This window comes from Mesocricetus auratus, unplaced genomic scaffold, assembly GCF_017639785.1.
Source record: "Mesocricetus auratus isolate SY011 unplaced genomic scaffold, BCM_Maur_2.0 Super-Scaffold_100010, whole genome shotgun sequence".
Lineage (NCBI taxonomy): Eukaryota > Metazoa > Chordata > Mammalia > Rodentia > Cricetidae > Mesocricetus > Mesocricetus auratus.
Genome location: NW_024429194.1, coordinates 6,017,162 through 6,160,771, shown reverse-complemented (window position 1 = coordinate 6,160,771; position 143,610 = coordinate 6,017,162). Strand labels below are relative to the sequence as shown.

General features: G+C 50.3%; 1 protein-coding gene and 2 long non-coding RNA genes across 6 annotated transcripts; 2 read left to right on the top strand and 1 right to left on the bottom strand.

The window, feature by feature from the left end:
• Window positions 1-22,144: 22,144 nt before the first annotated feature.
• Mtcl1 (microtubule crosslinking factor 1) lies at window positions 22,145-133,228 on the bottom strand. 4 transcript variants are annotated; one of them, XM_013122401.3, is made up of 16 exons: window positions 132,098-133,228; window positions 122,035-122,259; window positions 120,698-120,856; window positions 71,627-71,686; window positions 64,792-66,099; window positions 63,552-63,707; window positions 54,874-54,996; window positions 51,638-51,868; window positions 49,938-50,135; window positions 43,979-44,146; window positions 40,671-40,922; window positions 34,986-35,264; window positions 32,852-32,886; window positions 28,736-30,275; window positions 25,448-25,504; window positions 23,232-23,369 (listed from the first exon to the last, which is right to left on the bottom strand). In XM_013122401.3, the coding sequence occupies exons 1-15, from the start codon at window positions 133,124-133,126 to the stop codon at window positions 25,466-25,468; spliced, it is 5,802 nt and encodes a 1,933-aa protein (XP_012977855.2). In that variant the 5' UTR covers window positions 133,127-133,228; the 3' UTR covers window positions 23,232-23,369; window positions 25,448-25,465. The 4 variants fall into 4 exon arrangements, with proteins under 4 accessions (XP_040608842.1, XP_040608844.1, XP_012977855.2 ...); XM_040752908.1 differs by lacking the exon at window positions 25,448-25,504 and having other exon boundaries at window positions 22,145-23,369; window positions 132,098-133,226; XM_040752911.1 differs by lacking the exon at window positions 54,874-54,996 and having other exon boundaries at window positions 132,098-133,227.
• On the top strand, window positions 66,737-68,218 carry LOC121142712. The gene is made up of 3 exons (XR_005879753.1): window positions 66,737-66,780; window positions 67,511-67,676; window positions 67,834-68,218. It is a non-coding gene; the product is annotated as an uncharacterized LOC121142712 (long non-coding RNA).
• Window positions 70,568-75,169, top strand: LOC121142713. Its single transcript, XR_005879754.1, has 3 exons — window positions 70,568-71,220; window positions 72,579-73,026; window positions 73,873-75,169. It is a non-coding gene; the product is annotated as an uncharacterized LOC121142713 (long non-coding RNA).
• Window positions 133,229-143,610: the final 10,382 nt, after the last annotated feature.

Sequence of the window (143,610 nt, the reverse complement as noted above, 5' to 3'; positions counted from 1 at the left end):
GCTGGTGTTTCTTTTGGAGGCTGGCATGTCAGACGAAGCAGGCTGGTTCAGAGAAGGAAGCTGACACCAATTACTCTTCCGAATGAACTTTGTTAGGACAAAGTCTGGCAGCCACGGGCAGCCATGCTCAGACCTTGAGAGAGACAGACAGACAGACAGACAGAACTAGCATGTTTGGGAGGACCCCTCCTTCCCAAATTATTGTTCTTTGACTACATGCATGAACTCGTTAAAATCATAGACGTTTTCTTCTTTTCATGCTTTTCGGGGGCAGCCATGTCTTCCTCTACCTCTCTGGCCCTTAAACAAGTTCCTTTTTCCATGTTGGCAGGTCTCATTGAATCATGACCCTTCAGATGGGTGAAAAAAAGCCATCGTGTTCTTTAGGGTGCCAAGCTTTAAAAATACATTTATTTTATTTTAATAGTGTGTGTGTGTGTGTGTGTGTGTGTGTGTGTGTGTGTGTGTGTGTGTGTGTGTGTGTGTGTACAGGTACTTGAAGTGGCCTGAAGAGGGTATCAGATCCCTCTGGAACTGGAGTTGCAGACAGTTGTGAGCCTCCTGATGTGGGTGCTAGGAATCCAACTCTAGTCCTCTGTAAGACCGGTATTCTCTCTCAGCCACTGAGCCATCTCTCAGCCGCTGAAGTGCTTGACTTTTGTTGTTAGGGCAGAAGCTATGTCCTCTTGCTGAGCAAAGCAGACTATCTGCCACCTCTATTTTAACAAATGCCCGCTGAAGGCCTTGCTCGGCAGCTCTGTTCCCACAGAGAAAGCCAGAGGACAAGGCCTTTGCTCTCTGCTCTCTGAGCAGGGACTGACTCTGAGGAGGAGCCATCATGGCAGGCTTCATCAGGTAGTTTTGGTCTTCAGGCACCAAGTCTGCCTGGGAAGGCCTCCCCTAGGAAGCAGAGCTGTCTAGTGGATGAAGGAAATCAGCACGTGCGGGCAGAGGGGATGGGAGAGAAGATCTGTGGGGGATCCTGGCACTGAACCCCAAATTTCTGCTTGCTGCTGGGGTTTTCTGACAGTGAACCTCGAGGGTCTCGTTAAGATGCAAGTCAGTGCATCGGTGACATTTGACGACTGTTTCTACAAATTCCTGGCGGAAGCAACTTCAGGGAAGAACAACCCACCTTGGCTCATAATTTCAGATGTGTGTGTGTGGGCATGGCTGGGCAGTTTTCCTGCTGGTCAACAGGCAGCAGAAACAGGGTTATGGGGTGGGTCCCATGAGGTGCAGCCCCAAGACACAGCCACAGTTAACTACCTTCTCCTAGTCAGCCCATCTCCCACTCTGTGGTCTTCTCAATGGTGTCAGCCATCAGGTATTAATTAAATCAGAACTCCCAGTCAAACTACCTCAGGAAACATCTTCACGGACACACCGGGGATGTTACTAGTCTCCCAGGCACATCTTAATTCAATCAAGCTATCACAATTAGCTGTCACAGTTATCTAAAATTTCTACCAGACCGTTCTCCCTACCAACACAGGTTTAGGCAAGTGGGCCTCCCCAGTCCCCATTGTCACTGTCACGGCCATGTTACATACCCACGATAGACTGCTCCTGTGTCTTGCTCAAGAGTTGGATTGGGTCATCTAACATTCCCAGCATCCACTTCTCATGCCCACCCCTGCCTGGGAGGAGCTCTGGAAGAGACGAGTTGAACAGGGTTCCTGTGTCCCCTTCTGCAACAGAGGCTGAGTCACTCTGCGGCCACTGTCTCCCATGTCCGCACACACGCCTGCCAAAAATAGTCCAGTATCTGTGAGGGCCTCATACGGAGATTCTCTGGCTACTGTATTTTTAATGAATAGCGGGAGATACTTTACTCCAGGCAGTTACCACCTCCCAGAATCTTCAAGTTTGGACTAATCTAAATGTTAACTTTTCATGAACTAAATTATTAATCCAGTCCTCTAACCCGGTGACATTTTGATTGCGGCTTTTGCTCTTTAAATTTTGAATGATCTCAGATTCTATTTGTGCCTGCCTCCAATATAGTAAAAACTGCAACGGGAGGGTAAGGGATTGCTGGCTCTGCAACACTGGCTACTACGGTGACTTGAAGGGCAAGCAGCTTCCTCTTTCAGTGAGGAAACAAGGAAGGCATCTGCTCTCTTCTTTTAATTAATTTTTATTTAAATTTAAAATTTTACATACCAACCCCAGTTCCCTTTCCCTCCCGTTCTCCTGTTCCCTTACCATCTCCCCATCCAACACCAGCCCCCATCCACTCCTCAGGGAGGGTGAGGCATCCCATGGGGGATCATCATTTGGGGCTGGGCCTAGGCCTTCCCCCATGTGTCTAGGATGAGAGAGCATCCCTCATGCATTAGGGATAAATATTGGTCCCACTGCCAGAGGACCCCCAACTGACACTCTGATTCAGAGGGCCTGGTTTGGTCCTACGTTGGTTCCCCAGCTGTCAGACTGGGGTCCGTGAGCTCCCACTTGCTCAAGTCAGCTGTTTCTGTGGGTTTCACCAGCACAGTCTCGACACCTTTGCTCATCACTCCTCCCTCTCTGAAGCTGGATTCCTGGAGTTCAGCTCAGTGTTTAGCTGTGGGTCTCTGCTTCTGCTTCCGTCAGCTACTGGGTGAAGGCTCTAGGATGGCATTCAAGGTAGTCATCAATCTCATTAAAGGGGAAGGGCGGTTAAGGTGGTCATCAATCTCATTATAGGGGAAGGGCGTTTAAGGTGGCCTCTCCACTATTGCTTAGATTCTCAGTTGGGGTCATTCTTGTAGATTCCTGGAGATCTCCCTAGTGCCAGGTTTCTCCTTAAGCCCATAATGGCTCCCTCTATGAAGGTATCTCCTTGCTCTCCTTCTCTGTTCTTCCTCCAGCTGGACCTTCCCTCTTGTTCTCCTCCCCCTCCCCTTCTCCTACCTCTCCTCCCCCTACCTCCCCCACCCCCGTGCTCCCAATATACTCAGGAGGTCTTTCTGTCTCTCCTAAGGTCCTCCAGCCTACAAACCACCACCCCAGAGAAGCTAGGTGTCTGCCTTCGATGTGACATTCTTCCCCCTTCCGAATGTGCTTTGGGTCCGCCTCCCGCTTTTGCCGAACACCTTGCCTCTCGCAGCAGAACAATTTCACATTTTCCCAGAACAATTTGGGGTACACAGGATAAAAAGATGCCCGGAAGTTCAAAACTCCACAGCTTTCTATCAGCTAAGTGTGGGAATGTTAGGGACAAAGATATCATAGTTTGTGTGCATAGTTCAATAATGACCGTAATTCTGAAATAACTAAAGCAGCAGACACTTGCAGCGATGTTTGTAGTTTTGGTTGCAGAGCTGAGGGAGAAGTGAGATCTGGGGCATCCGGGAGGGCAGCCCCAGAATGACCTCGCAGAGAGGTCATGATGGAGCTGGCTCCTGAAGATGTGTCACAGCTGACAGTGTAAGACTTTCCCATAGAGACAGAAAACAGTGGTGTGGGATTCACCAGTGCTTCTAATTTTGTCTGCCCAACTTTAACTAAATACCCACACTCTTTAGACTTCCTGTACTTTCTCTTTATTATGTAGTATAGCCACGCCACCACCAAGGAACAAACTCTTGGATTATGGGTCTGTGTTGCTGGCTCCTTCTCTATTTAACTTTCAGAGTGTTTCTGCCGGACTCCCGTTTCTTTTATGATGCCACTTTGTTTCTTCCCACAGTCCTCCAGAAATATCTCCCTTCCCATGCTGTTGCATGGCGTCCCTCACCCGTTAGGACGCTGTGAACATTAGAAGGATCTTTCAGGTGGAGTCTGATAATAAAGTAACCATTGGCAAGGGAATGCACACAGCTCTGCTTGCATCTCCATCAGAAATACACATTTAATGAATGTTTCTTGGATCCCTACATTGTATTAATTACTTTTCTTGTCACTGTGACAAAATGCCTGGCATAACGACTTAGAGAAATGATGCATTTTGGCTCCTGGCTTCAGAGATTTCCATCCATAGCTCCATGCTTCTCTCGTTCTCTTGATTCTGCCTCCATACTGGGACAGAACATTGTGGCAGAAGGCTGTTCACTTGACAGCAGACAGGAGCAGAAAGGGGCGGTAACTTGGAATCAATATAGACAGGAGCCAGGGCAGGGTAGCAAGGTAAATCACCCAGTGACAAGTCCCCAGGGGCCTACTCCCTTCAACAACGGCTCATCGGCCACAGTTACACCAACTTTCAGTTTTTTAACCTATTCAAATATTGAACCCATTAACGGATTAATGAACTCATTAGGCCAGAGCCCCAACTGTCAACTCTTTCTGAAAATGTCCTCCTGGACACACCTTCAATTTGACAAGTCAAGATCAACCATCATACCAACTGCTGAGAAGTTGTAGAAGGTCTTGTAGGAAGCCACAATGCAGCATGTAAAATATTATCTGAGGCCGGGTGTTGGCACTGCACGCCTTTAATCCCAGCACTGGGGAGGCAGAGGCAGGTGGATCTCTGCGAGTTCGAGACCGGCCTGGTCTACAGAGACGGTTCCAGGACAGCCTCCAAAACAATAAAGAGAAACCCTGTATCGAAAAAACAAAACAAAACAAAAAATTATCTGGGAGGAGAAAACACTTGGGGACCTTAGGGACTTCCCTCCTGGGACATCACGGAAAGCATCACAAGAGCGGTGTCTGGGGCAGATCCAGGTTTGGAGAACTCTGCCGATGGTGGGATTCTGATGGCCTCTTCATGAAGAAAACAAACAACAAGAGGCCTTGATCCTCTAGAGGTTTTACAAGACAACAAAAGCATTGCCAGTGCCTTACCTGTGGTCTTAGTAGAAGCATGTGCGAGTGAAAACCTGAAGCTAAAATCTCATTGCCTTTGCAGTAAATAGACCCCTGGAGATGGTGTCCAAGGTTTGTCTCAGAAGCTGTCAGAAAAACAAATAAGGGGCTCTCTTACTTGCCCAAACTATTAATATTTGCAGGGGGCCAGAGACAGGAAGATGGCACATTATCACGGCGCTGATTACGTGGAAGCCAGTGATGAGAGAAGTCACACAGACATCATCGCAGTGTCATTTATGTGACAGGGATACTATATGGCAGGGATTTTGATTATGGTCTGCTGCCATGTTCTGTTTTACCAAGAAGCAACACGACCAGACTTGTTTGGATGACTGTCCTGTAAGAGGATGAAGAATTTATTTCCAGGGCACGCACCCCGACACCTTGGTGACAGGCTGCTGCTGAGTTGGAATTGCTGAATTGATGCTTCAGGAAATGAATTAGGTCTGTGGGCGTCAATGTCAGAACAGGCTGACATTGTCTGTGGAGGGCGTCTATCAACCATGGAGAGCAACTGTGGCGCTTTCACTGTGTGAATGAAAATGGCCCATATGTTTCAAGGCTTGCTCTCCAGTTGGCAGAACTGTTTTGTGAAAGATTAGGAGGTGTGACCTTGTTGGAGAAGGTGTGTCACTTGGATGAGGGGTGAGCTTTGAGGTTTCAGAACGTCACACAAGGGCTAGTCTCTCTGTCATACCATCTGAGCTGTAAGCAAGCTGCCTCCGGTTAAATGTTTTCTTTTGTGAGTTGCTTTCGCTGTGTTTTCTCTTCACAGCAGTAGGACAGTGACTAAGACAGCCATACTCCATCCTGTTCGTGGACATATACACCAGAGGCTCCCAGGAGCAACCCTATGTCTCCCTCTGGTGCCATCTCTCTCCTTGGAGTCATGATTCAGTATTCACTCATCCACTTTTGCAACGACACTACTGAGTGTATCATAGTTAATGAGAATCAAATATAAATGATATAAGATGTTAATTATTTGTCTTCACTAGTGCATAGATCAGTATATTATTGTCTGTAGCATGAGTTTTCTGGTCCGGGCAGTCCAGCCACCCTTCTCTGCCCCAAATGAACACTCAGACGCTGTATTAATTATAAAGCTGTTGGCTGTTGGCTATGTTTTCTTATTGGCTAGCTCTGTCTTAATTATTAATCCATAACTACTAATCTATATGTTTCCACGTGTTCTTGTCTTACCTGGGAATGCTGGACCTGAAACTTCTTTACCTGCTATATGATGACTGCTCAGCATCTCTGCAGAGAAGAGAGCGATTTCCTGTTTGTCCCTGCTCATATCTTGTTTCTGCCCAGCTACACTTCCTGCCTGTGTGTACAGACCTCCAGACCTCTATGGTTAGCTAGTGGTAGTCTCTGCCCAGCTGTGTCACTTCCTGGGATCACATGGCAACTCCTCTCTGCCTACACTTCCCAGAGTCCTCTTTGTCTCCTAGTCCTACCTATCATCCTACCTGGCCAATCAGTGTTTTATTCATCAACCAATAAGACAAACATATACACAAAAGAACATTCCCCCTCCAATTGCCTGTTATTATGTGTATGCATTATAGAAGATGAAAGGAAACAAAATTTGCTTTGCGCTTTAGTGATCTTATGATCTCTTTTCTTATCCTTCTCTGAATATCACTACAACACTCATTAGTTCCAAGGCTCTTCCATTTTCAATTTACATGGTTTCAGTTAGTTCTGGTCAATTCCAGCCCAAAATTATTAGGTGGAAAATTCCAGAAGTAAGTAACTCAAAAGTTTTAAACCTTTACCACAGTAAGATTGCACGGCTATGGCTACTGTTTTATTGCTTACTCCTCATCTCCTCCCGAGCTTCAAGAGCAAAGAAACCTTGTCATTGTATTCTGGGATCAAAGCATGACCCCGTTAGCAGTGTCTGATATTGCAGGTGTGCCTGGAGTCCCGGAGTGTGTCCTGGAGGATAAAGGGCACTGTGATACATTTAACCATTATCAGACATCCAGGAAGAGGGTGCAGGGGCTTCCTACAATGTGACTTCAAGAAGGGGCAGCTAGGGAGTTCCCGCTCAGCACTGCATGGATGCAGAAGGCACGATTCCGAGTTGGCGCTGGTTTCCTTTGACAACCTGGCTTGCTGCAGGCTGCATGGTGGAGTTTCCTTTAGCCCTTTTCAGATCCTGATATCATGGACCTGGATTCCTCACTCTAACCCTGCAGAGCTGAGCAGGGCCCCCTTTGGTGCTTTGGGAGAGAAAGAGAAACGTCCTTGCCTGGATGCCACCCTTGGCAAGATTTCTACTGCCCTAGGCTCCTGCCAGGGTGGCAGCTATCTGTGGCCCCCAGTTCTTCCGAATGGCTTAGAAGGATGCCCTCTGAGTCTGCTGGGCCACGCCCTAGATGGATGCCCTCTGAGTCTGCTGGGCCACGCCTTAGATGGATGCCTCCAAGTCTGCTGGGCCACGCCTTAGATGGATGCCTCCAAGTCTGCTGGGCCACGCCCTAGATGGATGCCCTCTGAGTCTGCTGGGCCACGCCTTAGATGGATGCCTCCAAGTCTGCTGGGCCACCCCTCTGATCTGGCACTGCTCTGTTCTCAGTAGCACTGCGACGAATCTGCCAGTCCCTTGTAGCCGAGCAACACGTGGACCGCTTCTTAGCTTTTCTTTATATGTATTTTCAGTCTTCAAAGGTAGAGCTTTTCCAAACAGACGCCGCTGAATCTGGGCAGCTTGCCAGCACATCGCAGCACAACAGGGAGTATCTGACAATTTTCTCATTGCTGAGTCAGCAAGGACTGGGGAGATGAGCCATCCACGCTCATCCTCAGGGACCGAGGGGCTGTTTTTGGACTTGGTCTCTCAACTCTGACTTCTTACTTGTATTTCTGGTGTGGGAGGGTCAAAAGCAGAGGTTTCTGATTTCTTTCTTTCTCTTCCTCCTCTCCCCTTTCTAACCACAGTCAACCCCCTCCTCTGTCTCTGTCTCTCTGCTCTTCTGTATGTATCTCTGTCTATCTCTCTGTCTCTCTGTATATCTTCTCTCTCTTTCTCTCTCTCTCCCTCCCTCCTTTCCTCTCTCTCTCTCTCTCTCTCTCTCTCTCCCCCTCCCTCCCTCCCCCCCCTCTGTGTGTGTGTGTGTGTGTGTGTGTGTGCGCACGCGCGCGCCGGTTTTGAGATAGAGTCTTACTATACAACTATACAACTAAGGTGGCCTTGAACTCAAAATTCTCGTGAGTCTCCTGCCCCAGCCTCCTAAGTGCTGGACACCATGCCCCAGCTTTCCGATTTCTATGGCTGAAATAATTATAGAATAGATTCCAGTCAGTGGTTAAACTGTGGCTTGCAAGTCTACCCTGGAATCTTCCTGTCCATCCTGACCCTTAGGCCAACCTTCTAGCTCAGAGAGACACAGCACAAGAGTCACATGCAACTTGCAAGAACTTTCCTCACAGAAACTCATCGGTTTTACTTCTTCCTATCTGCTGGGTGAAATCAACTTTTGTTGAGCCATGAGCTAAGAGCTCTCGCGCTGAGGCTGGCGACTACAGTACAGAGGGAGCTTGGGTTTTCTTCTGCCCCCCATCCTTACGTTTCCCTGAGGGAGAAATCTGCTACTTGGAAGACTCGGTGGTTCTTCGGTTTTCTGCCCCTTAGAGCTAACCTCAGCCCCAATATTTACAGCCTTACCCTGGGCTGAGTCTCCTTTCCCTACTGCTCGTGCGTCATGGTCCTTGGATCTGAAGTCTGATTCGTCCAGATTTTCACTGGGTATGGTTTCCCTCTTTGCCCAGCCTCAGCGGCTCTGCAACACTCATCAGGAAGTGACTCAGAGCTCCCCGGGTGCCCACACTGCTTAGCTGTCCTGTCCTGTGTCTGTGTGTGGAGGAGCACTTGCAGATGGGATCCCCAGGGGAGGCATCCCTTCCATCTCTGCCACAGCCCAGAAGCTCAATTTGCCAGGGTCGCTGACTGAAGAAAAGAGTTGCGGGAAGCAAGGGGAGCCCTCAGCTTAAGAAAGGGGGCTGGAGTCACGTGCAGTGCTTTGCAGAGCCGTGGAAGGCACACTCACCGGACAAAGGGATGGGTGGATCAGAGCTGACAGTACAAACGGGCAGTGCTGAGGAGGCGATGGACTCCTGGGCTCTGTCTGCTCCAGGAACACCAGCCAGGAGGCGGTACCTCCTCCCTATGAGTGGTGCCCGAGTGTCAGTCATTTATCGATTCTGGTGTGAATGCTGCACTACAGGACTCTTTAATTCTGATGTAAGCCCAACAAATCTCCACAGATGGTCTCGATATCATCATCGTAAAGTTCAGCATAAAGGAGCCGGCTATAGGAAAATGTAATGAGAAGGGCAGACCTGTAGGAGTCAAGCATTTCTTCCCAGAGTGAGCCAAACTAGTTAATAATGAAAAAAATGTCATCTTCCTGGATGTACCTTCGTCTGTTTTCTGTCACTCTGAGCCACAGCAGAGGGGGCTGTCTCAGTTGGGGTTTTCATTGCTGTGAAGAGACACCATGACATCGCGACTCTTATAAAGAAAGTGTTTAATTGGGGTGGCTCGCTTACAGTCTCAGAGGTTCGGTCCACTATCATCATGGCAGCGAGCATGGCGTTGCCATGCAGGCAGATGTGGGGCTGGAGGAGCGGCTGACAGTGCTACACCTCGCAGACAACAGGAAGTAAGCTGATAGCCACACTGGGGAAAGCTTGAGCAAAGGAGACCTGAAAGCCCGCCCCCACAGTGACACACTTCCTCCAGTGAGGCCACACCTCCTCATAGTGCCACTCCCTTTGGGGGAGCCGTTTTCTCTCAAACCACTGCAGGGACTTAGGCCTTCTCTCCCATGGGACTCCAGAATTCCTCAAGACAGAAACACAGCCATCCCTGCTTCCTCTAGACTAGAATGTGAGAGTTGGTTAGTGAGTATTTGTTGACTCACCACAGGGAAGAATCTTGACTATGGACTGAATACTTAAAACTAATTCCATAACAGTAGAATTAGGTGGGATGATGGAAAAGACCAGAGGGGCACCCAGCGGGTGCAGGAGTCCCAGGAAAAACCGGCGGCTGTGTGGCCAGAAGCCAGAAGGGAGGGGGACAATTGTCCAACGTGGGTTCCGGGTAAATTGTGTCTTCCCTAACAGGATGATATTAGAGGCTCACCTGGGCTGCTTTCATGACTCATTCTCTTACACTAAGTGCATGCGAGACAGAGCATGTGACATAGGTGACATGCTCCTTCCCTGGAGATCTGGGTGCCACCGCACTCAGGGCCCATCTTGGCAGGAGACAGAAGCTAGCCACAGCTGATTGGTATGAGAAATCCAGTTGGCCAGAGTGACTCCCTCATGAGTGGTCCTAACGCCCTGGAGATAGGAATAGTCCCTGAGGTCTTAGGTCTATCAAAGCTTTCAAGTGGCTTGAACCAGTGTCTTGAATGTCCTCTGGTGGACACCGCACAACAAAACCACTGCAGACCCTGGCTGAGTGTCTGTCTTTACAGACCCTCTACCGTGCTGAGCCACAGCTCAAGGCCTCGCTAACAGAGGTTGCAACCACGTGTGTGCTGGCACTTTCAAACTAGATCACAAAAACTCCCAGTGAGGGTGGATTCTACACAAAATGACAAGTTGTGCGGTTTGGGGGTTGGTGACAAGGTTGTAAGCTACATAAGAACAAGCACTTACTTTCTACTGATTTCTGTCATGTGCCTAGGCCACAGGGTACCACCCAGCACACGGTAGAGCTAAAGTATTCGCTGATTGGTTGATTACAGGGCCACGTAGCCCCTGGTGTAGGAGGTATCAGTTCCTATGGCAACATCTCACAGACAGGTTGATGAAACAGGACTCACTGTCACAAGATGTCATCTCTGAGCCCCCCCAGGGTACTCACCTTCACTCCCCCACCCCACACCTCCAGCTCCCCCTCCCCAGGCTTCAGTCACCACCCTTCTGCGTAGCTCATCTCCTGTGACCGTCCACCCATATGTGGGTGATCGTGTGGTTTTTGTCTTTCTATCCCTGCCTGCTTTTAATGTAATGTGAGGCTTTCCCAACTTAATCCGTGTTGTCAAAGGACATAGGATCTCCTTTTTCACATCTTCCTTACATTGCTGTGCACTTCCCCATGCTAAAAATAGTAAAAATTTAAAAATATTAGAAATAAGAATACTGAGCATATCCGGCAGTTTAGGGAGGGTCTGCTGAATTTGTGAGAGCTCTGTTTGGCTCACAGACCTCCCTGTGCCTTTAGGTGTGCCTACAGAGATACAGTTCATCGATTCACCGTTCCCCGGGTGGTTGGTAAAGCACCTCCCTGCCCATGACACAACGTTATGCTGGTGCAAGCCGGAAATAGAAACCAGCCTCTACTGGCCAGTGTGCCTGCTGGGGCCGCCACCTGCCCTGACGTGAACCCAGCACCTCCGCTCAGGGAAAAGTTGATCTCTCATTTTTTTGAACGCTGGAGCCAAGGTGGGGGCTCTGACGCACACGCCTCCTCGCTGAGTTTATCTCCCACTTAATGCAGGATCTCAACCCCATTTACCTTTGCTGAACGGACAGCGTAATGTGATAATGCCCATGCTGATGCTGGCAAGAGTGACGTCCGCATCCGTGTTGCTAGGCAACGAGATGCTCCGCTTCCTGTGCCTCACTGGGTGGCTCCGAGCATCACGGACTTCCCTACCAGCAGCATCCTTGGTACTAATGCTGCGCCGAGGCGCCTCCAGCTACTGTTTTGCCTTGACCAACAGGGACGCACTCGGCTGCCCGTCTGGTCTCATGGGCAAGACAGTTAATACTTGAATCTTGAAACCGTCCTCGGCTACTTTATGGGCCACTGGCATCCCTGAATTTCATCTCTACATGGTCTGCTTGGTTCTGACTCCTCCCCTAAGTGGGTCAGGGTAATTTTAGACAAGATCTTTTGAGGCTCTAAGAATTCAGTTCAGTTTGGAACTGACTTTTAAGGACATAATGTTCTCACGGGAAGATATCCCCCCCTCTTGTCATTTTGAGCTCTCGTGTTAACTAGCTATGGTCTGGGAATGACCTCCTTCAAGTTCTCAGTGATGCCAATAAGGTGAGAAGTAGCTGATGGATGCAGCCCCTTGTATGGACAGGAGATAGGAAACCTCTCCTGGGCAGAAATCCAGTCCCTCCGTGTCCTCTGAGGCATCATAATTGCCAGTGCAGGTGGTCAGCTTGTCAATCCTGCAGCCCAGCCATTACCCCGCAGGGGGATTTCTGCCTTAGTGAGGCAGAATTCCTATGTGGAACCTATTCTGCGGATTCTTTCTAATTGAAGAAGGGTTAGGAAAGTTCTGGAAATAAATGGTTGTCTCGCTTTACACAGCAGCAAAAAGCTAACATTCAGATCCAAATATAGGAGACGTGGAATGAGAGGCAATGGGTTCAACACTTGGTTTTCTGGGCTGGGCCCACCTAGCCATACTCAGTGGTGTTATCTTTCCCAAAATCAGGGTTTCAACTTTCACACCAGGTGGGGTGAGGCTACCTTCCTGCCTCTCCTGGCCAGTGTTTTATTCATCAACCAAAAAAAGAGAAACATACATATAGAAGAACACCCCGCCCCCATCAGAAGTGCCTTAGGCAACTTGCTTTCCATTCCTGGCTCAGCAGATGTCAACATCGCGATACTGAGGCTGTGTGTATACTTCTCCATCCAGTGTTCTAGGATGTAACAGGCTATGATCCCTTGAGAAACAGTCATCTGCAGTTACTGCTTTTCTGGGACACTGAGGAAAAAAAGATTCCAGTCAAATAGGCCATTTAAGGCTTTTTTTGCCACTTTGACAAGAGATAAATTGAAGTCAATGGAAATTCAAGACAGATCTTAGTGTATTCAGCTACAGGAGAGCCAGGAAGACCCCACATCCACACAGGAGTTTAAATGTGTCCCTTAGGGGGACCAGTTTGACCACTAGGCATGTTAGGGCATTGGTTGTTGCCTCTTGGAGGAAGGGTTAGTTTTCAAGACTCAGAAACATCTCAGTGGTTAGTACAAACTAAGTGTGTTAGTATTGACTGGCTCTGTCAGTTATGACTGGGTGTGCTGGCTAGTTTTATGTCAATTTGACCCAAGCTAGAGAAGAGGGAGCAAGAGTTGAGAAAATGCATCCATAAGGTAGGGATGTAGGCAAGCCTGCAGGGCATTTTCTTAACTAGTGATTAATGTGGGTGGGGCCATCCCTGGGCTGCTGGTCCTGGGTGCTATAAGAAAGCAGGCTGAGCAAGCCATGGGGAGCAAGCCAGTAAGCAGCACCCTCCATGCATCAGCTCCCGCCTCCAGGTTCCTGCCCTGATCATGAACACACAGTAGCTATGGCTTCCCTCACAAGACCGGCACTCTCATGAAATAAGACAGGGCAGTCAGAGAGGGTCTAGTTGAGAAGGGGTCTGTAGGAGTGGCAGGGATAAGAGAGGATAGCAGGGTAAGCAGTATATTACCTACAGGCATTAAATTGTCAAAATGATCATTTTAAAATGTCCAGCATAAACTGACACATTCAGTATTGCTCACATCTCATTGGCCAAGAGCTGTATCTACCTAAAAAGGAAGGGTGATTATAGGTCTGCCTCTGAGGGAGGGAGGAGGATATTTACGGACAGCTGTAATGAGAAACACAAGAAAATTAACATGTAGATATGGTTTTTGTGAGCACTTCCCTGAGAGCCTTGGCAGCTGTCCACGGGATGTAATTCACAAGGACTCAGCAGTGGACTGTGGGGCGTGACTGCCTGGGTCACTAACTCACGCTGGCAGTGAACTGGATAGCACGGACTGATGGAGACAGGGGACATTCTCGTGGGAATGAACAAAGAGTGATTCCTTCCGCACAAAGCCAAACCAAGCTTGGGCCAGGGAGTGAACAAGTGTCCTGCATGGTGCCAGTCACCCTAACGGATGCCAGGGTCCCGGTGTCACCATGGCAACCTTCGATACTGATCTAATTTTCCTTTAATTTAAAGTTTATACTGGATCGTCTCTGATTGAAACAGCAACCAACAGAGCAGCCATCCAAACAACAACAAAACCGAAACACTTGTCCAACCATCAAAAACAACTGATGATAACTTTGAACTTGTCTTGAAAACAATCCCAGAGAAGTATGAGAATTTGTTTCCCCTTCCATCCCTCTTCCTCCCTGCCTGGAGAATCTTTCCATACTCTTCGAGACGCTTGCCAGTGTGAGGATCTTTCCACACCGCCTCCTAGACGGAACCGGTGCCTCTAGGTGCTCACTCTAGGCTTGCCGGCACCCTCACAGCATGATCACGCTGTGCTACAACCTGCTTCCTGTCTAACCATTTATTTAACCAATGTACACGGTACTCGCTAAGATGCTTACTGTTGAGCCAGCATCAGTTGGTTGGGTCCTTGTACCTGCCTGGGGGGGGGGGGCTGCTGCTGTTTCTACTTGGCACATATGACATGCCCAGCCTCAGAGGAGCAGGTACTTTCAGTTCAGGAGACAACACGGAGGCTGGAGTCACTCTCGAGACTGGATCAGGAGCCTTGGGGAAAGAGGGCGGCCATCATGAACCTAGTGTTCTCAAGGCTCTGGGGCAGGGCTTGGCATGGGGAATGGCTGTTAAGTGAACAGACCCGCTGATGTACCGTGATAGACAATCTTGGTTGTCATGTTGACTATATACACAATTAACTAAAACTCAGCTGGACATGAGATTGGGGCCCCACCTTCTGGTGGCAGCCCACATCTGGACATGGAAGAAGGAAGCTTTGTCCTTTTGCCTGCTTGCCCTCACCCCTGCACGGCAGGCTCATCTACCCTGCGGCTGAGGCATCCCTTTGAGGAAGTAGAACCTACTCCTTAAGGACCTAATTCTTTGGGATTCCAATGTAGACTGTAGCAGTTCTCTAGGAATCCTCCGGGACTCCAGCTCCAGACTGGGCCAGCTGAGACATTCAGCCTCTGGACTGAGCAACTACTGCATTCTTACCCTTTCTGTTGGGAGACAGCCTTTGTTGGTTTACCTGGGTCACAGCCTTTTAAGCCGCTCAGATTATATATACAAATAAATCACATATATACAAGTAAATTATATACAAATGAATCATACGTACACAAATAAGTCATGTGTACACACACACACACACACACACACACACACACACACACACGCACATCCTATTATAATTCTGTTCCTTTAGAGAACCTGACTAATCCATGGACCATCACTTGGTCAGCCTTCCCCACATCTCGCTGCACGTTGGACCCCCCCACACACACAGATCCATTTCACAGATTACTTTGATCTCACTGATGTTATCTGGGAGCATATCCCCCTAAGTGACATGACTCAAGACACAAAAGGAGTGCTGTAGAGATAAATTCCTTTCTTTCTCCAGAAATCTGCAACTTAGAATTACAATAGGCATTATTAGGTGCATCTAACTTACTAATAGGCCCTCTTATTTTAATCGGTCTGAAATGGTATTCGTAAGGGACAGAGGTGAGTTGGGGTTGGCTTGTGAGCCTAGAGCCACTGATAAATATAAACTCATTCCATGATCACTGTGGGGACATTGATGTTTGTGTGTTTTCCTGGGGCCTTTCCGGGGGTTAGTAACTTGGTAGGAAATCAGGGAATGTCAATCTTTGCAATGAAATTGGCTGTCCCAGTCTCACAGGAACTGGGTTAGGGAGACAAGGCCAGGGTCCCTTGTTATCATTTCATTCAGATTGTGTTGCTTCACTGACAACTGGGCTACTGTAGCTCTCTCCAACCATCCCTACATCCAGGGAGCTCAGTTATCCCCTTACAGAATAGAACAAACAACAGATACTTACTTTTGCTAAGTCACAAGTTCCTAACCTTAAAAAACCACAGCACACAAGGCTAACTGCATGAGCTTGTGCCTTGAGGGAGAGGCATTGAGGGGGTTGGGTTCCCAATCAGTGTGTGGCTCTCTGCCCTGTTCTATGGCGGCAGCATATGTTTTTACCTTTCCTTCTCCTGGAATATGCTTGGCATTTGTTATCACTGTATGTAGTTTTTGTATCAGGCTTAAAACCTTCTTCTTTAGACAAAAAAGGGGAATTGTAGTGGCATCTTGCCTGGCCAGTGAACTTGCAGTAATGGCCACACCCTTTGGGCGTGGTTTCAGGTGCAGACTTGACCCGACTAAGGTAGAGGAGGAGTGGATATGGTCTCTCTTGGGTTTCCTGGAGCATGGGACAGGCAGAGACTGCATCTTCTGGGGCAGGAAGACCGAGGTGGTTATTTACTCTTATCTGTGTGCATGCTTCCCTAATAAACACCCGTTCATCATTTATCTTGGGTCTGGTGGACTCATTTAAACCCCGACTTCACTGTTCTTTTGTGAAACCTGACCTAACGACTACAGGGACCCTGCCCAGGTCATCCTGCCCGCCTCTGCCTTGGCACCATAGCCTTGGACCTGGAAGCCCCCTCCTCTTCCTTTTCTTATGGGTAAAACATCCCCGAACTCCTTTGCTTGTCATCTGCCAGTGCCTTTGCTCTCCTGTCCAGAAACCCCTAACCTGTTGTGTAATATTTAACTATGTAAAGGTGTGTTACGATTGTTTATGCTGTGGAACATTTACTGTGTGAAAGTTTGTTACATTTATTTATGCTGCGTTTGTCTAACGATGCAAAGATGTGTGTTTAATTATGTAAAGATGAGTTGCGTCTGTTTCACCCTTGCCTGCCTAAGGCACCTTGATTGGTCTAACAAAGAGCTGAACGACCAATAGCCAGGCAGGAGAAAGGATAGGCGGGGCTGGCGGGCAGAGAGAATAAAGAGGGGGAGAAATCTAGGCTTGGGCGAGAAAGGATGAGAGGGGAAGAAGAGAGGAGAGAATGAGCAACGCGCTTGGGGCAAGAACCCGGGCAGCCGTCAGCAGAAAGAGAAGCAATGACAGAAAGACATACAGAAGGGAAGAAAGTAATAAGCCCCAGGCAAAAGGTAGATAAAGAGAAACAGATTAAGTTAAAAAAGAGAGAGCCAGGAACAGCCTAAGCTAGGCCAAGCATTTAAAATAGTTAAGTCTCGGTGTCATGGTTTGGGAGCTGGTTGGAGGCCCAAAAGAAAAAGCCTGATATACTAACCCTTCCCTCGGGTCCTCCGCGCCCCCGATTTCTCCTCTGTCCCTCTCCAGAACCCTTTTCTCCTTCCTCTAGCCACAGTGACCGTGACATAGAGCTTACCATGCCCCCTCCCCAGTGACTTTGTGCAGGCTCTTACCTGTCTATCGACAGCATTTTGGGGGTGGGGTTGACACTCCCCCACTGCGCATGCGCAAATGGCCCCTTCCTGGGCACGCCTCTAGGTTGTGTGCCATCTTCACACCTTAAAATTTTATTTATACATTTTCTTTTGTAAGAGGCGTGAGCCATTCTCCTCCCCCCCACACCCCACCCCAGGTCTGAAACTTGGAGAGTTAAGTGGTTTCCCTTGAAACCCAGAGACAACCTGAGCGAACCGCCCGCTTGCTTTCAGATCTTTGCTGGTCACTGTTCTTAAGTGATGGATGTTTTTTGTTTTGTTTTGTTTTGTTTTAGCGATTTGGAAATAGCTTCCCTTGTTCAGCTCGAAATTGTTGGAGTCACTGATTCCAGCAAATAGCCAATATGTGCCACCCTGACCCTGAAACCAGTGCCAAAGGAACACACTTTGTCCCTGGAATCTGAGTCAGTGAAAGAAATGCACCCTGGCCCTAAAATTGGAGCCAAAAGGCTAAAAAGGACCAGAGAAAGAAACACACTTTGGCCCTGAAACCAGAGCCAAATCTGACCTTAATCCTGTGTAAAAAAGTAACCAATCGGATGAGCTTTGAGTGAAGATCTTCTTTTGGGGCAGCGACAGAGCAGAGGCGACCCTGGACAGAGCAGAGCAGAACGAGCAGGGCGGAAACCTTCCCTTGGCAGAGTGGAGTTGTTACACTCCGCTCCCTGCTCCCTGCTCCCTGCTCCCCGCTCTCCGCTCTCCGCTCTCCAGGAGCAGAGCTGAACTGTAGCAACTTCGCCCGAGAAACCTCCTGCTGAGCAAAACTGCTACACTAGGCGAACATCCCCAGCTGGAAGACCCTGTCCTGCCGGAGCGGAGCTGATACACCGGAGAAGCCTTTCTCTGAGGCAAGGCTGTAAGCTGCCAAGCTTACTGCAACCTGTGGTGGTCCTTGGCTCCCGAGCTCCAGGATACCTTTCCACCTGAGCTGTGTTAACACTCAGTATTCTGTGACTCCCGAGTGCCAGAATACCTGACCCACTCCTGTTCCATCCTGTCCGACCCAAGCTTCCCTGCCTGTTCCCAATCACCAGAACAAAGGCTCCTTGAGGCTGAGGGGATAATCCACCTGTCTGCTCTGCTTGCAACTCTGCACATGGCATCTCCTGACACTCTCCCTGAGAAGCAGACCTTACTGCTGCTGTCTCTCAGCTGAGCCTTAGAAAAGCCCTGTGTTTGGAACAGAATTTGGCCCCAGGTCTTCAGCTCTTAGTACCGTATGGGTTCTGGGGCCGAAGTGCTTTTATTAAAATAACTTGTCTATGACTCAGCTATGCAAGACTCTGATGTACACTCTGTACAGAGAGGGAGCTGTTGAGAGACCGATGTGCAATCAAAGACGATCATGACGAATATAATGAAAAGGGGGGGCGCATCCTGCAACAAGGAAGTTTGAAGGACTCCAAAGCGCCTGGCCCCGACTAATCACCCTGACTCCTCTCCTTTGGAGGGGGTGCTCCAGGCTGTTCGAAGGCGACCAAAGGCTTCCTTTTGCTTGAAAAACAGACATACACTACCAGCTACCAAGTGAATGCACAAGATACAGTGCATTATTGTCCAGCCATTATTGTCCACTCCATAAAATGAAGTCAACCAGGCAGTGGCAGCGGTGCATGCCTTTAGTCCCAGCACTAGGGAGGCGGGTCTCTGTGAGTTCAAGTCCAGCCTGGTCTACAGAGAGAGTTCCAGGACAGCCAGGGCTACACAGAGAAACCCCGTCTTCAAAACAAGGCAATGAAGGCCCACTACTTGTACAACATGGATGAACCCTGAAAACTATGCTAAGTGAAAGAACCCTGACACAAAAGGCCACACAGCCTACAAAATACCCACTTAGGTGAGATTTCCTGAGTCAGCAAGACCCTGGAGAATGAAGGTGGATTCGTGCATTCAGGGAATGGGGTTAACGCAGCTGGGGTTTTGTTAAGCAAGACACAGCAGTGGTTCGCAAAGCACTGTGTATTTACTACCACCGAAATGCACCTTTTAAAATGGTTTAAATGCCGGGTGTGTGGCACACACCTTCAATCCCAGCGTTCGGGAAGCAGAGGCAGGAGGAGCTCTTGAGTCCTAGGCTAGTCTGGTCTACACAGTGAGTTCCAGAGATACATAGTGACCCTGTCTAAAAACAAACAACAACAAAACAAAACAAAAAGGCAAAAAAAGGGTTTAAGTGATAAGATTTATACTACGTGGATTTTACAACTTAACAACAAGAATGCATTGGAAAATAGAAACAAGCAGCAGTTTCCCAGGTGCTTTAGAAAACATGAAGGTGCTCGTTAACCACCAAGTTTGATAAAGCCTAGAGCTCCGACACTTGGTGTAAAGGCTGAAGTAACACTGCGTTGTGCTTGGGACTTTTACTAAAAGAATTAAGAGTCGAGAGAGTGAGGTGAGGTGAGGTGCTGCACACCTGTAATCTCAGCACCAAGGAGGCTGAAGCAGGAGGATTGAGTTCAAGGCCAGGGGGAGAGATGCTGGGGTGGGGTAGGGGAACCCAGAGGGAATAAGAGAGTACATTCCAGGGACTCTCCCCAGGAGAGAGAGAGAGAGAGAGAGAGAGAGTGTGTGTGTGTGTGTGTGTGTGTGTGTGTGTGTGTGGTGCCATGTGAGCTTGGCATGCTGATTCACTGTGCGTACCAAGGCATTAAATGTACTCAATGAAAATGTAAGAAATTTAAGTATCTGCAAACCTCTTACGTCATTTTACAGAAACGGGTAAAGGAAAAAATTAGAATTATGTACACAGATATGAAACCTAGATCCTTACCACAGCATGTTATCTCTTGGAACTAAAATGCAGGGCCTCGAGTGCAGCCCCGATCCCTCCTTTGACTGTGGTTTGTCAAGGTCTCCAGGCTGCTGGGGCTGCCACCCCACACCCCCACCCCACACCCCACACCCCACCATGGTATAGGGCATGGTGGTGGGTGAGTCTTGCTTCCTGGGCCTCAGGAATCTGCCACATCTTTCTTTAGGACGTGCAAACAGCTGGCACAGGGGATGCTTCCCCTGGGCCCTTCCCTGCGGACAGCTGCTCTGCCTTTGTAGCTGATCCCAAACCCGCAGCGTCTGTGTGCAGGGACCAGTGGAGAATGATTTCATCCTACCGTTTTGCCTTTTCAAGTCTGAGTGGCTCCATAATAGACCTCAGTATTTGGAGGTTCCAGACGGCTCTGTGCGTGGAAGATCTGCAAGTAGCCAGGCAGATCTTCTTAAAGGTTCTGGTACCTCTCGCCCATCCACAATGAAACCGTACTTATATTGTCTGCACCATCCCAGGCCCTGCTGAACCTGGGCAATTTTACCTCTTCTAGCTGGGTGGCACAATCCTAGACCAGAGCTTATTCCTGCACCTTAGGGGTGCCCTGTAGCAGCACACAGCCTGCGTTGCCTTCCAGGTACCCACGTTCCTCTCTTCCAACAGTTCCCAGATTCCTTTGTAGGGCCAGCCTGTCACCACGATCGGCTCAGGTGGCTTTGGAATAGCACCCCATGGTGTGCTATCAGGACCACAGAGTCTGGGCCTTTTGGAAACTTTCTCTAAGAACCCCCAAATTAACAGGACTGCTGGGGACAATCACATCCAATACTCGGGTGCTTGTCGGAGTGTAAAAGCGCAGGGCGCCCAGTTCCAGACAGCAGCCATGACGCGTGCTGTGGCGCTCCCCGTTCGTCGCTGGCTCCCACTGACAGAATGCTGGCACACACCCGTCAGTGTCTCTGTCTCTGAGGCTAGAGACCGGACCCCAAGGCTTCAAACCTGCTAGAACTCTCTGCGGTAGAGCCACACCCCAGCTCCCACAAAACACTGCTTGCTGACAAGCTGTCTGTGGCTACATCTAGGGCAGTTACATGAAACTTTTTATTTTCTGCATTAAAAGGGTTTTGTCGTGCTAAAATGTACAGGTTTACCATGCCAGCGCTTTTAAGTGTCCATTCACTGGCCTCAAGTGTGTCCTCGCTGTTGGACAACGTTACCATAGCTACTCACTTCCAGCATCTTCTCTTCATCCTAAACTGAAACCCTGCCGTTTCATGTTGGGCCCCTCTCTCCTGCCTTCAGCCCCCGCCCCCAGTGACTGCTAGTCTGTCTCCATGAATGGCTGCATTAGTGAGTGTCACATGAGTGGAGATCATACAGCTGTTTGTGGCTGGCTTACCTCATTTACTAGGCCTTCGACATTCACGCACGTTGAAGAATGTGCTACAATGTCCCTCTTTCTTGCTGCTAATAGCCCACTGTGAATACACGTTTCGTTTCTCCACTCGCTTGCAGGTGGGTGTGTGCTATCTCTTTCTTTCCTTTTCTTTTTTCTTTTTGGCTCTTACAAATAATGCTGCTGTGGAAAGTGGTGCAAAGGTTTCTACACGACTCTCACTTCAACTTAGCAGTGCCGTGCATTCACCACGGGGTACTGGCTAGGAAGTAGCTCGGCATCTGAGGGTTCAAGGGGCTGCTGCGCTGTCTTCCTCTAACATACTGTCAGGCTCCAGCCGCCCCATCTCCTCACCAACACTTGTCTTTGGAAACTAAAGGAGGAACTGTGTGATTCCGGGAAGAGGACTCACTGCGTCATCTTTATAAGAAGAGGACGGTTGGGCTATCGAAACCGCAAAGCCAGAAGCTCTGGCTGTTTTAAATAGCCCTGCATTCTTCACCTCTCCATCCCCTAACCCCCAACACCGAAATGCTGAGCTGTGGATCTGCAGTCAAATGACCCCAGAGCTGTAGACCACTCCCTTTCCTGAAGAGAAGGGAAGACCACGGAGACCTGTTGGCAGCCACCGTGCGCTGGCCCTCACAGCTCGAGAGCGTCTGCAGTGAGAATAAAGTCACTTATTTTCCAGGGCCCTTAGAGTAACGAGAGCTACAACTCCATGTCACAAGTGTGCACCCCCTCAGGAGATGTGTGACCAGCCCCCTCCCTTACACCCCCGTACCCTGCCCTCTGCCCGCTCCAGGAAACCTGGAGAAACTTCCACTTAGAGTTGAAGAAGACGAGGGGAGGAAGGAGCCTGTGAACTGTGACACCCAAGACCTTGTTTCCTCCTTGTAAGGGCTTTATTTCTCTATCATCATGGTCTCAGACAGACTCTGAGGCACCGTCATTTGTCTCAATTTGGCACCCTCATGATCTTTTTTTTGTAGTGCTTTTCCTTAAACAAGGAAATGTTGAGAGTGAGCTTTGTACAACGCCAGTTAATGTTTTAACAATAATTTAAAAATGGTGCTGTTGTCTCATTGGTACTGGGGGGGGGCAATGGCCACAGTACACAGTACAAGGGACGTCACGACCAGTCACAGTGGGACAGACCGACACACACGCAGGCGAGGGCGGCGACAGAGCAGTGTATGTACAGATGCCCGAGGACGCCCGGTAGGCAGCGTATATGGGTCATACAGTGAGTCTTAAGTCCATCTGAGGGGCTCCGTACCTTCGACGAAATGCCGACCTGCATCCTTCCAGAATACAGACACGCTTGTCTTCAGGCCTCACGGCCTTCTCACTACAAAAAGTTCACTGAATTGGACAGTCTGAATCGCTAAAAAAGACTCTTAAAATAACAGAAAACAAAAACAACAACAAAAAACTTAGCCCTGGACCAAATAAAATTTAACTTAACACTCTGAACTCAACACGGAGAAACCCAGCCACGGGGGAACAGTGCAAATTTAACAGAGGCAGTCAGGGTTGAGAACCAGAGTGTTTGGAATCTCTTAAGATGTGCATTTTAAAACTCTTACATTTATCTATACCTCATTTTACCTTTTTTTGTTTAATATATTGTGTGTAAAAAAGATGGAGACAAAAATAGTTTTCTGAACTGTGGAAAAAATTATTACAGGCACGTTTACTGTTTCATTCCCGAAACATCTCGGTTTACCAGGTTGAACATTCAAGAAGCCACAGGTTTTTTTTTTTAAACAAAACAAAACAAAAACATCCTTTGACCTTGAGAAAGTGTCATCCTTCCTTTGGGACAGAGGTTGCTTGATGGTGATGGTCCGGTTATGTAAATTACAGTGAAGAACTCTGGTGATAACCGTAACCCATGCAAGCTTGCAGTCCTGTCACAGGCGTGGCTTCTCCTCTGGTGGCTCCTCCTCACCATGCTCCTCCAAGGACACCGGGTTTCCGGGGCACTGAGACTGTGAGGCAGTGGGGGAAGGCGGGGCCCAACGGGATGGAAGGCGGCGGTTTGCTGGTCTCTCTGGCCTGGAGAAGCAGGGCTCTAGGGATGGCGCGAGTGCAGAGCATGGTAGTTCCTTCAGAGGAGAGAGAGAGAGAGAGAGAGAGAGAGAGAGAGAGAGAGAGAGAGAGAGAGAGAGAGAGAGAGAGAGAGAGAGAGAATGAGCATTACTCAGACCCGCAGTGTCCCTTGGGCGACGGCCCCAGCACACTTCAAATGCAGTGAAGTCAAATGGAATGGCCCAGGCTGCTTCCGTATCTGAACGATACGGCATACATGGAAAAGAACTTAAAAGTGATTAGGAAAACAACACTCCGCATGAATGGCTGGTGACAAGTGACACATGACCTTATACGCTGTGACAAAGGACAGGGGTGTGGGTCTGCTCGGAGGGCATCTCCAGAGTTGGACTGGAGCGCAGAGAAGACGCAGTGCCAACGGGGGCACCTCGGTCCAGCCCTATCCTCAAGCCACAGCTACTCGAAGGATCTCAGTCTACCGAGGCCCACAGAGACCTGGGGTTGCGTTCAGAGTCATACAGAACTCAGCCACTGTTTCTGCCAAGCTGACTGGCAGAAGGCTAAACAGACTCCCACAATGCAGAAAAAGAGAGTGTTGCAGACAGAAACTTCAATCGAGGTGGAGTTTTCTTCAACGGCTCGTCGCCGCGGTGGCTGTCTTACAGACTGTACTAGATTGCGCTCCTGTGTTTCTGTTTCAGCCGCTACACCTCTCCGAGGCCTGACCACGTGGCGCCCAACACTGGGCCTCGGTGCAGATCATCTGTAGCTGTTTGCTTGACTAAAAGGAATGCAGTGCTACAGTGTCCCTTCTCTGTATGTCAGGGGACAGGGATGTCCGCACTTGGAAGTCACTAACGCACGGAAACGTGGAGAGCTGTGTCACGCGCAGTGTGAGCCGTGGATGACACCCACACCAAACTTGAGGTGGCGTGTAACAGGGATGGAAGGCACAAAGGAGGATGTCATGGGGAAAGGCCCACACAGGAAGTCAAGAGGTGGACAGAAGACAGCGTGATGAATGACGGATGAAGACATTGGGGACAGCAAGGATGGAGGGGCAGATGCCGTGTGCAGTGGGCAGGCGATGGCTCTTGGGAGAAGATGAGAACATGACAAGGAACTCAGAGATGGCCAGTGGGGGCGTCAGGACCGACTGAAGGAGGCAAGGGACCCGCAGGCTTCTGCAAGAACGATGGGATGGGGGCAGTCTTTCCCTCATCCCCGAGGGGCCAGCAAAAAATAAAAAATAAAAAAAAGAGACACTAACACTGAGCCCGTTCTATCGGGTGCCTCCTCCTGGCAGGCACCCTACCTGACCTAGCAGGACCTCCCCTGGGCCATTTACGCCAGTGGTACCACGACAGCCAGGGTGTGCCTACAGCGACCACGCGGATACGCACGACGCCAGGGCGCCGCTGTATCCATCTCTGTGTCTGGTGGCCCCGCCTCACCTCACAGTGCCCCAGGAGGGTGGGCACGGTTTGTGAACTCCTCGTGCCCACGCCCTATGCTGCAGGAGTGAGCACGTGCACATTTGCTGAGCGTTGGATGGCGCGGCTCCCACTCCACGCCGCCTATCCATCCCCTCTTCCCACCGAGGCTGAACAGAACGAGCTCCTCGGGGACCGCCACACCCGCCTCATTAGCGCCCTCTCGTGTGTGTGTGGGGGGGGGCAATGAGCAGCCACGGCGTGCAGGAAACTAGTATTTCCTCGGGAAGACGCCAGCGCACACGGATGAGCCACGCTGTCCTTTACCCAGGAAGCCAGCGAGGTGGCTGTGTGGCCATGCCCCAGCACACGGCAACACACATATGCAGTGATGGGTAGGTCTAACACCAACAGAAGCCGGGACTCAAAGGCATGAGATGTGTGCCCCCCCCCCGGCCAACATTTCTCTCTTTTTCCAAACTGCAAACTCCACAAGAGGAGAACCTTCAGCAGAGTCTACACGCTAAGCTGTCAGCCCCGGAGGCAGGCAAAGCCGGTGTGTGTGCTAGCGCGTGCGCTCAGTGTCTGTCCGTGGGGGTGAAGAGTGGGTCTCCACAGACGGTGATGGATAAATGGTCATGAGTACAGCAGCTACACACACAGCTCTCTGGACGGGCGGAAGAGAGGAAGAAGGCACTTACAGTGGGAGGCAGGCAGGGCTAGAGTCCCCATGGGGCAGTTAGTAAGACAGTTTGGTTCTGGACAGACAGACGGAGAAAGGAGAGAGAGAAAAAAAAAAGTCGGTTGGAAAGTACGTTTCAAACAGAAGAACAGCACAAGTACAGTCGCTGATCCAAGATGCCCTCCAGGAGAGAACGGTGGTCCCCGGGGTTCACTCAGCGGCAGGCTGGGTAGGTAGGGGCAGGAGGAGGTGGCCACGACCCTCAGTTCACGGGGCTGTCTTCTGCCGTGTGTCAATGGGCTGAAGAAGGAAGAGGAACCAAGGGCAGGCAGCGGCCTCCCAGCTCTGTGACAACAGGCACTTACAGCACTTACGTGACAAAGGGTTGTTTGAGCCCCAGCCCCCACGGGGTCTCTGTGAGGTGCTTGTCAGCCAATAACCACAGGTGCATCCTGTTTTCTAGTCCTGGCTTACAGCCCCGGCCTTGCCCCACTGGCATCAATCTCTAATTATGAAAACACGGACTCTTGCACCTGGGGTTTCTCCACTGTGCTGTAAGTCTGTATATAAGGCTGTTCCCTCGTAATAAACACACACACACACACACACACACACACGCACGCACGCGCGCACGCACTCACGCATTCTCTTAGCACAAACGGCGGGACGTCTTGTCTTTCTTTTAAATCTCCAGGCTTTTGCCCGATACATTAGGGATACAAAAGGGAGCGGTGCAAATGGCATAGCTGGTTACACATCCCGGCTGTGCTGGTCACCACAAGCTATGGCTGCCTGCGCTCAAACGTCCCTTCCACTGTACATTTAGCTCTGCCAGGGAAGGAAACCAGGTCATTCTCTTGGCACATCTCTGCCTTGCCGCCACCCTTCAAGAGAGAGAGGCCAGGGCCATTTGAGGGGTGAGAGGGAACCAAGGAAGGGACACTTCCTGTCTCTTGTGTGTTGAGATGTCAGGAACAGCACCACACAGGGTGCTTGGCGCTGGCTAGGGAAACACCGGGGACTCTGGGTGTGAGAGCCAGACCTGCCCCAAATCCACCGACATGAGACCGGATTCCCAGTGGGCCCATTGCGTGGGGTCCGTCCAAACAGGCATGATTCTGCTGGTACCCAGAACAAGCAAACTCCTGAGAGAGGCGAAGACCAGCCCATGGCCTTGAAATGCCGCCGCTGCCGAGTCTCCCTTGGGCCCTGAATTCAGCTAACTGCCTGTGTTCCTGTTGTGACACTCAGCTCACATGGTAGTCAAGGAGGGGCAGGGGGGTGGGGTACAAGTACCTACGCACACACGTTCCAGAGAATAAGGGCAGTGCAGAGTGACCTGCAGTGACAGCACGGACTTCGCTTCCATCAAGCTATGAGCCATGCACTCACTGTCAAGGATACAAAGGCTCTTTGGTTCCCAAACTCAATTCCCACTTGATCTCTAATAGGAGCAGAAACTCAGGGTAGCCAGTTGACGATACTTCATAGCAGCTCTACTTTAAGCGAAGGCGGAGGATTCGTGTACAAACAGACCCTCCCAGGCCACAGGAGCTTCTCTGAAGGCTCCTGAGGTCTGCTGGGAGAAAGACCAGAGTTAGGGTCTCACAACCTACAATGTCCGTTCATTTCAGAGCACGCAACAAATCTGTCCCTAAAACTCAGACTTTGGGAAGACCAGCTCGCGGGATTGCCCTTTCTAATAGGTCCCTGTCAAAATCAGCATGGCTAGACCCACTCCTGGCGTGAGCTCTGTATTTTGAGTTAAGCGCTCCTCTAAGGGCTGGACTGGAAACCCAATCATTCCTCTCCTGTGAGCAATTTGAGGCAGGTGGCCAAGGAAATACACCTTTCTCCTCCTGTCACCCAGGAAGCCAGAGTTGCTGCTGCTGCTGCGCTTGGCAGCGGGAGCCAGGCCGGGGGCACGCTGCTCTCTTCTGCCCTGCCCTTGCTGTATGTGGGAGTGGCTGGGCGGGGCTTGGAGGATGCTCATGATGATCATGAGCACAGCCGGGCTCCTGGGAGTGGTGGTCACGTGATCACTTACTGGCCGGGTCTGCTCTGTCAGCACTGCTTTCTTTAATAGTGAGTGAGGCAGGAATCCTCACTGCTGTCAACACTCAGTATCAGGGCAGCTTCGTTTTGCCGTGGACATGGGCCTGCCTTTCCTTCTTTCCAGACAGGTTCTCATCATGTAGCCTTGGATGCCCAAGAACTCAAGGAGATCTACCTGCCTCTGTCTCCCGTGTGCTAGGATTAAAGCTGTGTCCCATCATGCCTGTGGGTTTCCTTGGTGTGTGTGTACAGTGTGTGTGTGTGTGTGTGTATGTGTGTGTGCGCACAGTTTATTTTTTTCCCCTAGGGCAAGGATACACATGGGTCTGTAGGCATATGTATCAGAATAGAATTCAGCTCTGACAACTGTGTGCCACCACTGACATATTCTACTGGGGCACTGTTTTTTTGTTTGTTTGTTTGTTGTCTTCTTTTAGTTTTGCAAGACAGGGTTTTTCTATAGCTTTGGAGGCTGTCCCAGAACTCACTCTGTAAACCAGGCTGACCTCGAACTCAGAGGATCCGCCTGCCTCTGCCTCCCAAGAGCTGGGATTAAAGGCGTGCACCACCACCACCCAACTGGGGCACTGTTTTTACTTTATCCATTACCTGATTCCAATGAAGAAGGGTGGCTTATGAGACGACAGACTGCTGGTCTGTACAGATGCGGGCTGAGGATCCAGAAGCTATTCTTGTAGTTCCCAAAGAAAGAGTTTTGTGTCTGTGTGGTCCAGACACACTGTGACATGCCCCTCATGAAGCCGCACGTGAAGGTCTGCAGCGTGTATAAGTCCTGACAGGCAGGCGCACACAATGCACAAATGGCTCCCACCCACTCGGCTCTCTCTCTCTCTCTCTCTCTCTCTCTCTCTCTCTCTCACTCTCACACACACACACGCGCACACACACACACACGCACACACACGCACACACACGCTCGCGCACACACACACACGCGCGCGCGCGCGCACGCACCCACCAAGGCATGCAGAGGGAGCAGATACGACCCAGGTACAAATCCTAGACCGAGAAAGACTAAAACCCAGACCAGAGGACGGAGTCAGAGCAAGCCATGTCCTGGTGATTTTGAGGACAGTGAAAGCAAAACTCTTATAGGTTACTCAGGGTCTGTCTTTCGGCCTGCTCCATTTCACAGGACACCTGCCAGGCGGCAAGGGTCCCTGAAACCCCTGTGCAGACCCCGCTCTATGCTAGGCAGAGCTAATGGGGAAGGGGACCATACCCAGCTTACCTCCATGGATCCTGGCTCAGCTGGTCCTGGTTCTCCGGTGTGACTGTCGCTGGTGAGACCCAAGGGGCCATGGGCGGCTAGCTTCTTCTCCTCCTTTAAGGCATGCTCCAACAACTTTTTGTTGAGGATCCGGGCCACATTCTCAGTGAGTGTGAAGCCAGGAGGAGCAGATAAGTCCTGTCTTACCGGGGTGCTCTCTCCCCCACCCTCCCTGCACACCTCTGAGCCCACCCCTAGGGGGCTGGGTGACCTTCCTCGGGAACTGGTGCCCGTTTCCTGGCCCGGGCCCAGCTCCTGATGGGGTTCTGCTGAGCGAGAACGGCTCCCGGCTCGCACCCCGATGGGACTGTGGTCAATGATGTTGAAGAGGCTGGAGAGGCCATCGTTGATGGTGGTGTGCACGGGGCTCTCTCTCGTGGTGGTGGACCGGGCCCAGGCCGACTCGCTGAACCCTTTCTGGGCCACGCCTGGGGAGGTCCTACTATTTGGCTGGTCAGCTTTCGAGAGGGGCTTTCTCTGAAGCTTGGGAGAACCGTATTTTGGAGAGCAGCAGGTGCGTTCAAACTTGGCCTGCACCTTCTCGATGGCAGGGGCCACCTGTCTGCTCCTAAGGCTTCGGGAAGGAGAAGACACAGGCGTAGTGCCACCTCCGGCCTTTGGCGTGAGACACTTGTGGGGGCTGCTGGTGACAGCGCTGGCACGCAGGGCCTCAGTCTGCAGGCACACACTGATTGTCTGCAGGGTCTGTGTCCCTGCTGTCCTGGACCCGTTGGTCTGACAGGCCATATCCCTGACATGCGGCTCGGCGGGACCAGAGCAGATGGCATTCCTAACAGAGAAGGCCACCTCCTTCATGTCATCGCTCATGTTCTTAGACATGTCTAGGCTGTGCAACGGGGAGGCGAATCCCAGGGAAGGGCAGGCAGGCCTGTCTAAGGGGCGGAGAGACCCCTCCACATAGTCTCGGGGGTGTCTGGGTGGGGTACAAGGCCACCTGTTGAGCACAGGTTCTGGGTGGCCTACCTTGGCATCTGCCAGGTTCCCTCTTGCTCTGCTTATAGGAAAGGGGCCCTCAGGGTCCACTCGGCTCCTGCCATCACCCCCTGACACGACACTGTCAACCCGGCGGACGGCAGGCGGGCTGTGCAGTACACGCACCCCTGACTGCTCAGTGAGGACATGGCTCCGCAGTGGTTGCTTCTGGCAGTGGTCTGGGCTGGTCATGGTGTCTGTCGTCATGGTGACACTTGTGGTCAGGTACCAAGAGGAGTCGGGGAAAGGCTCTGTGGGGGCCTCACGTCCTACCCGCCCCACCTCAGTCCTGTCTGCCCAGAGATCTGGAGGCCTATCGGTCCCGGCTCTGGGGGATGCGTAGTCCCAGTTTTTGCTGTTGAACTCCTCGATGTACTTCAGGTCATCCGGGGACAGCGGCGGAGTGGCATCCTCCTTGCTGCTGGCAGACGGCGGGCCCTTCTCAGGCAGGAATGGGGAGACGTCCATCAGACGCTGGAACTCAGACATGCAGGACACAGAGACAGCCCTGAGGAAAGAGTCAGCAGAACAAGAGTCAGCCCCCGGGCTCTGCTCCACACGAGACATACCCACGGAGGTGCCCGCCTCCGGCTGACTTTTAAAAAACCAGACCAGCCGCTTGACATCCTGGGTGGCTGATGTGCTCACCCCACGGAATACCCACAGTTGTACAGCCCCACAATTGTGCCCTCAGTCTTTCCTCAGTCTGAATTTAATAGAGACACCCCGTCAATGGCGGCACTGGCACATGGATTATCTAACCCACAGTCATAGCTAATTCCAGACTGTGGTCTGGCCACTCAGCCCATGGGAGAGCATCCTCTCCTGGCTCCCATCAACCGGAGCAGATGAGCATGCCATAGTCTCTGGCTACTGTGAGCCATGGGGCGTGGCAGAGACACCTCTGGTGAAACATCTACAGGTCCGTATCTCTTTCCATCCAACCAACCTCATTGTCCAATGGCTTGAATGGCCAACAGTCTCCAACGGACAGTTGGAAGATGTAGGCAAAAACAGGGAAGTGGAAATCCTGGTCAGCTTCGAGTCTCGTTTCAAACAAGAATCCCATCACAAGCCCACCCGACTCAGTAAGAGGAGGGTGCACTCTCCTTCTCGTTCAGCTTTCCTCTCTGTAGCCAAGGGGTCTCTGTGTGTGTGTTAATTCTTCCTGTCCTCTACAGGAGAACGCCCCCCAGACACAGACAACAGTAAAGGGGGAACACAGGCCGGTCACAAAAGCTGGACTTTGGTAGCCATCGCCCAATGTGTGTGAGCATGCGTGCGGACCCTCAGTGCTAGCATTTTAACTCCTCGTGTTTAAATCTGACACAGATTTGTTGAATGCTTTCCCATCTGCCCTTCGGTCTCTGTGGTGGGGTGGCATGGGGCGGGACAACTCAGGAGGTGGCTGGGGTATTCACACAGCTTGTCTATTCACCAGGGCAAACAAACAGTCAGAGGCTGGGGGATTAGTCACCAACTCAGGTGACACAACTTCTGTGGCCTGGCATCACTCCGGCTGCAGCAGACAACACCAACTTGTCACCGGCCTAGACCAGTTTCCTCTCAACTCGACAGATGGTTTATACCTAGGGTTCTAACTCAGGCCTCCACACGCCACAGGAGACCCCACACCGGGCACACAGAACCAGGCAATGACAGTAAGGCCAGTCTGGGGGCTCTTCTGTGAGCAAGTATGAATACTCAGTGGCCGCTACACAGAACCACCAGTGGCAGCCACGGATGGAGGAGTACAGAGAGGAGAAAGGATGAGGGCGCGAGGGTATGGCAGGACCCCTGTAGGGCTGTAAGTCAGGGGGCGCATTGGCAGGGGAGGGGTCGGCACCTTCATAGTTTTGTGTTGGACATTTGTTGCTACTTAAAATTTACAATCCTCATGTTAACTACTTCTGAAATCAGTAGAAGCAAATAAGATTTAAAAACACAGTTAGAGAGAGAGAGAGAGAGAGAGAGAGAGAGAGAGAGAGAGAGAGAGAGAGAGAGAGAGAGAGGGAAGGGAAGGGGGAGGCCGGGGTTATCAAAAGCAAACGGCTCCAAGCCTTTATCAGACACAGAGCAAATGCTGCTGTGAATGGTGCAAAGCAGTTGGGGTGACAGCTGAACTGTGTGAGCTGCTTCTCTGTGTGAGCTGCTTCTCTGTGAGCTGCTTCTCTGTGTGAGCTGCTTCTCTGTGTGAGCTGCTTCTCTGTGAGCTGCTTCTCTGTGTGAGCTGCTTCTCTGTGAGCTGCTTCTCTGTGAGCTGCTTCTCTGTGTCAGACACCGACTGGCTTCCTGGGTGTTCAAACGTACAAACTTCGCAAAGAAGATAAAACACAAAAGAACCCGAAGCTCTCCTACTCGTGAATGAGGCAACCAAGGCCCAAAGCGCTCAACTCCCAGACCCACGGGAACAGAGCAGTGAGACGCACATGCGGGTGACTTCCAGAGACCAAGCCCACGAGACCCACGGGTACCAGAGAAGGGCAGAACCCAAGCCCGGGCAATGCTGCCGGCTGTGAGGAAAACAGACGGCACAGACTGCCAAGGGGACAGTCACTTAGAGCCTCCAAGATCACAGAAGAAAAAAGAAAAGATGAGAGGAGCTAAAAGTGGCAAGCCGCCAGAGAGACAGGACGCCATGGAGATGGCATGCGTCCATCTACAGAGGAAAGGAACGCACGGACTGTCAAGGAGGGGCTGGCGTGCCACTCGCGCGAAGGGTAGCGGCTACCGTCTGTTTCCTTCGGGGATCACAGCAGGGATGACTCTCAGAGCACAACAGATCCCCCATGCAGCATGAGCAGTACCTCATGAATGCAGTGGTTTTCTGAAGTGCCTGTAAGTTTTCCACATACCCTTTAAAAACTGGTCTTTTCAAGCAGTCCTTTGGGCACAGCATACGAAGTTCTTTATCACAAGACACATACCAGAGCGTGCTGCCTTTTGGTTGCTAATTCTAATCTATGAAATAAATAATTCAACAGCATCTACTACTTACTGTAAATTATTTTTGGAGAGTATCCAGAAACACGGATGGGACCTTAAGAGCAAAAGATTCCCAGTTTAGCAATCAATTTTACTTACCTTTGAAGATTTCCCTTGCGACTTTCTTCTGCTTCCTGCAAAAAAAAAAAAAACAAAAACAAAAACAAAAAACAAATGTTTGTTGGAATCAGTCGATTTTTGGCTTCCTAAGAGCCCTGCCTGTGCTAAAGTGACTTGTTTTGTTCTGGCCCCTTCAGATGTGGTTTAAAATGATCCCTGAGGCCAAGTTCTAGGCATCTGCCCTGAGCCCTTTGAAGTCTCACAGTAAAAGCAGCTCTTTAGCATCATGGGAGGGTAGGAGCTTCTGTAGTCTCTCCAGGGAGTGGGGGCCTGCCTGAGTGAGAAAGACTGACTATAAAGCTTGTTGAGTAAATGGCTTCTCCTGCATTCCTGCTGAGGACTTACCGGCTGTATGGAGTTCACAACTGGCCATCCGGAGTAAGTCCAAGTGTGTGTGTGTGTGTGTGTGTGTGTGTGTGTGTGTGTGTTGGTATAGGAGTGGAGGATAACAGTTGAGTAGAGAGTTGGGAGACCGATGTCCTCTGGTCCAAATCTTTTGTTTTGTTTTGTTTTGAGACAGGGTTTCTCTGTGTAGCTTTGGAGCCTGTCCTGGAACTCACTCTGCAGACCAGGCTGGCCTCGAACTCACAGAGATCAGCCTGCCTCTGCCTCCCGAGTGCTGGGATTAAAGGCGTGCATCACCAATGCCGGGCTTGGTCCAAATCTTGCTATGGAGGTTGGTATGGGGGGCATCTTTGGGGCAGGGACTCCTGCTTGCTTTTGAACATTCCTGGTTAGGATTAGAGTAGAAATGCAGTAGTAACTTCCCCTTAAGAGCGCAAGAGCTGTGCTGGCAAGCACAAAGGCGAAGGCTGTCTGTCTGTTGAGAAAAGACGCGCACGCTGACGTGGCTTGGAAGCAACCCTTGACGGTGATGAAACCGTGCTCCCTGGGACAGCCACACGGAAGTGTGCCCTTCCTCAGAGAGCAAGCCTTTGTTTCCGCCACACAGAGGAGGAGTAGGGTCTTCACTTGGTTCTCGCACTACACAGGTGGACTGCAGAGATTGCCTGCAGACCTATGGCGGTACCGACCTACCAGTGAACCTTCCACCGACCTGATACACACTGCTGAGAGTAAGGCATTTGACTCCACTGACGTGACTGACACGTGTGCTGGGGCGTCCCTCAGCCCAAAAATGTGCAACCAGAAATACTTCAAAATCTGAGAGTTTTCTGACATTCGTGTCACACACAAAATAAACACATAGATAAAATTGCCTTTAGGCCACGGGCATGAGGTGCATATGGAACTTACATGATTTCTAGTTTTGGATGGAGTCCTATCCTTGAGATACCTTATTATGAACGCGTAAGATATCCCAAACTCCAGAAAAATTTGAAATCTGAAACCCTGTGGTCTCAGCATTTTGAACCAGGGACAGCAAACTCGCATAATATCCCCACACTCCCGCACTATCTGAGGCGAGCCCCTGTTAGCATGAAGTATTTGAAAGGGTGGTACCCAGTACAGTCACCATTAACTGGCTCACGCACTGGTGTCCCTAACCCATCATCCCGGTTTTACTGAGGCAGGGTCACACTATTCCTATTCCAGTTTTTAAAAGGAGGCTTTAAAAAACACAGTCAGAGGAAAGTAAGTGATACCACGTCACACAGATTTTGGTGACTCTCTTTAACAACCTCATTTGTCAATCGGATTGTTGGATGTTTTCCCCCTATGCCCAGAATAACATATTTATAGTGGCTGACATTTAGGGACATCTACTAAATGTTAAAAAAAATCCCTTAATACTGAATTATTTCTCAGCCGTTAGTTTTCTAGAATCAGAAAACTGTATTATGATTTCAAGATTTGAAAACATGTATTTATAATGTCCATTGACTATACTTGTTCTAGAGAGTTCTCGTGTTACAAGGGACCCTAGTCCAGCATTCCTAACCCTGGAATGAGATGGCAAAGTTAACCTGACCACAGCAGGAGCAGGGTCAGGCCCACGAAACAAAACCGCCACCATTGGCAAGAACTCACTTGGCCCAACACACAGGTTGTCTGGGGAACATGCTGGGAGGGGACTCTGCCAGACACTAGCTCTATCTAATGATGGCTCCCTCCTACTGCTAGGAACCTCAGAGGACAAACCCAGACTGACCTCGGCAAGGCAGTCCCTGAGGGGTGACGGACCCTCTGGTTCATCATCCAGGGACAAAGCGTCCAAGTACAGGTTCTCGCTGGCCGAGCACCTGTCCGACTCTTTCAGTTTGGAAAGCGGCCGGTCTTCAAATGGGATGGAGTCAGTGTCCTCGCAGGGCCACATCGACACAGGTCGGGGAGCACGGAGGCCTCCTTGGCGTGGAAAAGGGAGGCTGTTGTCTTCCTTTTGATCGCAGAGGCAAACGCCGTTTCTCCGGGGACTGTTCTCTTTCTGCAACTGAGTGACAAAAATGGAAATAATCAGCCTCCCTTTCCAGTGTGACAATTTTTCTAAGACAGTCCTTTCTCCACCTGTCTACCTGAAAAGACCTGGCTGGAAGCAGGCGTCATGACCTCAGGTTCAAAATGTCCCACAATATCGCAAGTGCGTTCATTCTAAAAGAAAGCACACCTTACCAGCACTGCAGAAATCTTCCCGATGCAAATGTATACTTTGACGGGTCCTCCTCTTGTCTTTTGTTTCTGTTGTAGTTGTATAATCTGTTAATCCGTGACTGAGCTCATGGGACACTAGACAAGTTTCCTCTTTAAGTCCAGCAGGACTAAGCATTGTGTTCAGTACTTTCTTTTGCCATTCCCTCCAGAACTTTAGCTATGCTCCGTGGAACACCGCCGTGGGTGGCAGACTCCTGAAGTGAACCCCATCTCCCAAACTGACCCAAGGCAGATAAATCCCAGATACAACCCCAGGGACGTAACTGGCTTGCAGCCATACGGTGCTAAAGACAACCTTAACTTTGTTCGAGAATGTTAAAACTCATCTATAAAAATGACTAGGGGTCTGGCACACTTCTCGGCCTGACTTGGCACACTGAAGTGTGACAGGTAAAGACAGGTCACGTGGGGTGTCGATGAAGGAGCTGGGGGATACAGTCAATGGGGTAGCACTTGCGTGGCACGTGCAGGGGCCTGGTCCAATGCCCAGCACTCCGGGAGGGCAGCTGACTTGCTGCCTTGTAAGCAAAAGCGATTTCCCGACTCTCGCCCAGCTCAGTGGAGGTGTGCAGACAGGTGAGCCGCATGTTTCTTCCAGCGGGAGGACTTGAGTGGGGGCATTTAATCAGAGAGCTATGTAAAGTCACAGAGGACAGACGGGATATCCCCGGGCTTGGTCTCTCTTCTTCACTGCCCCTCTCTTTCTAAACACTTATAGAAAGTGCAATGGAGGACCAAAGGGCTGCCTAATATGGTAAGTGTGCACTCTCCTAGATTGGCCATTCTCTTGACTAAGGGAATTGTCAAACAGTCAGAATGACATCTGTACTTCGCTGGAAAGAGTGGCCAGATCACGATTTCCACAAGTGCTGAGGTGGTGGCAGAAGCTCTGGGGGGAAAAAATCCCTCCAACCCAGGCTGGTTTTTAAGAGCATCGTTATAGGCTGCATCTCTGAAACCCAGTCTGAGCCTGCTTCCATGAGTTTGCAGAATCACTGCCTGAGAACGGCCGGGAGGAAGCTGAACAGGACAAAAGGGCCCTCAACTTGTCCTTCTACTTTTAAATGTCCCTGAACACTATTGTTAGTCTGTGAAAAAGATAGGGGTGCCAGCAGCAAAATCTTAAGATGCCAGCCTGCAGCAGGTTCGCTGTTAAATTAGGGAATAATCAGATCACAGTGGATTTGATCTCAGCCCCCTCGACTCTCTCCTCCTCTTTCCTAATAACACACATTTCTTCACAGTTCCCTTAATGATGCTAAATACTTTACTTAAAAAATATATATATACATATATGGAAAGCTTTTTATTCTATTTCTCTAACGCATGTCAGTGCAGTTGAGTTTCAACACATGATCATCTCCCCAGTTATTTTGAGCAAAAGTATTAAAATGCAAGGATCACATTGGGAGCTGTAAATGTGCGCTGAGGGTGTGTGTGTGAAGGGGGAGAAGGAACGACTAGAGAGGAGAGCTATGAGCAAACACGATCTAACTCAGTAAAGTGGGGTTTCAAAAATAAACCCAGGCAGCCAGCAGCAGTTTGCACTGGGGCTGCCAAGTGTCAGATTTCCTAAAAAAAAAAAAAAAAAAAAGAGCCGAAGCGACGAGAGCAGGCAGCGCCTGCTGCTGACATAGATGCCTGTGTGCTGCCGTAATCATCTAATGGGTCCTTAATGGGTAGGGTTTCCTGGGGCCACACACCTACTGTACTTGGGAACCTCACAGCAGAGCGGCATTTAATGCAAATAGAAAATTTAACAGGTTTGTATTTCAAGTAGTTGAGCACAACAAAAATCTCAAGAGGGTCACCTTGCAACGGGATGAATGGAGAAAGGTCGCCCCGTGCACAGTTTTTTAGAGGATAGGCTGGCTGGCCGCTCAGGTTCTAAAGGCAGCTGGCTTGAGAAAATTAACTGCAAGGAGAATCAGTGACACGCAATCATTCCTTTTTCAGTTCCCTAAGTACAAGCATAGAGACATTCTGCGACAGTGAGCTGGGAGATGTCCGGTCCTATGGAGAGACCTAGTGTGACTCCGTGAAAGTTAACTAAGCCCCGGTCAAACACAAACTGAGATGAGAGTTCTCCTAGAACAGACGAGACATGCCATGGCCTTAGCCACGTTCCCACAGCCATTCGTCACACAAACCGCCTCATGGGGTGTAGAAATTACACAGGAGTTTAGTGACAGCGGGCAAGCATGAAGCACATGTTCTGGAATTGGAAAATGGATTTACTGCTGCTTCTTTCGCTGTCCCTATCAAGTTATCACAGCCAAGGTTACCACGGCTTCCTTGGGGGGTCAAATATCAAGTGGACAGTGTGAGGGATATTCAGTTACATTTCTGCCTCATCTATGGAATGTACAGCTAGACATTAAGCCAGCAAGCAACTGGATGAAACCTGTGGGCATTTCCACTTGTGCCTACATCTCCTTGGCCATCTGGTCAACCTCCTCTTTCGGATAATGTTTCAGCTACTGCACTGGTTTTCAAGTTGAGCAGTGAGGTCTACCACACCCTTTACAACGCTGACTACTCCAGTGGGAAGACTGGATTTATCTTCCAAAGCCTTGCCTGCATGTATGCAGCATCCGTCCACTGTGGACCGGTCTGATAGACAGGGAACCCTGCAGGGACCCACGATCTACAGCACGGGTGTGAGTGCCAGGTGGACACCCAAAATGCCAGGCTGCTGCAACACCAAAGACACAGAAATGAAGTTCAGCTCTTGGTCCTTGTTATCATTCCCCCTAAACAGTATTAAAGTGAAGTGACAGTTCAGCCCCAGGTCACTATTGCTTCAGAAACTGAGTGTTACCAGGTGTGTCTGACCAAGTTTTTCTTTGCTAGAAATTCCTCATTCCCCAAGGAAAAACAAAAAGGCCTCAGATACCTGCTTCACTGACAGTATGAATTTCAAAACTGAAGAATTCTGTGACAGAACCAACAACCAGCAGTGACTAGGCAAAGGGGATGCCCAAAGGCCCATGACAGGGGACACAATGGCCTCACGGGGTATGGCAGGGACACTTGAGGTGAGCAATACAAAGCAGTGACCAAGAAGGGAGGGACCCTAGTACCAGGCTACCAAGGCTTACCTGCTGTTTCCTAGGAGATAAGACACTGCCCCTTGGAGGGAAGAGAAAGCTTCAGGCAACTTACAGGGCCCAAGAAGCACAGAGAGAAGGTTCACCAAGAACACCCCCGCCCCTGCACGTGTGTGCGCGCACGTGTACACACACACACACACACACACACACACACGGTTACATAAGCAGTAACAGTTGTGGAGGAAGGGGCTGCCAGTAGGTCGGGCTGCCTGCAGTTTGTGTGCCAGAGATGCACCTCCCATGAATCACCATGCTACGGTGAGCTATCTATCCAGTGGGGTTTCCACCTGGGCTCCTCTAAGTAACCCCTCATCTGTGGTGCTATAAGTAAGCCCCCCAAAAACCCAACGGTTCACTAAACTAGATCTGGGTGGAGTCATTCTTGGCCTGCTCCAGAACTCCATCTGGAGCAGAGGCATCTTCTCATGTCTCCTAAGACAAAGTCAAGTTGGGTGAGGTGAGTTGGCGATCGTTTTTATAAGAATGCATGCTACTGTTAGCTCTGACGTTCTGCCTCTCAGCAGACCCACTCAGGGGAGCACAGATGCTAGGCAAAATATGGCAGATTCTTCACAGTGCTGCATTTCCAAACCCCACAGGAAATGGTGACGTTCCTCCTGGTAGTATTTGGAGAATTTTGAAATGGAGCCATATCAAATATTAGCAAGGTGACTCACTGGCGGTGACCAAACCCAGAAAGGCCTCTGTTCCTTCTGTCCATACTGTGCTTTCTTCCTCTCTATCGATTCTAAGTCAAAGGCTCTAGGTCATTTTTAAATCACTTGGTTCGTTTTTGCGTCCCTCCTTATGCAAACTTAAGCTTGAATTCACCCTTGCCATTCAACCTCAGCAGGGGGGAGCCTTTACCCTGGTTACCAGTTTTAACTGACTGATGTTCCTCGAGGCTTTATAAGAGTGACCAGCTGAAAGAGGCAAGGGGTCTCTTGGGGTAGGAATCTACCCAGGGAGGGATTCAGAGCCCTCTTCTCAGTGCGAAGGGAAAACTGAATTTGCACGTCACGCTGGGCCTTCTGCAGCTATGTAAACTGCACCAAGCGCACGCAATGCGGAAAATGACTATCCAGGCGGTAGGAAAACAGCTCCCTCTGCTCTCCCCGCATCCATCTGAGTTTGTTTATCGGGAGATGATGAGCTACCAGATACCTCCCTTGGTTCCGATCCCATCTAATCACAGCTCAGCAATGCCCACAGCAGGCGCGGCCAGCGAACAATGACTTCTAACTCAATTTGGTAATTATTTCACTAATGGCCACAATTCCATTCAGGCTGCAGCCATCACTGTGACCACGTCTTCCATGGCAACCTTAAGTGTTAGCATACTCTGGGGCAGAACTCACTGACGATGACCTGAAATAACCTCCTTTCTCCACTGCAATCTTCAAATCCCTTTTTTAAAAAAATGTCCCTTCCCTAGCCCCTGCACATGTATACAAAAGGCAAGACAAGTCCCCTACAAACTCTGCAATGAAAAGCTGGGTGTCACGTCAGGGTGTGACTGCCAACTTCACGGGGTTGAGAAATGTCGTGATAGTAATGCTGACCTGGGTGTGTTTGTGGTGGCCTTTCAACTAAGGCCACTACCTCCTAGGGGCTCTGATCTAGTAAATGAAACAATTCCTGTACGAATTCAAAGTTGATGGCATGACTGGAAGGTGATAGAAGGTAAGGAGGTCTAGTAGGTCCCTGGGGCTGCGCCCTTGCAGCTACAGCTTGCCCAGTCCTTCTCTGCTGTCCTCTGTGCTTCCTGTCCACCGTGAGACGAAGCAGCTCCTCCACCACACGCTCCAGACACCGTGTGCCATCCAAGCACGCGGCACTGAGCCACCGCTGACTGCTGCAGTGCTAGCCACACCTTTTCAGCTGTCCTCACTGGCGCGCAAAAGTAACTAACACATGAAGCGTGGACCTCTGCCGCCACAGGAAACCTAGCATTTCTCTCTCTCCCTCTGGATGCCCCCAACAGAAAGCAGGTTGCAGCAGCAAGCTCCTTTCTCTAGGTCCCTCTCACCCCGGCTCCCAGGGCCGGAGCCGCCTGCCTGCTGTGGCACGCCTACCTGCTCCACCCGCCACAGCAGCTCCTCCTTCTGGCGCCCCCACTCCTGCCGCTCGCTGTCCAGGCGCTCCAGCAGCTCCACTTTCTCCCGGTTCCAGTTCTTCTCCCGGTGGTGGATCTGCCAGCGCAGGTCCATGACCAGCCCGTGGCTGTCAGCCAGCAGCTTCTGGTGGACCTCTCTCTCCTTCTTCAAGGCCCCCTTGCCCTCGGCAGAGTCGAGCTCTCCCAAGCTTTTCTCGGCCTTCTCTTCCAGCTGCCAAAGAAGACAAGACTCAGGACCACAATCTCTGAAGTGCAGCATTGGAGGGAGGAAGAAACCACGGATTGTCGGCACATGATCCCGGGATGGGAGTCTGAGCTAAGCCGGTCTGACCCCCCGTGGGAAAACAGGGAGAATTTCATTTTAAAGCCGAGGAACGTGAGGTGTAAAATCTCATAGACGGCTGGGCACAGCTCTTACAGACTCCTCGGCTGCATCCCCCAGTCTAAGCCACTCTGCCTCTACAGCCCCTTGTAGGTAACACTGTGCTTAGTCCAATATCTTTGGTCCCTAGCTGGGACAACGATGGAGCCCAATACTTGGTAATAAACGTTTGTCAAATAGACAGGGATGAACTATAGAAACCAGAGAGAAAAGACACGTCACGCAAAGGCAACGGCGCTAGGGTATGCACGTAGGTCTTTCCTCTCTGGGTACCCCCTGAAGCATCCTGCTTTTCTTACGTGCTCTTGGTTCCTAGAACCATCACCCATCACTGCACACGCTGCTCAACGGCCACACAAGACTTCAAACTGAAGACTACAGGAGTCAGAGGACGATGTGCGCCACTAAGCAGCTGAGGCAAAAGTTCAAACTGGATAAATGTGCTGGTTGGCTCCTGTGAACTGCACACAAGCCTACACGGATCTGGGAAGAGGGCATCTTAATCAAGAAAACGCCTCTTTAAGATTGGCCTGCAGAGCCGGGCGGTGGTGGAGCACGCCTTTAATCCCAGCACTCAGGAGGCGGAGGCAGGCAGATCTCCGTGAGTTTGAGACCAGCCTGGCCTACAAGAGCTAGTTCCAGGACAGCGTCCAAAGCCACAAAGAGACCCAGTCTTGAAAAACCAAAAAAAAAAAAAAAAAAAAAAAAAAAGATTGGCCGGCCTATGCGTGTGTCTGCAGGGGATTGTCTATGTCTATGCAGAGAGAGCCTAGCTGCTTGTGCCAAGGCCTTACGCAGCAGAATAGAAAGGCTATGCTTTACTTTGTTTTCCCCGTACTGGATGTGCCTCCATGGGTCTCACACATGCGAGGCAAGTGCTTTTATTTGGAAATTGGTTCCAGTTTGTTACCAGGGATGACGCCAGACTTGGGACCCCCTACCCCCATCTCCACTTTCCTACAGGTATACACCAAGCCCAGATAAATAAAGACTGCCCCATTTGTTGCTGGATCCTCCATATTTAGAGCAAGGCTGAGTTTGGGAGGAAAAAAAACAAAAATAAAAAATAAAATAAAAAAAAAACAAACTAAGATTTGGGCTCTACCAAAAATATCTAGGTTTTTGTTTTGTATTTCAGTAGAAGGCCAATCCGGGCTGACAGGTCAGAGACAGCATTAGCTGCCATTCACTGAACCTGGACTGTGACTGTTGCAGAAGTGTCTTGAACAGGTGGGATGGAAGATGAACGGTCTGTGGTACCACCCGGCTTCTGAACCTCAGGTCCTAGCTGGTTTCCTGGCAGGAAGGCACTCTTCTGCCCTGAGGCTTTTTGTGGCCAACACACGGGTGGATCTCAGGCTCCTCTGAGACAAAGCTGCCATGTTTGAAAGTGGCTAGCACCAAAAGCAAGTGGTCTTCCTTCTTAACCACTGTGTGGTCCCCACACCAGTGATACTCCTAAGGGATCAGTGGCAGCTCCTGGCCCCACACCAGTGATACTCCTAAGGGATCAGTGGCAGCTCCTGGAAGAACATCCTTGCACAATTCTTCCCCGTAGTTCATGGCAGACTAGACGCCAGGACGAACAGAGCATCTGGTAAGAAGCCTTTGCCTGAGTAGCCAGGGACCGTAACAGCGCCATGGTCCCACCATTTCACGGGTTTGGCCCGAATGATACTCCTCCTGCCTCTACAAGGACTGAGCCCTAGCCCTGAAGTCGGAGGCCAGGGCAGGCGAGCCTGTGAAGTCCAATGGCAGAGGGCAGCAGGGTGCCCAGGTCAGTGGCTATACAGGTGAACTTGGAGGTACCTAAGCTCATGTGACAGAACCAGGTGAATCTGAGGGGTACCCTGAGTCAGGTGATCTTGAGGGGTACCTGGAGGCCATGTGGCAGAGCAGTGAATGTAGGGAGTCCTAGGAGAACTGTTTTCCTTGGAGTGGAGGGTCCCTCTCATCTTTTATCGCCATCGAGGTTATTCACAAGGTATCTTCTTCTTAGGGAACTTTTTCCTCTCATGACTGAGGCAATCCGTATAAAATTTTAATTACTTATAATTTGCCTCACAACAAAGGCTAGAAAACGCATGACACACACAGACCTTGCTCCCACCTCATGACCTGAAAGCACCCTGGAGCAGCAGACAGTGTAGGGGAGACACCCAGAGAAGCCGAGCTTGGTAAAGGCTGCCGCTTCCTACGGGCTGGGCTGTAAACTCACATGGGCTCTTCCTATGCTAGCTCAGGGAGGAAGCAAGCTGGCTCTCCTGGGCCTCGGCTTCCCTTGGTATAAAAAGGAAATTGGACTCGACAGGGTTTCCAAACCATGAGCGGAAGCTCTTTTCAGTATTTCAAAAAATTCTCAAGGGCGGCCAGTCGCCTGTCATCCTTTTTCGGAGGTGACAAAAGCCACAGTCTGAAGCCAGTGCGATGGTGCACACCGGGAGGCAGAGAGGCAGTGAATCTCTGTGTGAGGCTAGCCTGGTCTACACAAGTTCCAGTCCAGCCAGGGCTACACAGTGAGACCACGTTGAAAAAACAACAACAACCCTCTACTCTGGCTTGCTGGGGTCCAGAATAATCCGCTACGCATGCGGACACTGGCAGTCCCTCCATGGCGCTCCTTCATATCCTTGTTAAGCACAGACGGAGCAAATAACCCAAGGAAACGCCACCGGTGAAGGCGTAGCTCACCCTCGGGAAGGAGACTGCTGTGAACAGAGGGACTTGGGAGGTGAGACACTTCACTGACCGCCTCAAGCCCTGCTCTTCCCCTGCCCCCACCCCATCACCAGGGTTGCCGTGGAGAACTTAACTGTACCTCTTCCCCCGCCCATCCTGGATAGGGTAGTGGGGTATGGAGGCAGCATTCCGGAGGGGGCCGGTACCTGCTCCAGGCGGCACTTCAGCACCGCCCACTCCACATCCCAGGCAGCCTTGTCGCTGGCATACTGCTGTTGCAGGCGCAGCCGGGCATGCTCATCTTCCCGCAGCTCGGAGCGGAAGTCCTCCAGCAGGGCCTTGAGGGCCCTGAACAGCTGCTGGTTTTCCACCACCTGTGGGGGGACAGAGACAGGGACTGTCACTTGGAGAGCGTCTCTTAGACGGGAAGCAGAGAGGCTCAGTCGGTGGGGGATGGAGCACCTGCCAGGTTGCCGGCAGAAGGCGCCAATGGGTGGGGTCTGCTATCACTGGCAAGATGGTGCCTGCCCTGTCCAGAGGCCTCCCGAGGCCAAGGCCCTGAGCGGCTGTGCTCAGAGGCTGGACCACAGATTGGTGCTGCGGGGTACCTGCAGCACAGGTGCTCTCAAGCCTGAGGGCTAGCTCAGAATTAAGAAGCTGCCAAAGGCCACTGGGAGCCCTAGAAGCCAGGCTGTCGGGACACACTGTGGGGCTTTAGATATCCAGGCTCTGAGTTGGGCTGGCCGCTGTGGTACACCATCACTCCAGTGTCAGCTACTGAACTAGAAGCAATCAGCGAGGACCTCGTGGCTCTCAGAGACACAGGGCAGTTGCTCTCTGGCTCCTGGTCACAAAGAGGCTATGACAATGACAGTCAAGGCGGGGTGGGGAGGAGCTTTTTCTCAACTTACTCACACGGTGCCTGCTGACTCCAGACTGAACTATCATTACCTTACTACTGTTTGTACTTCACATAAAAGCTATTAGGGTTTCCAGACCCTGCCCAGCCTTTGAAGGCACACTTTAACACTCTGATTTCTGTTTTAGCATGTGTTGACATGGGCATTATATCATGAAGTTTGGCACACAGCACCTGTAATCCCAGGATGGGAAGAGCAAGGCAGAAGGATTGCCAGTTGCAGGCCAGCCTGGACTACAAAGTGAGACTCTGTCTCCTAGGAACCAAAGAGAGGAGAGGGGAGAGAAGAAGAAGGAGAAAGCTTGTCTGAATTAAACACTCCGAGTCAGTAGCGTGTAAGACATGTAATCAGCATTTCTCCATGAATCCCACAGCATGTAAAGGCTCAGCCCCTGTACCACACGACTGCGAACAACATTAGAATCATGTGATGGTTCAGCCTTCATGTCACATGACCACTAAGGACATTCACAGCCTCTTTCCAGATGGAAACATTTACTTTCTCTGGAAGTGGGCACTTTCCGGTATTAGCAGATAATTGGATTCGACAAAAATTAAACCTTAATGTTTCTACACACACTTAGGTCTTTATGCACACACATAAATCCAGTAATGGCAGCCACTATTACTAAATCTCCTCCAACTGGGCAGTTGATACCAATGGCTTTACTGTTTCCTGTCCCTTCATTTAGGGACACACCAGTTCTTCGCAGCTCATGTCCCTTGGAGGAAACAATTTACAAGTCCGTAACTGAGGTCTGTGCTTACAGGACTTGCTTTATGACAGGTTCAAGGTTGGCCTTCAGTCCTCCAGATTGCCTTGCAAGCCTGTGGCTCATTCAGAGCAAGCGAGGGGGTGGGGTGGACAAGGTTACAGATACCAAGATAATTGTGATGCAATCCCAGCTATTTTTTTTCGGAATCTGAGATTTCTGAGATTACATGCATCACATGAAATTGTAAGTATGTGAAGAGGGAAGCCACCATGAACTCTGCCTGGCTTACCTCTGAGCCATTCATTACCTCAGGAACCAGGCTTAGTTTAAAGGTGAATGGGATATATTGACCTGCCTCTGCGGGGAGACCCACAAAAAAGGCAGCCACAAAACAGAGGTGATGGCCTCTGTCTCTTATTTATTTCAGCTATTCACAACACAGGGGCGTTTTGCAATCCTGGAGGAGCTGCCCTGATTACCTGACCCATGCATGGCCAGTTTCCATTTCACAGAGATGAGAGGGGAGCTTCTGTGGTGTTCAGTAAGAGCAAATGAATCCATTCCAGGCAGTCACCCACCCCACCCCACCCCACCCCCGAGTCTATTGGCAGAAAACCCCAAACAAGACCTTAAAATGATAGCTCTGCCTTATCAGCAACATTTTCCTAAATAAGTCATTTGTCACTCTGGCCTTCATTGTGACACTGAGATTAAATTCTTTTCTGAAACCGTGATCTTTGTGCAGATAAAAGAATGGGCTCCTGAAGACTGGCCTTGACAGTGCCACTCATGGCAGGAGCTTTCAGGAAGAAATCGTTTGCCTCCTGGCTGGGAATGCTCCGGGGCTCATGGCCAGGAGGGCGCTGTGCCTATCTGAGTCACCCCAAGAATTAAATCAGGTGGGCAAAAGCTTCTAAAGGAGGCATGTTTAGTAGGTTAGACATAGGTTACCAGCCCACAAGCTGAGAAACCAGAGCATAACAGGGATCACTGCGACACAACCAGTGTTCAAAGAGCCCTAAGTACCCCCACCCCCAACACACACACCTCCCCTGTGGAAGGAAGGTGTGCTATAAACCACCCATGGTGAATTCTGGGAGGGAGGCTGGGGGGCTGAGGCATGCCTTTTACCAGTAATTACCTTGGGTGCCTGTGCGGGCAGTTTCTGGAACAACACTAGCAAAGACACGACAAAAGACCACTGTGTGTGATCCTGGGCTCTGGTCTGTCTGGTCTGGTCTGGTTGGCTCTGGTCTGGCTTCTAGCTAAGCTGCAGAAGTGGCAGTGTCTACAGAATAAACCAGGCCATATTACACAAAGCCAAAATATAAACACTATGTAGACTCAAGAGGGGAGCTTTTTAAAAATTTAACTTTTCAGGGACTGAACACGGGGCTTTGTGCATCCGAGACCAGTGCCCTACAATGGAGTTACATCTGCATCCCCAGTCACTGAGGTCTACTGTTTGCTTTTTACACAAATTTTGCTGTGTAGTGCAGGTTGGCCTCGAACTTGAAATCCTCCTGCCTCAGCCTCCTGAATAAGAGTGGTGGTTCATAGTTCTGACATGCTAACCTCATCTACTAGAAGTGCTTTTTCTAGAAGTTCCTTCGTGTTGGGAAGGAAAAAGAGAAAGAGAGGCAGCATGGACAGCTAGAAAACAAGGCTTCGAGGACTAGAGTTGGTCAGGGCCTGTTAGTGGAGGGAAGGCCAGCTTTGGGGGCAGCCTCTTAAGGCATTTAACACTGGGGCTGGACTGGGGCCAAAGGACCTTAGCAGCAGAACGAGGCCTCAGAACTTAATGTGAAACCACATTTCATAAGCTAATACTGTGAATCTTAGGTTAGGCTCCCCACATTCACAGTATAAACTGTGTCATGTCCCTGACAGCCAGAGTAACTTTCCTTTAGTTAACTATTCTAATGCCAGGAGAACAAGCTGTTTTCTCTTTAGTCATCCAAGTCACCCAATGACCATAGGGTCCCAATACTGGCAACATGAATCACCTATGTTTCAGACCTTGGTTTCAGGAGTTACTAAAAAGAGTATGAAATCCATAAACAGCCTCAGAGATGCTGGCCTGAAATGGCTACCGTGCAGCCGACAGCCCAGAGCTTGATGTGAGCGATACGGCTGGTTCCTGTCTGCTCAGCCTCAGCTTGACACAGCAGCAAGGATCATGAAAGCTCATACTGTGCAGAAAGGTCACTGCCATGGGATGGTGTAACTGAAGACTCACAGGCAGGGAACATTGCCACAGCCAAATGTTTGCCAAACTGATGGATTTTGCTTCTGACCTGCCCTCAATGTGTTTGTTCATTTGATATCTTTTTTAACTTCTCTGGATATGCTAAATGTTGCCATCTACAGCGTTTGTTCATTCTATGGTGAGAATGTGCAGCAAGATACAAATCCACAGAGAAATTTTGTTACTTTTTGTTACCTGCTCACTCATCCTTGGGAAAGCCGACAGGCTGTATTTCCCATGCTACTTATCACTCCCTGACGTTCTCCCTTCTTTAAGGGGGCCATGGTTCTCTACAGAGGCTCTTCAAAACATATCTAGCGGCTCTTGCATGCAGGCTGCCCAGCTAACAACCACGCCACTCCCAGAGAGGCGAATCTTCTAACGGAGAGTGTTCACTCTCAGGGAGCCCAGCTGTCGCTTACGGCAGTGCCCATTAATCTCCTGTCCTCTCCCGAATGGCACTGTGCACACATTTGCTTTCACGGCTTCAGGCTGGCGGATTCAATGAGATGCAGGTCTAATTCTGACATGCGCACTCCCCCGTCGGCCCATCCTCCAGCGCGCTGCAGCCAGTGGAAACTCACATGTCTGTCCTACTTTTGAGAGTAGCCACAGAAGACAAGGGGAGATAAGCATTCAAACACTCTGATGGGTGGTTCCGGCTGAGTGACTTTACATTATTTTTCACCCCGAGGGCAACAGTTTCCATGACTGTTTAGAAAACCAGATGTGTTGCATCTCTTCCCTTTTCCAAAGCGTTTGGATGCACTCCTGGGAAATGCCCAGCACGTGATCTTAGCAGCGACAGGTCTGTCTGTTGATAGGAGCCAATTGCCCACACTGCAGAAGGCTGACAACACCTCTTTTCAAAACAATAAAATGCCTACATTTTAAAGCTTTGCTCATGATTTGCGACATTCTCGTTTCTAACTAGATCACTGCTGGAAAACTTACTCCATGACCTCAGATCTCCCCAGGGACTCTGGTACTCTGACGCACTTCCTGGTGAAGTGCTGAGAGGCCCCTTTGAAAGCTATTATCCCCATCCTGAGTCACACTGTTCAGGGAAAATGAAGGTGGGTGGGGTATAGACAACTGTTCTGGCTTGTGTATGAAGAGACAGAAACATCCCCTTAGCCTGCACTGCAAAAGGCACCCCGCTCTCATTGGAATCTGCACTGAAGGCCTGGTGACAGCCATCTCCCACTTGACCCACACCACTTTGGGTAGAAGGGACAGGTGAGGAGCAGCAGCTGCTGAACAGACTGCAGGAGTAATCCAGAATGCCTGTGGCTGCAAGGCTGGGCCATGCCCAGTGCCAAAATCTGCACTCTTACACCAGCAAGCAAGCAGGCAGGCAGGGCGGGGACTCTAGGCTTTCTGTAGGAGCTCTCTGAAGGCCAAGTAGGCTTGGGGAATACTTGGAGAGCTACCTCAGGATCTCAAGTCTCCAAATCAAAAGGAATGCAAAATAAATAGCATAATAAACTTTATGTCATTTGGCTTTCAGAGTTTCTTTGTGGTATTCACTGTAGTACAATTTAGTAATACTTAAACCCCACTCCTCCTTACATACACTATGATTTTTTCCAAAGCGTCACCATGAATTTTCATTTGGGCGTGTGTTTTAAGTGGCCAAAGAGAAACGTGAAATACTTTGTGCATGACGGGAATTTAAACAAATACTTCTTTATTTCCCCTTATAAACTATGTTACCAATGCAGTGCTGCTGGCAATGACTGTTTGGTTAAACACCAAAGACTCCTGCAGGGTTGTTCCCTGGCTATGACAAAAATGAGTATTCTCTCTGCTTAGAAGTCTGTCTAATGAGTATCTTTCTATTGAGACCAATTTTCTGGACCCAAGAGGGCACAAATACCCAATAGACTTGATCTTACAATGGTCCTGAGTTACGGGTTAATCAAATGAATAGATGAGCCTACACTGGAGTGAACTCAGGAACAGCCCAACATCTAGTAACATTGTAGCCACCCTACTAGTAACATTGTAACCAACCCACTAGCAACATTGTAACCACCCCCACCAGTACCATTGTGACCACCCCACTAGTAACATTGTAGCTACCACACTAGTAACATTGTAACTACCCCATAGTAACATTGTAGCCACCCAAACTCTAGCCCCCCCAAAACTGACCAGTGGTCAAGTCAGCAGAGGACTGCTCTGCAGCCAGGAACGTCAACATTTGGAATAAGATGACAAAACGTGGTCTAGCAGTCACCCGGGTGTACAGAACTTCGGGCTCAGGGCTAGGCACCCACCTGCCTATTGAGTGGTCCCCCATCTGCATTCTGCAGCCGTGATCCATTTTCGCTGATCTGTATTGGGGAGTGTGGAGCATGCTCTCCCACGGGAAGACCGCAGCCTCGGTCAGAGTCCTCTTGGTCTGTTCCATCTGTCTGGTGACCCCCCTGAACGCCAAGCTCAGCAAACACAGGCACATTGTCTGGGTGTTCACTCTGAAAGCAGCACACAAGACGATCGTAACTTCGCTTGTACTCTGCTGTTCTCGAGACTGGCTTTTCCCATGCAACAGCTTCTCATTATATTGCAGCCAAGATGTGCCTGTGTGAGAGACCCAACTCCTGGTCTCACACAAGCCTCTCCCTCACACTGGAACTGTGTGTGGCCTGTCGGGTAACCGCTCACCTGCAGGTGATCCCCTGGGCTGCTACTTCCTACACTTAAGCAGCAGAAGTGCTCAATTTATTAGAAAAGATTAATGAAGTGTTATTCTTTGTAAATTGCAATCGCTCGCAGGAGCGGTTTTATAAATGACAGGAGGAGGAATTCCAGTGTGCTGATCAACGCGACACCTCACAATCACATCTAGGCTTTGCTTAACTGCGTTTTTCCCTTCCATGGACCCCGGGAACCTGGTTGAATTAACTTTTAAAGATGTTCTTCCAGCCGAGGAGAGAATGACCATCGGCACACAGTGTTGGGGAGGGGGGATAAAAGCAGACAAACGGCTCCAGCAGCCCAGGGGCTCCAACTACTCAATGCAGCAGCGGCTGAGTGAGGAGCTTGTGCAGGGCTGCAGTGGTTGCTCATACTGTGTGTAGTGGTACTTTGACAGAAAGCGAGGCTGGGGGACAGACGGGACATGCAAAGTCACAGGGCACTCTGACTTATCCTGGAAAGGGTTGGCCGGTGACAAGTATGGTGACCCACGTGTGAGACCTCAGCTGTCAGGAGACTGAGGCACAAGAAGCTCTGTGTTCAAAGCCAGCCTGGGCTACATACAAAGATCCTGTTTCAAAAACAAAAACCTAAGGGGCATGAAGGATGGCTCAGGAGCTAAGGACACTCACTGCTCTTGCACAGAAAGGGACCTGGGTTTAATTGCCAGCACCCACACGGTGGCTCACAATCATCTATAACTCCAGTTCTAAAGGGACCCGACACCCCCATCTGGGTTCTGTAGGCCCCAGGCATGCACATAGTGCAGAAGACATACATGCAGGGTTAGTATACAAAACCAAAAAGAAAGCAACAAACACTTTCTCCAAATGTAGGAATTGAGACACATGGGGTGAACACATACAAATGTCAGAGGTAAAGTAACCCATGTAAGGCTTAGAAGAGATCCCTACAAAGCTGGAGGGATGGGCCCCAGCACGTTGAAATGTGCAAGGATAGGAAACATTTGTGAGCCAGCTTTTATAAGTTGGTGAGATTGGAGGAGACAGTGAAGACCTCGGGGTGGTGACTTTAAAGATTGCTATCCATCCACAACAAAGGGAATGTGAGCAAAACCGTTCCGGGTGGAATTAAAGACCTCAGAACTCTCAGAAACAGGTCCCACCACAGTTCCCTTTCCTGCACGCCCAGATAGGCCACTCTGTTTCCGTGGCTTGGATTGAATCGGAGGATAAATAAAAACAAGAGGACGCAATGGGTGAGACAGTGGTGTGGTGGTGTCATGAATAACACAGATGCAATGGGCAGGGGACATTACCTCCGTGAAATCCTCTCCTCCCTCCTCCATCTGCTTTCCTTGCCGCCAGTGTTTCAGCAACCACCTGAGCTTGACATAGAAAAGGAAAATGTTCTGCTTCAAGGACCGGAGCTCCTGCTGCAGCAGATTCTTCTCGTCACTCCAGGTTCGCTTGTGGAGGGTGCTCTGCAAGGCCAGGCTGTGCATCTCCAGCTCTTTCCACCGCAGTGCGTAGAGGTGGTCCTCCTCCATCTTCAACAGAATCGAGAAGAAGCTATGGAAAGCAGTCGGGCCAGTATGCCACCCAAACCCAACCAAGGTTCTCAAGCGCGGTCTACTGTCCAACCCCGATGGTTAGCAGGGGATGTGAAACGCGGGAGTCCTAAGAAGATTGGGGTGACTAACCACCTGATGTATGAAACCTCATGAGTTTTGAGACTTAGAAGCAAGTGCTATTCAAAGGGAGGCGTTGAAACCATCTTCACTGTCAACCTCTCCCCGTGCTTTTTGGATATTTCCAACCACTGTCGGGAACATGTTATTTGAATATGCGGCTTGCGATTTGACTTGGATGCCATTTAAGAGACCCCTCTTCCCCTGTGTGACTGTGTTTGGCATACAAGTACTCATTACCATGGCAGAGAAGAAAAGAATCAGAAATCTACGTCTTACTTGCTGAGGTCTCTGGCTTCTCTCGAGCCCTGATAGAGAATACTGAGACAATGGAAGACCTACTGTGCGCTGGAAAAGTTAGAGCAGTTGGGCCAGAAGGAACTGTTCCTGCGCGTGCAGGAACTCAACTGCGTACACCAGCAACCAAATGTGATGACCAGGTCCCAGGATTTAGACTGAGCGTGCCCATCAAGTGTGTGCACCGCTTAGGGAAACAAGAGCGTCGCTGAAGAATTACCCATCTCCATCTCTACCTTGAGTTCCTGGGCTTATTCTTTCTTAAGCCAGGGTCTCACGATGGCCCTCAGATGGCCTTCCTACTCCTGGGCTAAAAGCAAATCCCTTGCCTCACCCTTCAAAGTAGCTGGAACCACAGGAACCATAAACATATGCCACCACACCTGGCTAAGTTCTTTTTTTAATATCTATATGGAGCTCTTCTAAGCAGGAAGCAATTGTTGTAACAGTACTAAGCAAAAAAGGTGCAAATAAATCTCATTTTGCAGATAAAGGCTTAAGGATAACCTTCGTTGCAGTGGAAGTGATGCAGGAAACCAAAGACTTCTGAAGCAGACCAAAATGAGGGCTAGGATGGCCGCCCTACGGCTGTCTTCCCACTTAACACTTAGACCAAAGGCCAAGGAAGTGGTTAACTAGGTTAACCCTCAAGAACCATAGGATTACAGCTATGGCTGCCTGGTGAAGGCGGCAATCTGGCCGATGTGCTAAATGGAGGCTGCTACCTCCTGAGAAGGTCCACATGGCCATGCAGGGACCTCTCACCTGATCCCCACTGGATTTCACGCTGGGAGAGGAAACACGACTAATTTGCTCGCCACCTCAACACTCCTCAGAGTCGCAATGCTGGTCACCCAGGTGGGGGTGTGATGGCACAGGGTGGGGAAACAGCTCTGCAGCTCCTCACAGCACTGGCCCCGACTGGGAACATTCCAGCTGCCTCAGCAGGAAGCGAAGACAACAGCAACTACTTCCGCGACACTGTGGAAAGGTGTCCGAGGCTTGGGGAGCCGGGCCTCTGAGGAGCTCTACGGACACCTGGCAGCACCCTATATCCAGACCCTAGGGGACCCGTGGAGCTCAGAGCTTGGCCTTTTGCTCTCTGTCCTTTCCCTTCTCAAGATGCTAAAAGATAACACCCCTCTTGAAGCCTTTTCAACACACCCCTTTATCGTCACTCTGCCACTGTGTCAACAGCATCTCCAGTTATGGCCTCTCCTTCCAATGCATGTTTTGTTTTGTTTTTGTTTTTTAGCAATGAAAACACCTGCATGTGTGTGCATATGTGCCTGTGGGTGGGGGGAAGTAGATGTCTCTCTTGTGTAATCCTCTCTCTTTGGTAATATGTGAAACATCACCTCTACAACGAAATGTTTGGAAAGGGGTGTCCAGCTGCGGAAGACACAGCAGGAGACCCTTAAGAGTCTGGCATCCAACTCTGCACTTTCTAAGCTGCAAGGCACAGCAGACACACACACCCCAATCAGCCTGTGACCCATTTAGAGCCTCTTGGCCCGGTCACCATGGAGGTATACGCCTGCAGCAACATTCCCCGGCCTAAACAAACTCTTGGAGGTGGCCGATGACTCCTTTTGTATAGTGTGTGTGTGTTGGAGCATCAGGGTTTATCATTCGATGGCAGCTGCTCTGTTTTGCTTCCTGTTGAAGCCACAGCTCTCCTCGAAGAACAAGCACAGGGGGAAGAAGGACAAATGTGACAATTCCGCATCTAGGTGCCCGCTCATGACTTAATTAGATGCAAGGTGAGCAAGGCAGGCTCCTCGGGGGCCCAGGACAGGAGCACCTGGATCTGGGAATCCCTTAGTGGATAAAGAATAATTAGGCTGCAACACATAATTTTAAAAATAACCACAAGTTAATCAGGCCATAGCTCAATTAGTGGCAGGCTTTTTTTTTTAAGACGACACTTTGGGGTGAGTCGATGTTTCTATCGGACAAGTCCCTTCACAGGGACAGAAGCACTGCCTGACCACAGGTGAAGCCCTGTTTCATGTTAGTTTACTGGGAAAGTTCAACCAGACCTGAAGATTTTCCCGAAACTACATTTCTCCCTATCCAAGGTTTTGCTTTCTGTGGTTTGTCATCTGTGGGCCAATCACAGTCCAGAATGTTACATAGGAAATCCCCCAAATAGCTAATTTATCCACCTTAAGTGTCTACCGCAGGATATTGTTATAATGGTTTAGTTATTGCTGTTCATCCCTACTGTGCACGCTTTGCAAGTTAAACAATACAGGGATATACAGCCTATGAGAGGCTCAGTACTCTCTGCGGTTTCAGGCATCTCTGGAATGCTCTATCGTGGCCCCTCTGAGGATGAGGAGAGAGAAGATGACTGAGAAATTGGGCTGCAGAGTGGGAAGGTGGACGGTTTTCCTGATGCGTCCAAAAGGGAGTCTCTCAACAGAGTGACCCGTCTAGGCGCCTGTGTGCCTTGGCACCTGCACGCAACAGACGGCATCGTTTTAAAAGGCACCATGGCGGTGCTCCTGAGGGGCTCTGCAGTCCTCCAAGAAGGCATGCTGGAGCCCCCATGGAATATTTACCTTACGGATCTTGTTTGTGTATGTCTCTGTCTCCTCTCGATGCAGTCTGGCCGCTTGCGCGAGCTGACCCTGTAGCTCTTCTACCGACACCCTCTGCTCAGGTAAAACGGGGGAGCCCCTGAGCTGATTGGCAGGATAAAGGAAGGGTTTAGTGGAAGTGAGAGCTCTGCCTCAGGTGATGACGGAGGACACACATCTGCACAAGGTGACACACACGGGGAACACAGCACAGTGGCCACAGCAGTGGGGTGACCACGCAGCCTCCCCAGGGCTTCTCCCGGGGAAGCCCTGCTGCTCTGGGCCCCGCCCTGCTGCTCTGGGCCCCGCCCTGCTGCTCTGGGCCCCGCCCTGCTGCTCTGGGCCCCGCCCTGCTGCTCTGGGCCCCGCCCTGCTGCTCTGGGCCCCTGGCTATTTGAACTGCCCTGTACCTTTTCTACGTAGGAGATTGACGCAGCTAAGTGGGAAATCGCAATCATGAACCATGCAAGAAAAAAAAAAAAAAAAAAAAAAAAGGCCAGGGTGTACCAGAAGGCTCTCTGCTACCACAGTGGCTTCCAGGTGGGTTATAACATTCAAGGACCCTGGTGACAACATCTCAGTTCAACATGGCCACCATTACACAGTCAGCTGCCGAGATTCTCTTCCCTGAGCCAACGGGGGCCTTTCTAAGGGGGTGCAACTAATCTGGCCATATGTTTGCATATTGGCGATTTTCGCACCCCACCAAAGATGCCTTTAATCCCACGGCATGGCCATGGTCACTCTGAGTAGGTGTGGCTCTTTCCAGGACAGACACCTGCTCTTAAGCTTCTCGGTGTCACACCACGTCCAGGGACCACCCAGATCTATTAATACCATGCTCCATCCTAGGGATAGACCAGGGGATCTGTACCACTATTCTTATTGATAAAGCTCACACTTTATGACCAATGGCCATGAGAGGTAATTCATTATTTTTGAAGGAACTTTTTATTAAAATCTGAGGCACCATTGAAATGTAAGCAAAAATGGTTTCCCACTACATTTATGCTACTAAAAGGCAGGCAATTTTATGAAACATACAGGGTCTCTCTACGTAGCCCAGGCTGTCCTTGAACTCTCTGTATTCCAGGCTGTCCTTGAATTCACAGAGATCCTCCTGCTTCTGCCTCTCGAAGTCATGTGCCACCACACCTGGCTGAGTAGGTGGTTTTAAAAACTAGGACCTCGAGTTGACTATTGTACTAAAGACATGCTACCTCACTGGCTCCTTTTGCCCGCCTTTAATTAATTTCTACATCTCACTAAGAAAACTGTTCTAGATGTTGGTGTTAACTTGGCTTGTCATTGGGCGAGGACCACACCCCTAGGACAGAAAACACAGGACTCAAATAGGCAAGCGCCAAGGCAGAGAAGGCTAGATAACTGGGGGGGGGGTCTGACAACTTCGCAGTACACTCTGCAGTTCCAAAAGATTGAAACGCACTGGGGAGGCAGCACCTGCCTTTAATCCCAACCCTCGGGAGGCAGAGGCAGTGTGAAGCCATTTTTCCGGGCTCACACAGCGAGTTCCTCGCTGAGGTTATCACGATGACTAACTTCAGCTCTAGTGGCTTCATTTCTTATGAAATATGTGCCGACTTGTGTAGCACAGTGTACCCACTCTTTCCTTACGCCTGTCTGGAGCACACGTACTGCTCGTGGCCCCTTTCATAATCCCGTTTATGATCTGAGGGTCTCAGTCGGATCCCACTGTTCACTTACTCAGTACGCTTCCATTTTTTTAATGCATTAATCTTCAAGCGAGGCACTTTTATAAATAAAAATTCTTTGCCTGTTCCATTCGCGCCTGTATTGGCGTTGGCTCACATTTGCCACCTGTCCTCTTTTGTTCCCTCCCACTCGCTCGCCTTCCCAACGCTTCCGTGTCATTTTTGATTAGTCAGCATTGTTTGCACGTATGAGGCTGTAGGGCTATTTCCCTACTCTATCTGGTAGATGTGTTTTTTTAAACTGTGTTTGAAGTTCTGCACTGTGAGCTCATCTTCAGAGGGCATTTATTTAGTGGTCTTGCATATGTCTTGGTTGCGTGGTTATACGTTGATGCTGTGCTTGCCAAAAGGCATCGTTTTAGACATAACCCCTGAGGGTTCTTAGAACAAACCGGTAGTATAAGTTCAAATCTTGGTCCTGGGTAACATCAGCTCCAGGTCCTTTTCCCCTCAACCCCGCAGCCTGAGCCCGTGGGCAGGTTCCTGTTGTCTCACTTCTGCCTACCAACCCGTAGGCATATTTTTTTCCTGCTCATTTGACATTGCTTCCCGACAAGGGTTGGCCCAGCACCCCTGCCTTCTGTTCCCTTGGAGCTACTGAAGCCAATAGTCATCACCACTGGCAAGGACCATCCAAGGCCACATGTCTCAAGGCTGGATGCTGCTCTCTGTCCACTCTGGGGTGAGTTCCAACTCTAGAAGACACCTGGAGATTCACTCTTCAAATGGATGTTATAGATACATATTTTTTGTTAATTGATATATTTACTTATGTACGTGCCTGTGTGCATTTATGTGTACCTGTGTATCAAGGTGCCTGCAGAGGCCAGAAGAGGGTGTGTCAGTTCCTCTGGAAGCAGCATTATACTTGATCGAGAGCTGCCCAGTGTGGGTGGCTGGGCACCAAACCCAGGCCCTCTGGGAGAGCAGCAAGTGCTGTTAGCTGCTGAGGCACCTCCCCAGCCCTGGCATGCTTTATGTTTTATACAGTATGATTGGGTGCTTACTGTTGTGGGCCCCTCCCACAGCACCAGGGGCACAGCAGGGAGAGCTCTGCAGCTGAGGTGGTTTCTACAGGGCTGTTTCAGGGGGCCCAGGTGCTGACTGCCAACTTTACTTTCCAGTCACACATTATGGGTTTGAAATGTGAACGCCCTCTAGGTTTTGGCGTCTTAGATACTAGCCAAAGTGTTGTATTACTAAGACACAAAGCAGGCATTCTAGTCAGGTTCACTGTTAAGAAAAACATATGATAAGATACCTTGGGAACGGCTCCTAAGACTAAGTGCAAAATTCATTTGAGTTTTATACACACCTTAAGCAAACAGTCTGAAGGTAAGTTTATACAGTACTTTTAATAATTGTGTGTGTGGTGCTGCATGGTATGGAATTTCCTATTTATAGAGTTCTTCAGATATACAAAAGTTTCAGACTTTGTAGCACTTTGGGTTTAAGTTCAGGTATGCTCAATCTTACATTACCTCAGTTTTAATATTAATAAATATCTAAAGTAATTATCAGGAGATAAGCCTCATTCCTCAACAGCAGGCATTTCTATCTGAGCCACACTTGAGCAGGGGGGCACAGAGATTCCTTGACGCCATCTGAGGGTATTCACCTGGGGCAACGGATTTATTATGCATGGCCGGTGCTGGCTGTGGAGACCGTGTGCACTTAGAATCCTACTCTTTAAAGTTTTCTTTACATGGGCTATCTCTTTTGGCAGCGAGACACTAGGACACTTGTGGTTACTCCAATGTTACAAAGAACAAAATACAGACACACTGTGTCAAAAAGTCCTTCTAGAATGAGTCTATTGCCACACAACTGCAAACAATCACATACATTTAGGGAACATTTGCACACAACACAAATTTCCTGTAGAAAAAGTAAGAACTTTATCACCAAATCCCCAAGGTCTGAGTTTAAAAACCATCCTTTGCCCACTTACCTATTTTATCATAAGAGTAAGTGATCTTGCCATGGTTTTTCTATTAAGTTAGTCTGTTTAAACACTAGACATACTTGTTTTGAAGCTGCAGAGACACCATCCTTGGCATCAGACCCTCCCTCCCCTGTCAGCATTCTGAAACCCACCCCACCCCCACCCCGGTACCCCTCTCCTCTCATCCACGCTGCTAACTTTTCGACCAGGTCCAGACAAAGCAGCTTGTAAGGCTTAAGAAGATGACGTCACTATCGCAATAAGCAAGAGGAGAATGCTGTTTCGCCGTGACCCCTCCGCCACCCCCCAGCAATCACTTATACAGTAGAACCCTACAGTCACACTAGGACCATGACTTCATTTCTGGTCAATTCCATTTTTGTCCTGGCCACTTTTCCCACCATTCCTTTGAAACTCAGTAGATGAGGTTCACACATGAATACTTGGCACAAGCCCCACGTAGTCTCCCTGGGGCTGGTATGTCACAGCTGAGATGGGGAGGGGGGCGGCACAGATGCCGTGTGCTTCAGTGGTTTAGGGATAAAGAGGAGGAGCGTGAGAGAACAGCCCTTTGAGATCCCACACAGAAACTCAACCCTCTGGCACCAGCTTGGTTTCATTGACGTGTGAAACCCGACCAGTGTCCGTGCTTGGCCGCTTCTCTCAGGACTATTTTTAAGGAGCCTTGCACATTCCATACCAAGTGTCCTATACGATGGTTGCTCTTAACGAAAGCCAATCTCTTGGCACAGTTAATGGGGGCAAAGTCAGGGAACCAGGGCACTCTGGGAGCCTACTGACAGCCCATACTGGGGTGGATAGGCAGCAGGAATGTTGATTCTTCTACGTCTATTGGTTGTCCATAAGTTTTCTGGCTGCTAATTCCTATGCATTTGCGCCGGTGAGTTAGCAGGTGTGAGTGGGTTCTGACTTCTACCTTAGGGGACGCTGGCACACCTTTCCCTTCCTAGACTTGGTGACGCGTGGCGTCTGAATGGCAGGGTGTCCACATTTCACCTGCTTGCCATCTGCTAAGGGTGGACTTGCCTCTTCTTCCTTGCTGTTAGCAACGCTGCCGCTAGTGTGACTAGCAGTGACCATAGCCTGAACCTGGCCAAAAGCAGAGACATAAACAAACAAACAAACAAAAAAACAACAACAAAGCCAGATCTTCCAAAGCAGCAACTCGTCCTCCCCCTCACAACAGCACTTAGAAGTCCAAAACCTCACAAACGGGGCTGGAAAAGCCTAGCCTTTTTGTTTGTTTGTTTGTTTGTTTTGTTTTTTCGAGACAGGGTTTCTCTGTATTGGTTTGGAAGCTGTCCTGGAACTTGCTTGGTAGACCAGGCTGGTCTCGAACTCACAGAGATCCTCCTGCCTCTGCCTCCCAAGTGCTGGGATTAAAGGCGTGTGCCACCAATGCCCAGCAAGCCTATCCTTTTAAAAGCACTTCCACCTAAATCCTGAAAGACGTTTTTTGATGCCAGGGTCATTGCCCACCGCCCCGCCCCCCCCCCTTCCATCCAAGAACCAAGGACAGATTGCTCAAGGAGCTTTACACAAGGGTCGAGTTGGCTCGAGGACAGACTCTGTAGATATTTAAAGGACAGTGCAAGAGGGGACAGAGACAACTGCCATCAGGGCACACCCCAGCGGCATGCCAGGCCTCACTCTGGATCACTGTCTACACTGGGGCTGGGGTGTGGTTTCATGGTACAGTAGTTGCTTGGCATGCATGAGGCCCTGGGTTCATCAAGCCCAGCACAACAAGAGATGCGCCCATGTTTTCTTCACCCCGCCCCCTCCAGTGACTCAGGAATCCATGTTAGTCTTCGATGCAGGGCAGCTCTATGGTCAGGTCTAGGCGCTCCATGCCGCCACCATGACAGGCCTGGCCCACAGGGAATTTAAGGGTGTCTTCACTGGGAGGCTTTTCTTGCTCCTTGGAATTGCCTCTTGTACGGTCCTCTGGCATAATGTCATACTGTTACCAGCAAGGCGATGGGAGTGACACACCGCGCCTCCCTGACTGGAGCCCTACAAGGGAGGACTGTTCTGACAAAAGGAAAAAGTACAGCAGGACCAAGGGCTCCTGAACAGTTGACTGCATCTTAAAAGCGGATGTATTTACATGCTTGACCCTTCTTTTCCATGTGAGACAAAGCCTCTGTGAATAACTTCTAGGAAGTGACGCTCCCGTCACTGGGCCCTCTCCAGTTTTCTAAAGGTAACCCCCCTTTAATGCATGTGCAATTGAAGGGACCTGGGCGCATGCCCACAGAACGGTGATGCTGTGATAGACAGCTGGCCATCGAACGGCATGCTAGAACAGCCAGCCTCCTGAGGTGGAGGCCACAGTTCTCAAGCAGCAGAGGCCACAGGAAGAAACCACTACCATGTGCTAACGAACTATGGTTTTCACCCAAGGACTGGGAGGCGACCAAGCTCCTGGGACACTCTGCCCCTTGTTCTTAGCCCTCCCTCACGCTCTCCACAGCATGTGGTAGCTGGGGAGGCAATCCCCACTCACAGCTTCAAGACTCACCGCATACAACCACAGGAGGAGGGCAGATCTGTGACCCACTTCATAGACGGAGTGGGGGTGGGGGGTGAGAAAGAGTTCTGTTCAGGAGACGAAGCTAGTAATGGACATCCAGGCTGGAGCCCCAGAGCTCAAAATGTCCCTGACAGGAATGGATGCAGCATTTACTGAAGCTGGGGAAAGTGTCTTCCTGAGCTGTCTGTCTTGGCGATGAGTCACCCAAGAGCCATTTGAAAAGGGTGCATTTGCGCCCACCCATGCAACCTCCAACCTCCTCAGACGGAAACCCTGTGTGCCGCATGGGCTACCAAAGGGACTCTTGTGAAAGTTCCAGGTGACTGTACCAGGGAAGCAAAAGCTAAAGGGACAGACGCTCACACTGGCTGCCCCACCTGGCAGGCCGGGGACTCGATGCTCACACTGGCTGCCCCGCCTGGCAGGCCGGGGACTCTGCTGCTCTTTGCACCTGACGGCTCTCTCCACAGGTGTATGGTGACTCTGCTTGCATCTGGTAAGTTAGCACCAATATATGCTCAGCTCCTGGGCTTTTCCTGTCACACCCCCGGGAGTCCAGACGCAATTCCTCACGGCATAAACCTGGGTACCACCTTCTCAGGTGACCTGGCATCTGAGGTTCACAAGGGACGGTGGGAGTGCCGAGGATGCCTCTTAAAACTTCTTGATTTCTACGCTTTTTAAGGTGATACACATGCCTCCATGTGCCCAGCCACAGGGTAAAGGCATGATGTATTCTCTCAAGTGTGCGTATATGTGAGTATGTGTATGTGTATGTGTGTGTACACGTCTGCGTATGTGAGTATGTATGTGTACATGTGTGTATGTGAGTATGTATGTGTGTGTACATGTGTGCGTATATGTGATTTTGTGTGTACACATGTGTGTATATGTGGGTATGCGTGTGTACACATGTGTGTATGTGAGTACACATGTGTGTATATGTGTGTATGCATGTGTACACATGTGTGTATGTGAGTATGTGTGTACACATTGTGTATATGTGTGTATGCGTGTGTACACATGTGTGTATGTGAGTATGTGTGTACACATTGTGTATATGTGGGTATGCGTGTGTACACATGTGTGTATGTGAGTATGTGTGTGTACACATGTGTGTGTATATGTGGGTATGCGTGTGTACACATGTGTGTATGTGAGTATGTTCATGTGTGTGTACACATATGTATGTGAGTATGTATGTGGGTGTGTGTGTATGCATGTACAAGGGTAAAGACGGAGTGCATTCTCTCACGTGTATGTGTGTGTGTATGTGAGTATGTATGTGGGGAGTGTGTGTATGCATGTACAAGGGTAAAGATATGACACATTCTCTCGTGTGTATGTGTGAGTATGTATGTGAGTATATGTATGTGTGTGTGCATATGTGCACAGAGCAAAGATGGGATGCATTGTCTCACATGGTGCGTGTATGTTGGGGAAAACAGATCCCCAAACCAGAGATGTGTGGTCTCTCCTGCTGTGACCATCTCTGGTGGCGGCATAAGCAGCTCCTACCTCGTTACACAGTGCCACTGCAGCTGTGGGGTGCCTTCTCCAACCTTCACAGGCACACTTCCCCACCCGGTGAGCTCGCTCTCAGCTGTTACCACCTGAACCTCTCTCTCAGCCCTGCCACGTGGGAGCTGCTCCCAGACCTCAGGGCTGAGCGGTCACGGCTTCGCAGAGGGGAAGACATACAGAATCTTCAGTGCCTCAGAAGTTCCGGTTCTTTCCCAGTGGGAAGCCTGCTGCTCTAGACTTCCAACCTCACTCTGACACCCTCCCCGGCCCTCCCGTACTGGGAGTTACTGGCGACTCAGAACCCCGCTCCCATATGGAAGCACGGTCCACTTTTCAACAGCACAGGAACCGTGCAGGTAGCTTTGACGCTGCCTATCAGGTTACCATGGCAATGGAGAGGGCTGAGGAAGCTGCGGATGGAAAGTACATCTGGGACCCTGCTCACAGGTTGGAAGAGTGTTCCCAGACACCATGAGCGCAGCTCACACGGTACAAGCAAGGTGCAACTGACGGGGGTGGGGGGGAACCCTAAGCAGCTTCCTCCACACCAGGAAAGACCCTGCCTGGTTTGACCCCTGCTTTCTCTGCGCTGGGACAGGAAGCCACCCAATGTTCACCTATCAGTGAGGTATGTCTTATCACACCCCCAGGTATATTGAGGGGCGTGCTGCAGCTAACCATAATTCATCAGGAGAGTTTGCAAGTCACCCACACGCAACTACACACACTCCCTGGTTATTGCAAAGACGTTGACCCTCGAAGGCTCGACTGGGTTCCACATCCTCCTATAACATTCCCTCGGGGCCGTGCCACGGGTAGGAAACTTCACGATGAGCCACACAGTGGGGGTTGGGGTGATGGAAGGCCAGGAGACGAGCAGTGAGCCGGGCAGGGAACTTACCTCTAGGTTGAAACAGCTCTGGCCTCCCAGCCCCTGGCTCCCGGGATCCCCGTCGGCACGCCGGTGCAGCTCCTGCGTGGCTCGGAGGCGCAGGCCCTCTCTCTCGTCCCCTCGATCCTGGCCGAGCTGCCACTCCAGCTGGTCCCTCAGTTTGGACTGTTAAGCACATGAAGGGGTTTTATTTTGCTTTGAATTTTTAAACCAGAGACAAGGGGGGGGTAAGGAGTGGAGGGTAAAAACAAAAGTGGGTAGACAATGGTGGGGGGGGGGGGGGGAGAAACTACCAGACAGTGTAGAGCATGGACAAAAACAGTCAACATAAAAAACGCGTAAGAGAACAAAACCAAAAGGAACACGGACGAACGATAGGGTACGCTAACATGGAAAGCGGGGAGGAGGGGGCGGGTTACGCGTAACGCTGGTTATGAGACACGTGCTATGGGGACACAGGCATGGGGGACACAGGAGCACTACCCATGAAGGACACAGGGAAGAGGCTCTGCCTTCCTTACTTGCTGAGCAGCCAAAGCCACAGTCCCGGGCGGCAGCTGGGCCATGCACCCGGGGCGAAGCCTGGGAGAGCGGTCCTTGCGCGGCTGCTCCCCTTGGCCCTCACCCTGGGCAGCGGAGGGAGGGCGGCGGGAGCGAGGGCCAGCAGAACTTTCCATCAAAACCAGCCTTCTCAGGACCGGCTCCTCTCCCCCATCCCGGCTTATCTTCCAGAGGGAGTAGGTGGGCCTGGGATGCCTGAGGCTTCTCAGAACTGCACTCGTCCCTCTGGGGGGTAAAACCCAGAGGGAGCTGGGAAGCGTCTGTTACTGAGTCTAAGACAGTCTAAGTGTCCTGACTGTGACGGGAGTTGCACTTTACTTTGTCTTAAACTCCTCACAGCTTCTTCGTCAGGGTGGCTGCAACGGAAGGCTGCATCGGTCCCTAGCGCCTCCACTGGGCTTAGCCTTGTCACTGGAGGCCCAATAATAGTGGCTTGCCATTAAAAGAGGAGGACGGGGGAAGGAACAAGGAAATAAAAAGGAACTCATAAAACAAAATTAAAAGAAAGAAAGAAAAAAAATGAAACCAACCAAGAGAGAGGATTTGTTTGACGCCGAGGCTTTAGTACAATGCAGGTCTGAAATTAAAACCAAGCAACGGTGAGCAGTGTGAGCGCCAGAGCAGCAAGGCCAGCGAGCAGGAGGAAGGACGAGACGGAGCAGGGAGGCGGAGCCGGGAGCCCCCTTACCTGCAAGTCTGGGCCCAGCTCCTTCCCCAGGGTCCCGATGGGGGAGTCCCGGGACACAGAAGTCACAGTGGAGAGGAAGCTGGACGACTCTGTGAGGTGGGACAGGGGCGACAGACCGTCCACAATCCGGGTCATCTGCTCCAGGAAGGCTTGTAGCTCCTTCCTGAAAGCCCGCATCTTCACGTTGATGGTCTCCAGCAAGCGGGGCTCGTCCTGGCCGCCCTCACCGTCACCTGGGACACCGGGGGAAGCTGACCCACTGCCCCGTGGGCCTGAATCACGGATGAACCCATCTGTGTCGGTGATGAGGCGCTCCACCGTCCGCTCAAGCCGCTGGGCCTCCTGCTTTATGGTCGCCAGGTACTCGGTGTCCTCCCGGACCCTCAGGAGTTCTGCGGGGCACGGCTCACTGGCCTCTGAAGGCTTTCCGCTCCCAAACCCTGACGTCTTCTCGCATACGTCCTCCGAGTCGCTCTCCCCACCAACAGGGCCTTCCCGCTTTGGCTGGGGCAGGCGGCCCTCCTCCCCATCGCTCTCCTTCTTGCCCGTGTCGCTCTCGGCGTCGCTGTCGCGGGGGCTCGGGGCCCGCAGGCCCAGGTGTGCGGCAAGGTCGCACCGCTGGACGTTGGACAGCAGCAGCCGGTTCTCGTACTGAAGCTTCAGCACCTTCCCGCTCAGCTCATCGATCTGTAGCCTGGCAGCCTTGAGCTCCTCCTGCAGGGGAACGCCGGCCCCGGGACCCTTAGGCACACCGTCCCCGAGCCACCCTAAGGACTCCTGGTGAGGCTCAAACTTGAACTTGCTCAGCTCGTGGGTCAACCGCCGGTTGTGGTCTTCGATCTCGGATATGGACCTCCTGAGCAGCTCAGCTTCTTCCTCCACAAACTGTAGGTGCCGGCGGAGCTCCGTAGAGGACTCCAGCGAGTCCCCGAAGGGTGAGGTAGGAATGCTTGGCACATGGTCCCTGCCCGCCCCTCCCTCTCGCTCGTGCTGGGCCCGCATGTCCTCCATCTCTGCCTTGAGGCCACGGTTTTCCACCTCCAACTCCACGATCTTCCGGCCCAAGATGTTGGCCTCCTCCTCCACCAGCTTCAGCCGCAGCTTGAGCTCCGCCTCCCTGGTGCTGGGGGGCCCACCTGCCTCCCCTGTTGGGAGGGGGCTGTCCACATCACCATAGAGGGACCGGTACTTCTGCACCTCCTGCTCCAGCCCGTCCTTCTCCCGCCCCAGCTTGGCCATCTTTTTGCGCATCAGGGAGGCCTCCTCTTTGGCAAACTGAAGCTGACACTTCAGATCCGCGCTGTCGTCCTGCCAGGCGAGAATGTGTGTGTGTTTATGACCCCCTCACACCTCGCCCCCCTGACACGCATGTACACATGTGTGTGGCATCTTGCCCCCAACGCGCATGCACACACGTGTGTGCATGCACACACACGCGCACATGCACACCACTCTTCCGGTTGTTGCGGTTGGCTTTTGGATAGAGGAGAGCCGTGACAAAGCAGCAGTGAGCCCCAGACTGACCACCCTTTGCAGATGGGGCCCTGGAAAGACCCATAGCTTACTGCTTTGTCAGGAAACTGAGCAGTTAGTTTGGGGGGAAACCATGCTCACAGAAACCATCACGCAAGTTATATATGAAGAAGGAGGAAGTCAAATGTGTTGGTGACATGGTGGCCCATTGGTAACTTTGTGAAGCCAGGATGGTTGGTCATCAGCTCCCAGAAAGAAAAAAGAATCATCAAAATCCCTCATCAAAGCTGTGACCTAACGGGACTCGGGGACTGTATCTACCCTGCGGGCACTGTAAACCCTCACATGCCTTGTTGGGGAAGTCCTGTTATTTGCCTGTTATTTGTCAATAAAGTACTGTTGAGCCTATAGGAATCTAGATAGGTGGGGCTAGGAGTCCAGGAGGATTCTGGGAAGAAGAAACACAAGAGTTCGAGATGTAACGCCATTGGGGTAGGAAGCCCGGAAACCTCTCCGGTAAGAGACATACTTAGATTAACAATTATGGGGTAATTACTTAAGTCAGAGCTAGCCAGTAAGAAACAAGCAATGCCAACAGCTTCATAATTCATATAGCCTCCTGTGTGTTTATTTGGGACTGATACAGCTCTAGAACCAGGCAGGCGGGAAAGCGGCTCTGGAACCAGGCTGGCGGAACGGCTCCTTCTAAAGGAAAAAGCTTCTCTTAACAATGCCTGGCAGCTTGGGAGGTTCTACCAGGAAGGACAGGGAGGCTGAACAAGTGTTAAGTTGGAGCCTAACTTTTCCAGAGTAGCTGAGGTACGTGGGATGGGGTAATCCGTCCCCCCTCTTGGGATATCTCCTTCCCCGGGTCTCCCACAATGACAGGAAGATGGAACCAGGAGACTGTGGGCATCACGGAGCTTTAAAGGCTGGGGTGCTACATAAGAACACACACTGGCACCGGGCACAGTCCCAAGCAAAGGCGCCGGGGCTCCTTGCCAGGCAAGGACCACTTCAGAGCCTCTGGTCCCGGGGCCTCTGATTTGGTTGCTGTGACACAGCAGGAAATTAAGCACAGAGACCAAAGAAAGAAGCTAAGTGTTTGCAAATCTGAAAAGTGGTTCTCAACAGAATACCAGAGAATTCAGAGGGCTCCCAAGGTCAGCTGCCTTCTCACTCTTTGAAGCAATCTGTACTATCTTGGTCTTACGAAACTGTTTTATTCTTTGCGTTCACCAAACAGGGAGAGTGAAATTTCACAGATCAGCCCTGTTTGACTGGCATAAATTCTAAAAGATTGGCAGGGGCAGGGATGAGGTCTGCAGAGCCTCCCTCATCACGAGGAGGAAGAGCTGACACCGGTTCTGAGACTTGCTGATGCCCGGGCTGTCAGCCATGTGACGGAACAGGTAAGCCGTGTGTGTGTGTGTGTGTGTGTGTGTGTGTGTGTGTGTGTGTGTGTGCGCGCGCGCGCACGTGCGTGGCCGGCTGCTGTGCTCCCACCGTGTGTGCCTGGCCGCTGTGCTCCCTGCGTGCATGACTACCCGCTATGCTCTCACCATCCAGGAGGATGGATGGCATTGTTCAGGCCGGAGGATGGCAGCTGCCCTGTGCCACACCCCAGCAGCACAAAGCCATCTGGTCGTGACCTGGAAGGCGCAGAAGAAATCTGCCACCAAACTGCAGAATGTATGACACACGGGGCATCCCTTGGAGCCTTTTTGTACCCAGAGTGTCCTCTGGGACCTCGTCCCCAACACACACCCTTTGGTCACTGTGGAGAGTGATCTACACGTGCCACAGTCTTCAGCTTCTGAGAACTATGGAGAGTGATCTATACATGCAACAGTCTTCAGCTTCTGAGAACTTCCGCCCTACGGACTCAGTTTGGGTTAGGCAGCCCAAAAATAAATAAATAAAATAATAGTAGCAGGTTCTATGACTAACTAAAGTAAGGCTACCTGACTATTTTCTTGTTTTGTTTTTTGAGCCAGAAGAATCTGCCTATGTGGTTCTGGCTGTCTTAGAACTCTCTACGTAGACCAGGCCGGCCTTGAACTCACAGACATCCACCTGCCTCTGCCTGCTGAGTGCTGAGACTAAAGCCATGTGCCACCATGCCCAGACTTTTAACCACTAGGCAAAAATGAGCTCATAGACTGTGGAATTGGATAGGACTTTGTCAGATAGCTCTTCATGCAAGATGTGAGGACATACAGTGTGCTTGGTCCTGACCCTAACGAAGCACACCTGCTCCTTCACCCACACACCCACCAACCCACCCATCCATCCCCGCCTCCCTTCACTGTCTACTGAACGTCTGCTGTGTAGCAGCAACTGGCATGTATTTTTCAACAGCCCGGATTTCTCAGAACATTCTAAAGTAGATCAACAAAATCCACTTTCCCAGCTTCCTGCTAGACAAGGATGTGCACAGAATCCACACACACTGACAGGTCCCTGCTGTTCACACGAAGAAATGGAGTTTAAAGGGAGCTACGATACCTATCCATGGAGACAGGCTGTGAATACTTCCTGACCATATTCTCGAGGGAGTTAAATGCAGTAACTGGAAGAACTTAGTCCATCTTTAACTGGGTGACCACGGTGTGCCCATTGGCCAAAACCGCCTAAACAACCTCACCACTAGCTCCGAGGCAGACAAGTCCTGCAGCAGAGACTACTAGATCCTATGCCTGCCTCCAGCCTGAGACTCAAGAAGGCCAGACCAAGGGAGGTGCAGGGCTATCTGCTGTAACCAATCAGAGGGCTGGGGGGGTGGGGATCCTGCTGGGCTCTAGAATCACTTGTCTTGAAACAGGAGCCTAGATCAGGGACTCTGTAATCTCTCTGAGGGCCGAGGTGTACCAAGTGACTGGGGAGGCGGGATCCATGCAGGTTCTGAGACTCCGAAGCCCCCAAGTGTCTGTCATCAACAGCTTATGCAAGCGGAGCATCCCAGAGCCCTGCAGTCAGCCTGCCTTCTATAAAGCCTGGACCTCACTCTCATCTCCATCCCCCACCTCCACGTCATCCCCAGTGCCATTGTCCCCATCTCCTCAAGCCTAGACCAAGGGACAGTCACGGCAGTGATCCCACAAATGGCTGAAAAGATGGTCCAATCTGCAGACCGCCTGAAGATACATCCCTGTACGGTCTTCTTTTCCTCGAAGAAAGAATCTATACAAACAGCAGGCGCTCTGACACACGGCGAAGCATGCTGCCATTTCTACCAACACCCATGCAACACTGCAAGGCCTGCCACCAGAACTAAAGCAGGGGGCGGGGCCGGGGAGGAGGGAGGGGGAGGGAACCTTGAAGCCTGACACATGAAGGAAGGAAGTGAAGGAACTGGACTCCCTCTCTGATGTCACTGCAGCTGAAGCAGGACCTCTGTTGGGGTCCACGAGAGAGAGGGAGGCGTCCCTCTACCCAAGGGAAGCTGAGATCAGCCTGTCGGGAAGAGTAGCCCCACTCCTAATGAGACTAGCAGAGCTCAAACAGCTGGTGGCTATATGCTGTTACCTTGTAACCAAAGACTTCTAGAAAACCCTGCCAAGACTCTAGGGGAGGGATCTAGGCTGAAGTCTAAACCGGGAGCTAACAAGCTTGAGTTTCAAGGGCCCGTATGAAAGCACAGGGTCGAACCCATCTTTCCGAGGGAAACTATGGGTGGGAGAAGGGCAAGCACGGCGTGGGATCGGAGACACGGGGACCGGCACCGTCCCCAGCAGCCGGAAAGGCTTGTCAAGCAGCAGAAATATGTCATTCTTGGCCTTGCTAGTCTGCCATCTAGCCAGCACCCCAGCAGCCAACTGCCCATGTGCCTACCTTACGCCTTGGCGCCAGCTTCCTTTGGGTGTTGGTGGCTGACCTGCAGTTCCCAGGGCGTTCCTCTCCACCACTCTGCTGAACAGAAACTCCTCTCTCAATCTCCCTGCAGACTGTGTGGAGCAACCCCACACAGCACGGGTTGCTTGTGCACACAGGACCAAGGAGCTGGAACCTCTGCGCCTGGCATGTTATACCCAAACCTCTTCAGTGGGGGAATTGAGCTTCCAGGGCGGGAAAGCTCTTTGCTGGGCAAGAGACGGGGGAACTGGAAGCACATTCTAAACTTGGGGTACCAGAAACACCCAGCAACGGGTCTAAACTCAGGGTGCCAGAAACACCCAGCAACAGGTCTAAACTCGGGGTGCCAGAAACACCCAGGAACGGGATGCCTTCAATTTCCCTGTGATCAGTGGATTCTGAAATGAGATTTGGGGGGGGACTAGTGGGAGGGGGAGAAACCAGTCTTGTTCTGAGTCTTCAAGTGACACTGATTTTGGAGGACACCACAGTATCTAGCGTTGAGCACTTGGTCCCTAATTGGTGACAGCGCATGGCAAGGTTCAGGAGGAAAGGCATCACTGGGGACAGGCCTTAAGGCCTCCAGCCACGCCAAGTTTGATCTCTGTACTTCCTGCCTGTGTGAGCCCTCAGCTTGCTGCTCCAGCCGCCAAGCCTGCTGCTGCCGCCATGGTTCCAGTCCCCTGATGGTGACGGACTCCTGTCCTTCTGGAACTGTAAGCCCAAACAAGCCCTTCCTTCCGTAAGCCGCCTTGGTCATTGCGCTCTTATCCCAGCAAGAGAAAAGTAACTAATGCATGAGGAAACCATGTAGAGGGGGTTTCCAGGATGCATACAGGGCCCTTGAAGCCCTCTGAGGAACCCTGACTCACTGAGTCTCATTACCATTTGCTATTTAGAGTTTGCTGAAACCATACAGCAATATCACCCTTGTTTTCTTCAGACGCCTAATATGAAAATCAGCTTTAGAAAGAGAAAAGGAGTCCAGCAAGGAAACTTCAGAAAATCTGGAGAGACTGGAGGAATTCATACCCTGTATGTAAAAGAGGGCGGACTTCCTCAGTTTTCCTGCTGGAATGTTTTACTTCCCAGTGGGCCAAGGTAAGGCCTTGTTCAGCTATGTGTTTAAAGCACACACATTCACAAAACAATAGCATGTAGAATGACCCAACCATACATTGGCTGCATTATTACCCTATGTGAACAACTGTGAAGGCCAAACACTTTCTGGCAGTTAGGAGAGCTGCCAGAACCCAGGACTACACTCACTACGGTTTCACACAAGGCCAGTTCCTTTCTCTTTCCTAAAGGCCCGGCAGGTTATCAGAGCAGGCGAGGGACAACAGGACTGGGCTGTGGAAGTGGTAAGAAAATGTTCACCCTGAGAAGGTTTGAGAATTCCGATGTATTGGCAGGTGATGTCTCTTTTAGTGTCCTAAAGGCAAGGAGGAAACTCAAAATGGGCGGCTTCAGTATTATAACTTTGGGATGAAAAACCTCAGCTTACCTGGCTAACGGTTTTCTTCTCTTTGTACATTTCCCGGCTGCCTCTTCTCTTCAGGGAACTCTGAAAAAGATCCGAGTGTGACTTTGTTACTGAGGGGTCGTTCATGACGGCTGGCACTTGTCCCTCCTGGTGGAGCTACCTGATTCTAGGTGTGGAAAGCAACACCCTGCTCCCTGACATTTAAATGAGAGAGAGAGAGAGAGAGAGAGAGAGAGAGAGAGAGAGAGAGAGAGAGAGTTGTTTACTTATGTGTATAGGGTGAGGAGTTGATACTCTGTTTACTGCGCTGGGAAACGTTCCTCAGTTACTCTGTTTCACGTGCAAAGAGGGAGGCTTGCATGAACTAACAGTAAAGAGAAGGCAAGAAGACAAACACAGCAAGTTTCAGAAACAGATACAAAGTGGTTCTGGAGTTGGCTTACTTCCTCCTTACACTAGCGACTGTCAAAATTAACTCTTGTATTCTGAACGGTCAGATTAAAAAGCAGCAGGCTCTTACTTATGGAGAAAACATAACTAGGTTGCAGTACTGTTGACAACTCAACACCATTAAAGCAACGTCTTAAGGGTATTAGAAAGTTCTTACGTTATTCTTACAAAGTGGCCTTGGCTTATATGTTGCCTAGATCCAACACAGCCAGCACTCAGTCCTTGGAAGGGATCACTTTCTGGATCCTGCAGATACCAAACCCCATGGATGCTCAATTATCTTAAATAAAATCCTGCAGTGTTTCCATATAACCTATGAACATCCTTTCATATACTTTGAATCATCTCTAGATTATTCATAATGGCTAATATAACATAAACAATACTACACTATACTATTTAGGTAGTGATAAGAAAAATGTTCTATACACATACATGTATACATGTTCTATACACATACATGTTCTATATACATACATGTTCTATACATACGCAATTTTTTCCAAATATTTTCAATGTGCAGTTGGTTGACTGTGTGGATTTGGAGCCCAGTGAACACATGCCATTAGCACCAGTGAGTGACATCACAAGACACCTCTCCCTGCTTTACTCAGAAAACCGCATACACGTGTGAAACACAACCATGAATGAATGTAACTACGAGGACGAAAGACAGAACCACTGGGTGCTGCAGGATGGATCGCACTCAGGGCGAGGCCTGCCGGGAGCCCGTGGGTGGACTCCCCCAGTCCTGTGATCTAACAAACCACAGACTAGGCTGGGGAACCACCAGATTGGTGAAGAGGACTGAATTCATAACGGCGACCAGAGTGGAAGCCGCTACAATGCTTAACGTTCACCAGAAATCCGCAGCACCCATGACGAGGCAAGCGTGGAATAAATACTGGTGATCAACAAACAGCAATGATCAATGCTGCCCAGCAGGAAGTCAGTGTGCAACAGAGACGAAGGTAGGACCATTTTTGCCCAAATCCCTCCCCCCACTTCACTGTGTAATTAGTGAGAATTACATGCAATGTGTCTCCGACAGGCAGCACGCTCCTGTGTGTGCACGTGCGTGGATGTAGTCAGAATTTCCAAGGACTTAACAAAGTGACTCTAAACCAAGAGCGACAAATTGGTGGAAGTAGGCGGGGGGGGGGGGGTGCATCGAAAAGGAAACAATGACAGCAGGGCCACGCTAGGGGATACAGAAGTGCAATAAAACGGCCTGGGGTGGCAACAATCTTATACGGATTAATGGAACAAAACAAAAAGCTTAGAAATAGCACAGAGGGAGCACGAGGTCTTAGCCGTCTACACAGGCAACATTTTAAGCCAGTGAGGAAGGAACGGGCTAGCTGGTGAAAGTCTGTGGAATAATTGTATAAAAATTCTGAAGTAAAAGAAGTAATAAAAAAAGGGGGGGGCTGGAGAGATGGCTCAGCTGTTAAGGACACTGGCTGCTCTTCCAGAGGTCCTGCGTTCAATTCCCAGCACCCACATGGTGGCTCACAACTATCTGTAACTCTAGGTGCCTCCTGCCCCACCAAACAAACAAAACCAGAATTTTCTCAGGCTGGGCGAGGTGGCTCACACCTTTAGTTCCAGCACTCAGGAAGCAGAGGCAGTTGGATCTGTGAGTTCAAGGCCAGCTTGGTCTATATAGTGAGTTCCAGGACAGCCAGGGCTATATAAAGAGACTCTGCCTCAAAAAACAAACAAAGAAAAGAAAAAGAGTCATTTCATCTATGGCACACAATTAAAACAAAGGGTTGTATTTTGTTTTTTGTTTTTTCCTGCTTGGATACTTGGAGGACCCACAGAGAGAGGCATGTCCACGAAGACCTGTGGGGTGGAAGCTGGGCTCCAACTCCAGGGAAATGTCCTGGCACAGTAACCTACCCCAGGGGCTGGAGCCCGAGAGCAGATGCCGATGTGTGCAGTTAGAAGAACAATTAGACTGTTCTTCACACACAGCGCTAAGGAAACGGGCGCTGCGGAGATGCCACAGCCACCTCTCTTTGCTTTTTACTCTGTGTCTTTAGTGTGCACAGGGTGACGTCTGGACACACACGCAGAGGCAAGCGGAGTGATTACTGAGCCGAGCAAGTTAATCTCCTCGCCTTCATTTCCTCCTCCCCCTATTAGTCACTTTTCTGTGGCTGTGACAAAGCAACTTTGGCCCTACAGTTGCAGAGGACTCGAGTCCACCGTGGTGGGGAAGGGCTGGGCGTGCTTGCCGGAGCAAGAAGCTGGTTGGCTATGGTTCCATTTACACAGAAGCGGAGAAGAGGGAACAGGAAATGGGTGAGGCTGATAACAGCCGCAGCCTGCTCCAGTAATGCCCTTCCTCCAGCAAGGCCCCGCCTCCCAGAGGTGACACTCCCTCCTCAAGCAGCACCAACAACTGAAGACGAAGTGGTCAAATACACGCAAATACACGAGCCAATGGGGGACAGTTCTCACTGAAACCACCCTGTCTATCGCCTGACCTCTATGGGTCCCTAGTAATACCGCAGGGGTCCAGGACACGCACCCCCCTCTTCTGTCCCATGGAAAAGGCCATCAATGCAGCATAGAAAAGCTCCTGTCAAAGGGACAAGGATGATCTCATCAACTACCCTGTGTTGGGCACCTTGATCAGGCACCGTGCCAAGTCCTCAGTTGCACATCTGCCATGGACTGCAGGTTCATCTCCCCCAAGCTCATAGGTTGAAGCCCCTAAGATCCAGGGTGATGGTGTGAGGGGAGAAGGCCTTGGGGAGATAATTGTGGCTGGTGAGGTCCTGAGGTTGGAGTCACCACGATGAGACTGATGTCATCCTGAGAGAAAGAGACACCCGCGCTTCTTCTGTGTAAAGAGATAGCCTCTGCAAGCTCGCAAGGAGCCTTGGGTGGAGCTCAGCCATGCTAGCACTCTGACTCTGGATTCCAGAGCCTCCGAAACTGAGAGATGGAGCTGTTGTCTAAGTCAGGGCTTCCCGGACCTCTTCTATCCCTGGTGTCTTTGTGTCTGACAAATCTTCGGGTGACTTCAAGCCATAGCTATACGGAACGTGACTATCAAACGCCCACTGGCAATAAACAATAAAGAAATTTATCTCACACCAATTCTGCTATACACAGAATGCTTCCATCTATTAAAGACTGAGGCAGATTTGCACACTAATGAGGTACACGTGCTTGTTTACTTTTACATAAAGAGCCACATCTTGGCTGAATATCTGGCAGCACAGGATGTAAAATGCCTTCAATGTTTCTCATAGTTGATCAATATTTTGATTTTATGATTGTCAATGCTGAGAACACCACTTGGCATGAATGTGCAGTAAAAATTTAAAAAGCAGAAGTAAATTTGTGGCTATTTTCAGAAACGGGAGGAAATTCTATCCTAATCCCAAAGCAAATTCCTCATAAAACTCAAGCCAGTGGGAGGCCAGCATGTGACTGATCCAGACCCCTTGAGTGTGAGAGTCAGTGAGGAGGCCTAGGCAACCTATGGGGCCCTGGGCAGTGGATCAGTGTTTATCCCTGGCATACAAATGGACTTTATGTGTCCATAACACAAAGAGGGATGCTCTTTCAGCCTGGACTCTTAGGGGAGTGCCTGGACCCTGCCCTGAGCGAAATGACAGACTCTGGACATCCCCTATGTGGAAAGAAGTGGGGATAGGGTGGGAGGCTGGGGGAGATGGTAGGGGAGTGCGGGAGGAGGGGAGGGAGAGGGAACCGGGATTGACATGTGAAGCAAGCTATTTAAAATAAAGTTAATAAAATTTTTTTAAAAAACTCAAGCCAGTGACTTAGACAGCAATCTCTAAAAACCAAACATTTTAACACAGTATAATCCTAAGTTATACTAACATGAATTTATATGCTGAGAAATGATGGTAAAGAAAACATAAAACTTTTGACTTCTGTAACTAAACCATTACGCTCTTATATGAGCTGAAGTTTCGCTTAAAAAAAAAAACAAACCACTGAAATTCATCACACAACCTGATCCAAGGTGTCTGAGGCAGACAGGGCCCTGTGATGTCAGGAGGTGTGACGTCACACACAGCAGGAGCGCACACATGCAACAATGAAGCCCCATGATGAACAGGTGCAGGCCCGCCAGGTAGAAGGCTGCGAGCCACATTTTAAGATGCTGTGGTGTACACTACCCAGCCCGGGACATTTTGTTACAGCGGCCCAAGCTAACATACTACCAACTAAAGCTGAATGAGAGGGAGGACCAGACGGAGACGGGGAGGGGAAGGGAGAAGAATGAATCGCTGATTACAAAGCGGGGTGATGCCGACGTGTGCATACTAGGGACATCTCATCCTATGTTCCTGGTCACGGTCCCCTGGCTGTTAAAGAGCCACCATTCCAAGGACCATGTCGTCTTCATCTCCCAGATTTTAGCTAAATTTTTTTCTTTTTATTTTCTGAGCTCCCCATTGGCGTGTTTTCTCACCCCCAAAATGCCTTCCCTTCCTTTGGCCAAAGGGCCTGAAGAACTATTCTGGGAATGACTCCTGGGGTACCTCATGAACGGCTAGGAAGATGCCCTGGTCGGAACTGTGGGGGGCTCTGTCAGAGCTGAGCTGCAGACATAACACATCCTTATTTGGAAAAGTCAGTCAGAAACCTGTCATCAGCAGGCAAAAATACCACGAAGTCAACGGAGGAAACTGTGTTAACGCACACCCGTCTGAAGAAAAATGGCAATAGAAGCCGATTCCCAATGGCCAAACCCTAGAGAAGTGAAAAGGGACAAACACAGGCAATGGCCTGTAAAAACCACAGTGCCAGTGGCTATGAGACCCATGGACAGACAGAGTCCCCAGTAAGCAGGGACATGCAACCTATTACATACAACTTTCCCCCAGGGAACTCCCGTGATCAGAACGGCAGGACAGAACACGTGCAACATTGAGGAACAGGACCCACCCGATGTGCTGAACCACTTGAGTTGGTTGAATGATTCATTTCAGTCCCTACAGACGTGTATCTTGAAGCCTACTTGTTGGAGGACTGCTCTGAGCTGCACTACCAAGGGCTGGAGAGATGGCTCAGCCGGTAAAGGCTAGGCTCACAACCAAAATGCACTACCAAATAATATAAAATAAATTGAAGGTGATGACAGTAAATTATAATATAGATGAAGAAAAATGAGAACTCATGGGCACTATAAAACCATAATGATGGTTTGCCCAAAGCAAAGCACCCTCCCCCAACTGTAAGAGCCCTGACTCTCCATGTGCACAGTCACGTGGGCATCGATGTCACCACAGGAGCATTGTAGGAAACAGCCAACCAGAATCCGCATTTCAGAAGCCCTGACTGAGTCCTTTAGTAAGGAATCAAAAAGTAGCCCTCTGTGGCGATAAAAGTTGGAAAAACATGCTAATTGCCTGAAGGTAGTGCTGTATTTCTCTCTGGAAAGCTGGGTGTGGTGGTACCTGTTTTACCCCCAGAAATCAGGAGGCTGAGGAAGGTGGATCCAGATGTAAGCCAACCTGGTCACACAAGGAGACACAGTCTCAAAAAAACCAAACCTAAAACCAATCTGCTTCTGCCCTCCCTGATTTACCAGAGGGAAGTCACCCAGTCCACAGACTGCCAAACTGTTTCCTGGCGTAATAAAACAAAAAGAAAAATACATTGAAAAACGAAGCTGAGTTGAAAAATTGCAGGGACAGATTATGATTAAAACACTGTGCCCTTTGCAGAGAAACTTCATGGGGTCATTTCTTCAGATGCGCTGTGACTAGAAAAAAAAAAAGTACTCGTTGTTTACACTTAATTTTCAGACATGAATGGACACGAGATTGCGAGCTACATTTGCTAGTATTTCATAGTGATCTACCACAATGCTCTAATTTGACTTAGGGTATCATTTTAATTCATGTCTTGCTGCTATGATTGAAAAAAAACAAGAATCCTTTAAAAGGGCAATTTAAGGATGGGTGGGTTTACTTCGACTCCATCACGATACCATCACCGGCAACCGTGGCTGGAGGTGACTGTGGTTACATGGTAGAGTCAGGAAAGAGAGGGGAACGGGCCTGCTTCTGCAGCCTAGGACCAAGGCAGCCGGGATGAGTGATACCACCTTCCTCCGGGCAAATCTTACCGCTTCACTTAGCTTAATCAAGAGAAGCCCTCACAGGCATGGCCAGAGGCTAGCCTAATCTCTGAGTAATCCCTCTCAGAAGAGTCCTGGGCTTGTCTCATAGGCAACTCTATATTCTGAGACCCTGACAATCATATAATAGCCACCTGAGGTTGCAGATGGACAGTTTGAAATTTCCTGCTTTGCTGAGAAGTCTTCCAGATACACTGTGGCCTATGGGCTGAAGATGGATGCCCCAACATTACAGAAAAACTTCAGGTGACTGTCCAGTCAGCAAGATGTCTCTGTCAATCCTAGTGTTTATATATTATCCTTCTGTGGTCTTTGATGGAGTTGAAGGCAGATAGTTATAATTATAGTTTTCCTTAGTTATGACAAGAGATAAGCTACATATAGGGCTTTGGACTCACAAGAATGAGATAGATGATATTTTCTTTAAATCTTGCTAAATGTTGATAGACAAAATATTGTAACTGTGTTCTTATTTGATAACTGTTCTGTTATATATAATTTGACTATGTTAAAGTTAAGACCTTTCTTTTTATTTAGACAGAAAAGAGGAGATAATGTGGGAAGTCCTATGTATATGTCAATAAAGCACTGTTGGGCCAATAGGAATCTAGATAGGTGGGACTAGGAGTCCAGGAGGACTCTGGGAAGGAGAAACACAGAGAGTCAAGATGTAACGTCATGGGGTAGGAAGCCCGGAACTATTCTCCAGTAAGGGAAATACTTAGATTAACAACTATGGGGTAATTACTTAAGTCAGAGCAAGCCAGTAAGAAACAAGCAAGGCCAACAGCTTCATAATTAATATAGCCTCCTGTGTGTTTATTTGGGACTGCTGCGGCACTAGAACCAGGCTGGAAGGAAGGTTTCACTCAAGGAAAAGGTTTCTCTTTACAAGAGGTACCATCCCAGAAATGGGAGTACGCTGTGAGACTCACAGCATTCACACTTATCAGAACTTGGTGAGTAAAAAAGACAAAAAACAAACAAACAAACAAAAAACCAAAAAACAACAACAAAAAAAAAAAACAACCCCAAGGCCTGTGTGTTTCAGTAAAGGAAAATATCCTGAATCAACAATGTGCATTTGTGGGGGGGGAGTCTATGATTTATTTTCAAATGCACCAAAAGCAAGCAAACAAACAAACAAAGAAATAAGTAAATAAATAAATAAGACGTAAAGGCAAATGAACAGATGAGATAAACCAACCAAGTATGCCAAAATGTTAATGCATACTGTGAGGGGAATAAAGGCGTTCACTATAAAGTTAAGTTTATCAAATGCTTGAAAATGTTCATGGTGAAATTAGGTGTGTAAGTTAACAATGTCACTAAAAACAGTTACCATAATATTGCACAGCCACTAAAATGATTATTAAAAATCATTTTAAAGACATGGGACTTTTTTCATAAGATCTTACTCCTTTCAATGTAAAATGTAAAAACCACATATATCCTTAGCATGATTAAATATTTTTGTCTTGAACACATTTGGATGCTGTAACACACTTTTAAAATGCCCACACAGGGCGTCTGGACAGCTGACCCAGCAGTTAAGGACACTTGTTGCTTTTCCAGAGGACCCTGGTTCAATTCCCAGCACCCACATGGCTTCACAAAACCATCAGTGACTTCTTCCAGCCCCAGGGTATCGGATGCCTTCTTCTGATCTATGTGGTACCAGGCACATATACAGGCTAAATACTCATGTACATAAAATAATAAAACAAATCTTTTTAAAATTAAAATGCTAATAGCTACTTGTCAATGAAGAATAGAATTATGAGTGACTGCCGATTTTTACAAACTCCATTAAAAAATCAAAATTAATAGATGCATGGGATTATATCCTGATAAACTCATAGTAAATAGAAAATCGAAAATATTCTACTTTTAAGAAATGCTTTATTTTCCCTACCAAAAGCACAGCCGAGTAGCAGGGTTCGTGGAGGGTGCTTGGTGGCTTCCACTCATGTCCACAGCTGTCTGGGAGCTGCTGTCCAGCACAGCATGTGAGGGTAATTCCGAGGACGGCTCCACAATGTTATTGCAACACTGCAGAGCTGATAACTCCTGAGTCAAAGCCTTTAGTCAAGGATGATCTATACTATTCTTTCGAGAAAGATTTTTGTTTTAAGAATAGTGTAATCAAACATCCAACATCCTAATTATTTTGTCTTCCCACCTATTGGTGGGTGCCAGCCCTGAGCCTCACACTGCAGAGGAATCAACGGGACATTAAACAGGATTAACCTCCAGACAAGATTAGCTAGCTCTGTGTGGCTGGGGCCCCTCGTGTACATCTTTGCAGAGGGCAACACAGGGTCTAGTGGACACTAAGGAGTAGCAAACGGAAGTCCCAATCTCTAGTTGCCTTCCAAGGCCCAGGGCTTCCTGCCTCGAGAGGTTCTCCTACTAGGCGAAGCATAACGTCCATCTGACTTACTGACCCAAATCTGCCTGGATCCCTGCTATCTAGAGTCACAGCCTGGTTCCATTAATCATCCACCACACTGCTCAAACACCAGCCTGGCTGGCACCGCACAGAAAAGCCGTTCCGGTTCCAAGGGCAAATCTCCAGTAATTCTTGTCTCCAGGCAGTGACTGCACCTAGATGCTTTCTTCCAAGCATTTACTAGGGGCGAGCACCCCAAATGATGTGTGGGACGTGGGTGGGGAGAGCCTGCCCTGGGCTCTTATGACTCTGACGGGCCAGAAGCTTTCTCTGAGAATTACAAGTGATTGAATTATGCAAAGGACCATCGGGGAGGGCAGGCAACCTGGGTGCAGAAGGATTTCAAAGAGAAAGAGGTGCCCTTGGGGCTAAGGATGGGCAGAGGGCAGAACAGATACCCGGCTGCAGCGACTGGCATGGCCGGCTGCCCTCGGTGTCTCGAGCACCCCTTGATGAGGAAGGGGGGCTAGGAAAGGATCACGGCGGCGGAGGCGGCTTTCTCCTGGAGGCGCACGAACAACCTAAGATTTATGTGGTGAAAACTGAAGAAGGCAGTTTCATTCTCTCCAGGGCCGAGTGTCCCTCTTTAAGAAAACGCTCTGGGTGGGTGGCTTGATGCTCCAAGCCATGAGCTTTTCCGCCACTGTATTATATACGTATGAGACAGGATGTCTCACAACCTGGAGCAGGGTCACTTGCCAGACCCAATGTTTCCAACGCAGCCCCTCTACAGAGAATCACGCGCTGAGCCACCATTACCTGCTAGACCCCGCAGCTGGGGACCCAAGGCTCCGACCTCTGATGCTGTGACACCAGAACAGAGCCTGGAAAATGTCCTTCTGGCAGCCTGGCCACACCAAGAAAGTTCCAACAGCCGGTGCCTTGGCCAAGGCCACGGCAAGGTGGCGCAACTCACGAGGGAGAATCCATACAGACAGGGACACAAGCGGCCTCACAGGGCGCAATTCTGTGTACGCCTCTGCTGAAATGTGGGGGCTGCTGTGCTTCTGAGCTGTGCCTGTGCAAGTGTGTGTGTGTGTGTGTGTGTGTGTGTGTGTGTGTGTGTGTGTGTGAGAGAGAGAGAGAGAGAGAGAGAGAGAGAGAGAGAGAGAGAGAGAGAGAGAGAGAGAGAGAGAGAGAGAGAGAGAGAGAGAGAGATGTCTGCTCCTTGCACAGCCCTATATGGGGGCTTCTAAATGACATCAAATCTGTAAGCAGCTGCTCCACTGCTGTGGTGAGGCCGTGACCAAGGCAACCGATACTTCGTTGGGCCTTACAGTCCTGGGCCACTAGAGTTCTTGGTCATCCTGGCAGGAAAGATGGTAAGGGGACAGACAGGCACGGCATTGCAGCAGTTAGCTGAGAGCTCACATCTTGGGACAACAACCACAAGCCAGAGGGAACTGGGAAACAGCATTGGGCTTTTGAAACCTCAGAGTCTACCCTAAGTGACACGCCTTCTTCCACAGAGGCCACGCCTCCTAATCCTCCCCTAGCAGACCCATCACTGGGGGCCAAGTGTTCAAACACACGAGCCTATGGGAGTCAATCGCACCCCAAAACCCCACACCGCTTTCACAGGCCCTTCCTTATTTACAGTTGGGAATAACAGTAATGGCTGGCCCTGAGTGTGGTGGTGGGTATCCCTACACACTGGAGATGGAGGCAGGGGTATCTCTGTGAGTTCGGGGCTAGCCTGGGCTACACAGGGAGTTCCAGGCCAGCCTGGGATAGTGAGACTCTGTCTCAAATTTAAAAAAAAAAAAGCAAGTAATAGCAATAACTACCTTAGAGAAAGGTTTCCTTGTAGGGGCAAACTACAGTAACATGCTTAGTAAGTGGCAACCACAAATACTTAGGGTGAAAACAATAATGCCTTTGCCTGGTTAAAATTTTAAGTGTTAATCAAAAAAAAATTAAGCACAGGAAAAAGAAAAAAGCCATGATGAGTCATTCCGGCTTTCTCCTCTCTAAGAGAAACATTCAGAAAAAAAAAAACATGTTTTCCATCTGGCATAGGAATATATACTTGGAGGACAAACTTCAACTCTGTGGATTTCTGTATGTTCTTTCTGGACGATTTAGAGCAGCACCTCATAGTTCGTACGATGTCTTGCTGGGACAACGTCTGACTGCTGTTCCCTGCCCACACTCATGGCAGAGACTTCAACAGTAGAACTTTCCCGCAGTAAGAAGGCATCGCTCCCATCCCCACGGTAGCTAAGTAGGTCAGTCTTTACATGATGCCGCTAAGCACAGGCGAGAGCCAACGGGAGCAATGATTTCACACACGACTTATGGGAGATGTCAAGCCACTAGAAAAAAGTTACAGCAGCGTTCTCTCCCCACTGCCCGATCCTAACTACTGGAGGGGAGAGACTCGGCTTTTCTTCAGCGCATTAAAATAACGCAAGTGGGAAGGCTGACGTCGTCTAATTTAATCAGCTTTGTGGAGATTCAGGTCTGGGGTGGCCCCTCGGGTGCTGGGGATTCGAACTCAGGTTGTTGCGACTGTGTTACAAAATACCCTTACCCACTGAACCACCTCCCTAGCTCCCTCCCGTCCACCTGGCCTTTGCTAGCAATTAAACCTGTTCACTGATAATTTCATACACGTGTGCTGTGCGTTCCCCTCTCACCCTCCCCTCCTCCTTACGGACCTTTTTCCTACACTCCTGTCTCTTCTCTTTATAATCCACTGAGTTTAAATAGGGCCGTCTATCTGCCCGTGGCTCTAGAACGATCCACTGGAGCCTGATGAGCTCACTAGTGGCTTTGCAAGTGAACACAGCCCCTCCCCGCCCAAGACTCTGTCTAGTTCGGCAGGAAGGGTGCGTACGGCCCCATAAACAACGCGCCCGTCCATGAGTGACTGTTGACAGGGCAGCTGTGTGGAGGTCTGGTGAGCCGCTGTTGTGTCTGACTACAATGGTGTCATTCCCAGGAGACAGCATGTGGTAGCCTTTCTTCTCTCTGAGCCTTTGCATTCTTGCTGCTCCTTTTTCCAAAAGGCTCCCTAAGGCTTATGCTCAGGACCGTGAGCAGCCATGAGTCTTCTGACCTGACCGCCACTCACTGCTCTCCATCTTTGAGGTCACTTATGCATCTGCTAGTCACCAATGTGTCCTTACGAGTCCTCCCTAAAAATCTCAACCCATAGAAACTTTCAAAAGCACTGATCATCGGGGACTCAGGACAGACAACGATACACCAACGTTCCAGTCACACTGCAGCAGCGAGTGGCTGGCGAGTACACCCAAGTGTCTGTCAAAGACAGGCGGATAACCACGGTGTGGGTCAGACCTCTAACGGACGTGTCAGACAGAAAGAAGAAAGCAGCTCGACATGAGGCAGAAACATGCACAAATACTGCACGATTCCACTAGCGCACTACACATAGAATAGACAAGTTCGCGGAGACAGAGAAGAAAGCAGGGCTGCCACTGGCTGGTGGTGACCAAGAGATCTCAGTGACGGCTGCCTGGCCCTGAGAGTGAAGCCCCTGAATGAGATGCTAAGTGAGAGTTAAAATGGCAACTTGCGCGTTGTGCATATTTACTATAACAAAAAAATATAATTAGACCCAGATTAGCCTAGTTTGACTTTGAAAGGCACACCCACAACTCTCATATGGGTGCCATGGCTATGCTTGGGGCGCCATGATTGGACCCTCATGATTTACTGCACTTGCCCCCACCCCCGCACGTGCAAAGCTATACATTCCCTTTTCTATTCCTTTTTCTCTCCTTTTATGGCCTCACAGCTAAGATTAGCCAGCTCTGTTTTCAATCTGTAAAATACACACTGGAGCGGACTCTTACTGTTTATAAACTGTGTGAAGGCAGCTTTTAAACATGCCAAAGCTTTTGCAAGGGTTTTCTCCAATGGCTTTATGGCTTTTTTTTTAAATGGTAATACACTTCTTATAATTTGTATTTTCTTCCACCTCCTCTACAGATACTTCAGGTCTGTCTATTCTGATAAGCTACCATAGGATGCTTCCTTTCTAAGTTAATTTCTCCCTCATTCATGAAAAGGTATTTCTAAAATTTGCTTAAAATATACTAGTGGGAGAATTTTGATCCTTCAGTTATTAAATCTTAAGATTTGTTGGAGGCACAAGTTCTACATTCAAGAAAATGCCTTATGCAGTCTTATACAGTTGTTTTACATGTACACACTCACACCTGCACGCACGCATACATATACACACTCATACCTGCATGTGCACACACATGCACATACTCACACCTGCATGTACACACACCTGCACACACACCTGCATGTGCACACATCTGCACACACTCACACCTGCATGTGCACACACCTGCACACTCACACCTGCATGTACACACACCTGCACACACACCTGCATGTGCACACATCTGCACACACTCACACCTGCGTGCACGCACGCGCACACACATATACACACATATACACACATATACATACCTGCATGTGTGCACACACGTGCGCACCCAACACTGTCTCCTAGAAATATGGGAAGAAAAAAAATGACAGGCACAGAAGGACTGGAGAGAATGGGGTTAGAAAGCAGGGACCTGAGTCAGGACCTGTGTCACTTTCTCTTAGCACAGTTCCAACATGTGCTCCCCTTACGGCCTGGATTAGCTGAAAACGCTAGACTGTAAGTGGGCTCGCAGGAAAAGGAGAGCAGACAGACAGTGCACACACCCGAGGACTGTCGGAAAGAACGGCAGGGAAGTTGGTGAACACGTGGCTTCTGTTTCGTGTCTAGTCACTTACTCCTTTTAGAGTGTACACATCTGACACCAAGGAGGTACATATTAATCTTACGTCATCTAAGACAGAAAGTAGCTTGCTGCCCCACAGCCAGATTTTGACCTGGTCCCTAAGAAGCCCAAGTCTCCCCACATCCCCACACGGCCTCTCATAGGTAGGAATCCAGGGGAAGACAAACCCACGGCCCTGAAGGATGGATGGCTACTCCTGTGTGGACAGCACTCGGGCTGGATGAAGAGTGAGGTCAGCCCACACCCCAGAAGGGGAGATGATGAGTGTATGATGCGGTGAATTGGGTCTAATACCGGGGGCCGCGAACAGGAAGAGCTGGGAGCTGTGTGCACTCCTTACGCTCCCAGAGATGCTCCACGTCATCTGTGTTTAGAATGAAAGCCCCCCCCACCCCGTTCAAGTGTGGAAGTGTCAGCCCATGGCACAGCTCCACCCTAGAGTTCCCAAGGCCCTAAACCACATACCCTGTGAGTCCCCTTAAGAGACCTAGAACCCATGAGCTTAGGGCCCTCCTGTCAGTCACTCCTGTGTCCCACCTTCTTCGGGCTCTAGCAGTCACAGGCCAAGGTCTAGGGTTCTCTGAGATCCTGGTAGGAACAGAAAGCCTGTTTTCACGACAATCAGCCATTCATGACCATCGCGGGTTCTCTAGAAACGTGTGCCAATTACACGCCTTCCCCAGAGGTCCCCTGCTTGGGCGGGCAGCTCGCCCTGAAATAGGGGCCTCATTATGGCGCTCTGCCCTTTGAAGTGCTTTCTTCTCCTGAGACCGTCCTCATGCTATCGATAACAGATGAGAACCTCTTCAGTTGCCCTGCAAGCAGGGTTTCAGAGTGCCCTTTGGGGAAGTGCTCTCACTCGGAATTAATGATGGAGAGGAAAGTTGAAGGTATGTGGCCCTGGCCATAGGAAGGTGACAGAAGCAACTCCTCAATGGCAAAGAGCCCGTGTCCTGCCTACTCTGCAGTCAGCAGGGTTCCTCTCGATGTCCCCTTAATCTGGCTCTGCCATATGCTTAGAACCTGCTAAGGGCTTCAGACGGAATGGACTGGGCCTCGGGAAAGGTGCCTGACAGCGTTGCATAGCCTCTTCCGCCTTGAGGAGAGCAGGCATCAACTTGTGGACACTAAGCCTCGGAGGCTAATCGCCTACAAATCGTTTCGAATCACACCTAAAAACCTGTAACAGTCGCTTCCCCTACGTTCCAACCCCTTTCCCATTTCTTTCCCCTTTCCCTTTTCTATTCCTTGGCACTGAAGGACTGTCCCAGACCATAAAAACCAGAAGGAGAAAGGGAGGGAACCTTTACAAGGCTGGTGTATTCTATTCTCCTCGACTCGATTTTGAACACCCAGGGTATCAGCAAAACGTCTACGCTCCCATTATTACTGACTGAGCGCCAACGCTGGACGACCTAAATACGCCTGAGCATGGGCAAATTTCAGGAGGCCTCAACAGCACCAAAGGCTGGGATGGTCAACCACACCTTTACAGATTTACCAAGTCGTGTGACTTAAAATGCCAAGGCAGATGTATGACCAGTCATAAAGATTTATCCATTGCCGTCGATTACCCCAAGTTCTGTGGCCAAAGGAACAGTCTAAACATTTATCTACAGAGCCAGAAATCTTATTTTCCCCAGGGAAACATAAGGTGACCCGTGCCAGATGGGTAAGTGGGGAAAAAAAACCTCCCAGTGGTACACTGGGCACCATCACAGTGTGGAGAGAGAAACCAGTGACAAGCTTAGGCAGACGCTGGAGCAAACTCACCCCAAAGGGCGGCTTGACAGCTTTTATCTTCTGCAAGGAAGAAGTGAACAAGCCAGGTTTTAGAACCTTTATCTTCATCCACGGTTTGGAAGACAGTTATAGGGAAGATTCACCTTCTTCAACACAATGCCCGTATTTCGTTACCACCACAGAATGCCACTGCATGTCCAGATCTACAAAACTTTGTCCAACCGTCCCATCAGGAGAGACACTTCCTAACCAAACAAAATCCCCTCCTTCTTCAGCGTCTGTGCGTCTGGAAACACGCCTGTGTGTTTGTGGCAGATGAGCTTCTGCAAAAGAACCCAGGTCAGGCAGAGACATAACATCTCCTTCCTGCCCCACGTCCTCTCTGCAGCGGCCAGACTTCCTCAAGGCTTCTGACCCAGGGTCAACGGGCAGAAAATAGTCTCTCTCTGCCCCTCCATGGCCCTCCTGCCTCCGGCCACCTCTACTTTGTTCTCTGACCTGCATTTTCTATCCGTGTATTATAGGACTTTTCTTACGAGAAGATGAGTCATCGTTACAAAGCCCGTATCAGTTACCACCGGGGTAGTTTACGGTCCCAGCACCCTCGGGACTGAGGCATTAAACTTGCCTTTGCGAGCGCTAAAATGTAAAACAGCAGGGGAAAAAAGTCCACTGCTATGGAAGGATAGGGCATTCTAGACTCCCGCAAGTTTGCTGTGGCCCACAGTGCCCCATGGCAGGACCAAGGTGGTTGGAGTACTTTTTCCAAAATGCCTGGGATCAGAAGTGTTCAGACTTCAGGGTTCCCCCTCCCAGATATCAGAACATTCGCACATATGAAATGAAACATCCTGAAGGACCAAAACCTAAACACAAGATTCATGTATACATAACACGCATCTGCTGAAGGTAAGTTTACGGTATTTTAAAATAATTTTGAGCACAAAATAGTTTTGGGCATGGGAATTTCCATTTGTGATGCACAGAAAGTTTTCAGCTATGGAGGATGTTTGACTCATGGGTTACAGGTGCTCGGCCTGTAATTCTAACTCCCACTGGCTCTTTCAGAAAAGCCACTGGATTTGGGTTTTTTCCCATGTTTTTAGTGGAATTTATAGACTGTAGGTCAACTTTTCCCTTGTGTCTGAGGCAGTCCCTAGGGACTCTACTCCAGGGTTTGGTGGCTGACGATTCCATGGTGCTAACTCTGTTCCCCTCACTCATTACCAGGGAGTCAGCAGTACCTCCCTTGTGTCCTGTTAATGACAGATCATTAGAGGACAGGACACTGGACAACCACGGCCATTAGAAATGGTTGAAAACGTCAGCCGGGCGGTGGTGGCGCACGCCTTTAATCCCAGCACTCGGGAGGCATTGGCAGGCAGGTCTGTGTGAGTTCGAGGCCAGCCTGGTCTACAGAGTGAGTTCCAGGACAGCCTCCAAAACAATACAGAGAAACCCTGTCGAAAGAAAGAAGAAAAGAAAGAAAGAAAGAAAGAAAGAAAGAAAGAAGGAAGGAAGGAAGGAAGGAAGGAAGGAAGGAAGGAAGGAAGGAAGGAAGGAAAGAAAGAAAGAAAGAAAGAAAGAAAGAAAGAAAGAAAGAAAGAAAGAAAGAAAGAAAGGAAAAGAACTAGTTGAAAACCACCTTTGTGTAGAAGGGAGTCTCTGAGGTAGGAATTCATCTCACTGAACATACCTCTCAGGGTTTACTGCATACAGTTCTTCAGAATTAGGGGATTTTTAAAATACAATTTCTGACCACATCATAGATGCTGACAACACCTGGGCACTGGACAAGACACGTTCTCAACTTTTCTCTTCCTCCCTTGCAAAGGCTCTAAATGCTTCCTTTCTCCCAAAAAAAAGTTCGCTGCCATATTTCAGTGTTGCTGAAATCCACCTCCACATGAATGCTAAGCCCTTGCCTTAGATAAATAACACTCTTTGCTCATGCCTAGCTAAGATTGGGTTTTCAGCCTGTTTCTACAGAAGAGACAAGCATGGGAGGGCTATCTACCACCACAACCTCCATGAATGCCAAGACCCTCCCAAGAGACCCCAGCATGTCGAGCCAAAGCATAAGGACGCAGCTGTGCGAGACACAGCCCCTGTCCCACGGCATGTATGGCAATGCTCAGTCCGCATGCTAACCTAACAAGTGCGTGAAGACAGTCGTGTGAGGGCTGCGTGCTGTTAACTCGCCACGCAGCAACGGAAGTGTGTCTGTTCTGCGCGGGACCGTGCTCTCAAGGAGGATAGAGGGTTTGTCTTTTAAAAGGTGGCTTAGTCATTAAAAAGTAGTTGTCACCTGTCACAAATGGGTCAGGCTAGCCTGGTAGCGCCCCCCCCCCCGGGAGATGTCCTGGAAGGATCACAGCTACAGTGGCTCACGATGGGTTTTCTGGGACAAGGTCGGTTCCAGAGAAAGTGAGCAGCGATGACCCTGGGAGTGTTCTCGGCAGACGGGGCAGCTGCCCGCGCTCTTCATCTTTCACAGAGTTAGCAATCGTAAAGAGGCCTCCGAGTCCCCCCTCACTCACAGAGGGGAGGGGAGCTCTGTACTCTTCGACCATTTTACCTTCAATGTTACCGCAGCAAGCCAGTCCGGCCAAGCAACTGCAAGCCCGGACCTCCCTGGCTGTTACCTGTGTGTGCGCCTTCAAGCAAGCCCTTTGGGGAAGTCAGGGCACTTAGTGGAGAAGCAGCTGTCTAATTCCAGAAGAGTTAGCTGAGAAGCAGCCATAGCGCGGTAGCATTTGGGAAGGCCATACTGGGCTACCTAGTTCATGCAGCCATCTCCACAGGCAGGTTTCCCAGGGACTCCAAAGCAACGTGTGTGGTGACTAAGGACCCCACCCCCTCAGCTAGCAGAGGGCAAGGAGGCTCACACCGGGCAGGATGGGGGTGGGGGGCTCTTTGATGCTGCCCTATAGACAGCATCAAAGAGTAAGGGTGGCTAGAGAGACTTTCAGATGTGTTCCACCCGGAAACCACTTCCTTCCCGCCACCAAGCCAGCACAGCCCCCCTCTTCCCACAAACACGCCTGGTGCTCCACGCCTCAGAGAGACAAGGAAACAGACACCAGGAGAGGACACAACCCAAGAAGTGGGCAAGGGCTGCGTGGGGCACAGGGTTGCTCCAGGGAGCCGGGTGGGCGTGGCTACAGAAACTCAAAAAGATGCAAACCTGTGCAACCATTCCCCCATGAGGTGACCTAGTTCCCTTTCTGTCACCCGAGTTTCCTTATAGAGCGCTTGGGTCGTTCCACAGCAGGCTGCAAAGCCAAGGCCAAGGACAGAAATGTGTGCACCTTCCACACTCACAACGGGTGTGACTATGCACACGGGCGTCGCTTTATAAAGACACTGAGTAAGGGAGAGGGGGAGGGAGTGGGAGAGGAAGGCCGGGCAGCGGGTCCCTGTCATCTGAGTCTGCAGGAAGAGTAACATGGTTTAGAAACTTAAAAACTACAACCAGGCACTCTCCTTGTGTCCCTCCCAATCCACGACTCACTCCCAGATGTTTTCATACTGTACAGCACAGTCTGGAGCTCACACTGGGCTGAGTGTGCCATGAAGCCAAGGCTAGGACCAGGCTGCACCCGGACCATTTCTCGGGAGTGTTTCCACGAGCCCATGAGGGCCAAGGCGGTATCCGTTGGCAGCCAAGACACCAACCCGACACAGACAGCATCCAGCTGGGCCCACCAGGCCACACTTCCTGAACGTGGGGTAAGGGGGGGACTGCCTGGTTATCTTCTGAGGAATGAAGCCCTCAGAGGTCTTCCTGGGTCGTCTTCTGCATCCAGAGGGAGGCAGCAAGCTCACTTTTCGGGCTGCAAGTAAGCTAAAATCTAATTCCAAATGCCAACAACTTTATTTTAAATAACGATTTATTCCGATTTTAAAAATGGCTTTGGGAGTTGAAGAGATGGCTCAGCAGTGAGGTGTGCACACACACTCTTCCAGAGGACAGGGTTTGGTCCAGCTCCCAACACTTGCGAGGGCTTGTGACTCCAGCCGCAGGGGGCCTGAGAGCACTCTGGCCCCCACAGGCCTGCTCACGTATGCCACACATCCACACGCACACGCATACGTACACATGGACATGCATCTGTACATAAAAATAAGGAGAACAAACCTTTGGGAAAAAATTTAGCCTTTACAATCGAATCCAAGAAAAACAAAACAGAAACCGCATGCTTTTAAATGGGATATATCCAGCACCTAACATTTTAAAAACATTGTTATTTGATGAAACCCATCTTCCCCACGTGGTGCCCTGGATACCTGCTTACGAGTGTGTGTGCTGACTTCAGCCCAAAACATGCACAGACAGCCTCATCCAGTCAACCCCGCTGCCTGCCTAGGCGCTTGGCGTATTCATTCCACGTCCTTCCACTCTTAAGTGTTGCTGGGCTTCTGCTGAAGTCAGCAGGAGAAGTTGCGACTGGGAATGGAAAGCAGGCCCTGAGTTTAGCTGCGTTCCACTCTCTCTCCCCAGAAGCTCAGGGCCATGTTAAAAAATGCTGATGTGACTGCTTCACCTACCTCCTCTGCTGGCTCCTCACTGCTCCTCGTGGCTCTGTACCTATGCCTCCCTACAGTAACTGGGACTGTACAAAACTCAGAGCCTTGCACTGAGCATTGGTGGCGCATGCCTTTAATCCCAGCACTCGGGAGGCAGAGGCAGGCGGATCTCTGTGAGTTTGAGACCAAGCCTGGTCTATAGAGTGAGTTCCAGGACAGGCTCCAAAACAATACAGAGAAACCCTGTAACCCAAAAAACAAAAAACAAAGAAACAAAAAACTCGATGCCTCTCCATGTTTTCAGAGCAGGCTACACACACAGTGTAGTTCTTATCTGTGACTATGTTTTCAGTATCTTTCTACTGGGATTGACAGTTGAGATGGCAGCAAGGAATTCTTGTCGAATGGTTACCCCCAAGAACCTGTGTGCCTGCACATTTTTAAAGTGTGCAATAGTGTTTCCCCTGAATGCATAGATGTGCAGCATGTGCATGCGATGTGAGTCCCCACGGAAGACCGAAGGGGCCTTGGATCCTTTGGAACCAGAGTTATGGGCAGCTGCAAGACACCGTGTGTGTGCTGGGAACCCGGGGTCTCCCAAGTGCTCTTAACCACGGAAGTATCTCTACATCCCCCAAGTCACTACATCCGAGGACCGGAGACGTTTTCACTCTTCGTAAGCTTTCTCTTTCAGGTGTTCTCCTCCGGCACCCAGAGCTATGCCCGTCCTTTCTTTAGCTTTCCTCCAAATCAAACATGGAAGCAACTGACAGCGGCCAAAGGAAACCGTAAAACTTTAAAAACGTTCTACCTGGAGGACACCGCACCGAAAACTGTTCTCTTCATCCACGTGCAGCCAGTACCTGGCAACTAAAATGTCAACAAACAAACGAGAGTTCAACAAACTTTTCAAAATTGTGGCTCAGGTGTACAGGTGATGTCTCTAAGAAGTCACGATGTTTACACATCTTTCAAAATCAGCTGCCTGATGCTCTCACTCAGCACACATGACAACGGCGTTTAATCCTACCTCACATTCAGCACGGCGCCCCCACCAGATCTCTCCACCCCGGATGCCGCAGGGCAGGGTCTGCTCATCTGCCCACTCCCCCTACCTTCGGCTCACACACCTGATCATCAACAGCCTCCTTTAAGGACGCCATCATGCCGGCTTCTGCTCCAGCTAAGTTAGTGAGATACATTCAACAGGGAGCCACATGGACTCTGTCGTCCAGGTCTGGGTATTCGTGTTTCTGTTTTAACCCAGTCTTCTACGATGAATGACCACGGATGACAGTATTACGGTGCAAGCTTAAGCCCTCCGCGCTGTGAGCTGGGCCAATCCTGCTTCAATCGCATCATGCAGTTTGCCCGTGAGCCTGGCTCTGTGTTGGGTCACTGGGATTCTAGTGCTGCCAGAGTTCACCTCAGGCTTCCTCCGTGGTAGAAAGGCAAGAGGCCCCAAGGATGCAGCCAGTATTTTCAGGTTACAGGTATATGGGAAACGGACGCCCCAAAACGGCCTCCCAATCAAAAATCATAGCAGAGAACTCTGGTTTCCGTTTGGGCCACTCTCTCGAGCACAGCCCAGGACAGTAGCAGCAACGTGAGTTACATCTCCAGAAGCATGTATAAAACATCATGGTTATGCTCCTGGGTGGCCACTGGAAGAGGCATGTTTAACATCTATACCTATAAAATTTGAAACATAGAACCCATAACTCGGCGCGATTCCCATCTGGGGCCTTTTGTGACGGAACCCACACGAGCCATGTCCAAACATGTCAAAAGTCTATTTAAACATTTAAGCAAAAAGTGCAGAGTCAGCGGAAGTCCCAACCTTACTTTTCTGCATAGACTTTCTTTTCCTCAAAACCCAGACAGGCAGGCATGGGTCCGGTTCTGATGGAGACAGTCACAGGATGGGGACCAGGTGCGGACGCATGCCTGTGCCCTCTGCATCTGCCGACCCAGTCTCCCTCATCTTCGGGGCACTCGAGGGCAGGGGTGGCCGGGCACGGTGACCCGGCCACAGGCACCCCGCAGCTGTCATAGCATCTGACCCCCCCTGCACCCCAGTGCTCACAGCTCGCTAGCAACTTCATCAGCTGCACCCCAGTGCTCACAGCTCGCTAGCAACTTCATCAGCTGCACCCCAGTGCTCACAGCTCACTAGCAACTTCATCAACGCATGAGCAGAGAAGAACTCTGCAGGCCTTGTGCCAGCAAAGCCAGCAGGGAACTTGCTGTATCTACAAAGCCACTTCACTGTCATGGAGGGCTCTCCCGAGACAACCCACCCCCCCAGAAGTCAGGCGTGTCGCTGGAGTGCACTAAAAAATATGTTAATGGGGCTGGAGAGACGTCTCAGCCATTAAAGGCTCACGACCAAAAATATAAAAATACGTTAGTAATCTTGTAGGTCCAGAAAAACATCTCCAGGTCCTACTTCTTCTGGAGGCAGGGACACTTGGGGTCAGAGTTTACAACCCTGAGGAAGAGTATGTTGCAGTCAACACTTCCTCCCCGCCTGTGATGTAAAGATGGGGCGCGTCTGGCTTTTGCATATTCGGCCAGCCAGTTGGCAAACAGCTACTGCCTTGGTGCTAGGTACCCAGCTCTCTTTGAGAGGCTAAGAACACAGAGAAAGTAGCGGGCGTACCCTTATAAGGCAGGCTTGGGTCTGGGTTCTTTCCAGGACCCTCGTTATAGTGGCCCAAAATGCCTGTCATAAAATGTCATTGTCGCCAAGCTAACACTGGCTTTACTACGCCCACGTGCTGCATGGAGTCACAGAAGCAAGTTCCAAGTGCCATCTTAGGTGGCCTCCGTACAGCTGCATCACTCAGGACAAAGCGCCAGCTCACAGGAGACAGAGCTGACGCTCTTTGGAAGGGGTCGCTGACATCCCTACTGCTGCTGCAGTAACCTTAAGTCCAGGTCATTAAGTCACTTGTCCACGGCCACCTGACCGCTAAATGACTTATGTCCAAACAACACACTACTCACTGTGACCCGACACCGCTCTGAGTGGAAGGCGCTGGTCTTCCAGGTGTCTACCGGGCGGCCACGCCCCCCATGCTATCTCCTGACGCCTTTGTTTACAATGTTTTCTCTGCACAGAGATCTTTGCTTTCCTCCTGAGCAGCTAGCTCCCTCTCCAGCTGTCCGCTCTCTTCCACATCATACTAAGACTGTGCCACGTTCTTCCACCATGTCCTGCCGGAGCCCAATTCCTTTCCCGCAACATCCCAAGCAGGACACGAGGCCGCAGGGCTTGTCCTTGGCCTGCGAGCCTCCCTCAGGCTCACCTCTGACCCTGCTGCATCCTGCATCTCTTGCTGCAGAGACACCGTGGTTTAATGGCCCCAGGCCTGGGGCATTCTTACCTGCTGAGCACAGGCCTCTCCAGGCCTGATGTGACAGCCGGGATCCGGGTGCCCCCGCAGTGTGCCCTGACATTCTGTCTGCTCGTCTGTGCCACCCCACCATGAGTGAGGTTCTTCTCAAAAAAGGACAGCGCCCTGGGAACTGGAAATGCTGCTGAGTAGCCGAAAGCTTCTGAACAAATTCACTAAGTGGCCAAATGCCTCTGGAGGTCTGCTGGGGCAGGTCCAGGGTCTCTGAATGTAACGGAACTAAAGGTCGGGGTGATGTGTGTGTGCGTCCCTTGCAGGAAAGCATCAGGGGTGCTGATGCCTTCAAAGGACTCATTTGTCCCTCGTGTGACACAAACGGCTTGGAAAGGATTGACTCGGATGACAGGGAAGATGCAGTTGCGACCGCTTGGCTAGAAGACAGAAGAATGCCCTGTCTGGTCACTTCACTAACCAGGACGCTCCCTTCCCCCAAAGTCTCACCGTGATCCACCAACAAATTAATGCAGAAAGTAATTCTAGAGACTACAGAAACACACCAATAACCCCCTCCCCCTCACTGCGCTGCTCCCCAAACGAGCGCATGCATCTCGTACTCTCTCTGCGCTCAGACGCTCTTCAGGGGCTGGGGAGACGGCCAAGTGGGTGAAGGTGCTCTCTGCAGGGCCTGAGAACTGGAGGTCAAGGCCCAGAATCCACGTGGTAGGAGGGGAGAGCTGACTCCCACGGCTTTTGCCCCTTTGACACACACACTAGACAAATACACAAACAAAACTATCTTTAAACATGACCGTCCTGTTTTACTGGTCCTCTGACTTTCCATTCCTCCTTAGTCACATAAATCTATTCCTACTAGCTACTTTTGTTTTCTTCGTTGTAACTGTTGGTGGTTTCTTTAAGTCTGCTGGGGGTTTTTTTGTTTGTTTGTTTAATATTTTTCTCCAAATAGGGATCCATAAAAATGTCTCACCATCAACAAAACAACAAGGAGAAACCGGGCCGGGGAGGGGGGTTCTAAACCGAAGTAGGTGTGTGTACTATTATTGTAAAGAACGCTTCTTGGCCCGGCCCCCCCCCCCCCCCCGGGAAAGAGACGACTAACCACAGGCGATGCCGTGAACGTCCTGCGTTCAAAGCTGCATGGAGCAAGCCTGGCGTTGCTGACATGGAAATGCTTCCGTTGCCCTCACGGCTGGTCTCAGATATTTAGCTTTCCCATGCAGCCAATCACTTACACGTTCAACCCACGCACTCAGCTAGTCATTCATTCATTCATTCATTCATTCATGCCTGCACTTAGTCACTCGCCACTCGCCCATGCATTCAATAAATGCCCCCTGTGTTTCTCTTGGAGTTAAGAAGTCACTGTAGTGGAGAGAAAAACCGAGCGAGTCCATGCCTTCCCTCGCTGAGCTGTGTCTGTCTAGTAGGGAGGGCCGCTACTCAGATAAGAACACACACACACACACACACACAAAGCGTCCACAAGAGAAGGCCCCCAACCCCCCAGCTGTGCTCCTCGGGGAACTAGGAACTCAATCAAGAAGACTGTCAAGGAAGAAGGCACACCACGTGAATCAAACAGTGTGGGGTGCACCCCAGCAAGACATACACGGGGGGGGGGGTATCTAGCGAGCGCCCCAAGTGAGACACTAGGCTCTTGGGGGGACAGAAAGGAAGACGGTAGAAAGGGAAGAAAGTAAGTCCACACGGGTTACTGGGCCTAGCCAACGACTTCGGGGGCTGGAGGAGTGGAGAGGTCTGTTGCAGAAGGCTCACATGGCAGCTTGGGGCAGAACTTACCGGAGGGGAGGCACTGAAGCAGAGAGGTCTGCCACGGAACTACTAAGACAGTGGGGTTGTGGGAGTCTCGGTTCCATGGAGGCCGAGAGAAGGGAGATGCACGGAAAACCAGGGAGCTCTGCAGTGTGGCGGCTGACTGGGGTGCTGGGTTATGTCCTCCAAGGATAGGTGGCCACGGTTAGGCGTGAAGATACGGATCAGAGGGACCGCTGCCAGCACATGTCAGAAGTGACAAAAGGGGTCAATCAGCTCCTCAAAACCCACACTGGGGTCAGGGGAGTCTCAGCACGGTGTGACACGGACAGGCAGAAACAATAGAGGCCCCGGCATGTGTCTCAGGACATCTATTGTGTGAGTGGGGTGGGGAGCCGGGGGGGGGGGAAATCACTGCAAATGAATTGCTACCAAGAGGAGCAGTCAAAAAGAAACAGCACAGGCCACTGTATCAGGTCGCATGAGGATGAGGGCTGGTGCACAATTGAATTTCCCCGCCTACCTCAGTGTTGTGAGTTGACACCAAGAAGGTATGTTCGAAGTCCTAACTCTTGGCAGCAGTGACTATATATAACCTTATTGAGAAAAAGGGTCTCGGCGGTGCAATCAGGGACGGATGAGGCCGCACTGGAGGATGGTGAGCTTGGGCCACGGTGGTTGAGACTCCCAGGGGCAGAGGGAAGGGAAACGCACACTCGGAGAAGGCCGTGCAAGTGTCAGCTGAGGGAGTCACTGAGGAGGTGCAGCTATGGAAGGACATGGCACCAGCAGAGGAGAGAAAGGGGGAGCAGACTCTTCGTTAGAGTCTTCAGGGAGCATGGCTCAGCACCACCTTGATTCCAGGCTCCTGGTCCCCCGAAATAGGAAATAATAATAAGTGTCTAGTTTAAAGCCACCCATTTATAGTCTGTTGTCCCAGTAGCCTGAGGAAAGTCACAGAGCCGGTACTATGGAGCAGGTCACGCCTGCGGAGCTCACTGGGGAAGGCGCAACCTGACTGTCCTCTCAGATTTCCATCAGGAAGTCAGGGTCAATGTGGGACACTACGGAAGAATGGGTGTTATGATCCAAAGCAGGCTCCAGCAACAGAGGCCAGTGTGAGGAGAGGGGAAAGACCTGGGCAGTAAGGGATCTCAGGCTCCGTCTTCACCTGCCTGCCCCATCCTCAACAGAAACAGGGTCCCAAAGCCGTTCATCAAGAGAAGGCCACATGCCGGGGGATTGGTGGCACATGCCTTTAATCCCAGCACTCGGGAGGCAGAGGTGGGTGGATCTCTGTGAGCTCGAGACCAGCCTGGTCTACAAGAGCTAGTTCCAGGACAGCCTCCAAAGCCACAGAGAAACCCTGTCTCGGAAAACCGAGAGAGAGAAAGATGGCCACACTGGAGTAGTTTGAACCTGATCCTCTTGGGACCAGGGTCCTTATACAGTGGCTGTCTCTTTTCTCTAAGAGCAGAGAACCCATCCTCCGCACACTCCCCAGCCACTGCTTTTGCATTCACACTAAACTACATTCAAAGTCACAAAAGGACAGATGTTTCCTGTAGGAAGCCAGAAGAGGTCAACCCAACCCTAAGAAAAGAAGAAGAAAAGAAAAGAAAAGAAAAGAAGAAGAAAAGTCCCGCTGTCTGTATACCTAACCTTCAGTACTTCTTTCCTTACCCACGGATGCAGTGAGGGAATGTTGCATGAATATCTTGGTAACTCCGGGGCCCAGCCCACTCCTCTAAGACGCGATTAGCAAATGGCCTAGGACGCCGATCGTCCACATAGGAGAAACGGAACAGGCAGGCACTCTGCTCATATTGACCATGAAGATAAAACCCATTTGCTTCAAGAACTTAATTGTGTGAGTCAAACATCCAATTACATGAGAATGGGTTCTTGGGCTTGGCATATCGGATGAGGCTCATAAAGTAGAGCACGATACAACTTGAGCCTCAAGGGTGGAAAGATGCCAGTCTGGGGGAGCATACGCGAGTGATAGAGGGGATGCCTCGATGAGCCCATAAACATAAATAAAAAAAGAAAAACAAGAAAAATAACAAAAAAGAGAGAGCGGGGTGTGGTGGCGCGTGCCTTTACTCCTACTGAAACATGTGGATCTCTGTGAGTTCGAGCTAGCCTGATCTACACAGTCAAGTTTCAGGGCAGCCGAGGCCCACAAACAACAACCAAGTATGAACACAGTAAGAGACACGCACACCGAAGAACGCTGACTTCAGAAGCCAACAGGAGAGTGGAAACCGAAACCATAAGCATACGGACGTGCTGAGTCCTACACTGTGCTGTTCAGCAGAAGGCAAGGATTAAGTCCAACCACTCAAGGCTTCTAACAGACACAGAATAAAAATGTCACAGACATATAAACCGTTACACCGGCGTGGAAAATGATTAGCTATCACCTATGGAAACAAACGACACATGTAAACAATTCGAATGGATTATTTCTTCAAAGATGTGAAGGTGGATGGTCAGTAGGCAGAAACATCACCAGACATCGAGCACGTAAGGGAAAACCACTGAGAGACCTTCAGTCACGAAATAGCCACCATCTAATGATAGAAAATCTTCAATCTGAGCGCTTAGGAGGCAGAGGCAAAGGCAGAGGCAGGAGGGATCTCTGAATCCAAGGTCAGCCTGATCTACATAGGGCGCTCCAGCCCAACAAGAGTTACCCGGTGAGACCCTGTCTCAAAAGTATTAAAAAAGAATAACATTGAGGCAGGACGTTGGGGCAATTAGCACCTTAGTGCATCACTCGTCACTGTGCAAAAATGACACAGCCACTGTGGAAAACATCACCATGTTTCCTCCAAAACATTAAAAGCAAAGCTGCCATAGACTCCAGCAATCCCACCTCCAGACAGACACCCCAAAAAATCAGAAGCGGGACTGTCTTGCACATCTGTGTTCACAGTACAAAAATGGGGGAGTAATGCTCATACCCACCAACCGACAACCAGCTACACAGAACTGTGGCTCAATCACCCAGAGGAGCGTTACGCAGTTCTGACGCATGCTGTCACGTGGACGGAACATGGAGCGCCTTATGCCAAGTGAAATAAACCAATAAACTCAAAGGCGGAGCACGTGCCCTGCATTCAGCACCTGTGAAGGTCCAATCCCAAGCATGCGCCTGCCGCCATAAGTCTACCGAAGACATCTGCACTGTCTCCATGGTCTCGCTCACTCAAAAAATAAAAACACGCGTGAGCTGTACGCAAGGGAAAAAAAAATAAAAACACGTGTGAGCTGTACGCAAGGGGAAAAAAATAAAAACACGTGTGAGCTGTACGCAAGGGGAAAAAAATAAAAACACGCGTGAGCTGTACGCAAGGGAAAAAAAAGACATCAATTATTATGGACTCCTTCCGCTTGTTATTTCATGTTCCACATTCTCTGTTTGGAAAAAAAACAAAAACGAAGAATCCCAGCGTACTAATTAGCATCTGTGTGGCTATCTGACGTTTGCTTTCTAAAAGTCAGCATACGGGGAGGGAGAATGATAAAGGGGAGAGATGAAGAATGGCGGTGTTGACAACGGCTGGGCTGGAGGTCCTTGCAAATTCATTGCACTGCTCTGTCCAATGCGATATTTGAAAACTTCCATGAGTAAGATTAAAAAAAAAAATCCAGTGAGCCTCCACTGTGTAAACACTTCTACATCCCTAACTCTAGGTGGGTCCTGTTGCAATGGTGTCAGCCCCTGGGGATGAGCTGACTCAGTTCCTTGGGGGGGGGGGAGGGATGTCTGCAACGCACCTCAGAACTTCCGAGTAACCATGGCAAACTGAAGGGGTCATGGGATGCAGGACTCCCCTGGAGACCCCAGGCTCCATCTCAGTAACTTCACTGAGACCTCACCTTCTCCTCCACACAAGCTCACCGGCCTGAACTCCACCAAGCCCAGAGCACACAGCCCTGGCTTCCAGCTGCCCCAAGACAGCTTGTTTCCAAAGCCATTTAACTCTCCATTAACTTGATTTGATGAGTTCCTGGATGGTCACCAAGCGCATTGAAAAATAAAGCCCCAACAGCAAGCACATCATAATTTAACCGTAGCCATCACTGTCCGTCTGCGTAGCTTTGGCACCAAAGTAAGTCACTTTTGGTTTTGACTTTTCCCTCTCATCCTTCCTGCTTTGTGTGCTGGACTGCTTGGCATGCAGCTGTCATACCGCTGATGTTCCCCACCCAACAATCTTTTACCTAGTTGCACAGTTTGCTGTTGCCATCGTGTGATTTTTGTCCCGAAGAAGCATCCAACTCCCCCTTTAAACATCTGGAGTGCCAACAACGGAATCCAAGGCACTTGCTATTCTGAGTAATTTACTTGAAGTTCAGAAAAGCAGAAGTTGAAACAAACGGCTTTGATGAATGGGTAAACCCAGTGTCCTTAGTAATTCCCCACAGAAGATAGGGAAGGGAACAGCCAGACACAATTACTGTGGGCTAATTAACACCACTGTAATTAGCCAGGGTCCTACAGACCACACCTCTGACTTCATCAGACAACCCCAAACTCCTTCGCTCATCCACTTGAAAGTGTCTACTGTAACTCCATCTTTGCAAGCACTGAGCTGTGAAGAACACTGGACACTCTCCTAGAGCTTAAGAAAATCTTGGCCCTGCCAACTAATTCTGTAAAAGGAGAGTTTAGGGTTGTTTCTGGAAACAGTGGTAAGAAACTCTAAGAGGCAAAACAATCTGGTTTAGTGTTCACTTTCAATCCAATGAACAGAAGAGCAATGACCGGAGATAAAAGGACAGAAAGTGCCCATGGCCCCTGCCCTGAGGAAGTGTGCTTCAGACAGCTCTACTACTTCCTAAATCAATTATCCAAGATTTCCAGTCCTTAATCTCCCCAGGCCTGGGGGTATCTGCCTGATAAGGGTGATAAAATAATTGATCAGCAGCCAGCCTGCCTCCCAGGGCTGTTAAGGGCAAGAAAAGCCAATACTGGTCATTACCTCATGCTCAAGGAGTTCTCCAAGGGAAAGCCGATTCTCAGAGCTGAACCACCAAAAGAACTGTAACTAGAGATTAAAGTTCCCAGCACACGGAAATGATAGCTCTTAAGGACAGGGAAATGCTAATTGCCCCATTGTTGAACTGCATCAAATCATCCTGTACTCCATGAATGTTTTTGGTGGTGAGCCTAGCCTTTAACGGCTGAGCCATCTCTCCAGCCCTGTACTCCATGAATATATGCAAATATTATTGGAAAGTTTCTACACCCAGATAAGCCTCTCTGCCAGTGCAGCAACCCAGACCAACCCAAATTAGAAAAAGCCCACATTTAATGGATACAGTGCTCCAGGATGGCCTTCCAGCATCTTCCCCCCCCAACCAGAGGACACAGAGAGACCAGAAAAAAACATCCATCCTGTGGGAGTGGTCTAGAGCATCTCTAGGGAAAGGGCCATCATTAGGCAGGCTTTATGAGATGCAGCAGGGCTTGGGTGGAATTTCCACCATAACATTCCAGACTCTTTGGGTCTATGGGTGCCAGGGACTGGGGTGAAGCTTCCACCGTAACAATTATGCCGGATTGAAACAGGAATACAGAGATGAGAAGCACGAAGATCTCAAAGTTTAAAAAATAATTATTGTTCAAATAAATAAATACTGGCGAGAGAAAGAGGCTGGAGTCAGGTGTGGCATGCATGCCAGGGGTAGGGGGTAGAGTTTGGAGCCTTTTTACAGAGAGAGTTCCAGAACAGCCAGAGCTACAGAGTGAGACCCTGACTGGAAAGAAAACAAACAAACAAACCAAAAAAAAAAGAAAAAGAAAAAAGAAAAACCAAAACCAAAAGACTGATTTTAGTTAGGACCCAAAATATGCAAAAGTGAGTTAAAAGCACTCTATACAGCTATTCCATTTTTCACGTGTGTGCATATTTGTACAGGTGGGTGTGAGAATGTGTGTGTGTGTAGGTGTGTTGGGCACGTGTGCACACAAGCCAGAGGAGGTCAGAAGAGGTCATCAGATCCCCTGGAGTGGGGAGTTACAGGCGTTTGGGCGCCACATGATAATGGATGCTAGGAACCAAATCTGGCTGCTATGGAAGAGCAGCCAGCATCCTTAGCCAGGAAGCAGCTCTCCAGCCCCACCCCCCACCCCGCCCTGCCCCTCCCATCCCCAGCTCTTTCTTTAACACTTGCCTCCAAACTCTGCAGAAAGGGCAGGAGGAGACAGTGACTACTTAACAAGGGGCCGGTGTTGTTGTGGCCTCCCTGACAAATAAGTGTGACTCCTTTCTTCTCCTCCTCCACAGGGATCTTAAGGTGGCCCTTTGTCCTGACACACAGACTCCCTTCTGAGCCCAAGGCTGGGGAACAGGGCTCCACAAAGCCTTTTGTTACCCTGACCTTGGAAATGCTTGGGCCACAATCCTCAGTGGACACATTCAGGCCATCGCAGCGGTGTATCCCACAGATGCCCGAACTCCCAGGAATACCCACATACATGTTTGTCTCCTATACGCTCTTACCATGAGGGTCAATCTGTGAACTGCGCACAGTAAGAAATTCAGATCAGTAATAAGGCAAAGCAAGTTGGATGCCCACCCCTTTAATCCCAGGCCCCGGGAGGCAGAAGCAGGCCGGTTAAGTGAACATAGGTGTGATGTGGCATTACTATAGGAAGTGTCTAGCTGCGTGTTGTTTTCTCTAAACCCATTCTTGACACAACCTTAAACTCTCCGGCCCATGCCCGTTACTAAGTGTCCAGATGGAGCCTCAATGCATGACCTCAGAACAACCTTCTAGTGCATACTGGCTGTTCTGCTGTTTGGTTTGCGAAACAGAAGGTCAGCTCCAGCTTCTGTATGTGAACGCCCTGCTCCAGGACTTCACGGTGTCATCAAAGAGAGCAAGAAGGATCCAGCACGGGTCCTGGAATGTTCTGTGCCATATGTGCCCTAGAGCTGCTAACTCGGGAAATAGCTGAGTATGAGATACATCAGGGTTTATACAAGGGAACCACCATACATGCATATATGCAGCACATATACATACACATACATGTACCACACACACACACACACATACACACACACACACACACACACACACGCACGCACGCACGTTCGCACGCACCACCAGGTGCACAATGACACATGAACACCTCTGAAATCAAGTCTTTAGGCCAATGACTTTGTCACTGTTTCACTGGTTGCAGGTTTGGTTTTAAATGACAGGCCTTCTAATCTCCGGCCAAGTCAGTGAAAACTGGTTTGTCCCCAGAAAGTAGTCATTCCTGGGCTGTTTGTGACATAGATTTTTAAAATATGCAATAGAATTGTAGGATTCTTCATTTTTGTCTATTCATTTTTAATGCAAGAAGCCTTACACAGGCCAGTAGACACATGTACACACTTTACACATAACACCCCCAATTTCTATGACTTCCTCTTTGGAAGAGGGGAAGACATTCTGATTTTTAAAAGCATCCTGGTCCTCAACTCACTGTTATTCACTGTGCATGGACCTCTCTGCCACCGACATTGTGTGCCCTGGGACCTGGATCCTGCTTGCCCCAGGGTTCAATTTTCTCACCAGGTTGGGTGAGCGTGCCCCACCCAAATCACTGGGTTGCCCTGAGAAGGACAAAGACTGGCATTAGATCACCGAGGGCCACACCCTAGTGGCTTGGGAACTTTCAGCTGGCGGTGGAAGCTCTGGTCCTCCCACCTCCGCTGGATTCTCAGAAATGTGCTGAGCAAGCTCACCTAGGCTGGTCAGCTGTCCTTAAATCTTGCTAAGACAAAACGCATCCTGCTGCCCTGATATGACAACTTAGGGTTTTTTTTTTTTTAGAAGAACGAGTCTCTCAGACCGGGCGTGGTGGGCCAAACGTTTAATCCCAGAGGCAAGTGGTCTCTATGAGTTCCAGGACAGCCAGGGCTACACAGAGAAACTATGTTTTGAAACACTCTCCTTTTTTGGGGTGTGTCTCTACATAGCCCTAGCTTTCCTGGAACTATGTAGACCCAGCTAGCCTAGAGCTTACAGAGATCCCCCTGCCTCTGCCTTCCGACTGCTAGAATTAAAGGAGCGCCACCACCACGTCTGGCCTGATGAGATTCTTAAGGAAGGAGGCGGAGGCGACTGACTACTTTGTAACCAGTTCCAGTACTGTCACATTTCACCTGGAATGACAGGCCAGCATACAACCAACCGGCAGGAACTACTCCAGGGGGCGGGGCAGAGAAGGAAAAGACCAAGACGGGGGAGGGAGAGAGTGGACTCAAGTGTGATGAGTGTTGGTTTCGAACGACCTTCAGACGCAGGTCACCTTCCTGTACGCTAAAATCTGGCCTCCGATTTGTAATTAGTGGAAAGGAAACCGATGGCGATCGCATTGCTGTTCTTTACAACCTGAGAAGTCATAAAAGTGGAAAACCCAAGACTGCACTTACTAACTCACTAGAGTAATTACATATCCTTAGCTGTGTCTGGGGCTCCTCTTTGATGCAAAGAGGTCACTTGCCTAAGCAAAGCCACTCCAAATAAAACCTCACCACATAAAGCACCAGTGAGGGACAACTCTTACTTTACCCTTCTTGACTCTAACCCTGCACTTCCCCTCAGGTGGGACACACTTAACTACAAAGAGGAAGTTATGCACCTATGAAGTCGTACACCATGTTAAACCCCAACAATCTGGGTAACGGTGAAATCCACAGATGTCTGGTCCCACGTTAGGCCTGGGTGTGGTCCGGATATCAGGGGTCCTCAAAGATGCCCAGGGGTTCTGATACGCAATCAGGGGCAAACAGCGTGGGGCCTAAGGACTCAACCCTTCATGGGCATTTTACATTTTTTCCCCACCCAAGAAACCCATGCTACGGTAGCAACAAGGCCAAGGATGTCCCTCAGACTATGTCATACATAATCTTCCTAAGGACAAATCACAGGCACCTTCAAGGCTTAGCCAGAGTCGAGAGCACGGGGCCCAAGAGCTTGCTACCTGCTGCTCATCTAGCTGACTTTAAACAAAACAAAACAAACAAAAACAAGAAACCAAAGGCCGGCCCCACCCCTGAGAAAATGCACAATTACTAAGATTTCAGGCTCCACAGGAAAGCTGAGAGGTAAGATGTGAGACCAGAAGTAAGCCTGCAAATAAGAACAAAGACTGAGCCCTGTTCAGCCACCTCAGTCACAGCAGACAAGCCCTTCAAGAGGAAAGAACCAACAGCTCCCCCTACCCCCCCCCCCCGGGGGGGTCCCATCCCATCCCACTCACACCCCGGTTGATGGTAAATGCACATGGACAGCATGGTTTTTGCATGTACTTGTCTCAGCCAATAGCTCTCCACAGGAGCAGCTGACCCCACCCCTGGCCTAAGACACTGAGCAATATCTGCAGACATTTTTGACGGTCCAAAACTTGGAGCTGTGGCAGCCCTGATAGCATCTAGTGAGAAGGGACTAGAGATGCCATTGGCCGCCTGACACCCCATAGGGACAGCTCCTGCCACAAAGAGTTACCCATCCAAGACATCATGCACTCAGAGGCTGAGCAAGCCTGTTCTAAGAAGATAACTCGGAACGAATTCCTCCTACAACCACCCCCTCATGCACATGCACGCCATGATGTCTCCCGGGGACTCCATGACACGTGAGCCTCAATACCTCGTGATCACATAGACAGTATTTGTTTACAAAGAAGCCCAGTAACCTTGCCCCCCAAAATGCCTACATTCCAACCCCTGAAAACAGACGGGAAATGCTTGGCATGCCTTCAAAACTAAAGGCAAATAGCCTGGTCACACCCCCATAGTGACTCAGGTTCACTGGGGAGAAGGAACCTTCCAGCTCTCCCTCCCACAGGGATGCTAGAGGGCTGATGTGCTCTCCATCACTCAAAGTCACAGGGTCCTGTGACGTACAATTACACCTTTGAATTTCCATGTCCCTTGTATTTTAAAATGATTAATCAGCGGAAGACTTTTCTCAGCAATTGGTTTATAATCCCCTCATGCATGAGAAAACAACAATGCTACCTGTGTGAATACACACACACACACACACACACACACAAACCTCCAAGTGTCTCCACGACTGAGGTTGTCTGGCAGCCCCCTAGAGGAACACCAAGTGCCCGTAACACCCCCCAAGGCTCCCCCAAACACCCGCCCACTGGAAGAGCCGAAGCCCAAGGCCATGGGGAACCAACCACAGACTGTCTACCCCGGATGCTCAGAATGGTAAACACAAGCAGGTGTTTTATAAGTCCACACGGTTCTGCCTGGACAACCGCTCACATCAGCACCCAGAGATGAGCCGAGAATCTGTACGCTGATGCTGACCATCAGGTGGGCACCCCCGCACCCCCACATGCCCTGAGCCCAGCCAAACTGCTGTGGGTCACAAGCAAGCACAACCTAGAGCCCCCACGTGAAATTCCTTCGTTGACACGGTGAACCAAGCTGCATGAATTAAGAGAGAGGGAAAGTAAGCTGTCTGCTCCCCAAAGCTCATCTCTAGGTCAGAAGCCAACATATATCGAGGCAGGTTCTTACTGTGCAGCTCTGGCTAACCTCAGACTCTATTATAGAGACCAGACTGTCCTGGAAGTGACAAAAATCCCACTGACACTGCCTCCCCCAGTGCTGGGATTAAAGGTGCACACGACCATGCCTGGCTTGTGGCAACTACTCTTTTAAAAAGCAACCAGAACACGGCTATTTTGCTGGTTCTGATGCCCAAGGATCAATAGATACCGTGTGGAAATGTTGCCTCCTATTATCAAAGATCCTCATTAAAGGGAGCTGGGGCGGGGAAAGGAAGAGGTGACTGGAGCCCAAAGACCTTGGAAAGTCTGTAGACCACACCGACTCTCTGATTGATGCAGGCAATCCAAAAGGTACTGTCGTTGCCTTGAGAAGCCGCCAGGCTGCTGGGGCACCTCGGTGCTGTGGGGGAGGCTCCACCAGCTCACAGGCCAACTTGGCACAGCGTGACCCCAGTGGGGCTTGGCTGCATGCTCGGGGACCTTAGGAGCAAGAGCAGCTTTGCTCACCACTGGCCAGACATGAAGCTTTTATCACCATTGCCAAAAACCCTACAGTAGATTACTGGCACTCCTGAATTGTGCTGGGGTAATCATTTACAGAACCATAAACTCCTTAGGAAGAGATTTTTAAATAATGACAAGGCGCTTTCTTGAGCAAGAGAAATAATTTGTTGTTGCTTTGTTTTTTGAGACTGGGTCCCTCAGTGTAGCCCTGGCTGTCCTGGGATTCGTTCTGTAGACCAGGCTGGTCTTGAACTCACAGAGATCCGCCTGCCTCTGCCTCCTGAGTGCTGGGACTAAAGGCGTGCGCCACCACCTCCCAGCTCAAAAGTAACAATTTTTTAATGAGGGGTGGGATACAAGCATATAAATACCACAAGGCAAAGATGTGATTGATGGTCCAAGAGTCCAATGAGGGATCAGACAAACCACACCAATGGCCGGCCTAGACAACATCAAGAGAGCATTTGCTATGGAGATGAAGAACCAAGCCTGCTCAGTTTTGCAGAGAACTAGGAAACAGAACCGCACAAATATATGCCCACAGCTAATTTTTTGGGCTGTTTTTGTTTTGTTTTGTTTTGTTTTTGAGAAAGGCTCAGTATGTAGCTCTGGCTGGCCTGGAACTCAACTTTGTGGACTAGGCTGACTTCCAACCCTCAGAGATCTGCCCGCCTCTGCCACCTGAGTGCTAGGGTTAAAGGTGTGCGCCGCCCGCCACCATGCCAGCTAATTTTTTGACAAAACACCAAAAAGAAATCCAAATGGAGGAGAGGAGTCATTCCCATATTTGCGTAGCGCTGGGGAAACTGGCAGCCATCAGTACAGGAAAAAAAAAAAAAAAACAGAGCAAACATTTAAAACAAAGCCCAGAATCTAGTCCATATCTTATACAGAGAACGTAACTTCAACTGAATTGTGAACCTAATGTGAAACTACAAAATCTTAAAGATGGGGGAAGGAGGGAGACAGAAAACATTCCGTCTAAAGCTAGGACTTCAGCTGCTAAAGTTCTTAAAACTGTGACCATAAAAGGAGACATCTATAAACCAGGCCTCATCAGACATGAAATGAAGAGCTTAGGCTGAGTAAGACCCCTGTGGAGAGGACGAGAAGACAAACTACCAAGACGGAGAGCCTGTGAACTGCGTCTGGCAAAGGACGGTGTCTGGAACACAAGAACTCTCAGAAATGCAACAGTAAAATAAACTCTCCAAATGCAAAACCCAGTGAAAGAAACACACAGAGACATCTTCTCAAACGAGACACAGCCGGCAAACAGCACGAGAAAACATGCCTGCCGTCATCAGCCACAGAGAATGCAAGTCAGAACCAATGTGAGAGATCACCTATTGAAAACAGTGGATGTTGCGTAGCTCTAGTCCCAGCACTCGGGAGGGAGAGGCGGGAGGATCTCTGTGAGTTCGAGGCCAGCCTGGTCTATACAGTGAGTTCCAGGACAGCCAGAGCTGTCTCAAAACAAAACAACAGTATTGTCTATGCTTGTGAGTGTGGTGACATCTTGCTTGTACAAAGAAAGCCTGCCTGAAGGTCAGAGAATGGAGCTTACCACTAGCTAACCATAGAGGTCTGGAGGTCTGTACAGACAGGCAGGAAGTGAGGTTGCAGGGCAGAAACAGGGTATACGCAGGGAGAAACAGGAAATCGCTCTCTTCTCTGCTGAGCCGCTAAGGAGGTAAAGTGTGGTGGTGGCTTTGCTTTTCTGAATCCTCAGGCAAGCTTTAATAAATCATAAGTAATACGGCACTACAGTGGAGACCTTGGAATGCCTGAGCATCACCAACAGTGGGGAGAGCCACTCTGAGAACTTTCTTTCCAGAGTTGAACATGCAAATCCTATACACCCCAGGATTGGGTTGGGTGTCTACCCCAGAGAAATAAGACCTCATGTTTCCACAGACACAAGCACACAACTCCATATGATAGCCCGTGGGGTGGGGACATAACTGCCTTCTTTGCCCTCGATGCTAACTCAAAGCAGACTGCTTCTAAGACAAACGTGTGAGGTGTTCTCACAGTGATCCATTATCCAAGACCATGTGGGTCCAGGTGGGGTCAAGTCGGCAGGTAGGGCCAGGTGGGGGCCAGGTGGGGGTCAGGTGGGGGCCAGGTGGAGCCAGGTGGGGGTCAGGTGGGGGTCAGGTGGGGGCCAGGTGGGGGCCAGGTGGGGGTCAGGTGGGGGTCAGGTGGGGGCCAGGTGGGGGCCAGGTGGGGGTCAGGTGGGGGCCAGGTGGAGCCAGGTGGGGACCAGGTGGGGGTCAGGTGGGGGTCAGGTGGGAGTCAGGTGGAAGTCAGGTGGGGGTCAGGTGGGAGTCAGGTGGGAGTCAGGTGGGAGTCAGGTGGGGGTCAGGTGGGAGTCAGGTGGAGCCAGGTGGGGGTCAGGTGGGACCAGGTGGAAGTCAGGTGGGGGTCAGGTGGGGGTCAGGTGGGAGTCAGGTGGGTCCAGGTGGGGGACAAGTGGGGCCAGGTTGGAGTGCTATAATAAAACTCAGCGCTGATGCTTGAGACAGAAAGCATCAGAGAACTCTGAGCTCTGTAAGGCTTCCTGGTCCTTAGACACCAGCTGAAAAGGTCAGATCCCAGACTACCTGAAGCATCTGTCCAACTTGGCTAAAATGAGACGCTCTCGCCACTCGGGACTCAGTCATTTGCTGCCATTGCTCATGGAAGTCAAAGGGAAGCTTTACTCCTGCTTTAACCACGTTGCTATAGAAGGGTGTGGCTCAGGCATGACCAGCTGGGAAAGCTGCCTGGAGCGCGGTCTGGGGACACGAGGCTTGCTGTGCCCTTACACGCTCTCTGTTTTGGAGTCACAGAAGGCTTCGCTACAAAGGCGTGCTTGGTCACAGCACTGGCTCTTGATAACCTGACCTTTGTCTTCTCTTCCAATGATGGAATGGAATGACCATCTCCCCCCCAGTGTTAGGCAGGCTTTCCACTCGGCCACACCCTGAGTCGGATTAACTCGCTCCTTGCCCCTGCTCCCCAAAGGTGGAGGATAAAGCCTGCCGTCTCCTTGGCCAACTGCCTTGAGCGAACACAGAGGACCCCAAACACCCGTCCTCTCAGCACCACATACCCTCCCCCCCTCGGAGAGCCCAAAGGTTTTAGATTAGATGAGCCAGGAAGGGATGTACGGAGAAAACAAGCAAGCTGTACACACGTGGTCCGTCGCTGACTGCGTCTGCCACCTACGGGGAGGCGGTCCCAAGTGACGGTAGTACCCAACGACACCGTCGTCGCCTCGGTCTGTGAAGAGATCCCCCACATGCCTATGTGCGTGCACAGGCAAGGGCGGATGGTTCAGAAACTCCCTTCGGATTCTGTGGGACTACATCACACCTATCACAGTTTGATTTACAAGTCTGTCACAGCAAGAGATTAGCAAAATAATAAGGGACAACACACTGGAATAAAAAATACCTGCATTATCTACTTCTGGGGTTTCCACTTTATATTTTCAGTCACGGTGGAAACGCTGGGACGTGGAGCCTCAGGTAGGGTAGGACAGCGACTGTACTTTCAAAAGCCGGGCTGCGTCCTCGCTGAGGGAGACCTTGACACTTCTGCAGCTCACTCTCCACGGTCCTCATGCACCCTGACCTTTCCAGTGACCCCCCACCCCCCACGGGGTTTGTTCACCTCGTCTACTCCTGTTTCCTGTGAGCCCCAAGGAAAAGGAACACTTCTCGAACAGCAACAAGCCATGTGATTTGTTAAGTGACACTGTACCTCACCCCGACCCTGCAGAACTGTACGCTACTTCCAGTTCCAGGCAAAGAGTTTCATTCCTCAAGTTTTCCACAATAATCACTTAATAGCTTCATCACATGGAAACATCTGTTCAGGGTTTGGAATGTTACAGACAGCTTCTGTGGGGAGCTGGCGTCTCCAGGAGAGTCTTAAAGAATGCTCAAGATTGCTGGCAGACGGGTGGTCAGGAGCAGAAGAAGGCACAAACCTGGGCGGCCTGGGCGAGGAGCAAGATACTGAGACGGGTAGAGATCCCCACTCGCTCCCCTGGAAGGAAAACCTTCCTTCCTTCCTCCTGCGATGTTCTCATTAGATGAAACAGCATAGGTACTTCTAAAAATAGAAATTAATTACATAGAGAAGCATCAGTGGGTCAAAGGCACAGTTACCTTTCTGCAGCTACCTGATGGCAGACCTGAGCCGCCTACTGCTCTCCCTGCCTTGACGGGGTCCTGGCGCTAGTCACTGGCCTCTCCTAGCTCCGATGAAGATACTCAAGGAAGCTTCAGAGGAGGAGGAGAAGGGTCGACTCAGGGGAGCCCCGCTCCTTGCTGCATCAATCCTGCAGACCGCTGAGAGCGCCTAGCCCTGGGCTTCTCTGCTTTGCCGAGAGGGGGTGGGCACAACTCCCTAGGAATCCTTCGGGCTTGGATGCTCAACAGACCTGGCACTATGAAAGTCCTAAAAAAGCAAAAGCCAACATGCTGAAGATGTGTTTGGAGCCTGTGGAGCTCCTGGCAAATGGTGGAACCTTCAGGAAGGCGTGCCCTTGGAGAGGCCATGAGAGTGCCAGTCTCTGCCTCTTGACCACCACAGACTGAACAGCTGTGTCCCGGCTCACACGTCAGTTTTCCACAAATTTCACTTCATCACAGGCCTCAGAGGACCACGGGCTGATGTCTCTAAGAATCAAGGTAAATCTTCCTTCTTGTAAGTCAGCTATCTCAAGTTTTTTTTTTCAGAGATACAGACAGACAGACAGACAGACACACACACACACACACACACACACACACACACACACACACGATACAGACAGACAGACAGACACACACACACACACAAGATAAAGACAGACACACACACACATAAGATAGACACACTCACACACCCACAAGCCAGAGACACAGAGACAGACAGACACCACAGACCAGCTCTTCTCAAGTTCCAGCATTTAGGACTTAACCAGACACCATTAATTCATCTCCCTCCCTCTCTCCAACCCATTCTGTTCCATTACTACCTTAGCAGAACACACAACTGGGACATCACTTAAGTCACCAGATTCCTTCTCCTTCCTATACCTTAGCTGGAGTCTCCCCCACCCACTCCCGCCACTCACTCCCGCCACCCACTCCCCCATGAAGCCATCCAGTGACCTGTGAGTGAAACCAGAGACCGCTTGATTCCTTCACAGCTGTCCTGAGTGACTGCAGTGTGCCTGCACTCGGACTTACCAGGTTATGAGCCAGGCACGAAGCTCTGACCCAAAACATAGCCGGTGTCCTAAGGAGTGGGGCCACTGTAAGATTCTGCCCACGGAGAATTTTACGCCTTCCCCAAGGACAATTTTACGCCTTCCCCAAGCAAATCTTTGTTTCCTAGGGGAGCCATGAAGTCTGAAAACACCAGTGATGAGGTTTACTGCACTGTAGGACAACAGTTATTTATTATTTTTATGTACCTGCACTTGCGGACGCCCTGGCTGTCGGACGGTCTGAATATAATGGCACATAAACAAAGTCCTAGTTCAGAAGACTAGATGCCAAGGGGCAAGCAGAGAGTAGAAGCTATGACACAGCAGGAACCAGGAGGACAAAGCCCTGAGCACGGTGGGCGCTGAATATGACAGTGAGGGGAGGAAGGGTGCAGACCCACAGCCGAGGGGTGAGCAGACCCACAGCCGAGGGGTGAGCAGACCCACAGCCGAGGGGTGAGCAGACCCACAGCCGAGGGGTGAGCAGACCCACAGCCGAGGGGTGAGCAGACCCACAGCCGACAGCCGAGGGGTGAGCAGACCCACAGCCGAGGGGTGAGCAGACCCACAGCCGAGGGTTGAGCAGACCCACAGCCGACAGCCGAGGGGTGAGCAGACCCACAGCCCAAGGGTGAGCAGACCCACAGCCGGGCAGTGAACCAGAACCACAGCCGAGGGGTGAGCAGACCCACAGCCACTCGGTCAGTAGACCCACAGCCGAGACAAGAGCGCCACTTGAAGCTCCAAAGCTGCTGCCCAGAGAATGTCCCCGGACCCCTGTGGTTACACTCAGTTTAGGCAACACAGTGTGTCAGGTTACTGTGACCTTTCTTCCCAACATAGAGCTAAAATGCTCAATAAAACACAACAAGCAAAAGTTTCTATTTAACTGAACTTGGGGAATAAGACAAGACTTCTCCAGTGTCAGGAATGAGAAGCCGCTGGCACAGGGCACATCTGGTGACGACAGCAGACTTTCTAGCTCCTCGGAGACAGGGGCTTGCACACATGACACGGAAGGAAAACTAAAAATCCCTTGGGAGGACAGAGAGGTCCTGCTCAGGAGCCTGGAAGCGAAAACCATCTCTTCAAGTGCTAAGAGGATGGGGTCTACACGCATGCAGGTTGACAGCCGTATTCACACATGCCACTCTGCAGCAGGCGGGAATGAAGAGCTGCATCTAGTCAATAGCTAGGCTATGGGCTGCTCTCTGCAACCTGACGCCAACGCCCTGCTGCTGAAGAACTTGAGTACCTCATCAAACACACAGAAGCTGAGTTGGTGCCCAATCAGAAACTCCACCACTGATGACCGGCATTCATGGCGCTGGAAGGTACTTTGCACACTACCAGAGGAGAAAAGGAACCCTTGGTGTCACATAGATGTAAACCCTGTGACCTACACCAGCAAACCGTACTGGTGTAATAATGGCACAAATGTTATGGAGTAACCAACACTGTTGGGTTGGGTTGAAGGCCTTCTCAAGAGATGGAACCCATACCAATACCGATAAAGTAGGAGGAGATAGGTCATGGGCCTGGGGGCCTAGAGGAAACCCTAATACTATTTTCTGCTAAAGGAAGATAGCAATAAAAATGACTCCTAACAACATACTCATATGCCCACTGAGCAGAGTGTCTCTCGACCCTCATCAGAGAAGTTTCTTCTCTCAGGAGATGGGAATAAACGCAGGCACCACAATTGGACAACATTCAGGCAGTGAGAAACTTTGGAGCTCAGTTCTAAATGATGTCCTTGTCAAACCCCCCACCTCAGAGATCAGGGATCTATTAGAGGGTGAGGCAAAAGAGACCGCAGGGGCCAGAGAGGGCAACTGACCCAAGGAATGTCCCCTAGACACAACAGGACTGGTGCACACATGAATCACACACAAGACCAGACACACACACACACAAACATGCACACAACACACACAAGCATGACAAAGAGAAGGAAAGAAAAGGAACAAGCCAACAAACATACTTACTAATGAAAATAAGTGTTACTGTTGGGTAGGTCAACTAAGAGGGGGTGATTTTGAAAAGATGAAACTAAAAACGACAATGACAGGGAAGAGTGGATTAGCTCTGTAAGAGATGTGCGTCTTACTTGGAAAAGAAGCAGCGTAATAATTTTAAACTTCAAGTCAAACACTGCATGTGAAATATCTGAGTCACATTAACAACAGAAATAGAATGTTTAGTGTCCCAACTGAGAGAGAAAACACAAGAATCAAAAAACTCAAAGAAAAGGCAACACTTAAGAAAACAAACAAAAAAATGCATGGAAAACAAAGAGGACAAAATACAATGATCAGAATGAATCGATACATTTATTAACAGTCACAATGACATAAATGAATTAATTCATTGGTTCAAAAGTGCTTCTGAGCCGGGCGTTGGTGGCACACGCCTTTAATCCCAGCACTTGGGAGGCAGAGGCAGGCGGATCTCTGTGAGTTCGAGGCCAGCCTGGTCTACAGAGTGAGTTCCAGGACAGCCTCCAAAGCCACAGAGAAACCTTGTCTCGAAAAAAAAACAAAAAACAAAAAACAAAAACAAAAAACAAAATCAAAAGTGCTTCTGAGACATCATTTCAAAAAACAAAGCTACATTCTGATTCATAAAAAATAATATCCTAAAATGTCACCATAGAAAATCAGAAACTAAAGGAACCACAGAAAAGCTACCCCAAGCAAGTGCCAATAAAATACATTAGAGATGATACAATGAGAAAAGTTGAGACTTAATAGCAAAAAACAGGAAATTAGAGTAACAATGCCAATACCAACTGATGAGCATCATTTATCCCAAAAGTTCTAAACCTACTTAAGACTTTAAAATGTAGCTTCAAAATACATAAAGGGTTTGACACAGCCTGAATTACAGTTACAATAAGGCCAAATTATAAAGGATACAAAGAACTCAAGCAACACTATTAATGAATTGAATACACTTTTACAAACTGTAGCAATACAAGGATGGGCTGCAAAACAATTAAAAAACAAACGGAACGAGACTGGAAATATCGTAGATTCATTCTGTAGACAGAGAAACACGATTTCATCCAACCTTTGCATTTGCACATCGAATGTATAAAATGTTCTCCCTGCCTCGGGAGAAGCTTAAGTTTCAAAACTTCAGCCTAATGGAATTACATGAAAAGCTCCACCCAGACTTGGAACAGCCAGCCCCTTGTGCACACAGGAGCATACTATCTAACCACTCCCTGACTAAGTAAGCACACACCCACAATGACATCACATCCAGGGCCTGGAAAAGGTGGCCTGCAAAAGCCCTCTGGCTTCGAGTGGCTCTTGTGACTCCAATTAAATCAAATATATGGGGCCGCTTGTTTGCACAGAGCTCCTGCGACAGGCTCAGCGAGGGAACCAGAGCAAACCGCAATAAAATTCTCCAGCTGGAGTTCCGAGCACCACACGCCAACTGCACGCCTGTCTGAGCATCAGAGAAACCAGGAGAGACACAACAGTCAAACAACAGGAGCAAGCCAGTTCCCACCGATGTGACAATGCCCTCTTCGTGACCGCTCACAGTAACCTGAACGCCATCCACCAGGCTTTTCCCTCATCTTCCTTTTCCCTGTTCCTACGCCACAAAATCCATTCTTCTACCGCTGGTCCGGCAAGAGCGCTCGTTCTATTTTACGACCATCCCAAATCTCAAAATCACAACTCCAAACCAGTGGGGGCTGACATTCAATTTGTCTTTCAACACTCCTTCCACAGTACCGATTCACTGGGATGACATCTCTGCCCTTAGAAATTGTCAACCACTCTGGCTACTTATTATTTGTGTCTAGCACATAACCATATTCAAAGACTTGGGGGAGGGGGTCAATGCAGAGTGAAGAAGCATAAGGGTGACCATCTTTGAAAAGCGGAAGCTAGCCAGGCCTGGTTGGTGGTGCGCGGCTTTAATCCCGGCGCTTGAGAAGCAGAGGCAGGTGGATCTCTGAGTTTGAGGCCGCCAGCCTGGTCTATAAAGCGATTGCCATGACAGCCAGGATTTGCAGAGAAATCCTTTCTCAAAAGAAAAAAAAAAAAACAACAAAAAAAAAAAAACACCAAAAAGGAAAAAGAAAGGTGGAAGCTAAGCTAAATTCACCCACTTCCACTTTCTGAGATACTGCGGTAGATCTGAAGAAACGACACTGGGAAATTCATGAGAGCCTGAACTCTGCAGCAAGGCAAAGGGTCTGTCTACTCCTGGGTGCAGGGACCCTGACCAATCCAAGCACAGGGAGCAACCAGGAGACCCGGCCAGGTAGGTCAGCCCTCTTGCCTTCCCATCCATCAACGGAGAAAGTGAGTTGCCCAAGACACACCTGTGGTCATTTAAAGAGGACCGGAGGGGGAAGTCCTTTGTCACCCTTTTGACAGTCTGCATCCTGAGTGGGGAAAGGGGGGGCGGGGAGAGAAAGAGAGCAGGCCAGGTAGTGAGTACTGGTCACCCGCGTCACGTTAAGATGTCGGAGAACTGAGAGCCCGGGCAAGTTTGTTTAAGACTGTCAGAACTCCGGGGGATAAAGGAGCTGTGCATATCTAATGCACACTGTCATCTCACACCTTCACCCAAAATACTGGTAAAGTATGACGGAGGAAAACCATTTTGAAAGAGGTCAGAATTCACGTAACACAAAACCAACCAATTCAAGCACATAAATCGATAGCATTTGGAACATTCACATGGGGTGTAAAACCACACACCACCTCTGTCTGCATGGTTCCAAAACACACCCGTCACCCCCACAGCAATTCCAAACCCACAGGCAGCTGGCCTTCCTTTCCCATAACTACTGGAAACTACTCACCTGATTACAAAAATTTTGCAAAGCCAGTTATCACCGAAAAAGCAGAACAGAGTCCTAAGCTGGTGGCAAACCACGGAAGCTGGGCGGAGGGAGGGGTAGTGATTGTTACCACTAAAAGCCCTAGGAACTACAGGACCCTAGGAGAGGCGGAAGGAGACTTAGAGTAATGGGAAATTTGGGGTTTGGTGGTGTCTACCAAGCCCCTGAAATATGAACATCAGGGAGCTTTACTGAAGGACCACAGCCGGGACGCTCAGGTCACCTGAGGCCAGGCCGCTCCACACAAGGACTCTGTTATTCAGGAGTAGGAAAGGCCCGTGCATTTTTAGGTCACCGTGCATCCATCTACAAAATGTCAGAGGTGAACCCTGAAGAACACAGCTCACCAGAGCCAAACTCAACTGTGTGCTTTTGAGCTTTGGTGGAAACAATCCACCTCCGGGGGCGGACAGCTGGCATTTCCCAGAAGCCTCTCTTCCACCACCTTGGGACCCCACATCCCCCGGCTCCATCGTTCTCTTCGCCCAGCATCCTCTGCCAGTGTCTAACCCTCCTGAGACTCCTATGCGTTATGTTATGTAATCCTGTAGCAGTTTGGTATAAAAATATCGTCCCACCAGACCGTCGACTGCAACTCCTGGGGGTGAAATGCTTATTCCATCTCAACTGAGCCACCCCTCTGTGTCACTGAAACCCACAGGGAGGGGCTGATCCCTTCTCACATCTACCTGAGCCAGCATGGGGCACCACCAAGACGACCCCTGCTTCCTCCTGTGACTTTTCACGGCGAAAACAACAGCAGTCATTTCTCCCTTCCAAGTCCCACACAATCCATTTAAACACATGCAGACTCTGCCCTTGCTTTAAATATGCACACCTGTGTGCGTGTGTGTGTGTGTGTGTGTGTGTAGTCTTCTGCATCCGTGTGTTCCACACCAGCAGATTCAACCAGCCAGGGGTATAAAATAGTTCACGAAAAATACTGCTGCAGCTGGGCATTGGTGGCGCACGCCTTTAATCCCAGCACTTGGGAGGCAGAGGCAGGAGGATCTCAGTGAGTTCAAGGCCAGCCTGATCTACAAAGACAATTCCAGGACAGTCAGGACTGTTACAAAAAAACCAAAAAAAATAAAATAAAGAAAAAAAACAAACAAACAAACACACCAAAAAAGGTAGCAGTGACAGTGAGGCAAAACATCCATGGTTAGAGGGCATACTCCCCCAGCCTGGAGACGAACCAGGCAGCAGTTAAGGGGTGTGCTGTACTCCAATGAAAGTAAACTTTCAGAAACTAGCCTCCTGCGCTCTGTTGCAACATCGCGTCCCTACCCCCAACAAGCCGGGATCTCCCAGGCTTGGTATTCATATTCTCATCTCTGTATTCATTCCTTCCCTTGGCACCCACCAGGCCCCCATCCAGGCTCAAGGATCCCACGGTGAACCAGACGGACAAGCCCCGCCCCTTTCAGTGGAGCTCACATCACAGAGGGGCAACAGTGAAAAACCAGACAGACGAGAGATAAAGAAACCGGAAGCAAAGGCAGTAGCAGATGTGGCCACAACCATGGCTCTGCTGTGGTTTTGTGTTCTGCAGAAAGAAAGCCTTGGGTACCCTGGGGGACTACAGTGTACGTTCCCCAGATCAGCCCCAGAGCTCAGGACCCCGCCTGAACCAGGTGTGATGTTGGACATTTGGGTGGGAATGACGGAATGAAACAAGAAATGTACCCAGATGTGAACTGCCACTTCTGGCTGTCAGCAGGCCTCCCCAGGACATTCTCACATTGTCAGTATGCAGCAGGGTGTGTCCCAAGAAAACACTCAGCTTCCATCTTATAACCAAGTCAAGAAGAAAGTCGTCAGGATTTACGCTGCCATATGCAAATGAAATGTGTTTTTTTTTTTAGGCTACTTTGCTAGAATAATAATCACTCCGTAACATTCGAAACTATCTATGCCTATACATAGATATCTGTGTTGAACCATATTGGCTGAATAATGTACAGACATGTGTGTGTGCAAGAGAGCGTGTGTGTGCAGCATGTATCTATCTACAGAGGATTTTGTTGCTGCTGTTTAGAGACAGGGTCTTACTATGTAGCCTTGGACGGCTCAGAGCTGGCTAAGTAGGACCAGGCTGGCCTTGAACTCGTAGATATCCACCTGCCTCAGCCTCCCAAGTGCTAGGGCTAAAATGCATCAGTCACCACACCCAGATGTTCACAGACTTTTGATGGGAAAATATACTCCCAGCTCATTGGAAGAGGAAAAAAAATTGGTGGGGGTGGGGTGGGGAGTGGGTGCGGGGTGTGGAGTGGGGGCAGGGTGGGGGTGGGATGGGGGTAGGGTCAGGGTGGGGGGGGTGGGGGTAGGGAGTGGGGAAGGGTGCTACTGCTTAATTCTACAATAATACACTACATTTGGACACACCGAAGGGATTAATGCTCAGCTCACTTGAACAGAAACGATCGGAAATGAATTTGGATTAGAGTTCCAAAGCCTTTTATGTAAAAGGCCAGATAGCAAATAATTTTTTTGGCTTTGCAAGCAACCTACAGCCTTTGTCCCATAATCTCCTTTGCACCTGTGTGTTTATGTGATTTATTTTTTATTTGACTACAATGAAAATGTGTGTGTGTGTGTGTGTGTGTGTGTACACAAAAGTGCTAATTCCTAGCAAATCCACGTGCTGCTCCCATGCCTCCCCAGTACCTCTTTGAGTTTCTCCAGCTCGTTCTGGAGGGCCTGTCTGGATATCTCCACCTCGATCATCTGCTGCCGGAGAGTCTCATTGTCGTCCTCAGCTCTCGCACGCTTCTCCTCCACGGTTTCCAGTTCGTGGTGCAATCTGACGGACACATCTTTGGCTACCTGCATTGGACATTCGGGGGTAACCATCGGGATATGAAGTCTGGGGGGGCGGGGGACGGGGAAGCTAAGGGAATATCCCCACAGCCCCAGAGGGAGGATCCTCAGCTTACGACTTCAGCAAAGAATTCAGGAAATATGCGACAGACTTCTATATATATATATATAAATGGAAGAAGTTCTGCATGTTGAGCGTCCCCTGATCCAAAAATGGAACACCTGATATGCTCTCAAATCGGAACCCCCTTCAGGCACGAACTTGGAATAATGAATACAGCCTTAGCGTTCCTGTTGCTGTGAGAAAACACTGTGGCCAAAAGCAGCTTGGGGAGGGAGGGCTTATTTCACTCACGGTTCCACATCACAGGGCGGAACTCAAGGCAGGAAGCCGGAGGTGGGAGCTGATGCAGGGGCCATGGAGGGAGCTGCCCACTGGCTTGCTCCCCACGGCTAGCTCGCCTGCTTTCTTCTATCATCCAGGACCACCTACCTGCCCAAAGGTGACACCACCAGCAATGGGCTGGACCCTCGCTTGTCATCACTCAAGAAAAGGTCCAACAGACTTGCTTACAGGCCGGCCTTATGGAGGCATTTTCTCAACTGGGAGTCCCTCTCTCAGATGTGTCTACGCAGCGTAGATATTCAATGTATGATTTCAAAAACGAAACTACATTATAAAGGCGAACGTGGCTTCTATAACGACAAACCCACCCCTGGATGAGGCTGTCTCCTCATGGAGTATCAGCAATAACACCAATTCTCCTTGTACCCATGTGTTTCCCGTCAAACAAATCAATAATAAACCTAAAACCGCCTGGCGCTCGTCTGGGGAGGCAGAGGCAGGTGGATCTCTGTGAATTCAAGCCAGCCTGATCTGTTACACAGAGAAACCCTGTCTCAATAAACCAAATAAATGAACGAAATTTACTTTTGTTTTACGTGTAGCGGTGTCTGCCTATACGTGTCTGTCTGCCACGTAAATCCCTGATGCCCACTGAGACCAGAAGAGGGCCCGGAATCACAGGTGTTTGTGAACCACCATGTGGATACTGGGATTCGAATCCAGGTCCTCCGCGAGAGCAGTAGGCAGGACATCTTGGGTGGGTGGGTGGGCGTGTGGAGCGGCCACCTCAGATTCCTAGGAATGGGGACGCCGCCACCGCTGGCGTGAGCTCACTCACCTTCAAGTCCTGCTCCAGGCTCCTGATGAGCTCCCCGTCCACCTGACCCGTTTCCGCCACCTTCAGGCTTTTCTGCTCCGCCTTCCTGAGTCGGTACTGCAGGACCCTACAGTTCTTGTTGGCCCTGTCCAGCTCTCTCCGGAGCTCCTGCAGCTGGTAACCGTCCTCTTCCAGATAGCTGTCTCTCATCTCTTCCATCTCTGCACGGAGCTCATCCAGCTCATCCTAGGAATCCATCCAGACACCGCACGTGAGCCAGACCCTCCCCAACCCCTACACCCCCCTCCCCCTGGAGCAGGAGCGAGCTAGAAGGATGTAGCTCTCTCTCCATCCACCGGCGGCCCCACCCACTCCACCCAACACACCAAATGTCAAATGCCTACCACACGTACCCATCACCTCGTGGGCCGTGACACATAAAACACCGGGGGACCACTGGAAATTCTCACGTGAGATGACGATGTCACCAAGTGTTCTACTGAACTGAGGATCCAAAATACGAGTCGCCATGACTCCTCACAGCTTCTACCATTTCCTGGCTCCCTTGATTCCCTTACATACCCAGGTGAAATCGGCTCTGCAAATAACTAATAACCCTTCGGGGTCAAGCCAGCGGCACGGTTTAGGTACTGCGACGAACCAGACAGACCTTTCGCCTTCGCTGGAAAAGTTTAGTAGGATAACTGTCGATTTTCCCTGGAATTACAGCTGGCCTGCAGACGTCTCCAAAATTCTACCCTATGATACCAATGTGCGCAGTCGGTGATCCTACCTAACGAGAAACATTTCCCACGATTTCAAATACACACAGGGTTTAGTCGTGTCCCCCCCCCCATATCCCATCCTGCATTTCCCATACCACCCATTGCTACTAAAAGATGAGCACTCCCTGAATGCAGAAATGTTACATAAAATGATGGGAGTCCACTGTTCTACGCCGAGCTCTGTCTGACCTTAGGCCCCGACACATACACAGATCAGTCTGAATATCAAAATGAAGTCATACTGTTTCCCACGCCACCAAACAAAACTGTGTTGTTATGTGACCTTCGGAGAAAATCAGGATGTCCCAAAACAGGCCAGACAGTCTCAATGCCACGGTGACACACTCCCTGATGCTTTCATCTTCATTGGGAGGAGGGTAACCCGAGAAGGACACCACCATTTTCCTCAGGTTCTTTCTGTCTCCTTGGCCCTGCCTTGCAGGGAGAGACGCCTCGAGACACCCAGTCTGCTCTTTGTTCTTTGTTTCCGCTTTCTTCCCTCAGTCTGTAAAACCAACCTCAGCCCAAGGAACTCTAGCTTCCAAGGAATGGGGTGAGCTTGGTTCTAGAATTGCAAACAAAACCACTTCTTTATCTGAGGCTCCACCTCTGGCTCCCAGCTCCCCCGCACTCACCCACCCACCCTAGAGCCCACACTCCTGGAAGTATTATTATCACCTCAGTGGGTGACTCTCCCCACAGGCTCCCAAATCCCAATCCTAATTCAGGTTTTGGGCCTCAGCCCCAAACATACACAAACCCATCCAAGGCTCTAAGCTTCCCGGCAGGCCTCCAAATATCCTTCCTCAGCCTTTTCTGCAGCTGTGGAGTTAACCTTTAGTATGTTAATTCGGTGACTCCGTCCACTACCAAAGCCTCCGGGACCTGCCTTTCTCAAAATCCTGCCGGGCGCCCCTTCCCACACTGGGCCTCAGGGCTTCTTGGAGACTTATACCTCAACTGCCTTTTCGCCCTCCTAGAAACGTTCCTGCCTCGATCCATGGGGGCCAAGGGGACCCATACCCTCCCGCGGTGTGTAAAGCACATGGGGCCCTCTGACCGGCCCCAGGCTGTCTGTCTGTCTCTCTCTTTTCTCCCATCTCCGATCACCATTTAGTATTATTTGTGCTTTTTTTTTCCCCCATGTTTTTCAACCTACGCCAAAAGTGAGCTTTGGCGGCCTGAGACCTTGTCCCCTGGCCCCTACCCAAGGCAGCATAAGGTGCACAGTGGGCTCTCAGAAGACGCGTGTGACATGAGCACAGGGGACATCATCAACACATAGGAAAGACCGAGCCACCGACACAGAGCCACGTAAGCTCAACGGCAAAGCTGCTCTGCTCCAATCCACGTAAGCTCAACGGCAAAGCTGCTCTGCTCCAATCTTAAGGCCCTAGCAAAGAACGCTCCCCCGCAAACCGGTGAATGTGTAAATGTAGCTGCGGTACGCAGAACATATATTCTACCGAATAGGAAATATTTCAAGAAAGAGCAATTTGGGAAGAACACATTGAGGAAAGCATTCCAGAAATGTTCATAATGGGCCTAATAACTGCTGACTCAAATGCCTACAGAGTAAGAGGCGCTCGGTTTTCCCTATTTACTCTGCTCAATTAAGTATTGAAAAAACGGGTAACTCCCACCCGCCCTCTTCTCCCCTCTATTCAGTTTCTCCCAGGGTCACCTTCCCTAATCCTGATTTGTTTTTGAGGCTGGGGATTTGCTTACAATAAAGAACTAGTTTTCCCACATTAGAACCTCAGACTGACAAGCCCCTGGACGGAAAGAAATATCCTAAAAGACAGATTATCTTGGGTAAAGGTGAAGTAAACACGTGGACATACGCTGGGCAGGCCTGGAGGAAGAGGCTCTCGTACATCTCGGCTCTACACACCAGGTCTTAGAGCCCCAGTGTGGGAGCCCATCCCCCTAATCCCAGCTTGCAGCTTTCCTGCCCAGCAGTCCACTATCCTGATCAACAGGACCCCCTCCTGTGGCTTGCTGGCCAGCTAATCTAACCAAATCGGCGAGTTCCGGGTTCAGTAAGACACTCTGTCAAAATAGTGATAATAAAGTGAAGATCAGCTATCAGCCTCTGGCATTCACAGGAACACATATGCATGTGTATGCCTGCCTGAAACAACACACGTGTGGTGCACCCACAAAAACAACGCCCCCCTCTACACACACGGAAACCTTTAAATGCTCAAAAGTAAAAATCCCGCCCTCTTCCAGACCATTTTATGCTAGCATAGAAAATATCACTATAAATGTAAACTATTCTGCAGGGTGTGGTGGCACCTGCCTTTAACCCCAGCACTCAGGATGGCAGGGGTAGTAGGTACATGAGCCACGGTCTTTATCAGGGGTTTTCAATCCGTGGCTCATGACCCCTTTAGGGTTGCCTAAGGGCATTGGGAAACACAGATATTTACATAACGGTAGCAAAATGACAGCTATGAAGGAGCAACGAAAATAAGTTTATGGGTGGTGGGAGGGTCACCACAACATGAGGAAGTAACTATATATATTAAGGGGTCACAGCATTAGGAAGGCTGAGAAGCCCCGGTCTACATAGTGAGATCCAGTCTCAAACAAAACAAAAAGGCCAAGGCATGAGTGCCGGGATTTAACTGCTCTGCTCTTAAAATGCTGTTTACATAAGAAGATACAGTTCTCAGATATTGAAATGTCCTTAGTTTTCACACGGGACATCGGGTTGCCTCATCCACCCTGCTGCTGGCTATGCCTAAGAGATGAGTAAACAGCCATGACGAACTAAAAAGAGTTTTCGATGCACCTTCACCCCTGTGACTGAAAATCCCTGGGAAGAAGCTGTGTCTGGCTGTGAACAGAACTCCTGGAAGGAGTGTGCGTCTGCAGAGACTGGTGGACAGGCTGGGATTTCAGTGCTGTGGGGAGATGAGGATTTTGCAGGTTCAGAAGCTCATCACTTTCTCTTGGGCTAGTGGTAGCCTTTTGGAACAGCCAGGCCCTGTCCCGCTGTGTATCTGAGCTAACACCTCGTGATAATAAATAAAACCCCCTAAAAGCTATTTACTTCCCAGAGCAACAGCTTCCACCAGTCCAGGAGCTATGCACCCAGAGATTTCCCCGTCGCTGTCACGTCCTTTCTGGAGCGCCCACCAGTTTAAGGTTGCCTTACATATGACTTTCTTTGCACCATAGAACTATAAAAACCCAGTGACCCAGCACTTGGGAGGCAGAGGCAGGTGGATCTCTGTGAGTTCGAGGCCAGCCTGGTCTACAGAGCGAGTTCCAGGACAGCCTCCAAAACAATACAGAGAAACCCTGTCTCGAAAAACCAAAACCAAAAAAAAAAAAGAAAAGAAAAAACAAACAAATAAAACAAAACAGTGACACTGCTTCCGTGTTGGAGCATGGGATTTGGAGTAACCTAAATCTGTGCTCCCAGGCCATGGTGACTCCAAAGGGCTCCAGAACGAACTCTCTTAGTCCCTTTCAGATGAGAGTCCTGGTTTTCACGCTGATACCTCCAAATCACTCCACAGGCCGTATGTAAACAGATAACTTTATTCTGGGCACAAATAACCACCCACATTAGTAGCACTGGAAACTAGAGAAAAGACCAGAATTGTTTTCCTTTCAGCCCGTTTCCATAGCCTCGTATTTCACGTAAGTTTCTGAAACAGAAGGCACCCTATATTACGTATGCACCTTACCCTCCTTGCTAACCCTAAAATAAACCTCCATTTTTAGAGACAAAGAAACCAAACTGAGGCCAGGCCCTGTAATCTGTCTCAGAGCTAATAAGGGAAAGTTGACTACAAACATGGCTGTCTGCTCCCACAGACACCCCAGCTTCTAGTAAACACACAGCAAATTAGCTGTTACAGGCAGGGCAGAAGCAAACAGTAACAAGCCTCCAATTGCACTTTTTAAAAGCCCAACATCCGTGTCAATGAAGAAAAGTTGCCTGGCATTTAGAGTCTGAGGGTGGATGGCAACCCGTGCACATCCTCTAGAGCAACTGGTACTGGAGAAAACGCCCTCATCTCGGAGGCCAGGAGCCCAGTTCAAGTGTCTTCCTGCCACTGCAGGCCTGTCTGTTTCAAAGGTAAGCTGAGGCTGGCGCTTCAGCTCTTTCCAGGGCCTGGAAAGCTGTCATCTCCAGGGATCTTCTAGTGAAGTCGTTAGTTACCCGGGAGGCAAGTTGTTAACTATGTAAGCAGCTCCTGAAACGCAAAAGGTACTCACTATGACTCGGACTGGGTCATGGTGGACTGGGATTGTTCAAGCTAACACGACACTCGGTTCACTTACGAAGGACATGCTAAATTTCAGAAGACAATGTGTTCCTGAACAGTAGAGACGCCTGCCATTTTTTTTTAATTTTCAGAAATATCAAACAAAGCAGACATAATCTCGATATTGTAAGTGAAGTGGGAAATGCCACTGTCTCCCACTCCCTCATTTCTTTTTAAGATTTCCTGTTGCTTCTTGCTTACTTACATGTATGTGCCTGCATGGATTTATGTGAACCATGAGTGTGCAGAGAACAGAAGGTACCGGATCCTTAAGCGCTGTGGTGAGGGCACCATGTGGGTGCTGGAGATAGAACCCAGGTCTCTGCAAGAGCAGTAAATGCCCTTAACCGCTGAGACATCTCTCCAGCCCCTGATGGCCTTTTACACACAGGATTTGTAAGGGGGATAAAAAATGTGCTCAATCAATAGTTTGTTTCTAGCATTAGATTGTTTGGATATATTTAAGTATTAGGTCATTATCTCACTGAAAAAAAAACTACTCTAGTTTGTAACTACATTTTTATGACATATTTTGACCTGTAAAAAAAATAAATGGCATTGTGTTTACCCTGGGGGAGGGGTGCACATGACATAGGAGAGGCAGTCAAGAGAATTAACTTTCAGAAACTGGTTTTCTCCTTCTACTAGGTGGGTGGCAGGCATCAAACTCAGGTTTGGCAACAACTGTGACGGCCCACTAAGCCACCTCCCTGCCCATTAGCTATATTTTTTAAAATATTTCATATAAAATAGATTCCTGAGGTTGTGTGAAGCTGTCTGATGGTTCCCCTTTGCTACAGATAACGAATCCAGCCTTATGACAGACATCAAATTGGAAGCATCTTGGGTGTCATGTGTGCAGGTGAGTAAAACAATTTTATCCATAAAAACCAAATCCAGGATTTCTTGGTATAATTAACCAAACTCTAGATCACACTATTATATTCAAATCTCATTTCCCTTAATCAAAGATTAATGGCATATATGTGTAAAAGTGCCACAACGAAATCCATCTATCACTGTGTACCTGAACTTAAGAAAAGATCAGTAACTATTCCTACGTTAACAACTCCTTGCATACAGACCCAGTGGAAACACTAGCAGCCTTTAGCTACTGTTGCAATAGTCTCCTCTTCTGGGAGCTCAGGGCAGAAACTGCAGTCTTTTGTCATTTAGGAATAACCCGCCTCGTTTCCTTTGGGACAATGGCAATGCTCTGTGCAGAGGCCCAGCTGTAGCTGAGCAGGCCCAGGGACTGCCACTATTGTTTACCAAGGGGACAGTCCAGCCAGCAGCTGAGTGGCTACTGTCCGGACCACAACATCTTGCCACCTAAGATTAGCATATTGGTTCTTTCATGGCTGAATAAAGAATGCCTATGTGAAGCAGAATAAATACTATCCATGTTAACACCTCCCTGAAGAAATAGGATGGGGAGGGAAGGGGAGGACAAGGAGAGGAAGGAGGGGCGGAGATGCTAGTCCTTGCCTACACCAACACCCAGCCCTCGGGCCACGCTGAGCACCTGCCATCCAGCCAGCCAAATGGAACCATGTCCACCCGAAGACATCTGTCCCAAACCTCAGGGTGTTCTCTGTGCTTAGCATACAGATGACAGGGGTTCAATCCATGTCACCTCCTGAAAACCTAAAACCTCTTAAGACGTTACTCCTCTCCCAGGAAGCCTGTTGTCTGTCCTCGTGTTCTTTTAAGTTATAGGGATTCTTAGAAAGTAACTCAAGAGCAGAGCAGAAAGAAACAGCCCTTCCTATCCTAACGCTGGGCCACCACGCAGGACACCGGGTGGAGTGCCCACTGTCCAGATGCACTCCACTGTCCAGATCACATCACAGCAAAAAGTAAGACTGCGAAGAGCATTTTCAAAACCCCACCAATGAACTCAGTGATCACCAGGTGGAAAGCCCGTAAACATGGAGGGCATAATTAATACGTTGGCAATGAGCAGCCCTGCCTGTCTGATTGTCCCAGAGCACTCAAGCAACAAGGCAGGCAGGGAGGGACCAAGCCAGCGTTTTGTGAAGTCTGTCCTCAGCGTTAAGAAACTTGTCTGGGTTTGTCTAGAATAGACCCAAAGGCATTGGCCTTAATTCCTGAATATTATCTGTGAGTTCGTCAGAGGTCAAAGGACACCCCCAAGTGTGTTTCTGCTTGTATTTCCATGAAAAGGCAAACCACCTGAACTGGGGCATTCTGCTTTTCTCATCTAATTACCTCAGACAGGGCAGAGATGACCCTACATGCTCCTCACGGCAGAAGAAAGTGCCCTCAACCAACAGACGCCCTTTCAATTTCCCAGAATAATGTCGACCTTACTTTCTTATTCCAGACACCCCAGTTAATTCTGCAAGTCCTGCACTGCCATGGTCACAGCTCAGAAACTAATGTGACGTATCGAGTAGTCACAGCCATCCAGAACCTAGTGACGTAAAATCTCTGCACAAAATTTCGTATTGGAAAGCACTAGTGCAGGCAGATGCTGTCTCAGGAGCTCTGTGCAAGATGCAACACATTCCTCTACCATGGTGGGGAGGAGGGGGCAAGACACCTCAGTGTGGCATCAATAAGCAAAAGGCAAAGTTAAGTGTTTAATAGACACACTCTAGGTACAAAAAAGGAATGACTATGGCCTGCGCCTTGCAAGGTCACTGCTATACAGTCCGACCAATTTCTACGCAAGGGGACAGGCTCGCTGACATATAGGAAAGTCCATTAGGACAGGAAACTGATTTACTCTGTTGGAAATTGAACTACTATATATAACACAAGCTTCCTTCCGAAGGACTCCGCAGACACGAGGCAGACACACACAGGCAATTGTTCTGCCTCCTGCTCTCCCTCAGACCCCGTCTAACCAATTCTTTCTCCTGCTGTCCAAGGGAAGGCTGAAGGATGGACTCCACAGATGGCTAGGACACTTTTTCCCTGGGAAGCAGCAACACAGCACTTCTTGCAAATCAAACCTTAGCAGTGGAAATTTTTGTAGCCCTTCAAACACAGGCCAGAGAGACATACTCATTATGGGCCTTTCACCTGAGAAGAAAACAACAGAGGTCCCTAGGAAAGCTAAAAACAAACAAACAAAAAAGCTCTGAGGCACTGCACGGTATACACCAGCTTAGCTGGCAAGCGGAAGCGCAGCTGGTATGCAGGCTCTGGAGAGAGCACCACTTTTTGGCAGGGTAACCCTGGGCTCTCGAGACGTAGTGTCTGCTGTTTAGCATCCTGCCTGAGGAACTGGAGTTGTGACATTACAGCAGCAGGGTCTGGAGGGCACTGGGACAGTAGCACAGATCTTGCTTAGCTGGCTCGGGCCCCGAGTTCTACACCTAGCGCGGTGGGGTGTGGAGGATGTTGGCAAACCCCAATCCGTGTTGTGAGGGTCCAGTGAAGTGACAAATGCACACAAGCCAGACTCCGAGGTCAGACCGCCGTGTGCCCTCACTGGGGACCTAGTCGTGTTCCAAATCGAGTGAGCAGGCAAAGCAAAATGAATCGGTTAGCCCAAGAATTAGCTTAGAAATGTGTCTAAGTTGCCTGCTCTGAGGTCAGGGATGCTGTGACAGCTTCTTTAAAGAAAACTCCGTTTTCTGTTTGCCCAGCCGTTTGGATCTGGCAGAACCACTTCAGGTCACATAGGCCGTGGGTTAAGCCTGCTGCGGGGGGGGGGGGGGGCTGCAAACGCATGGCTTCCTCTCTCACCCCGCTGGACCGTGTTTCACTGGGCATCTGCAGGGCGCTACTTTCTTGAGAGCCACACACAGCCCAGCCGCCTTCTCTGTCCACACCTTTGAAACAAATGCACTCTGCTACCTATTACATAAGACCAAGAGCAAGCGTAAATGCTTTATCGGAAGCATCCAAGTGCTTCTCGCTTCACCTGTCTTGCTACACATACGATAACCTAATTACTGGACTCAAGAGTAACTCCTGACAAACCATTTGGGTTCGGGGAGGACCCACCGTTGAGGCGCTCGTTCCAGTTTGAATCGTAATGTTTCACCACCATCACCTCAAACCCCTGAACCTCCACCCCAGCCTCAATCAGGCAGGTTCAACACCTGCTAAGGAAACCAATCGCACAACCCACTGCTCAAGGCAGGGGCGGCCGGGCTCTGCGCAGGATATTGAACAAGATCTTAACAGAGTGGATAGATTTATATTCCTGGGGTTATGTACTGACCCCAAGGGTCACAACAAATTAGTTCGTTTTCACTACCATCCGCCTTTGTTTTCTCTTGTCCAACCATCTACAGTTGTCCTTAACTCACCCTCAACGTTGTTTGAACCCTATTCTACAGGCCAGCCCTAGAGAGACCAGTCCGATTATCCTTCCCAATGCTAACAAGACAAGACCATGGCCCCCACTGGATAACACCCGGAGCGTGGGAGGCTGCAGCTCCTTGGAAAGAGCCCGTGTGTCCTTTCTTGACACAGGTGCTGAAAGACTACTTGTGTGGTCACTTACAAAGGGCTGCTCACAAAAACATCGCTGTCCCTGAACACAGGCCACAAGGTTCAAGACCCTTCGTCTGAATCTGCCACTAAAAGGACCCACCCCCTAAAGACCTGGAGGACACCGAGTCGGGGGCCCAGCTCTTTCCCAACCCACAGGAAGACCTGCGGGGAAGTCCGGCCCCTGGAAACCACACCACACACAAGTGCACATGTAGGGTCACGGCCGGGCATCTAGATAACCCTCAACAGGTGACAGTGCGGGGGTCAATGTATTGAGAACTACTTACTGAAACACAAAAGGCGTTAGCTAAGGCACGCAGTAAGGACCGGGGGCTAAAAACCAGACCTACAGGTCCTCCCACGGGTTTGGGGTTAAGTTACCAGAACCTAGTGGATTTTGGGTGCAGTGGGGTGCAAAGTATAAGGGGTAAGGAGTTAATGAGGCCCCCGGGAGACCGGTCTCGCAGGCCCTCGGGGCAGCCAGAGGACCCGGGGTCGGCCTTGGAGACACCTGCCACCCCAGAGGCTGCTCACCTTGAGGTAGTCATTCTCCGAACGCAGCTCCTCTATCTCCCTCAGCAACTCTTCCTCCTCAGCCACCAACAGGAGCCGGGGCTGTTCGCCCATGGTAGGCTCCCTGGGGGTCCCGAGAATCGTCCTCTCCGGTGGCGTTCGTCCCCCAACATCCTCCAGAGAACCGGGTCCCGGAGACCCTGAGGGGGCCCCACCTGGGCTGCTTCGGCCCCCGAGACTGGCACCAGCGACAGGGGGCGCCGTGAGCAGAGCGGGGGGCTCGGGGCTGCCCGGTGGTGGCCCGCGGGCTCCGGGGCTCTGGGTGGGTGCTCCACGCAGGGGCTCCCGGTCACTGGAGCCGGTACCCGACTCGGCATCGCTGCTGGCTGCGGGGAGTAGGCGCTGCTCATCAGACAAGGGTTCGGAGGCGCAGTCGGAGAGATCCGAGCTGCTGTCCGTGTGGCTGATACGCGAGCCGGCAACCGAGGTCACAGAGAGGGTCACGGCGGGGACCCGGACGGCCGGAGCCGGGGGCCCGACGGCGCGAGCTGGAGGCGTCCCGGGGCTGCGCTTGGCTTTTCGGCCCTTCGCGACGGCAGGCGGCGGCTCGGCCCCAGCCGGCCTCCCGACCCGGGACGGTGCTTCCGCGGGCCCCGCGCGCGCCACCCTCCTGGTCCCCGGGGTGGCCTTGGCGCCGCCCGCCGCCCTGGCTCCGGCGACCAGCGGCGGCTTGTCCTTCGCGCCGGGGACGACGCCGCTGCGTCGGGAGAGGCGGCCGGCTGCGGCCGGGGGCCCGGGCGACGGCGGCGCCTTGCCAGCGAGGCTGGGCGAGCGAGGAGCGGCGGGAGTCGGGGCACGGCCCGCAGAGGGGGTGGCGGCGGCGGGCCGCGTGTGCAGATCCTTGACGAGAGGTCTGGCGGGCGAGGGCGCGCGGTGCAGCCGCCTCCTCTCGGCCAGCGGGTGCAGGTGGTGGTGGCGGTGATGCTGGCCGGCCGGCTGCGGCTTGGTGTCCTGGGCGCCGCCGCCCGCGGGGCCGTTCAGCGTCTCCATGGCCCGGGCGGCGGCCACGATCCGCAGCTCAGGCGGCAGAGGCTCGGGGCGGCGGCGGCGGCGTGCAGCCTCCCCGCGCGCCCGGTCATCACTGACCCCCTGCCCCGCCCGGCGTGCGCCCCGCGCTCCCGCCGTCCCCTCCCCCTCACTCGGCCGACCCGGGGGACTTTCTCCCCTCGCTCGGGTCAACGGCGCTCGGGTTCTCCCGGCACAGCCGCCTCCGCGGCCGCTCGCATCCCTTGCGCCGTGCGTTCAGAGCTCGCAGGCAGCGGCGGCCTCGCACACACTCACACACACACATACACACAAAAACACACTTGTCGGGCGGCGCGCGCCGGGCTCCTGCGCCCCGCTCCCCGCCCACTCCCAGTCCGCGGGGACCGACCGGCGGCCACGGCTTCTGCCCGGCGGCTGGGGCGGAGAGAAGCCGCACGCGCGTTCCCCTCCGTCCCGAGCTGGCGCGCACGCCCCGCCTCCTGCCACCCGGCCGGGGAGGGGAGCGGAGGGGCGGGGCGGGCTGGAGGGCGGGGCCCGGAGCTCTGGGGACGCAGAGCCCCGGTGCCCACGCGCCCTCGTCGCCCAGGACCCCTGTTTGCCTTTGGATGCCCTGGGGACCCCACCCAGAGCTGGCTCGGGAGGGAGGACGCCGGGATGAAGGGAGGGACGAGGGAGAGCACGGGCCACTCGGGGACACTAAAGATGCGGGCGGGGTGGCGGGGCCCTCCGCAGCGGGTGCCAGCTTTCTCTGCGTTCCGCCCAGCCACCTCTATCCCGTCCTATCCGACTCCCCCCTTCAGCTCGCCCCCCACCGCTCTCCCCGGAGCTTCTTTAAGGATCGCCGGTACCGGATGCAGCGTCAAGACCGGCCCAGCGCTCCACAGTTGGCACCCCCAGTGGCCTGGGCAGCTCCGGGAGGGAGGAGCCGCTGTAGAAATAGGAGCAGCCGCTCGTCAGGCTTGGGGTCTGGAAGGGAGCTCACATTTATAGTTCCTGCGGCCTCGAGCCAGGCGCTGCTGACACACGCGCTATCGTCCTGGTAACAGTCCCGAATTGGAAAGCCTGTCTTCAGAACGAGACGCGGGCGCGAGGGTGGGGTGGCTGAGCCGGGTTTCGAACCCAGGTCTGCGGGAGTCTCCGCCGGATACCTTAGAGCACCGAGGAGCCTGAGCACAGCCTCCTCCCGCCCCGAGGGCGAGACGCTTGACCTTGTGAGCCTCGGATCCCTTCCTCACCTGTAGACGCACAGAACACCGCAATCTGGCTGCTGAGGAAACAGGAGGGCGGATCTGTCCACGGGAAAGTGCATTGGACAGACAGTGAGCGCGGTTAGGTCCCAGGCTTTGGATGGACCGTAAATGCGCGGAAGACAAGCTCACGTCCCATGTCCTCCTGAAAGATGCACTGGCCTCTGGGCAGAGGCCAGTCCACGGCGCGGTGTAAGGGGGGCAAGGCTTCGATTTAAGGCTGCGGAGGGAAGAGGGACGAATTCCGAGCCTGATTCATCTTACTTGCTGAGAAAGAACAGGAGCGGCAGGACAGGGCCCAGAGTGGGGATGGCTGCAGCCTAAAACACCCCAAAGACAGAAGGAGACGACAGACTTGGAAGTGTTAAGGACTGCTCTCCAAAGTCTGTAATCTTAACGACAGGACGGCCCTACTCAGCCGGAGCTGTCCGAAGCTGCACGAGAAACTGACTTTTTTTTAAGCATAAATCCGGGAAGTCGCGCTCCGTGAAGATACCATGTCTTGTTGGGGCTTGAAATCAGACCCTACTGAAACCAGGCCCGGGCATTGAGAATCGCTTTTCCGGAAATATTTTGAAAGTGAGACACAGCAAATATAAGCCATCCTGAGTAGCCCTGAAGTGCTTGGAGGAAAAAGACACCAGTTGGTTAGATTGTGAGTCAGGAAAGAGAATAGAGGCCGGCTGCCACGCTTGATTAACCATGACCACTAGAGGGAGCCCCGGTGTCCTCCTTCAGTACCAAAGTGGCGACTCCAATCCCCCACCTCCTCCCCGCAGGTGACCTAGAACACCCACACACTCACATTCCTGAAGAATTACTTCCCGGACTCTAAGTACAGCATGTCACCTCTTCAGACTATACACAGTCACCCAAAAATCCACCCAAAAAACGTTTCAGTAAGTTGTCTTCCAAAAACATCCACAAGACTGGTACCCGACTTCCTTCTCCTTTACCGAGGACAAAGTTCCTCCTTCTTAGGATGATGGTGATGCTAACTGCACCTGGCCTGGGGTGTTAGGAAATTCTTTGTTTTCCTGTTTCCTCTAAGTTAACGGGCTTAAGGAGGCGGGTGCTTTGCTGGGTTTGGAGACTTGGCTCACTGGCATGACTCAGTGCAAGCCCATGGTCGGGAGTTCCAAACCCGGCACCCAGGTAAAAGACAGACTGGTCTGCATTCTGTGACCCGTGCACTGGAGGGAATGGATCTGGTGGATTCCAGGAGCTCACTGGCCAGCCTAGGAGAAACAAATGTGCTCTCTCTGGGGTCTCAAGAGAATGAAGGAGAGAGAGAGAGAGAGAGAGAGAGAGAGAGAGAGAGAGAGAGAGAGAGAGAGAGAGAGAGAGAGAGAGAGAGAGAGAGAGAGAACTGCCCTTCCCTTTGTGTACCTGGGCACCCTGGGATGCACACTATACATACAACACATGCACACACCCACACGTAGGCTCCAACACACACAGGCGCACACGTGCTGTTCTGCCGCCTGTGGACAAATGTCTAAAGTCAACTGTAACTTGAAAAGCGATTTTCTTTTCTCTTATTAAACTAGTCTAGAGAGTAGTGGTTGATAATTTAAGCTCTTTATTCTTTAGAACAATGACAACACAGACTGTGCTGTGCCTGTGTGGGCACTTTGTCCTCAGGTGTAGACCCGTACTGGGCCCCTCTTCAGGAAGAGATGAGCCAGCCTGACTCCATCTTAGTCATAAAAGCCATCTTGTAGCAAAGACAAGCTGGGTTCACTCCTGTTTATCATTAAGTCTGTTTCTCAAGGACTGGGCTACTTGCAACCCTACCTTTGTTTCGAAAGTTTGCTATGACCACCTGTTGTTATGACCGCCTTGTTATGACCACCTTGTAATCATGCCTTTGTTTCAGGAGGACATTAGGACTAGCCTTCTATGCTTATGTACCTCGCCTGTACCGGTCTACTTTGCGCACCAAATCTCCCATTTGGAAACAGCCCCACCCCTGAACTATAAAAACTGCCTTCCTCTCATTCAATGCTGATGTACACAAAAAGCTTGCTTTAATTAATCGCTGCAACTGATTAATTTGCCCATGGTTTTTTTGGGTCGGTGGTCTTTTTCCTCGAATCTTTGGGACTAACAGAAGGTGACTGACACAGAGTGGCTTTGCAGGCTTCTTCAATCGTCCGCTGGGTTTGGCCTAAACCCTGCTCTTGCCAACCTCTGCGTCTCTTCAGTGCCTGAGGTTTGGCTCTGGGTTCCTCCACCGTCTCTGTGACCAACCGTGCCCGGGACCGCATTGTCGTTGTAGTGTCCACTCCAGGGGTTTCTCCTGCAGAGCGGGACACGAAGTTCTTTGAAGTCATGCACTCTGCACCGTTTATAGCTGTATTGTCACTTCCTTGACAAAGAGCAGTGTGTGATGTGGTGGCCCGAGAGAGACGGGGCACGGATAACAGGAAAACCGGGCTCCAAGTCCTGCCAAAGCTACTTGTTGTCTGTGACCTTTGATGTGGACTTGACTGAAATTCCCTTTGTCCCTTCCCCTCCCCTCCTCCACTCCTTACTGTCCCCTCCTCTTTCTTCCCTCCTTCCCTCCCTCCCTTCCTTCCTTCCCTCCTTCCTAAAACTCCTCATATCCCAGAATCCTGAGTTAGCTGGGACTACAGCCATGCTCTTCTCTCCTCCTAGAGCATTTCATATGTGAGTCAGTGTCACTCAAGAGATTGGAATTGTCGGCCGGGCGGTGGTGACGCACGCCTTTAATCCCAGCACTCAGGAGGCAGAGGCAGGTGGATCTCTGTGAGTTCGAGGCCAGCCTGGTCTACAAGAGCGAGTTCCAGGACAGCCTCCAAAGCCACAGAGAAACCCTGTCTCGAAAAACCAAAAAAAAAAAAAAAAGTGAGATTGGAGTTGTCACTGTAACACACCCACATTTGTCTGCATCTGAACAGTTACTTCTAATAGAAGAGTACTTTGCTATATGTTTTCTGCTCTGTTTATACATAAATTTTATTTAGTAAAATACACATTTTTTTGAGACAAGCTAAAATACACAATTTACTATGAATCGCTCTTGGTTTTTATTATGAACATCACAGCATTATATAAATTGTTAATTTTGTGTGTGTGTGTGTGTTTACTGGGGTCTACCATGATTGGGAAATGTCACCTATGGCATGGCCCCTCCCTCCCAGGCAGTGTCCCTTCTAATCCTTTTGGGATTATTCTCTTCCCACGCCCCACCCCGAGACAGCGTCTCACTATTACACATCCCCGGCTGGCCTGGAACTCTAGGTAAACCAGTTGACCTCAAATTCTCAAGAGGTCTGCCTCTACCTCTTCTGCCTCCCAAGGGCTGGGATTAAAGGTGTGTGCCACCACGCCAGGGCAAGCTTTTAGAAATATATGTCTAGAGTAATACACATATAATAATTCTCATTTTATGTAAAGGACATTTCCTAAGGGGGGAAAAAAACCCACCCTCGGGGCTTAAGCATTGAAAACCACAGCTTCTGACCCAGACAGAACTGAGCCGAGTTGGGGGAGGGTACCCCCTGGTGGTTGGCATTGGGATGACAGCCTCTACCCAGTGTATGTACAAAAGAGAATTTCAAGTGTCAGCCGCGGTGGCGTTTAGGCCAGGATGGGAGTAGGTATCCTGTGTAATTTAGAATAGCTTCCAGGGGATCCTAAAAGGCCCCTTCTCATCAAAAGGCCTTCTCATCAAAGAACTCCCTTAGACAAGCTTCGGCATGTTTGCCAACCTTGGAAGTAAAATTTTGGACTCCTTTCCTCTGGCAACGTAAGTGCTAAATTTTTTAAAAATTATATTTAAACACTGTTCTGGGCCTCTAAACTTGGTGCTGGGAGAAAACATGTTAAATAAGGAAGAGTCATGGAAACTCTGTTCCTTCCCTGGTCAGCACCATGTGGAGCTATGTTGTCAGTCTTGATTTAGAATGTTGCAATTTTCACAGCGCAGTGCAGGCTGCCTTTTGCCTGATTCTCCAGTGCTTATTGCTAATGCTACATAATTACTAGCCCTTCAAAATGGAGACAAAGGTGTGAGGGCTGGAGATGTAGCTCAGGAGTAACATGCTAGTATTATTCTGTGTATGTTTGTGCACCTGTGTGAGTTTGTAGTCACCGCACGCACACGGGGGCAGGCACGGGTCAGACAGCAAGTCCCCTGGGCCTGGAGGAGTCACAGGCAGTTGTGAGCAGCTGTGTGTGGGTGCTGCTGGGGCCTCTGCAAGAGCAGTAGGAAGGCTTACTCACCCAGTCACCCCCCCCCCAGACCCCTGTAACTGTTTCTTCTTCACAATGGCCAACTTTCCTGCTCATTTGTGCAGGTAAAACGGAGAAAGCAAAACTAGGAAAACACATGTATACAAAGCCCCGGAGCGGATGATACTACGGAATCAGCTTCCAGATGAATGAGGAGATGGGACATTGTGGGGGTCACGCACACAAAAACACAGGCTCACCATTATTTCTACATAAAAATTACTGTCTGCTAAAATTTGCTAATAAAAACTTGAGGCGGTGTGAGTACCAGGTGTGGAAAAATTATTTGTCCACAAGAGAGCTCTCAGTCTTCCTGGCTGTTTGAGACACCACCCATGTAATTAAGACAATGAACTTTATATAAGTTATACCTCCCGCGTTTGTGGACCTAAGGTTGAGATGAACTTGCAAGGGCTAGTTACCAATACGGGATTGATTATCCCTGGTAAGCCGTGCGTCCCTTCTGTTTATTCCCAGGCAAATCCAGACGTCACTTCTGTTTATTCCCAGGCAAATCCAGACTGGAAGACAGTGAGTTGGGGCGGGAGTTGAGAATATGACTCCACTCCCAGCACCTGGGCCAGAGGCTTGTGACCACCTGCGATTCCAGCTCTGTGGGATCCAATTCCCTCAGCTCTGTGGGAGCCAATTCCCTCCTCTGACGCTCTTCTACACATGGCATATATACAAGAGACGTGTGCATATACATAAATAAAAACGAAGAGAAACACATTGCAATGATGACTAATGTAGTGAGGAGAGTGAATATGATGGGATGCATTTGTTGAGAGCTAACCATGCTTTTGTGTAACTTTTCCTTGTGGAGGTAGGGTGGACAGTTGAGATAGAGTCTCACTGTGTGTACCCAGGCTGGCCTTACACTGGCCATCCTCCTGCCTCAGCCCCCTTAGTGCTGGGATTGCAGCTTTGTGTCAACATACCCAGCTTTAACTTTAAGATATTTTTTGCATTTAAATATCATTCCCTAGAATTCGGGAACAGAGAAGGGTTTTAAGGCATGTTTGCTGTCCTCTCATGTCCCCCTGAGTTTCTGGGAAACCCCGTATCTGGCATCTTCCAGTCAGTGCTTTGAAGCGATTTTCCCTGTGATGCAATTCATCATCCAGACTCTGGGACATTTATGACTCCATAATTACAGGGATAACAGGTAAAAGAACCAGACCTGGCCTGGGCAGCTCAGGGTGTGTGGTCACTGTATGATTAACGCCATTTCTCAAGGTAAGAACGTCTCAGGTCAAGCTGACTCATCTTTATGTCCACCCACACTGAGAAGTCACCACCACTTTCCATTTTAACTCTTTCCAGTGGACCCGGCACAGAAGACATGGAGAAAGCCAGACAGTTCAGTCCGTCACTCACTTGTACATTCATTTGCTGGAAGGCTGTTTATCAAATACCTGAGATGCTACATTCCATACACACATTAAGACCAGCAGGGCGGGGGGGACACGGGGCGGGGGGGGGGGACGGACGCTGGAGAAATGGCTCAGTGGTTAAGAGCACTGGCTGCTCTTCCAAAGGACCCAGATTCAATTCCCAGCACCCACATGGCAGCTCACAACCATCTGTAACTCCAGTTCTAGGGGATCCAACACCTTCATACAAAATATATACAGGCGAAACACCAGTGTGCATTAAGTAAATAAATAAACAAGCAAACAAACAAATCTTGCATGGTCCCTGCCTTTGGGGGTCTCGTAAGGCAGAGATGCTATGAAAAAGAGGAAAGCCGTCACTGACATCCAGAGCTGGTCCCCACCATCAGCCAGGTCATCGTGGCCGCAGGAACCTGCCTGGTTCCTTAGGCCCCGTGTTTCCTCTAATGCAAACTACGTCAGAGTCTCAGTATCACAAAGGGCCACTCCGGGGTCATGCTGGATCAAGAACTAAACACAGTCTTGAGTCTTGTGTCATGCGGTGTTATTCATTTTTAATGAATACGCACGTTGAGTTCACCCGTCAGGTCATAGATGCCACCGTTTGTATTTTGAATTTTTTTTATTTTTACATTTGTGTGCGTCTCGTCACCAGTGCCGTGGAAACATTGCCACGAAACGAACACAGCTGTTTTTATTTTGCTTTGTGATGGCCGTATGACCATCGTCAGCTTTGTGGGGTGGATGAAGGGAGAACTCTGGAGCCCGGGCGGGGGGGGCGGGGGGCGGGGGCAGGGCATCTCCCCGTGCGAGCCAGTGTTTGCTCCATAAGGAGCTGGCTACCTAAGCGGCAAAGCCTGTGGCAGGGGCCCATGATTCTTGGAGCTCGCATCTTTCTGTGTTCCCGTCAGTGTAGTCAGGTAGTTTCCTGTCTCGAGGACAGAGTTTCCGGTGTCCTTCCTGACTACTCAGTCACAGATCCCCTTCCCTTCTGATTAGTTGGAGTCTCACTGAGCTCTAGGTCCCGGGGTCCCCTGGAATGCTGAGCTCAGCGGGTCCCCTGACACAGTGTGAGAATAAAATCACAAAGCACAGCAGACACCAGTCCTGGGTGGTGTGGCTCACTCTGCTCAGCCACGCGCTCCGCTGTCCCTTGGGACTGTACTGGGAAAAACCACAGGTTCGGAGATAAACGTGCTAAGAATTTCGAGTTTAATGGAACAAAAGTCAGTAAGCTTACTCAACATACAGGGTGAACGTAGCCCCCCAAAATTCCTGTTGGAGGCTCGATGCTCAAATTCAAGCTATGGTTTTTTGTTTGGTTGTTTTGTTTTGTTTTTTGTAGAGGTGGGTTTTAGGATTAGATGGTGGCATCCTGGCAGTTTTTAAAAGATTTATTTAGTCTACAGTGTTCTAGCTGCATGTGTGCCTGCAGGCCCGAAGTGGACACCTGATTTCATTACAGATGGCTGTGAACCATGATAGGTTTGGTGGGAATTGAACTCGGGTCCTCTGGAAGAGCAGTCAGTGCTCTTAACCACTGAGCATCCCTCCAGCCGGCATCGTGACTTTATGAGAAGTGGTGCCAAGGTAAATGCTCGCCCTGACTCATCACATGATACCATCCCCCCACCACGTTCCAATGTGACAGCTGCCAAACAAACTTCCATTGTTCATGAGTTACCTTCCGGGTTTTGCCTTTTGTGTGTGGTTGCTTTTGTTTGTTTGTTTGTTTGTTTGTTTTGACAGGGTTTCTCTATGTAGCCCTGAATGCCCCAGAACTCCTGTAGTCCAGGAAGGCCTCAAACTCATATGTCCACCTGCCTCTGCCTTCCAAGTGCTGAGATTAAAGGCATGTTGCTGCCACATCGGGCAAAAACAAGCCTTTTAAGCATAAACACTGTGGGGCAGTGTGGGCTAAACACTGGGAAAACAGTGGTCTGTGTATCCACCTGGCTAAAGCAGGATGGAATGAATCCACATGTTCTCCTGACACAGAGCACTTTGTCTCAAAGTCGGGGCTCAGGGGTAGACTCCAGCATCACCCACTGTGTCATAGGATAAGTTTCTCCGTGTCTCTGCTTCCTTGCTTAAAAAATAATATTGATACCCAACTGATACCCAACTCAAGATTACCGTATGGATTCTTTTTTTTTTTTTTTTTGTCAAGACAGGGTTTCTCTGTATTGTTTTGGAGGCTGTCCTGGAACTTGCTCGGTAGACCAGGCTGGCCTCGAACTCACACTCACAGAGATCGGCCTGCCTCTCCTCCCGAGTGCTGGGATTAAAGGCAAGCGCCACCAACGCCCAGCTTACCGCGTGGATTCTAATAAACATTTAGAATCATATTCATTAACATCTAGAACGACGGGGAATGAGTATCATCTATTGATAGTGGAGCAGACTGTGCAGTTCCCACCGATCCCCCATGCCCGGGTTCTCTGAGTAATGCCAGCCGATAAACCAGCTTCCCCTATGAACTCATGTATGTGCAAGGAAGGTGCTTTAGGGTTGCAATTCCCATCTTGAAGCGCAAAGTAGGTATCTTGATGTGCAAGCTGAAAAAAGCAAGTCTTCAGGTGACTCTGATGGCAGAAGCAGCAATTGAGTCCGTGGGAGGGAAAGTGGACCCTGCCGTGAGTTTTGTAGGGGTCACTTTCTACGTTTCACACATGAAGAAGCCACAGCACAGGGAAAACGATCATTCTGGGATGGTGAGAAGGCTCAGTGGCTAAAGGCACTTGCCCCTGATCCAGAAAACCCTGAAGGAGAGGCCAACTCTCAAGTGTGCACCCACAGGTTAGCACGAACATAACTATAATTTAAAGTATTTCCAGAGAAACAGCTATTCTTCCAACAGAACCTGATTATCACGCGCCCAGGGGAAATCTCAAGTGTTCACGTTCCGTCAATGGAGCCCCCCAGTCTACCTACACGCAGATGGGGTTCCTTTGGGTCACTGTCTACGACATCAGGACTGTTTATTAATTTGGAATGAGGTCATTTTGGACCAAGAAGACTGTGGAAAACCAGCCCGGGGGTGTGTTTAGGCGGCACAGCCAGGCTGTGGACTCGGAAGTGGAGAGGTGTGCTCACACTATCCCCGTGGACTCGGGAGTGCACAGGTGTGCTCACACTCTCCCCGTGGACTCCGGAGTGCACAGGTGTGCTCACACTCTCCCCGTGGACTCGGGAGTGCACAGGTGTGCTCACACTCTCCCCGTGGACTCGGGAGTGCACAGGTGTGCTCACACTGGCTCTGTTCTGTCTCACCTGCACCGTTCATCCATGCTCGTGAGGCTATCAGGCAGCCCTCAGAGCTGCCACGGGTCTGTGCTAGGGCGTGGGGAGCGGCATCGCAAGGCATCGCAAGGCACACACGGGAGAAAGATACTGACAAGGCAACTGAGGGGAGAAACTGATGGTTATCACACAGATGACGCCCAGAGATGTCTGGCTTCTTTGTGGGAAGGTAACACCAGACTCTGGAACCAGGAGCCGTTGTTCTAGACTTAGCACCCGTAGGGAAAAAAGGCTGTGTATTGATCAAGATTCTGGGTCTTAGCAGGGCCTGCCAGAGCAT

Excerpts from the sequence above, each read along its gene's own strand:
- Mtcl1 (XM_040752908.1), bottom strand. The coding sequence starts at position 133,126 with ATGGAGACGCTGAACGGCCCCGCGGGCGGCGGCGCCCAGGACACCAAG. Across the intron at positions 44,147-49,937 it reads GGGGACCACTCAATAGGCAG|GTGGTGGAAAACCAGCAGCT; the intron begins GTGGGTGCCTAG and ends GTCCCCCCACAG. Across the intron at positions 40,923-43,978 it reads TGAAGTGCCGCCTGGAGCAG|CTGGAAGAGAAGGCCGAGAA; the intron begins GTACCGGCCCCC and ends CTTCTTTGGCAG.